Raw genomic sequence first — 121,896 nt, 5'->3', positions numbered from 1 at the left:
TCCCTGATATAAAATAAAAAATATAATTTTCAATAATAAAGAGTAATTCTCATAACACATGTTATCATTACTGGACGTGTGGACATGAAACCATAGTATGAGACATTTTTTTGGGTGTAGTATGAACACAATTAATGATACCTATGATAGAAAATTTGGGTGATAAATTTTGTTGGGTCTCTTAAGTGATGACCGATCAACCATGAGAAACCTATAAATACGTAATTAAGGAAATAGATGAGATCATCTAAATACTGGTGTGTACAAGTGCTAGCCCTCAGAGCAGGGCTTTCCCACACAAGCAATGAGCTAAGGACATTTAAAACAAGAAGTAGCCTTTTGTCATGCATTTGTAGCAATAGCAGGGCTTTCCCAAGCAATGAGCTAAGGACATTTAAAACAAGAAGTAGCCTTTTGTCATGCATTTGTAGCAATAAGACATAGTAAGAGGAAATCAGATCTACTTATCCATTCAATCATGCACTATACAATACATTAGTTCAATCCAACTTTGTCACTTCTGTAATCAAACCATGTGATTAGCATTAATTAGAAGCTTAATATTCTTGTCTATGTAGATAGATCCATTACCACGTCGAGTTAATAAGAAAGCAGCATCTTCTTGGGTTGTGCATGCTTCAAATGTACAAAGCCCATGGGAGGATGATTGTAAGGAAGATGTGCCTCTTATTAATATTGTGCATTACGTAATATTAATATCTAGGACATAATGATTCTAGCAATCTTTAAGAATATCTATTACCTAGGATGTGTCTAATCTATATCATAAATAGAATCTTCAAAAAATTGATTTACACATTTGGATAAATAGACACAAAGTATCTTTTAGAGAAGAAGATTGAAATGTAATTGTGTAAACAAAAATAAACATACATGTTAGCTCTCGAAAAAAGGTTATAGAAGTGTAAACAAAAATATTAGACTCTAGAAGTTTAAAGACAAAATATTAGAGTCTAGAAGTGTAAACAAGAATAACATACACATTAGCTCTCAAGAATACTTTTTTTTTAATTTTAAAAATAATTATAAGAAAGTATGTGATTTTATAAACGTTTTTTTTACAGCACAATGAAAGGGTAGCGCAAAATGGTTCCATGAAATCAAAATGTGTACACAAAATGAATAAAATTCTCTATGCATCTATTTATGCATAAAATCAAAATTGATGAAAATAACTCTTTTGAAATAAAAATAAAATTCTTTATGATTCATTTTCATCACATATCATATATTCACATCCCAATTCACATGTCATCACATCTCATCCATTCACTCATATCGACGACACATCATTTCACATACACATTTACATTCATTATTCTACATACACATCCACATTCGTACATCCATATCATACATCCAATTCCACATCCGCATTCATACATACACATCCATACATCCACATCCACATTCATACATCCATATCCACATCCACATCCACATCCATACATCCATTTCCACATCCACATCCACATGTATACATCCATTTCCACATCCACATTCATACATCCGCATCCACATTCCATATCTACATCTATACATCCACATCTATACCCATACCCACATCCATACATCCACATCCATACCCATACCCACATTCCATATCTACATCCACATCCACATCCATACCCACATCCATACATCGACATTCACATTCACATCCATACATCCATATCTACATTCCACATTCATACATCCATATCTACATTCCACATTCATACATCCACATCCACATTCACATTCATACATCCATTTTTCATCCTCATTCATACATCCACATCCACATACATACTTCCATACATTCACATCCACATCCATAATTTTCTACTTACCAACTGTAAGATCCCGGTCCCCACCGCGCAACAATTTTAGGGGTGCTAGCAACGGAAGTAGCACTTCTTGCGTGGGGCAGGGTCCCACACTCGGGGCCTCGCCTACGGATATCTCGTGGATAAGAGACTAATCCATCGGTTTTTTCCAAAACCGAACCCGGAAAAACTTCCTTTGCCTGGAAAGCACGGGCGATTGCACCAGGATAACTTTTCCCTAACGTAGTCAAAAGCCTTAACTAACTGAGCTCATCTGACCGAACCCGTTAGTCCCATAGTCAGATCAGGAAAAAGACTGTACTTGGATCATAGAGACCAACGCTTTTTTCCTCATTGAGAGGCACAGCCGTTGATTCTTTTCCAAAGAACAATTTTTGTCCGGGATTTACTTCATCTATCGAACTAAACAGAAATTGAGTCTTGATTTACGGATCCATCAGTCCAGCCCCATCCAGTCCCATGGGTTAGCCAACCGCCCAACCACTGTAGTGATGGGATCCAATTAGGAATTTGGTTAGGTTTTGTCCCGGGTACCAGGGAAAAGAGTTCCCAGGCCCCCTAACCGGATTTTCAAGCAAATTTAACTCTAGTCACACTACTTACACACCCAATATGAAATTGCCTTTTTCTTAGATTCAAATGTATTTAATTCAGTCATTTCATGAAATCATAGTGTTATTGTCATAAACTTCCAAGTATCCGGCTGAATCTTAATTTCCAATCATTCCTTCATCGAAGTATCTATGGCATCATTGGCAACCAGAACGCTCACCACTTGTTCACTCAGGGGACTTTTCTATAGTTCCTAGCTCATAGTACCCGGCAGATAATCACTTATAAAAATCAAGATGGAATCCTCGAGCAAGATCAACCAACAGATCCATATAAGAGAGCTATGGACTCATCAGTTGAGGACCAGCAAGGTCAATCAACCAGATCCATACTCGGTTTTGAAAAACAACTCTTACTCCTTGTTCCCATATCTTCCACGATGCACGTGTGGGTATCTTCGGGGCGACCCAGAGCCCGAGCACCGTATGGTCAGCACCCTCTAGGATCCTTCATAGGTCACCTAGCGCTTCACTCTGGGTCACCTATCTTCGGGGCAACCCAGAGCCCGAGCACCGTATGGTCAGCACCCTCTAGGATCCTTCATAGGTCACCTAGCGCTTCACTCATAGGCCGCTTCCTTGGTCCCTCATCCATCGTACCACCGGAAGCTCACCGTACCGGAAGCTCACCATTTAAATCGAACCGAGGCTAGTCAAGACCTCGGCCGACCTTGCTATGCGAGACGTCCTCCATTGAGTCTCCGTCTCAGCAGTTGCAACTTTATCAGTTAGGTCTCCACACGACCTTAATCACAAGACGGTCAAAATGCTTCCCCAGCATTCTTGACATAAAATAGTCATTTACAAACAGGTCACAAATACAGTTTCTATATTAAACTCTCGTCTTTCCACATTATCCCTCATCATTCCACATTACTTATTCCACATTCCATTCATATGTGTACTCATTCTCATCCAATCACATCATTTTCCATCTCATCACCTCAGATTCATTCACATCACATATCATATATTCATATCCCAATTCACATGTCATCACATCTCATCCATTCACTCATAATGAATGCAAATGTGTATGTGAAATGATGTGTCGTTGATATCCACATTCGTACATCCACATCATACATCCAATTCCACATCCGCATTCATACATACACATCCACATTCATACATCCATACATCCACATCCACATCCATACATCCACATCCACATTCATACATCCACATCCACATTCATACATCCATATCCACATCCACATCCATACATCCATTTCCACATCCACATCCACATGCATACATCCATTTCCACATCCACATCCACATGTATACATCCATTTCCACATCCACATCCACATTCCATATCTACATCTATACATCCACATCCATACCCACATCCATACATCCACATTCACATTCACATCCATACATCCATATCCACATTCCACATTCATACATCCATATCCACATTCCACATTCATACATCCACATCCACATTCACATTCATACATCCATTCTCACATCCTCATTCATACATCCACATCCACATACATACTTCCATACATCTACATCCACATCCATAATTTTCTACTTACCAACTGCAAGATCCCGGTCCCCACCGCGCAACAATTTCACGGGTGCTAGTAGTAGCAGGCGGAAGTAGCACTTCTTGTGCGGGGTAGGGTCCCACACTCGGGGCCTCGCCCACGGATATCTAGCGGACAAGAGACTAATCCATCGGTCTTTTTCAAAACCGAACCCGGAAAAACTTCCTTTGCCTAGAAAGCACGAGCGATTCTACCAGGATAACTTTTCCCTAACGTAGTCAAAAGCCTTAACTAACTGAGCTCATCTGACCGAACGCGTTAGTCACAGTCAGATCAGGAAAAAGACTGTACTTGGATCATAGAGACCAACGCTTTTTTCCTCATTGAGAGGCACAGCCGTTGATTCTTTTGCAAAGAACAATTTTTGTCCGGGATTTACTTCATCTATCGAACTAAACAGAAATTGAGTCTTGATTTACGGATCCATCAGTCCAGCCTAACCCCATCTAGTCCCATGGGTTAGCCAACCGCCCAACCACTGTAGTGATAGGATCCAATTAGGAATTTGGTTAGGTTTTGTCCCGGATACCAGAGATAAGAGTTCCCAGGTCCCCTAGCCAGATTTTCAAGCAAATTTAACTCCAGTCACACCACTTACACACCCAATATGAAATTGCCTTTTTCTTAGATTCAAATGTATTTAATTCAGTCATTTAATGAAATCATAGTATTACTGATCATAAACTTCCAAGTATCCAGTTGAATCTTAATTTCCAATCATTCCTTCATCTGAGTATCTATGGCATCATTGGCAACTAGAACGCTCACTAAGGGGACTTTTCTATAGTTCCTAGCTCATAGTACCCGGCAGATAATCACTTATTAAAATCAAGATGGAATCCTCGTTGAAGATCAGCAAGATCAACCAACAGATCCATATAAGAGAGCTATGGACTCATCAGTTGAGGACTTGCAAGGTCAATCAACCAGATCCATACTCGGTTTCAGAAAACAACTCTTACTTCTTGTTCCAATATCTTCCACGATGTACATGTGGGTATCTTCGGCGACCCAAAGCCCGAGCACCGTATGGTCAGCACCCTCTAGGATCCTTTGCAAGTCACCTAGTGCTTCACTCATAGGCCGCTTCCTTGGTCCCTCATCCACCGTACCGGAAGCTCACCATTTAAATCGAACTGAGGCTAGTCAAGACCTCAGTCGACCTTGCTATGCGAGACGTCCTCCATTGACTCTCCGTCTTAGCAGTTGCAACTTTATCAGTTAGGTCTCCACGCCCTTAATCACAAGACGGTCAAAATGCTTCCCCAGCATTCTTGACATAAAACAGTCATTTACAGACAGGTCACAAATACAGTTTCTATATTAAACTCTCGTCTTTCCACATTATCCCTCATCAGTCCACATTACTTATTCCACATTCCATTCATATGTGTACTCATTCTCATCCAATCACATCATTTTCCATCTCATCACCTCAGATTCATTCACATCACATATCATATATTCACATCCCAATTCACATGTCATCACATCTCATCCATTCACTCATATCGACGACACATCATTTCACATACACATTCGCATTCATTATTCTACATACACATCCACATTCGTACATCCACATCATACATCCAATTCCACATCCGCATTCATACATACACATCCATACATCCACATCCACATTCATACATCCATATTCACATCCACATCAATACATCCATTTCCACATCCACATCCATTTCCACATCCACATTCATACATCCGCATCCACATTCCATATCTACATCTATACATCCACATCCATACCCACATCCATACATCCACATTCACATTCACATCCATACATCCATATCCACATTCCACATTCATACATCCATATCCACATTCCACATTCATACATCCACATCCACATTCACATTCATACATCCATTTTCACATCCTCATTCATACATCCACATCCACATACACACTTCCATACATCCACATCCACATCCACATCCATACATCCACATCCATACATCCACATCCACATCCATAATTTTCTACTTACCAACTGTAAGATCCCGGTCCCCATGGCGCAACAATTTCAGGGGTGCTAGCAGCGGAAGCAGCATTTTTTGCGCGGGGCAGGGTCCCACACTCAAGGCCTCGCCCACGGATATCCGGCGAACAAGAGACTAATCCATCGGTTTTTTCCAAAACCGAACCCGAAAAAACTTCCTTTACCCGGAAAGCACGGACGATTCCACCAGGATAACTTTTCCCTAACGTAGTCAAAAGCCTTAACTAACTGAGCTCATCTGACCGAACCCGTTAGTCCCATAGTCAGATCAGGAAAAAGACTGTACTTGGATCATAGAGACCAACGCCTTTTTCCTCGTTGGGAGGCACAGCCGTTGATTCTTTTCCAAAGAACAATTTTTGTCCGGGATTTACTTCATCTATCGAACTAAATAGAAATTGAGTCTCGATTTGCGGATCCATCAGTCCAGCCTAACCCCATCCAGTCCCATGGGTTAGCTAACCGCCCAACCACTGTAGTGATGGGATCCAATTAGGAATTTGGTTAGGTTTTGTCTCGGGTACCAGGGAAAAGAGTTCCCAGCCCCCCTAGCCGGATTTTCAAGCAAATTTAACTCCAGTCACACCACTTACACACCCAATATGAAATTGCCTTTTTCCTAGATTCAAATGTATTTAATTCACTCATTTAATGAAATCATAGTGTTACTGATCATAAACTTCCAAGTATCCGGTTGAATCTTAATTTCCAATCATTCTTTCATCGGAGTATCTATGGCATCATTGGCAAACAAGAACGCTCACCACTTGTTCACTCAGGGGACTTTTCTATAGTTCCTAGCTCATAGTACCCGGCAGATAATCACTTATAAAAATCAAGATGGAATTCTCGTTGAAGATCAGCAAGATCAACCAACATATCCATATAAGAGAGCTATGGACTCATCAGTTGAGGACCAGCAAGGTCAATCAACGAGATCCATACTCGGTTTCAAAAAACAACTCTTACTCCTTGTTCCAATATCTTCCACGATGCACGTGTGGGTATCTTCGGCGACCTAGAGCCCGAGCACCGTATGGTCAGCACTCTCTAGGATCCTTCGCAAGTCACCTAGCGCGCCGCTTCCTTGGTCCCTCATCGACCGTACCGGAAGCTCACCATTTAAATCTAACCGAGACTAGTCAAGACCTCCGCCGACCTTGCTATGCGAGACGTCCTCCATTGACTCTCCGTCTCAGCAGTTGCAACTTTATCAGTCAGGTCTCCATGACCTTAATCACAAGATGGTCAAAATGCTTCCCCAACATTCTTGACATAAAACAGTCATTTACAAATAGGTCACAAATACAGTTTCTATATTAAACTCTCGTCTTTCCACATTATCCCTCATCAGTCCACATTACTTATCCCACATTCCATTCATATGTGCTCATTCTCATCCAATCACATCATTTTCCATCTCATCACCTCAGATTCATTCATATCACATATCATATATTCACATCCCAATTCACATGTCATCACATCTCATCCATTCACTCATATCGACGACACATCATTTCACATACACATTTGCATTCATTATTCTACATACACATCCACATTCGTACATCCACATCATACATCAAATTCCACATCCGCATTGATACATACACATCCATACATCCACATCCACATTCATACATCCATATCCACATCCACATCCATACATCCATTTACACATCCACATCCACATGCATACATCCATTTCCACATCCACATCCACATGCATACATCCATTTCCACATCCACATTCATACATCCGCATCCACATTCCATATCTACATCTATACATCCACATCCATACCCAGATCCATACATCCACATTCACATTCACATCCATACATCCATATTCACATTCACATCCATACATCCATACATCTATATCCACATTCCACATTCATACATCCATATCCACATTCCACATTCATACATCCACATATCCACGTTCATATTCATACATCCATTTTCACATCCTCATTCATACATCCACATCCTCATTCATACATCCACATCCATATACATACTTCTATACATCCACATCCATACATCCACATCCATACATCCACATCCACATCCATAATTTTCTACTTACCAACTGTAAGATCCCGGTCCCCACGGCGTAACAATTTCAGGGGTGCTAGCAGCGGAAGTAGCACTTCTTGTGCGGGGCAGGGTCCCACACTCGGGGCCTCGCCCACGGATATCCGACGGACAAGAGACTAATGCATCGGTTTTTTCCAAAATCGAAGCCGGAAAAACTTTCTTTGCCCGGAAAGCACGGGCGATTCCACCAGGATAACTTTTCCCTAACGTAGTCAAAAGCTTTAACTAACTGAGCTCATCTGACCGAATCCGTTAGTCCCATAGTCAGATCAGGAAAAAGACTGTACTTGGATCATAGAGACCAACGCTTTTTTTCTCATTGAGAGGCACAGTCGTTGATTCTTTTCCAAAAAACAATTTTGGTCCGGGATTTACTTCATTTAATTCAGTCATTTAATGAAATCATTGTGTTACTGATCATAAACTTCCAAGTATCCGGTTGAATCTTAATTTCCAATCATTCCTTCATCGGAGTATCTATGGCCTCATTGGCAACCAAAACGCTCACCACTTGTTCACTCAGGGGACTTTTCTATAGTTCCTAGCTCATAGTACCCGGCAGATAATCACTTATAAAAATCAAGATGGAATCCTCGTTGAAGATCAGCAAGATCAACCAATAGATCCATATAAGAGAGCTATGGACTCATCAGTTGAGGACCAGCAAGGTTAATCAACCAGATCCATACTCGGTTTCAGAAAACAACTCTTACTCCTTGTTCCAATATCTTCCACGATGCACGTGTGGGTATCTTCAGGGCGACCTAGAGCCCGAGCACCGTATGGTCAGCACCCTCTAGGATCCTTCGCAGGTCACCTAGCACTTCACTCATAGGCCGCTTCCTTGGTCCCTCATCCACCGTACCGGAAGCTCACCATTTAAATCGAACTGAGGCTGGTCAAGACCTCGGTCGACCTTGCTATGCGAGACGTCCTCCATTGACTCTCCGTCTCAGCAGTTGTAACTTTATCAGTTAGGTCTCCACGACCTTAATAACAAGACGGTCAAAATGCTTCCCCAGCATTCTTGACATAAAACAGTCATTTACAAACAGGTCACAAATATAGTTTCTATATTGAACTCTCATCTTTCCACATTATCCCTCATCAGTCCACATTACTTATTCCACATTCCATTCATATGTGTACTCATTCTCATCTAATCACATCATTTTCCATCTCATCACCTCAGATTCATTCACATCACATATCATATATTCACATCCCAATTCACATGTCATCACATCTCATCCATTCACTCATATCGACGACACATCATTTCACATACACATTCGCATTCATTATTCTACATATACATCCACATTCGTACATCCACATCATACATCCAATTCCACATCCGCATTCATACATACACATTCATATCCATATCCATACATCCACATCCACATTCATACATCCATATCCATATCCACATCCATACATCCATTTCCACATCCACATCCACATGCATACATCCATTTTCACATCCACATTCATACATCCATATCCACATTCCATATCTACATCTATACATCCACATCCATACATCCACATTCACATTCACATCCATACATCCATATCCACATTCCACATTCATACATCCATATCCACATTCCACATTCATACATCCACATCCACACTCACATTCATACATCCATTTTCACATCCTCATTCATACATCCACATCCACATACATACTTCCATACATCCACATCCATATCCATAATTTTTTACTTACCAACTGTACGATCCCAGTCCCCACCATGCAACAGTTTCAGGGGTGCTACCAGTGGAAGTAGCACTTCTTGCACGGGGCAGGGTCCCACACTCAGCGCCTCGCCCACGGATATCCAGACAAGAGACTAATCCATCGATTTTTTCCAAAACCGAACCTGGAAAAACTTCCTTTGCCTGGAAAGCACGGGCGATTCCACCAGGGTAACTTTTCCCTAACGTAGTCAAAAGCCTTAACTAACTGAGCTCATCTGACCGAACCCGTTAGTCCCATAGTCAGATCGGAAAAAAGACTGTACTTGGATCATAGAGACCAACGCTTTTTTCCTCATTGAGAGGCACAGCTGTTGATTCTTTTCCAAAGAACAATTTTTGCCTGGGATTTACTTCATCTATCGAACTAAACAGAAATTGAGTCTCGATTTACGGATCCATCAGTCCAGCCTAACCCCATCCAGTCCCATGGGTTGCCAACTGCCCAACCATTGTAGTGATGGGATCCAATTAGGAGTTTGGTTAGGTTTTGTCCTGGGAACCAGGAAAAAGAGTTCCTAGGCCCCCTAGCCGGATTTTCAAGCAAATTTAACTCCAATCACACCACTTACACACCCAATATGAAATTGCCTTTTTCCCAGATTCAAATGTATTTAATTCAGTCATTTAATGAAATCATAGTGTTACTGATCATAAACTTCCAAGTATCCGGTTGAATCTTAATTTTCAGTCATTCCTTCATCGGAGTATCTATGGCATCATTGGCAACTAGAACGCTCACCACTTGTTCACTCAGGGGACTTTTCTATAGTTCCTAGCTCATAGTACCAATCACTTATAAAAATCAAGATGGAACCCTCGTTGAAGATCAGCAAGATCAACCAACATATCCATATAAGAGAGCTATGGACTCATCAGTTGAGGACCAGCAAGGTCAATCAACCAGATCCATACTCGGTTTCAGAAAACAACTCTTACTCCTTGTTCCAATATCTTCCACGATGCACGTGTGGGTATCTTCGGTGACCCAGAGCCCGAGCACCGTATGGTCAGCACCCTCTAGGATCCTTCGCAGGTCACCTACTAGCGCTTCACTTATAGGCCGCTTCCTTGGTCCCTCATCCACTGTACCAGAAGCTCACCATTTAAATCGCTTGTCAAGACCTCGGCCGACCTTGCTATGCGAGACGTCCTCCATTGACTCTCCGCGTCAGTAGTTGCAACTTTATCAGTTAGGTCTCCACGACCTTAATCACAAGACGGTCAAAATGCTTTCCCAGCATTCTTGACATAAAACAATCATTTACAAATAGGTCACAAATACAGTTTCTATATTGAACTCTCGTCTTTCCACATTATCTCTCATCAGTCCACATTACTTATTCCACATTCCATTCATATGTGTACTCATTCTCATCCAATCACATCATTTTCCATCTCATCACCTCAGATTCATTCACATCACATATCATATATTCACATCCCAATTCACATGTCATCACATCTCATCCATTCACTCTTATCGATGACACATCATTTCACATACACATTTACATTCATTATTCTACATATACATCCACATTCGTACATCCACATCATACATCCAATTCCACATCCGCATTCATACATACACATCCTTATCCACATCCATACATCTACATCCACATTCATACATCCATATCCATATCCATATCCACATCCATACATCCATTTCCACATCCACATCCACATGCATACATCCATTTCCACATCCACATTCATACATCCACATCCACATTCCATATCTACATCTATACATCCACATCCATACATCTACATTCACATTCACATCCATACATCGATATCCACATTCCACATTCATACATCCATATCCACATTCCACATTCATACATCCACATCCACATTCACATTCACATTCATACATCCATTTTCACATCCTCATTCATACATCCACATCCTCATACATACATCCGTACATCCACATCCACATCCACATCCATTTTTACATCCACATCCACATACATACATCCACATCCGCATCTACATCCATACATCCACATCCACATCCACATTCATATCCATACATCCATATCCACATTCCACATTCATACATCCAGATCCACATTCACATTCATACATCCACATCCACATCTACATTCATACATCCATATCCACATCCACATTCACATCCATACATCCATTTTCACATTCATACATCCATATCCACATTCACATTCATACATCCACATCCACATCTACATTCATACATCCACATCCACATCTACATTCACATTCATACATCCATACATCCACATCCATTTACATCTATCTGATTTCTATCACATCTTATCACATCTATTTATAGAATGTAGGAGAATTCTAATTTTTTGATATAAAGATTCTTTACGCTTCAATTAGGCATAAAGACAACTTTAGTAGGAATAACACTTTTATAAAAATCCTTTTATGCCTCTATTGAGGCATAAGTTTAATTTTAAGGAAAATAACAATTTCGAATTAAAAATAAACCTTTTATGCATTTTACTATGCATAAATTCCATTTTAATGAGAATAACACCTTCAAAATAAAAATAAATCTTTTATGCATTTTATTATGCATAAATTCCATTTTAATGAGAATAACACTTTCAAAATAAAAATAAATCTTTTATGCATTTTACTATGCATAAATTCCATTTTACTGAGAATAACACTTTCAAAATAAAAATAAATCTTTTATGCATCTAACTATGCATAAATTTAATTTCAATGAAAATAATACTTTCAAAATAAAAATAAATCTTTTATGCATCTTTCTATGCATAAAATCAAAATTGATAAGAATAACTCTTTTGAATTAAAAATAAAATTCTTTATGCATCTTTCTATGCATAAAATCAAAATTGATGAAAATAACTCTTGAATTAAAAATAAAATTCTTTATGCATCTTTCTATGCATAAAATCAAAATTGATGAAAATAACTCTTGAATTAAAAATAAAATTCTTTATGCATCTTTCTATGCATAAAATCAAAATTGATGAAAATAACTCTTTTGAATTAAAAATAAAATTCTTTATGCATCTTTCTATGCATAAAATCAAAATTGATAAGAATAACTCTTTTGGAATAAAAATAAAATTCTTTATACATCTATTTATGCATAAAATCAAAATTGATAAAAATAACTCTTTTAAAATAAAAATAAAATTCTTTATGCATCTATTTATGCATAAAATCAAAATTGATGAGAATAACACTTCTGGATTAAAATAAATTCTTTATACATCTTTCCATGCATAAATCCAATTTAGTAGGAATTACACTTTTAGAATAAAAGAATTTCTCTTATGCATCTAGTTTATGCATAAAATCCATTTATGATAAAAATCACACTTTTAATATAAAAAAATATCTTTTATGCATATGTTTATGCATACAAATAATTTATTATGAAAATCACCTTTTTAATATAAAAGAATTTCTTTTATGCATCTATTTATGCATAAAAATCATTTATGATGAAAATCACATTTTTAATATAAAAAAATATCTTTTATGCATATGTTTATGCATACAAATCATTTATGATGAAAATCACTCTTTTAATATAAAAGAATTTCTTTTATGCATCTATTTATGCATTAAAATCATTTATGATGAAAATCACACTTTTAATATAAAAAATATCTTTTTTGCATATGTTTATGCATACAAATCATTTATGATGAAAAGCACTCTTTTAAAATAAAAGAATTTCTTTTATGCATCTATTTATGCATAAAAATCATGAGAATCACACTTTTATAATCAAAATAACAATTTCAATATACTTCCTTCTATGCATGGAATTTAATTCTAAAGAAAGTAACACTTTTTTAATAAAATATTTTTAGTATGCATTTTCTTATACCTAGGATGAAAATTAATACTTTAAGAATACATATACGATGGGAATTACTCTTTTTGAATTAAAAAAATTAAAACTTATTTTTCACGATTTTAGAAAATTTTGCCATAACCTCCTTTGTATGGCTGACCATTTTTCAATTTTTAATTCTCTAAAATTATTTGAAAGTTCACCAAGAGTATTTAAATCATTCTAATGTAAACATTTTCTACTTATCAAAGCAAACATTATGAAAAACTTGATTTTATCCATTAATCATTCATCTAGGATAAAGAATGGTTGGATTTACTAAAGAAGAGAGGGGAATGCCTTTTTTCAAACAATGAGGCATAACATCATAATCATTTTAGAGAAGACAAAAATCATGAAAACCATAAAATGAAATAGAAAAGAGAAGAATCTCTAACTTACAAGGAGAATTTGAGAGCTTTCCTTTGGCTTGATGGTTTGAGGGATCTACGCTTGTTTGAAACAAGAGTGGCTACCAATCTTTAGAAGAGGGAAGGTCAAAAACTAATGAATTATGAGTAAATTCACAGTTTTTGGCTCTGGAGAAGCAGGGTAACAGTGCAAAAAACACTATTAAGCTTCAACAAAGGGGGAGGCTTCTATTTATAGGAAAAAGTGAGCCTCTAACCAAGCAAACTGATTCTAGAATTTTTCAGATCAGTTTGGTCAATTTTTGACCATTTTTAGGTCAGTTTAGCTCACTTTTTGGATCTAGTTGAAACAGGAGAGAGGAGAGATAAAAATATCTCATTATTTGGGAGTTTAAAACTCTCCCCCACATGTGAAATAGGTGCCTCCTTCATGAGGGGAATTCCCCCATACTGAGGTGTCAAAAATGCATCATTTCTTCTAAATATCTCTCTTTTTTAACTAATAACCTTGTCCTTAGTCAACTCTTCATCTTATGTGAGTATTTACTCATTTTTGGGGGGATTTTCTTTATTTCTTCCATGTATCTCCTCCACACATTTGGATGAATCTTATTGGCCCATAGGAACCTTAATTTAAAATTTTGAAAAAATGTTGACCCTCAGGATAAGGCCTCTTGAACAGATTATACTTGATTTCTAATGCACCTTCTGAAAATCTTTTTGAACTTCTGTTTCGGGGGAACTTATTTTAATAAGAAGAGATATTTCTTATCCAAAAATATTTAAAAACTGAATTACCACTCTCTAGAAGTTTTTCTCTCTCTAGGCCAAAACTGGTAGAAACAAGATCTTTTATATTTCTGAAGAGGGATTTGACTACAGGGGAAGATACTGGACATCCTGAGAGGCTGGGGAGGAATCTTACAGTACTATTGTCTTTTAATGTTCTATAATTGCTGTATGTTAACATGCGTAATTGTATACATTGGCTTTTCTACCAACACTTTTTGGACAGTTAACAGCCATATGTATGCAATTTTTGGCTTTCCATACATGGTGTGAGCATGAGCTTGAAGTTTGACATGAGTCCATTATCACATACTCCATCCATGTGGGTTGTGGTTGTACATACCAATGGTTTCGTGGGACGAAACATCTTTGGTGGGGATGGTTTGTAACAAAGTGAATGGTCTCATTTGAATATTGGGCCCAAGGCCAATGGACCATGCCCAAATAATAATCATAATGTGAAAGGGGTGGTCATGTATATATACCAACATAGGCCATAATTGGTGGCTAACCTTGATAATCATTTTCTTAATGGAAATTACCCTTTTTTTCCTAATCGTAGGCTAATCTTTGTTATCTTTGTTAATCTTTACTTAATCCATGATTTCTTAGGCTAATCTAGTTCAATGGCTAGTTACTTTCTTTCATTGGAGGCTCACTAGATTTTATACTCAAAGTTCCTTGACTTGTGTGCAGTTCATAAAACCCAACACTCAATGCATTGTAAATGGATGGACAAAATAAGGTAGCCACTTGTTGGGATTACTTTTGGGACATGAATAAAAACTGGGTGAGCTCTATGAAACTTGCATTCCCAAATACTCATAGCCACGCACTAACATATCCATGATTTTGGATAGTTGCATGTGAGAGTTTTTTTGATGCAGGTTTCATTGTATTATAAAACAAACACTTTTTATGGGCAATTTTCTAGCTTGGTGCAAATGTCAATTAGACCTTTTTGCTCATTTACATCTTTGGGAGTAATGGTTGCAATATATATAAAGGGATAATCGGTCTATATGTCACTAACCTCTTGATTAATATCTTGTGTGTGTGTGTGTACATACTTACACACATGGAGAGAGAGAGAGAGAGAGAGAGAGAGAGAGAGAGAGAGAGAGAGAGAGAGAGAGAGAGAGAGAGAGGATGCCTCCTAAATTGGAATTTTCTCACAAGGTAATATACTCACCAAAATGTCACTAACCTCTTGATTAATATCTTGTGACTTTACTTGAAACTATGAAGATGCTATGTGCACAATAATATACATGAATCAAAATCTTGAGTGCTAACATACATATATATATATATATATATATATATATATAGAGAGAGAGAGAGAGAGAGAGAGAGAGAGAGAGAGAAGTTGCTCACAAGGTAATATACTCACCAAAGAAACCTCCCCGTCCCCCTCCCCCCCTCACACACCCCTCCCACTCCCGTGCCCCCCACCTAAAGTAAGAATGTAAATATTTTTTCTTTTAGTGTGAAAAGTTTTCTCTCAAAATGTTTACTCAACACTTTCTATTCGGTAACTTTTTCTTATTGAGTAAAATTCCTCTTAGAAGGATGAATTGAGAGAGGCCAAGCTCCTTTGGAATCTTTTGAGAGGTTATGGCTTGTAGCATCCACGAAAGGATAAGGTCTGAAACATTCCTTTCCTCATATGATGCTTACACCTTTAACTTTTGCTACGTATATATTCCTCCTTTTACTGATTCCTTCTATAATTGATCTTTAATTTTGTTTCAATTCATCTCGTTCTTATGTTGCTTGAGGATATCCTTTTGCTTAGAACAAAGTGAAAGTAACATTTTACTTTGTTTACTAAGATAATTGCGGATTCTTTGGAAAGTTAAGAAACTTCAATAAAATTTCCCCCCTTTTTTATTCTTTTATATGCATTTTTTAACTTCTTCACATATAGAATTGGTGGTTGATCTCTCTCTCTTCCTTTAAGTGTTGGAAAAAATTGTGCTCATGCTAGGAAAATGGTTATGGAAATGACTTGTAAAAATAATTTTCTCTTCTTACCTTTATTTTATTCCTTGCCTTACATTTAGACCTTTTAAAAGCATTAAGATGGCTTCAAGTGCACAAAATTAGCTTCAGAAAAACTTCTTTGCTATTTGAGACTATTATGTCTTTACCTATTAAGTTATTAGCAAATTTTACAAACATCAAAATGACACAATTCTTGTATACACACATCTTTTTTTCATTCGAATTATAAAATAAGCAACAAAAACATTTAGAACAATGTATGCATGGTTGCTTCAATAGATACATGATAAATTCTTAGTGTGCGAGTAACCATGTAAGATAATCTCTTGATGGTTCTCTTAAACCATCAGAGCACCAACATAACTCTGTTTAGAATCCATTAAACAATATTTGTTTCTCTCATCTTATAACCAAAAGCCACAAAATATTTATTTTAAAGGTAGACTAGTGACGTGGATGCTCTCCCTTAGTTGCACTTTCAATTTGTGTTCCTTCTCTAGTCTCTTATGCTCTTGTATAGATAGGCATGCTAGCATAATGATGCCCCATGCTAGAATTTCCCAAACAAATGCAAACATGAGATGTTGCATGTGCTTGCATTTCGTATGGAAGTGGAAGCAATCTAACTTATCATACTGATACTTCCAATTCCCTCGTGAAGGTGACTTTTAATGAAAAGTTCCAATAATCAACACTTGTTGATATTTCAAAAGCTCAATGTAATATTTCGATGTAAGCTTTGCAAAGTTGCATGAGAATACACCTGAGCATTGATTAACCAACGAGGGCATGGGGATCCACTTACCTGTTATGACATGGGGAAAACAGTGTGGCCACTTGTTGAGGCTGTGCTTGTGCGTGCTGCTCACATTAAAGTAAAGCAATCTTAGCTTCATGGCATGTAGGCTTGGTGATTGAGTCGAGAAACATAGGATTTTTTTTGTTGTAATCAGTGCGAGAAATAAACTTTGTTTTACGGAGGAGTGAGAAAAAGGATGATGTAGAGGTTTGAGGACTAAAGTTTGGAAAATTTGAATCTTTAAATTCAATTGTATTCAAAATGATAACCAGTGAAAATTACACTAAATAAGGTCTCCTGTGGTGCATTGGGCCCAGCGGTATGGAAACGGGCACAATTGGATTCTAGAGTGTGAACGTCAACGTGGATCAAATTCATAATTCATTGATTGATCGATCTGCAAATTTTGCATGCATGCGAACATGATGACGATGATGATGATGTCAATCCAATCCACAGACTCCACACTGCTGGGACAGTGATGTGACAAGTCGCATTTCTCGCCCTAGGATTAGACGAAGCGAAACCGTTGGATGGTGAAGACGACGTCTCTCTGCGTGTCAAATTAGCCATAGCTAGTTTAGAAAATTAGCCTTGCTCCTTTAGGGCTAGGGTTTTTTTAAAAAAGGGTTGCATACAGAGGATCAGGGTTCCTGCCATCGATTTGACCTAATTAGTGTTTTTCTTCCTTCTCGGTCTCTCTGCGACTCGCCATGTCGGACAGCGAGCATATATTCGAGCACAAGGCCGAGTCTGGAGCCTCCAAGACGTTTCCGCAGCAGGCCGGCACCATCCGGAAGAATAGCCACATCGTCATCAAGAACCGCCCTTGCAAGGTACGTATGCGCTCATTAATGTTTCTGTACTACTTCCGAACCCTAGCTTTGTAAGCTGTCAGGGTGTGTACGTGCTCATCGCTATCTGCAACCCTAGTTTTTTGAAGCTATATCATGGTTTTCGTGTATGTTTCTCTGCTTTCTGTAAAGCCTAGCGTTCGAGTTAGATATGTGTCCATCAATGTTTCTCTGCATTCTGCAAACCGTAACTTTTGAAGCAACTGGTGTGTGCCCATCAATGTCCTAGCTTCTGAAGATGTCAGGGTGTGTGTGTATGTGTTCAAACCCTACATTTTGAAGCAATCATAGTATGTATGTGCACGGTACTGTTTCTCTGCTCTCTGTTAACCCAAGCTTCCGAAGCTACGTATGTGGCCATCAATGTCTCTCTGCATTCTTCAAGCCCCTGTCCATCAATGTTTCTCCGCAGCCTGAGCTCCATCAGTTATATGTATGTGTCCTCTATCTGTTTCTCTGCTACTTCACTTCCAAAAAAATCAGGGGCTATGCACGTGTTCTTCAATGTGCCTGGTTGGCCCTATTGGATGTTTGAATAGAATGTGCCTTTTGGTGACTTTATGTGCAGTTTTTTTCCAAAGTTTGGATGACCCATCTCTGTGCAGGTTGTGGAGGTTTCCACATCCAAAACTGGAAAGCATGGCCATGCGAAATGCCATTTCGTGGCTATAGACATCTTCACCGGCAAGAAGCTGGAAGATATTGTCCCGTCTTCCCACAATTGTGATGTGAGATTTGTCACCCATTTATCCTTATTACCCACGATTGAGTGGTTATGTTGATACTTAAATGTGGTGGTGATTTCTAATTACATTGTGGCGTTTTGCCATTGAAATATAACCTGTCCGGTTATCTTAACATCATTGGTTGATTTACTTGTAGGTTCCTGAGGTCAATCGCACTGATTATCAACTGATAGACATATCAGAGGATGGTTTTGTAAGTTCCAGTTCAACTTTTGGTCTGTGTAGTCATGATCATCACCGCCTGTTGTAGGGTCCCAACTTTGATTGCCCATGCTTATTGGGCGAGGGTTCCCCCATCCAAGTCTTACCCATTGTCAGATGGAAAGTGAGAGGGATGCCATAGCAGATACACATGAGAAGGCTTGTGAATAGGCTCTGTCTACATAGAGTTCTTATAGTATGCCAATATCTGCAGGTGAGCCTCCTAATGGATAATGGCGGCATGAAGGATGATCTCAGGCTTCCCACTGATGATCAGCTTTTACAGCAGGTATAGATTCTTCTAGTTGCATGGTGATCAATGTGGAAGAAGTTTTTTTTCTGTTGTTTTAGACCTCAAGGATATTCCAAAGAGAGCCTTTATCTTGCAGCTCAAGGATGGCTTTGCGGATGGTAAAGATCTCGTGGTGACAGTCATGTCTGCGATGGGAGAGGAGCAGATTTGTGCCCTCAAGGATATTGGACCTAAGTAGTATATCCATAAAATGGGTTTTTGTTTTGTGCCATCTACTGTCTGCTAGAGTAGAGCGATGGCACACATATTTTCTGAATCTGACCACTGATGAAATGTAAAGCATAATGTAAGTCATCTTCTCTATCTAGATGGCGGGTTTTATAGTGAAAGTTATGACTGTACAAGGTATGTAAGGTGCTTTTGGCAAACAGGGAAGGTTCCAGCAGCTTAGCTGGAACTTGTAAGAACCGTTGTCTTAGTCTTATCGACCATATATGTCCAGTGTTTGCTAGAATTAGCTTTGCCGTTTGTGTGTGTCAGCGCATGATAGTGTGGTTAAATTATTGTCTTGAGTCTCACCATTGATAGTAGATCTTCTGATATTGGCTCTTCTTGCTTTTATTGCAACCAGATCGATTTTATGGCATAACACCATGTAACTTTTATTTGTCTTTTTTGAGTGTTGAGGTCTTCTTGTTGAGATGCTTGGTAACTTTTATTTGGTTTTCGGTTTTTCAAGCTTTCCCCCATTGCTATTGCTAGCTCTACCACCTTTGGCAAATGTGACAATTGAGCAATACAGGAATGGCGGTAGGGAAAACATTGACGTGGGTTTACTTGGAGGTTATTTGAATTCTTTACTTGTATGAAGGTGAGATGTTGGGGGCTAGTTGATCTTGAGTGGCTCTTCTTTGTTTTGGCCGGTGAGATTTCCATGCACTTTGATGTCCGGATCGGTCAATAGGTATTTTTAAAGTTGAAATGAACAATGACAATTGTTGTTTGTCCAATACATGGTGGTGAGATTGCTGCAACCTTTTTTGAGGCAGGATTTTTCATGTTTTGTTGAACTTTTAAGTATTTGTTCATCAGCTTGCGATTAGAATTTGCGTGTTACCATTAATCAGTTGGTTGAGTTAAGTAGCATTTTTGTTTCATATGACTTCACCCTTTTCAATTTGCATAAGAAATTGCTTATGTTGCCTGGAGCAAGATGTAGTGGGTAGTGTTTTTTTTTTTTGGGTGGTTGGGGGGGGGTAGTGGTTTCAATCAATGCATTTTTGGTCAATCATGGTGAAGAAATTTCCATTTATTCTTTGTATTTCTTGTTTTTTCAGCAAATTTCCAGATTTGTTGTAGATATATGTTTATTAGCCTATGCCTTATCAACTACCTTTTTGTTGTAACAATTCTTTCTATTTGTTAGTGCTAGGCTTCATTGCGGTTGAGTTTGCCTTGCATCTCTGGAGCTTTGACAGAAACTCAGTACAGAGACCTTTATATGAATATATGCTGTTATGTGCATGTGTGAGCGTGGGGTGTGTGTGTGGGTGATACTAAGTTTTACACCCACTATTGGGCATTGATGACGATAGTGGGGGTGTCGTATCTAGTCCATACTATGCATGATGGAGTTGTCTTGTGGATGACTACCATGAGGGTATAAATTGCACTTTCTTATAAGGTGAATTTGGGCATGTTCTTGGATTCATCTAGGTACATATATGTTTTTTATTGCTTGTGTAGGTATAGTTATTTTTTGAAGTGAATGGTCATGCTTTTAGAAGGTAGAAGAGATTTTGAGGCTTAAGGAAAATTTTCGAAGATAGAAGGTTATGTTTTTATTGAGATAGACTTTGAAATTTAAAAAAAAGAAGGGGTTGCCTAGGCTTATGTAGGCTTTGGTCAAGGAGTGTACTTTGTCCATAGCAAAAGCATTGGAATTTGGAATGGGGAAAGAAGAATTCACATAAATGGAAAACAAGAGGGGAAGGGAAGTCTAAAAATTTAATAGGGGATGGGAGACGAGACTAGTAGAAACTTGTGTAGGCCTTACTACATGGGCTTTACGTGAGGCTTTGGCCTTGGGCATTATGTGAGGGTCTATATTAAGGTCTTCTATAAAACCTTTTTTCAAGGTGAGAATAAGGGCTTTTTATAAAGCTCTCTCTCCCATAATTCCCTACGATGGTTAGAGGTTTTCGCACATCTCAAAATTGTTGGTCTTGTTTAATGCAAAACATTGTGAGGAGCGGTTTCTTTGTTTAAGCCTATGCTTCTTTTGGTCAATATCGTGTATATACTTTTGGCAATTTTTGTTTTTGAAAAGATTTGGTTGTGTAGGTATGTTTTCTTTCAGAATAAGAAGTTCAAGGGTGGAAGAATAGTCTTTGAAATTTTTAGATTTGGTGTGGATAGGTTTTGACAGTTAGGTTTGGTGTAGGTAGAATTCGATAGTATTTATGATTTGTGAGTTTACATGCTTTTGCAAATATGGGTATTTCATGTTTTCCAAGATAGTAGTAAAAGATTCACATTACCATGGGCATGGTTCATAAAGTGTTTTTATTTGAAACTCTTGCAATTTCATCACATACAAATTTAAAAGATTGAAAATAGGACCACACAATGACACCCTTTTGCAATATGGGTATTTCTTGTTTCTCAAGATGGTAGTAAAGATTCACATTACCATGGGTCATGTTCATAAAGTGTTTTATTGGAAACTAGTGTAATTTCATTGCATACAAATTTAAAAGATTGAAAATCGGACCACACAATGAGTGGGTGATCAACTATGCAGCTCTATGTGGTTGAAAATAAAAGCTCATAGGTGCGTAGGTTGGGTGAAAGCCAATTCACACCAACCCACCACAAAGGAACAAGTGCTCTAGTACACTGGCCTCTACACATGGTGATGAAAACTGGTGCCAATTTAATGTTGAGATGTTACTGACATCTAAGAGTATCTAAATGGCATCTATCTCCTAATCAGTAGGTTTGCTCAGTAACCACCCCCCTATAACAAGGTAAAATTTTTTCACTGAAATTTCGTTTGCTCTCCCATTCCATGATCGTAAGATGATTAGTCCATTGTACTTAAAAACCGTCAAACACTCTCTCTCAATCTCTCAAGATATGTCACATCATTAGGGTGTCATCTCACTCACTTTGATACACGAATTTTCTTTAAGCATATGAAATAATTAATGATCACATCATGGTTCACAAGTGAGTTATCATGACAAAGTACGATTCTTTTTATTGCATTTAGAAATACCGCTACACATTGTTGTTATTCATAGCAATGTTCAATTACATATGATAACCACGAGCAATTACTAAAGACAATCCGTTATAAAGATGAGATATGTACACTAAGTAGATAATAGATCTTTATTAAGATACATTTTATGCGAATTATCAACGAGTACTTATACCTTTGTGATTCGTCGAAGAAGAATCTACAACTTGATTTTCCATGTGTACACTATTGTGTACTCATGAGTAGTTCTCATGGGCCACTTCTTTTCTTAGGCACACTCGAACTCCACCTCCATGAGAATGCCTAGCTCATGAGAAGCGATGCGCAAGCCATCATCATCGAGTGCACCTTGCGTGCTCCCAACGTCCTCTTGGTGCTCACGAGTCTCCTTGCGAACCTAGTGGTCACTCTACTCCATAGTGATCCACTAGAATATCCTCTACCTATCTCGAAGGGTGTAGGCAAGTTAACCTCCCCTCGGTTATGGTTTGCAATGACTATTTCGTCAGTCACTTGCCTTACTTGCCTATAGGACTTCCATAAGGAAGCCTTCTCCTTTTCTCATGGTGTTTGTACATAGCATCCGTCTATGGTGCTCACGCTACAATGATAAACCAACGTGCCGGGTGTCCTCACACTGGCGATGCTTGTCCAAGCACACTCCGTTGTGCTCCTCCATTAGCCTTCTAACTCCAAGGTCTCTTAGTGCATCTTTGCCATGAACCAATCCACTTACTAGTCTTGACTCTTCCTTAGATGCACACTACTTGGTCCCCCTCATCGTTGACTTTGTAGTCTATAAGCTACACCTAACATGTAGCTTGACACACATTGTCAAGTAGTCACCATATTGGTTGCACCATCCGACTCCCCATAATGGCTCGTCGGTGATGTTACCTAGGTGGCCACTCTATGAAGAAAGCATCATGCCATCTCCACGTACAAGGGAGCACTGTTTAACTGGCTCAATGTTCTATCGGCTCAACAGTCCATCATTGGCCTCATGTCATCTCTACACCCCAAGCCATGCACAACTCGTTGTGCCCGCTTGGTCTTAACTCCATAGAGTCACTTTGTCGACTTCTACGTGCGTCACCACTATTAAGTCTACTCATGAGCAGCATTGGTTTCATGGTCCATTGTGATACCCTTTCAATGTCGAACGACCCACACGACTAGTTCGCCACCCATGTACGCAAGGCGGCCCCATCTCACACAGCGCTCGGCTATGCCCACTAGGCAGTCACCTCTGTGGCGCATGGCACACAGCCTTGCCATGCTCTATACGCACGGCTGCGACCCTTATGGCACATGCAAGGTACGCAACCCTCCAAGCGCTCCACGCGGCCACCAACACTCCAGCGCTTAGCGCTCTCATGTAGCCGACTCCTTCTCTTGAGGCACGGCCTCCTCATCACCCGCCAGCTAGCCCTCTCCTTCGCGCGGCCCCACGGGCTTGCGAGGTGGCTGACCTCAACGAAGAGCCAACTCCTCCTTGTGATGCGCAGGCGGCTAGCCAACCTGCTCAATGCGCAAGGGTTCGGCCCCTGCTCTGTATGCTGCGCGACCCAGGTGCAAGGCCATATGCACAAGCATGGGCGCCTTCTCGGCCCGGCCTCTATAATGCGCAGGCCCACCTTCACGTCGTCCCAAGAGGTCTCCGCCACCTATGCACGGCCATCCTTTGACAACCCGATTACACATGTAAGGGCGCCCTTTTACTTCTAACTGGGCGGCCCTCCAATGTCCAAGCCACCCCCTTCTCTCCATTGACCTAGCGGACTTCTCCACGTCCATGGCCCTCGTTCCTATGGACTAGGGTAGCTTATTATTATTAACCTCTCCACGTCCATGGCCCTCGTTCTTATGGACTAGGGTAGCTTATTATTATTATTAATATTCCACGCTTTCCTTTGTAAAGCACCCCATTGTGGCCAACCCTTTAGTCTTGGCTACTTGAAGTCCCGCACCATGAGACCGTCAATATCCCTTGAGTCATGTTCATGACCATAACCCGATGCAAACCTGACCATACCCCGACCTTCGTATCACGGCACGATCTCTACACGCGCTCTATCCGTTGAGCTGTCGCGAGATGACAATACATCAAGCTTGCGTGCATCCTAAATGCACTAACCGCATATGGCGACCTTGATTAACGAGCGCACTCGTTACCCTCCCAATTGTGTGTAGCAGGCAGGACCTTGTGTTTGAGAGAGACCTCTGCTTTTAAACGTGTGACAAGACATGGAAATTGCACCTTAGGCTACAAGACGTCATTGTATGCATCAGGTCGTGGTAGTCACTCGTCCACAAACTAGTGACAAGGTGGTTCTGTGATGTGTGTACAGTGGGAAGCTCATACAGGTGCAGGGGTGATCACCCCATGCGGGTCTCCAAACAGTGCCACTCTACCCTCCTCCCTCTCTAAGCGTGCACCCAAGCAACACCAGTATCCACTCTAGCAGCTCCTCACCCTTCTTGGACATCCATGCATGGCAGGTATGGAAAGGCTCCCTGCGGTTTGGAGAGGCAGCAGCTTTCAAGCTTTCTATTTGAAAGAGTGAGGAACCTTTTCCAATGAAGACTAGTGTATAACCAATGATTTTGATGTCAAGTTAGGGTGTATTGGGTTGCAGGGCTACATTAACCGACGACCACACTACCTTTGACCATTGAGCATTTACAATTTATTATGAATGACTGATCATCCATCGGCCATGAATCATTGATTGTGGGGCGTTCTTGATTTTTATAGATTTTGTAATAAAATAATTATGGCTTTTATCTTAAAATATGTAACAGGACCTAGGTAGCTGTTTCAACCGTCCAGTGTCAACATTGCAATAAACACGACTTTCAAAAATCAGTAGGTTGTGGTTAGCAAAGGGTGGATAGGGCAATGTTTGCATTGGCGAGCTTGGGCGCGCTTGTGCAGGGGGTCACGCCATGGTGCGCGTCAGCTCGGGCGTTCTACCTTTCACTTAGGTCCTATGAACTCTTCCTGCACAATTTAATGATGTCCCTTTACTTCACTTTTACGCCAGCTTCTACACTGCACCGTATTTTTCTCAGCGTCCCATTTTTATACCATTCTGCCAACACACTTAGCCGTTTTTAAGATCATCAAGCATAGTCTTTGCAGGTCACAATCCAGAGCATCTTCAAAGAAACACAAAAAAATTTCCTTGGACTTTAGGACCCATAAAATGGATGCAAGTAAAGTAGTGGTGGTGTCACTACCTTTACCATGTTGTGTGTGTCCTTGCTTGAAAGGAAAGTATAGAGGCGAAGCCTCCAAAAAAGTGTACGCATCACTACTTTGGGATACGAATGCCACACTTGAAAAGATGATCGAAACTGCTAAGAAATCATACTCTTTGAGAGTTTCTAGTTGCTTAAAGAGAAATTTGATTTACAAAGTTATAAGAGAAATTTCATTTGCAAACATAAACTTTATAAATCTTAGAAAGGAGGAGAGAACGTTACCATTCTAATGCTTAGGCAAGGATGTAAAGATCAATGCTCTAGGAATAACCAGTGTGCTTTAGGGCAGACAATCTACAGTAAAGTAATTGACCACTAAGAGCACACCATGCGGCTTGCAAGATCGAACATCTACTTGAGGTGAGAAGCCTAGGGATAGTCGGGAACTTGGCACCTCAAGAAGCCTAGGGATAGTCGGGAACTTGGCCCATGGCCAACAACTAAGGGCTCAATGGGGGTTCATGCAACAAGATATTCCAAACGGAGGGGTAGGCCAAGTGTGAAAATCCAAAATCCAAGCTGTTTTTCTAAGACTTCTTCATTGTAGAGGAAACACACCTCATGCCTTGTTCCTTTTGGAGGGCGCAAGCAAGCAATGGAGGCCTTGAAGAGGTTCCCTCAAAGGGGTGTTTGGAGAAGTGTCTTGATTCTCTCTTTAATGCCACTACGATACCTGATACAATTTGTGGGGTTTCTTTTTTGGTCTATATTATAATCGCACGCACGTTTTATAAAAATGTACAGCCTTTGAAGCGATGTTCCTCTTTTATACAGAAATCAATACTTAATTCAAGTTATTTTTTGCTTTATAGCACCATGATGAGGTCCATCATGCTACTAACTTCCACAAGAGCTCACTTATTCTCTAGCCACTCACTCTCGGAAGAGGCAATTGTCAGTACATTCCTATTACACCACACTGCTCCCTCTTAGTATGGCATTTCATTGGGCCATTTATTTGCACTATGTTCTGGCTATGCTTAACAGCTCAAAAATCCTAGTCTTCCCTTTCTACCCTCTGATCCACGATGAACTCAAGCATCCTTAGTGATACTCAGTCTATGGTAATTAAAAGAAGCCAATTTTGGATCCACATTCGAAGCCTACGTCACGCCTCTGAGGTGTTCAAGCAGACACTGTTTACTTTCATGCCTCCAATATGTACCATATAGCTGACTACTCATGAAGATGTCGCTGCTGTTTCAGCCTGTATTACAAAAGTACAATCAAAATATGAAGGTGTTCACTACCATACCAGTCGACAGTTGATGCTATTCAAAGATTCAACAGAAGTAAACCTAACCTCAGGAACTTGGACATGCTTTTGGCGTATTTTCCGAGTGGGTGTTCTCATGGTCACCAGCTCCTCGGCTGCTGTTGGATGAATGCCCACTGTGCTATCAAACTGGGTTTTTGTCAGCTCAGCCTTGACAGCTATTGCAACCCCCTGCGTATCATGTACCAAAGGCTTTGGCTCAAATGGTTGGAACACTTGGAAATCAAACTCACAAAAAGCCAGCATTCAAGTAAGCCTGAAATCAAACTCACAAAAAGCCAGCATTCAAGTAAGCCTTTCCCCCCCATGCCTTTGGTCAAAGCCGACCCTGCCAATGAGACTTTGCAGCTAGTCCCTAAACTTGGTGAATTTAGCAGATTACTTGGGAAGATTTGAAAGAGTTGTTCAGACGAACCTGTGCAATCTCTGGGGTATCGTCCCCGCACATATGTACTCCGACAACTTTATCTGTGGATGCGTCCACAATAATTTTCATGAATGTCCTGTCTGGAAGACCCGACAAATTGGCCTTCATAGGCCGAAAATTTGCCGTGTATACATCAACATCTCCATATTGCTTGATTGCCTGCATATGATTTGATATCAGAAACCTAACATAAGTAAATCACGCAATACATATACATCAAGCACAGGCATGGTTGAAATCAAGGACATGGTACACAAAACAGTTCCAGAATACCAAGCATGGCATTATCAAAGTCCTCACCTGCTGCTCAGTGAGGCCCACTGTTCCAATAGGTGGCTGTGTAAAGACTGCAGATGCGACATATCTTTTTTAAAGAACAAAAAAGGGAATCAGACATCAACATGTGAAGCCCTTAAACCATCCCTGTTCATAGAAGTGTCTCTAAAGATATACTTACCTATAATCAGGCTTGATGGCTTGTCCCCCAAAAACAGTCCTAGCAAAAGCTCCACCTTCCATAAGAGCAACTGGAGTCAGGTTTATCCTATCAGTGACATCACCAACTGCCCAGATCGATTCCACATTTGTCTTCGAGTAGTCATCTACCTGCCCCAGTTGAAGTCCATAAATATAGCGTTAAACACTATGATAAATATCAACATGTAACCACTTAAATGCAACCATTTAGTACCAAGGGGAGGTAGCCCTTTGGCGTCTCTAATGCACTGTAAAATCACATTTTATCACTGGGTACATACCACTATGGCGCCCTTCTGGTCCAACGCAACTCCCACTTCCTCCAATCCTAGATTCTGTGCAATGAATAAAGCAATTCTGTCATACGTGTCAATTTGAAGGTCAATGCATTAGTTATGTACAAAACATCAATCTGGCCACATGAAGGTACGAAGAGCTCAACACATGATGATTCACTAAAAATATTCAAGCTTTACATGCACCCCAAAAACTTCATGATACAACTTCATCACTCCTATTCTCAGCCCTACAGACTTCTACCCAACAATACAATAACCCTAAAACCCTAAACTTCCATCTGAAAAGTTCTTGAAAAGAGATGCCATCCTAACTTTTAAAAAGCATCATCATTGCTTCTCATTAACCTGCTTCTAGGTTAAGTGAGATAGATATGCCAAAATTGTAGATGATGGTCAAGAAAAGGTAAGATGCTGCCAATGAGGTGGTAGCTCAAGTGGTGAAATGTTTGTCTTGGGACCAAGAGGTCTTGGGTTCAAACCCCCACTGGGTGCTCCCTCGGCGGCATCGCCTACGGGCGGTGAAAAAACGGTAACTATGGGAGGATCTTGGGCCTAAGGCCAGTTGGGGAAAAGGTTGCAAGTCCCAAGTGCTTATTGTTAAAAAGACAACCTTTTTCCTTCCTCGAAGCTGCATCAAAAGAACCTAAGAAAGGCAAGTGTCACTATTGTCACAAACCGGGACACTACATTAGTGAATGCAAGAAAAGGCTTGTAAGTGAGGAGGACGACGACTCAAGTAATGCAGTGTCACATGCCTCTGAATCATAGTGACATGAAATGTTTTGTCCATTTTGCCGTTTCAAAGGTTTGCCTGTGTTTTGGACGAAACGCAAAGGTTTCGAAATGACACTTCTTTATACACATACCAAATTTATAACATAGCCAATAGAAAGATAAAGGATAGCAACCTGAACATAAAAGAGAGGCAGTAGGCTCAAACACTTTCTTCAGCTAAAATTTAATTCAAGCCATTATTAGAAGCATGAAATCAAAGAGCATCATTCAAGTAAGAGTCAAGACAAAAAGTGCATCTACGATATCAAATCACATGATAGTCTCAAAGTTCACTGACTAAATTCTCAATGTCGACAATCAAATACAAAAACCCAAGATCTCAAAATGAGTACCTGTCAGCTAGCAACTGCTAGCATCATGCATGGAAAATCAAAAATCCTAAACCACTCGTGAGTCACTACTACTATGAGCTCTCACCATCACTATCTGCATCTAAATCACTGTCTTGGGAAGAGTCCTATATCTTCCCCACCCTTGCCACTATCTCCTTGGAAGAATCATTAGTATGACCACTGGTGGCAAGAGTCTCTATAGCTCGATCATGGCCACGGCCACCTCGTCGTATGTATGTGTGTGGAGTAGAGGAAGTGTCATTTGCTGAAGGGTGCACTAATGGATACTTGTGTAATTGCCCTTGATTGTCCACGAGTGACGTGTCGAAAGCGTCTCTCATTCTCCCGAAGAAAATCATAGGCCACGTCCTTATCCATATGCCTTTGGATAAATGATATGTCAATCTGCTCCCCTCGCTCAAGGCCAAGCTCCAACTTCCTAAGAACTTTAGGATCAATTTCCTCCACCTTCCATTGCAACATATCCCCTCCATCAACACGAGCAGTGGTGTCCGAGCCTTTAAGTCGCTCCAAGAGGCAAAGGTTGGCAAAGAAGAGATGGAGTGAAGAGAGAGATGGCTGTGTATGTCAACATCTTCATATATATATATATATAAAGGTTACAACATCTTGGGCTTAGGCCTTCCAAAAATACCTAATTCTAGACCTGCCTCAACTTGCGGCGGTGGATGACTCTATAATGAAGAAGAACATGCCTTTTATAGGCCCAATGGCCAATGGTCCACTTGGCCGACTGCTGTCAGCTAGCTACAGTGGACTTAAAATCCAATAAATCCACTGCCAACCTGGAGTACACCTGGCCGATTGATATCATGTTCCACTGTGCTTCTTTGAGCCTAACAAAACCCTAAATCTAATGTTTTATCCATTGCCCTTCAGAGAATAGCCTTGGTTTAGGTATGTCTATGTGCATGCACATGACATTGACCCAATGACCTGCCTATGCGAAGGCTGGTCTACAAGCTCCCATGTACCATTTCTTGCAATGGAATCAATCTCGGCCTCTATGGCTGCCCACCACTCGGGAAGAAAGAGAGTCTCTTTAGCTATAGTAGGCTCATATGACAGTATTCCATTTCTTGCAATGGAATCAATCTCGGCCTCTATGGCTGCCCACCACTCAGGAAGAGAGAGAGTCTCTTTAGCTATAGTAGGCTCATATGACAGTACCACTTTACTCCTGAAGGCGAGATTACAAGAAAGACGAAGCTGCCGTGATCTCTATGCCCGTCTCAAAGGTGCTGCTGAGGAGTCAACAAGCTGATGAAGATTAACATCTAAGAGATGAGAGTCATGAACAATGGCTTTCAGCCATCAAGGAATCTTGGGGACAATCCTCCGTCTCACACAAAAGCAATAGTAGTAGGAGAAGCTGAAGACATAGAAGACATAGAAACTTTGTTGGGTTTTATGCTGTGTATGCACCCAGAGGAGTGCTAGTGATCATCAGTAGGTTACTGGGGCACTTTTTACTTCAGTTAGTGGAGGTTTTTTCCCCCAGTTTAGTTCATTTTCACTTATATGCAGTTTATAAGTGTTTTGGTCCACCCGGCACATTTATGGCCGGTCATGTGAACACTTATCCTTTAGGGGTCACTATCATGTGGCTTGTACTTCACTTTTCTATCATTGAGATATCTACAGCAGTCGTGTTCACTCTCCACATTGGTTTCCACGCCTGTTTTCTTTCTGTAAACCCTAACCCTAACCCTGTTAAGTCTTCAATTGGTATCAGAGCCATTGAAGCTGCTCTGCATTGCCTGTACACTGCCAAGCTCTTGCTGCTTCTGCCCGTACATTATTCGTACACCTCTTGTCACGTGCATCCCGCACTTGGATGCCACGTAGACATTCTGTACAGAAGGTGCAGGACCTGGGATGGTGAACTGGTCCCATGTGAGCCCAGTCCGGGACGAGTCAGCCAGGGATCCATCTCAGTCGTCCGAGGTCAGGTGTGCATTGTCCTGCACATGAGTCCAAGGTCAGGTGTGCATTGTCCTGCACATGAAGCAGTGCCAGTCCGCGCTGTGAGTCTCCCTCTGGAATGATGTCAGATGTGCTGAGTATCTGGTTTGCAACTGGATGCCAGGCCTCTGTAGGCATGTAGGTTTGCATGTAGAGATAGGGGCCAGCCCATAGGGCTACCCCAGGTTAGAAGAGCTTGCATTTGCACTCTTAGTGTGGGCATGGGGGAGGTATAGAACCACCCCCAAGGGGCCAGGAGGGCCCACATTGTGCCCACCAGCCTTGGCATAGGCTGGAGGGGCTGTCGGCCAGCCCTAGGGCTGCTGGACAGGCAGCCGACAGGGTTAGGAGCCCTACCCAGCCAGTCGGCCAGGTGTGGGGGGCAGTCCCACACCTCTGCGCAGCATGCCCAGCAGCCAGGGGCTGTCCAGAAGGAATGCGCAGGGTGGCCAGCAGGCTGCCAGGTGTGAAAGCATGGAATAGAGTGTGAATACACTTTATTAAAAATATCTCAGTCGTGGGACTTCATAAAGCCAGCCGACTGGATGCTTTGAAGGGTATAAAAGCCCAGCCCATAATTCATGGTAGTCATCTCACAATTCACCAAGAGCTCCAAGCATTCAAGGGCCAGGACAGCCAAGGGTTTGCTAAAGCTAAGGGGTGAAGGACTGAAGGTCAAGGGCAGGTTTTCCAGCCAAGAAAAGGTCAAGTACATTGTATTTGTTTCAGATTTACATCATTCTAATAAAGCAAATACACCATCCGTGGTGGGGGCCCTACAGAGGGTAATTGGGACCCAATAATGTGTCCTTCTCCATCTTCCCCTTCTCTCTCTATTTTTCTGCACATCGTCTTTCAATTGTGCGTTAATTCCGTCGCGAAAAGAGTGCTGTTTTCTGAGTTTTGAAGTACCGATCCTTCTCCGAAGCTTCCGCATATTACAGTGGTATCAGAGCCTACTTCAAGGACGAAGATTCAGCAAAGAAGACCAGAAAATTTTTCGCTCGTGTGGTTGGTTTTTAGACGCCGGTGGACTACCCTTTTCGGAGTGACTCCTGTCCCTCGAAGGACGGTTGGTTTTTAGCCTCCGGAAGTCTCCCTTATAGATAGTGGATGGTCAGATTGCGTTCCGGAAAGGAACTGCATTTTCCCGCTATGGCGAACTTCGGCGACGAGAGAGAACCAGAACCATGGGACCAGAGTGCACCAGGCAGCCCAGCTAGGGCACCCGGCTTGAGTGTACAAGACATGTTCCAGCAGATGATGCGAGCAATCGCAGACCAGACAACCAAGTTGGACGAGCAGAAGGCGCGGATTTTGGCTCTGGAGGAGCGTTCTCGCTCTCCAGCGTCGCGTTTTCCATCTCCTCCTCCCTCTCCTTCTGTACCCCAGATACCAGATCCTCGTCACAGGGACCCTCTCGAGGGGTCACAGCCGCAGTCAAGCTCCTTGCTTGAGAGGCAGATACAGGCATTGGAGATTCGACAACGAGAAGACGAAGCCATGCGACGAGTGGAACACGAGCATTACCTCCGAGCTTTGGACGCCAGATTGACACCGGCGGCGCCCTCGAATCATTTTCCCGAGAAAATGAACTTCAGTAAGTATAATGGTAAACTCGATCCCACTACTCTGTATTCATGGTTACATCAATTTGAAGCTTACTTTGCCGCAGTTAGGAAATCAGATATTGACAAAGTGATCTTAGCCAGTTGGTATTTGGAAGGTGAGGCCATTCCTTGGTGGACTCAGTGGGCTCATGCCCACACCAGATCAGGTATGGCAGCTTATGGGTGGGACGAGTTCGTCCGTGACCTTAAGCAGCGGTTTTTACCGCCCCACTACCTTGAGCGACTCGAAGACGAGTTCAGGGGTGCGCGTCAAAATGCGCAACCAGTCCTTCAGTTTGCCAATAGAATTTCGACCTTGTGTCTACAATTAGGCTTATCTGATGCGGACAAGAAAGGGCAGTTTTTGTATGGCCTGGACACGCACATCCAATGGGAGGTGCGTATGTTTAGACCAGCCACCTTTGAGGACGCACTCTCGCTTGCGCAGAGTGCAGAAATGAAACACAATGGTGGCAAGCCCAAGACTTCCCAGCCGGCTTCTCCCAAGGCTAACACCTCGGGGGGCAAAAGCCAGAACCAGACGGGGTCTTCCCCAGGACAGAGCCCGGGAGCCTCTGGCTCCAAGAACTCGAACAATGCGTCTAAGCTTACTCCAGACCAGAAAGCGGAGGCAGGCAAGACAGGTGGCAAGTTGAGTGCTGAGGAGCTTGCTCAGTACAGGAAGGAGGGTAGATGTTACTTTTGTCACACAAAAGGACATACTTCTCGGGATTGTCCGAAGAAGCCTCCAAAGCCCGCCGCCGCCTCCACAGCTTCCGTGGTGAGCACAGCTCCCACACAGACCCCAGTGGCTACCCCTAGTTCTTCAACCCCCGGTGCTTCAGTTGGAGCAATTATTAGCCGGGAGCTCGAAGATAAGCAGAAGGGCGCCCATGACCAGGAGTATGAGCGCAACGAATTGCTCAAGTCCTTTGGCTACATAGGTGGCCAGAGAGTCGTTGTCTTGTTTGACAGCGGCAGCACGGAGGATGTGATCACGGAAGAGGCCGCTAGGCGTGCCCGTTTCGAGCTCACTCCGGTGGACAAACAAGTTGAGGGTTTTAGCACAGGTATGACTACGAGCGTCAAGTATGAAGCTCTAGGTGCTAAATTAGTCATTCAGGGCATAGAGTTTGTGCGTGATTTTATGGTTGCCCCTCTTGTAGGAGCAGACATAATTTTGGGTATCCAGTGGTTTCACAAGTTTCTTCCTGATGTCAAGTGGGACAAGCACACGTTCCAGATCGATCGGAATGTGTCAAACACCCCTGTGACCATTAAGTGTGAGCCAGGTATTCCAAACTTTCCGCTCATAAGCCACTTGCAGGCTAAGCGAGCAGTCAGGAAAGGCGCACAGTGTGCGATGATTTACGTCCAGACAGCCCAGACGGTGGCCAGTGCTTCCGAGAAGTACTCGGTTCTCCATGAAAAGTTCCAGAAGATTTTTCTTCGGGACAGTCTCCCTCCCCAGCTTCCCCCGTCCAGACCGGAGGATCACAAGATTGACCTCCTCCCAGGCTCGGAACCCCCGAGCAAGTTTCCGTATCGCCTTTCTAAGGCAATGGAATCGGAGTTGGACCGCCAACTCCAAGAATTGTTGCAAGCTGGCTTCATCCGCCCCAGTGTGTCGCCATTTGCAGCACCGATCTTGTTTGTCAAGAAGAAAGATGGGTCTTCTCGGTTGTGTGTCGATTATCGTGCACTCAACAAGCTGACTATCAAGAGCCGATTCCCGATGCCTCGAATTGACTACATTCTCGAGAGGCTGAATGGAGCTAAGGTGTTCTCTAAATTGGATTTAAAGAGTGGGTACCACCAGGTTCGGATTGTTGAGGGGGACATCCCCAAGACAGCTTTCCGTACAGAACGGGTCCACTACGAATTTGTGGTCATGCCATTTGGTTTGACGAACGCCCCAGCTACATTTAACCGCATGATGATGCGTATTTTCCGGGAGTTGATCGGAGTGTGTGTGTTCATATTTCTGGACGACATACTCATATTTTCAGCTACAGTTGAGCAGCATGACATTGATGTGGAGAAAGTCCTTAAGTTGCTGGAAAGCAACGAGCTCTATGTCAATGAAAAGAAGTCAGAATTTTATCTGTTCCAGGTACATTACTTGGGATATATAATCAGTGCCGAAGGCATTCGACTTGATCCAGCTAAAGTGGCCGAGATTGTTAACTGGGAAGTACCTCAGACTGCTTATGACATTAGATCATTTGTGGGTATATGCCAGGCATATTCCACCCACATTGACAAGTTTTCCGATCTCTCCGCAGACCTCACCGATCTGCTAAAGGGAGTGAAAACAAGGAGGCAAAAGATTCGAATGACTCCACGAGCGTTGGAGGCATTCCAGAACCTCAAGGTGGCTTTGTCAGAAGCGCCTTGTTTAGCCCTTGCCTCATGGGACGAACCATTTCAGGTGATCACCGATGCGAGTAACATCGCAATTGGAGGTGTATTGCAACAGAATGGTCATCCAGTAGCTTACATGTCTCGTAAGTTACTGCCCGCCGAAAAGAATTACTCAGTCTACGATCGTGAACTCCTAGCAGTCATTCAGGCCTTGAAACATTGGAAACATTTCTTGTATGGCCGTGACTTCGAGGTTCGCACTGACCATCAGACATTGCGCTGGATTCACACGATGCCCAGTGCACAGTGGAGTGATCGACAACACCGCTGGAGTCAGATATTCCAGCAGTTTGGTGGCATGATTGAGTACCTTCCAGGAAAGGCCAATCCAGTGGCCGATGCTTTGAGCAGGAAGGGACAAGTATCTACGATTCAGACCACTAGACTAGACCTTGTTGGTACAGGACTAGAAGACATGAAGCACACGTACGCGGATTCCGAGGAATTCGGTACTCAGTGGGAACAGGCATTGGATGCCACAGGACCATGCCATTTTCTGATACGCGATGGTTGGCTTTACTACAAAGGCCGACTGTGTGTCATGAAATCATTCCGGGCAGCTCTTCTCCATGATGCCCATGACGCCATTACAGGTGGTCATCGGGGCATGAATTCGACTCTGGAGAAGTTAGAACGGCTATACTATTGGCCAAAGATGAGGCGTGATGTGTTTACGTATGTACAACGCTGTGACATTTGTCAAAAGGTGAAAGCTCCTCGTGGAAAGAAGATAGGGTTGTTACAGCCTTTGCCAATTCCTGAGGGTCCTTTCCAAGACATTTCGATGGACTTTGTCACAAATCTGCCTCCCAGTCCGAGTAAGCGCAATACACAGTGTTTGACTATTGTTGACAGGTTCAGCAAATTTGTGATGCTTATTCCTTGCAGGGCCAATGTGACCGCCGAGGATGTTGCCCAGCTATTCATTCGGCATTGGTACCCGATTGGTGGGATTCCTAGGACCATAGTGTCAGACCGAGATGCCAAGTTTACCAGTCATTTTTGGAGGGCATTGTTTGATAATTTTGGTACTAAGTTGAATTTTTCCAGTGCATTCCACCCACAGACAGATGGCCAGACAGAGATATACAACCAGTTGGCCTTTGATGTGCTGAAGTGTTATGTCCACGATCAGCAAGGTAAGTGGGAATCGTTTTTGCCTTTAGTTCAAGCTGTTTTAAATGACTCGTTTTCTTCAGCTATTGGCAGGACTCCATATGAGGCAGCGTTTGGAAGGCCTTTCCAGTCGTTGTTAACCAGGACGTCGTCTTCAGTACCGGAGGCGAACAGAGTGACGGAGTCTTACCAGGAGATCCTAGAGTCCGTCAAAGACAGACTGGCTAAAGCGCAAGAGGCCTACACTCGACAGGCCAATAAAGACCGAAGGGACATGAAGTTTTCGGAAGGAGATTGGGTATATCTTCGGATTATGAAGCAAAGATTAAAGCAGGTGGGCAAGCGATGCCCAAAGTTGTCTTTCAGGAGCTTCGGACCTTTCCCCATCCGGAAAAAGATTAATGAGGTGTCTATGCAGTTAAAGCTACCTCCGAGTTGGACTATGCACGATGTATTTCATGTCAGTTGGTTAAAGCCATATGCAGGTCCACCCCCTTCAGAGGTCAAAGACGAAGCGGAACCAGACATCATTGATGAAGCAGAAGTAATGGTTCCAGAACAGATCCTTCTGCACCGTTTCAAGCATGGCTCAGGCCGAAGACTACGACAGTTCCTCACGAAGTTTCAAGACCGAGGAACTCATGAAGCGGTATGGCTCGACAAAGAATTTTTCGAAGATTATCCGGCTTTATTGACGGATTATTTGGAGGCTATGCAGCTTTCGTCAAGTTAAGCAGAAGGGGATGTCACGTGCATCCCGCACTTGGATGCCACGTAGACATTCTGTACAGAAGGTGCAGGACCTGGGATGGTGAACTGGTCCCATGTGAGCCCAGTCCGGGACGAGTCAGCCAGGGATCCATCTCAGTCGTCCGAGGTCAGGTGTGCATTGTCCTGCACATGAGTCCAAGGTCAGGTGTGCATTGTCCTGCACATGAAGCAGTGCCAGTCCGCGCTGTGAGTCTCCCTCTGGAATGATGTCAGATGTGCTGAGTATCTGGTTTGCAACTGGATGCCAGGCCTCTGTAGGCATGTAGGTTTGCATGTAGAGATAGGGGCCAGTCCATAGGGCTACCCCAGGTTAGAAGAGCTTGCATTTGCACTCTTAGTGTGGGCATGGGGGAGGTATAGAACCACCCCCAAGGGGCCAGGAGGGCCCACATTGTGCCCACCAGCCTTGGCATAGGCTGGAGGGGCTGTCGGCCAGCCCTAGGGCTGCTGGACAGGCAGCCGACAGGGTTAGGAGCCCTACCCAGCCAGTCGGCCAGGTGTGGGGGCAGTCCCACACCTCTGCGCAGCATGCCTAGCAGCCAGGGGCTGTCCAGAAGGAATGCGCAGGGTGGCCAGCAGGCTGCCAGGTGTGAAAGCATGGAATAGAGTGTGAATACACTTTATTAAAAATATCTCAGTCGTGGGACTTCATAAAGCCAGCCGACTGGATGCTTTGAAGGGTATAAAAGCCCAGCCCATAATTCATGGTAGTCATCTCACAATTCACCAAGAGCTCCAAGCATTCAAGGGCCAGGACAGCCAAGGGTTTGCTAAAGCTAAGGGGTGAAGGACTGAAGGTCAAGGGCAGGTTTTCCAGCCAAGAAAAGGTCAAGTACATTGTATTTGTTTCAGATTTACATCATTCTAATAAAGCAAATACACCATCCGTGGTGGGGGCCCTACAGAGGGTAATTGGGACCCAATACTGTGTCCTTCTCCATCTTCCCCTTCTCTCTCTATTTTTCTGCACATCGTCTTTCAATTGTGCGTTAATTCCGTCGCGAAAAGAGTGCTGTTTTCTGAGTTTTGAAGTACCGATCCTTCTCCGAAGCTTCCGCATATTACACCTCTGCGCCGTACTGTACTGTTGCTGCCCGTACATCAGTGCGCTGTACAGCAGCTTCAGTACTTGCTGCCCGTACATCTGAGCGCCGTACAGCTGTGCGCCTGCTGCCCGTACACCCATAGTGCGCCGCCTTCAGCTTCAGCTGTGCGCCTACTGCCCGTACATCCAGACTGCACGTCGCCTACAACTACAGTACTTCGCCGCCTTCAGACTGTACAGTCAAGCGCAGCCACCATCACTTGCTGCCCGTACACTTGCATCCGTACCAGGCGACTGTACCTGGCGACTGTACACACGTGGCGACTGCACCTGGCGACTGTACCTGACGTGTCTTCAGTGAACCTGCTCGCCCGACTGTACCTGACGTGTCTTCAGTGAACCTGCCTAACACAATACAGTACCTGCCCGTACATACCAACTGAATACAGCGCCGCCTTCGACTAGCTCCTAGGACTGGTTTCGTAAAGTACCTGCAGAGTACAACAATCAATTCATATTTCAGCTGGTAAGCATTACAGGTTTTGAGTTTTGGGCATTCTTATTTTTCTTTGTGAAAAATATACAGGCACAACAGGCAGATTTTCTAGCAAGAAAATATACAGATTTTTGCGAAGTTTGGGTGCAGCAAATTTGGGCATTTTTGGGGCATTTTGGCATTGTGTACGCCATTTGCTGCTCTACTCAGTCATTGGTGCATTAAGCTGCACATTCAGAGGATTGAGAGTGCAGGCAGATTTGGGTGAACTGTATTCAGTGGAGTACAGTTGTTATCAGGGTTTTTGCTTTTGGGTTTTTTGGTAAACAGGTACAACATTGTGCGTAAAGCATAATGGCAAATCAACAGCAAAGTGATGTATTCACATATTTGTCTAAGGAAGACAAATTGGATGGCACGAACTACTCCTTGTGGAGTTTTATGCTGAAAAATGTGCTTGTGGCAAAAGGTCTTTGGGATTTTGTTAGTGGTGATGAACCACGTCCAGGTCCATTGGCTCCAGAGACTCCTCCTCAAGGGGGTGCTCGTGGACGAGGACAACAGGTACAGGCTCCAGGACAGCCATTGCCTGTTCAGAGAACAAATGCTCAAAAGACATGGGATGCCAGGGATGCACAAGCTTTGTCACTCATTGCATTGTCAGTTCAGAGGTCCATTATACCTCATATTCGTTCAGCTGGCTCTTCACAGAATGCATGGGTGACTTTGGAGCAAATGTATGCTGCTCGTAATGAGGCTAGGATCTCATTTTTGAAAAGAGAGCTGGAAAATCAGAAAATGAATGAAGGAGATGATATGTCTAGCCACTTGAACAAGCTGCAGGATTTGAGAGAGCAACTCATCAATGTGGATGAGATTATTCCTGAGACACAGCTTGTGTCCACCATCTTGCACTCTTTGCCAAGATCTTACTTGGCTTTCCATACCTCTTTGAACCTCAGCATGAGGAATGCTGTTGAACCCCTCAAGTATCAGGAACTTGTTGCTCTCTTACTACAAGAGGAGCAAATGAGGAAGAATATGAATATGAACACAAATGCTGAACAAGCATTTACTACAGGTCAAAAGGGGAAAGGGAAATCTCAGCCAAAAAGTGCAAATCAAAATTCAGGTGATGGTGGTTCTTCACAGGATACCAAGAAAAGTGATGGACAGCCCAAGAAGAAGGGCAAATGTCATTACTGTAAGAAGCCAGGTCACTACATCACGGAATGTAGGAAGAGGATTGCCAAAGAGAAGGCAAAGGAAGCTGGGATGTCTGTAAATGATGCTCCTAAAGCTCCTCCAGAGACTGCTTCTTTTGTTGAGGACAGGGATTACTGTTTCTATACATGCAGCTATGATGCCTCTTGGTCTTCACAGGCACTCAATATGACAGATCATGCATGTACTTGGTATTTTGATAGTGGTGCCTCAAAGCATATCACATCTCGCAGGGATTTGTTTAGTCATGTTGGCCCTGCCCCTGTTGGCAAAACTGTTCAGTGTGCCAACAATGCTTCATATCCAGTGTGTGGCATTGGGGAGATTCAGCTTACAGCCATTGATGGCTCCATTCTCCGCCTTACAGATGCCTTATATGTACCAGGGATAAAGAAGAATTTGTTGTCCATTTCTTCTTTAGCACATTGTGGAATGCAAGTCCACTTTGATGATGATAAATGCATGGTCAGAGACAAAGCAAATGCCTTGACCTTGATGCTTACTGGTACATTATGTCATGGACTTTATGAGTTGGATGCATTTCAGCCAGTGGATCAGTCTGCTTATCATGCATTCACTCTTACTCCAGCTATGGTTGATGCGGAGTTATGGCATGCTCGCATGGGGCATGTAAATTTTGGTAGTCTTATGCTTATGCAGCGACATAATATGTTTACAGATCTACCTCTCATGGAGAAGCCTCCAGATCACATTTGTGAAGGATGTATTTTGGGAAAAATGCACAGGTTTTCCTTCCCACGTGATCAGGCTCTAAGAGCAACTGCAAAGTTGCAACTTATACACAGTGATCTTTGTGGTCCCATGCAGACGAAGTCATTAGGTGGTTGCTTTTATTTTGCAACATTTATTGATGACTTCTCTCGTATTTGCTGGGTCTATCCTTTGACACAGAAATCACAGGTATATGATGCATTTTTGGCCTTTGTAGCACTTGCTGAGACAGAGTCAGGATGCAAAGTGAAGACTCTCCGTTCTGACTGAGGGGGGGAATATATGTCACATGTGCTGAATTCCTTTCTTGGGAGTAGAGGTATAAAACATCAGTATACTACTCCTTACACTCCACAGCAGAATGGGGTTGCAGAAAGGAAAAATCGGTCACTCATGGAGATGGCCAGATGTATGCTAAAGGCAAAAAGACTACCACATATCTTTTGGGTGGAAGCAGTAATGTGTGCTTGTCATATTTTGAATCGATGTCCCACAAAGGCATTGGTTTCTATTACTCCTTTTGAGGCTTGGCATGGCCGCAAGCCTTCTGTATCGCATTTTCGTATCTTTGGGTGCCTTGCATATGCACACATACCCAAAGAGTTGAGGAGGAAGCTTGATGATAAAGCCACAAAATGCATTTTTGTTGGGTATAGCCGTGAGAGCAAGGGCTACAGGTTATATGACCCACTATCCAGGAAGATATTCATCAGTCGGGATGTGATTTTTGATGAAAAATCAGAATTATCCATGGCTGGTTATGAGGCAAATCAGGCTGAAAATGATGTGTTTGAAGGTCTACTACCCATGGAGTTTCATTCCACAGTTGGAGATCCAACTCATGAGGGTACTGGACAGCCAGCAAATGATGTAGGTGGTGCAGAAATTCAGCAGCCAAATCAGCCAGAAGCTGAACCAAATATGGGACAGCAGGCACCACAGGTTAGACATATACCTAGATGGTATTTGAGGACATTACAGGACAGCCATTTAGAAGGTCCTCTTGCTGGTCGTACTCGTAGGGAGACAAGGACCAATGAGCATGCACACATCATGGATTTGAATCTGGTTATGGCAGCCAGTTTACAAGATGATGATGAGCCTGATTCATTCGTGGATGCACGAGATAATGTGCATTGGAACAAAGCCATGCAGGATGAGATTGATTCTATTAAAAAGAATCAAACATGGGATTTGGTTGATCTCCCCAAAGGCAAGAAAGCCATTGGTACTAAATGGGTCTACAAGTTGAAAAGACATGCAGATGGATCCATTGACAGGTACAAAGCCCGTCTAGTTGCAAAGGGCTATGCACAGAAGAAGGGCATTGATTATGAGGAGACATTTGCTCCTACATCCCGTATGTCGACACTTAGGTGTGTCATTGCATTGGCTGCACATCGTGGTTGGGTTGTTCATCAGTTGGACATAAAGACTGCATTCCTACATGGAGACCTCGAGGAGGAAGTTTATGTATTTCAGCCCATGGGATTTGCAGAACATGGTCATGAAGGGAAAGTATGCAGGCTGAAAAAGGCCTTGTATGGTTTGAAACAAGCTCCACGAGCTTGGTATGCAAAAATAGATGCTTTTCTACTCACTCAGGGATTTGTGAACAGTCCATCAGAGACCACTTTGTATGTGAAGAAAGAAGAGACAGATCTGCTGGTCATCAGTCTTTATGTGGATGATCTCTTGCTCATGGGATCAAATGATGACAAAATTGCAGCATTTAAAGAGATACTGCAACAGACATTTGACATGTCTGACTTGGGCCTTGTACATTACTATTTGGGCATACAGTTTGTGCAGGATAACAGAGGCATTGGGTTGTTGCAATCACGTTATGTTGCTAAACTTCTGGAGAAGTTTAAATTTCAGGATTGCAAGCCTATTAGTACTCCTATGGAGCCTGGGATGAAACTGTCACTACAAGATGACAGTGTTTCCTTTGATGCCACTACATATGCTCAGGCTGTTGGGTGCCTCATATACTTGTGTAATACAAGGCCAGATATTCAGTATGCAGTCTCTCAGTTGAGCAGATTCATGCACAGCCCACGGTTGTCACATTGGCAAGCTGTGAAGCGTGTATTCCGTTATTTGCAGGGTACCTTGTCTCTTGGGTTGCTTTATCCTGAGGAGGGTGACATGCAGTTACATGCTTACAGTGATTCAGATTGGGCTGGTGATTTTGATACCAGACATTCCACTAGTGGGAATTGTTTCTTCCTTGGCGCTTCATGCATTTCTTGGCTAAGCAAGAAACAGACCACAGTGGCCACTTCATCTTGTGAGGCAGAGTACAGAGCAGCCTACACTACTACTGTTGAGTGTGTTTGGCTGCGTCGTCTTATGACTGATATGGATATTTCAGTGGAGGAGCCTACACCTATCTATACTGATAGTCAGAGTGCCATTGCTGTGGCCAAGAATCCTGTGTTTCATGCTCGCACGAAACACATTGAGATTCACTATCATTTTGTTCGGGAGAGACTCCAGGCAGGAGATATCAGTCTGATCTACTGTCCTACAGATCAGAATGTGGCAGACATCTTCACCAAGGCATTACCACGTCCGAAATTTGAAGCATTCTGCAATGCTTTGAATTTGTTTCCTTTTGGTGGATGATGTACAGTGATCACATATCACTCCAGGGGAGTTTGTTGGGTTTTATGCTGTGTATGCACCCAGAGGAGTGCTAGTGATCATCAGTAGGTTACTGGGGCACTTTTTACTTCAGTTAGTGGAGGTTTTTTTCCCCAGTTTAGTTCATTTTCACTTATATGCAGTTTATAAGTGTTTTGGTCCACCCGACACATTTATGGCCGGTCATGTGAACACTTATCCTTTAGGGGTCACTATCATGTGGCTTGTACTTCACTTTTCTATCATTGAGATATCTACAGCAGTCGTGTTCACTCTCCACATTGGTTTCCACGCCTGTTTTCTTTCTGTAAACCCTAACCCTAACCCTGTTAAGTCTTCAAACTTAGGGTGGAGAAGCTAAGCTGGAGAAGCTAAGGGAAGTAGGGGTGCCGAGGAAGAAGAGGAAGAAGTAGGAGGATGAGGAACCTCTATGGTAAGCTTGAGGTGAGATTGGAAATCATCAAACGTGGGTTCAACAAAGTGAACATCGCGGGAAATCACTAAGGACTTCTTCTCCGCACTCCATTATCTGTAAGCTTCAGATTAAGAGCTATAACCAAGGAATTTGCACTTCCTAGATTTGGGATCAAATTTGGACTTGGCAAAATCAAGGATTAGAGCATAGGTATCACAACCGAAAACCTTGAGACGTGAAACTGAAGGTTTCTGTCGTGTAAAAGCCTCCTCTGGTGTCATATTAGCAACCGCCTTCGTGGGAGAACAATTGATGATGTCTATCATAGCTTCTCCCTAGAAAGAGGAAGGAAGATCAAAAGAAGAGAGCATGGTACAGACAACCCCCTGAACATGCCTATTTTTACGTTCAACCACACCATTCTACTGCTGTGGAGTGTCAAGTGTGGAAAATTAACAGCCGCTTTTGAGTTCTCCTCCATTGTCCAAACGGACTTGTTGAACCTTCTGTGTGGTCGCATTCTTGAACAGAGCCACCCACTCTTGAAAGCAAGAGATTGCCTGAGATTTTTTCGCCAAGAGACCAGCAGATACACCCAAACTTTACATGAATAATAAGCATTAAGTACTTGACACCTCCTGTAACTTGGTTGAATACAATGCTAATCAATACACTTAAATACACTAAGATTTGATGGACACATGCTCAATACAAAAAGTAATTTGCTGAATTGACAAGAGACACACAATGAGCCGGAACAGTCAGCCCCTCTCTCAAATAAAGTATATTGATCTTGGGAGAATCAAGTACAGAGTGCCATGGGCATTTCTGACCAGATTTCCATACCAATGCATATGAATACAGTATTGCAAACAAGTGGTTTCAATGTAGACTTGTAACTCACACTACCCTCTCAAGTGTCCATGTTCCCTACCATCTGCTCTCTATTGTTCCACCAACACATGGTAGCAACAATCTGCAAGAGAGCACGTAGGATAAGAGAACACTACACAAGGTATGTGATCTTGTAATCCGGTTTCTCCCTCTTGCTACTTGCTTCCATATTTAAGCATAAAAGCTTCCCAATTGCAAGTAGAGTTGATGGCAGCGGAAGTCTTTGCGATGGAAGTGCTTGGAGTGTTGAAATCTTCGATTTGTCACAATTCTTCGCGACAAAAGTCTTCAAGAGGATGAAGGGAACCTTGGGAAAGCTTCCCCTATGGTTCAACATGAGAAAGGAGGGCTGAAATTAGGGTTTTCAGAAAAAAGACCAAAAATTACAGCAAGAAAGAGAGCTATTTTGCTGAATTTCAGTCATTGGGAGTGTGTAGTAGGAGAGTGATCAGAATCCGGAAACACTCTTTGGAAGCTTGGGAAACACCTTAGCAAGCTTGGAGTTGTCCACTCTAGGTGGCAGGCAGGTGCTTTGTGGAGCAAGCTAGAAAGGACACATAGCTGGTTACTCTCTCTGTACAAAGGGGATAAGGTCTGGGCGGTGAACATTGGGTTTTGTCCACCTCGGGATATCAGTGTGTGTGAACACGGGCCTGGTCATAATTTATAAGTGAGTTTTGGTCGCCCAAAACTTGTGTACACACTCACTTATAAATTAGTGTTAACTCCTAAGGCTAGGTTTATGACCAATACTTACCACCTATCACATGCCACATAACCATATCAGCAGACAATTTCACACGCACGGTTCACGGGCGGGCGTCCCCTTACCTGGAACTACATATTGGTCAAGCAAGCATGAAAATAGCATGCAATTTCAATTGCAAGCAAGCACATAAAGATGCTATGCAATGCAACATTGGTATGGAAAATCCCCGTTTATGAGACTATACCAAAATAGATGTGCTCCAGGTAAGTACATGAGGTCCCAGACCCAATGGAACACCAATCCACTAGGCATTTCCGTGCATGTACACAGAGACACAAGTCCCAACAAAAAGCCAAGTACACAGTATCACATGAGTGGCATCAATCCCCAGCATATACAACTGCCATGGACACCAGTCTAGTGTACATACATGATGAGAAAGCTCGGGTGGACCAATTGGGTGGCCAAATGGTGACATCCCCCCCGGCTTCTAAACAGTTGTCCGCAACCGAAAAGCATCCAAATATGTTTGAAGCACATGCGGGCAATCTCTAAAGAACTCTTCATCTATCCATTTAGCATCGATGGGAAGATAGTTCTTAAACTTCACAAGGTAACGCCTGACAACTTTGCAAGCTTGCGTTCCTTGTGCTACACAATCTACTCTGGCTGTAAGATCTCCTCAAGTGCATCCACTTCTAGTGGATCTTCAATGACCATTTCACTTGGCTCCGGCCCTACATACTTGCGAAGGAGACTCACATAAAAAGCATTGCCAATGACTAGGCAATGCTAATCTGAAAGCCACTTCATTGATCTTCTCGTTCACTCAAAAAGGCTCATAGTACCTGGTTGCAAGCTTAGAATATGCACTCTCTTTGCCAAGCTTCTTTGCAAGTCTTGCTTTCTTAAATTTCAGCAATATCCAATCATTCTCTTTAACATCCAATTGTCTTCTATGCTTGTCGGCAGCCTTTAACATCCAATCATTCTCTTTAACATCCAATTGTCTTCTATGCTTGTCGGTAGCCTTTTTATGCTTGTCTTGTGACCTTGCAATGGCTATCCGCACCTGAGGAAAAGTAATATGCAAGTCTCTTACATACTCATCAGCTGCAAATATCTCATCCTTTGTGCGAAAGATGGGTGCCAAAACCACCTTACCATAAACAATCTCAAACGGGACCTTTCCCGTAGATGCATGCACCGTGTTGTTGTATGCAAATTCGACAAACGGTAAGTACTTCTTCCAAGAAGACTCTGATTCACCACATAACATTTCAAGAGATCCAACACGGCTGAATTTACAGCCTCACTTTGCCCATTCGTTTAAGGATGATAAGCTGATGAGAAGTCTAGTTTGGTGTCCATGTTATCAAATAAGGCCCGCTAAAAGAGACTTGTAGTCCTAGGATCTCTATCTTCCTCAATGGACTTCGGCATTCCATGATGCTTGAACACTTGTGCAAGATATATTTTAACCATATGTTCAGCTTTGATGGTATTTTAACTAGCAAGAAGTGAGCTTGCTTGCTAAACCAGTCCACAATTATCCAAATTGCATCATTACCCTGTTGGGTCCGTGGCAAGTCCATAATGAAATCCGTTGTAATACTTTTCCATGGCTGCGTGGGAATAGGCAATGGCTGAAGCAAACTTGGTGCCTTTTGCCTATCAAACTTTACCTTTTGACAGGTGATACATGCATGTACATGCGCCTCTATGTCCTTCCGCATACCTGGCCAAAAGAAATACTGCTCAATTATGTGCGTAGTAGGCATTATGCCTCTATGACCAGCATATGGAGGAGCATGGCACTCATCTAAAACCTTTTGCCTCATGTCAGACACCACACATAGGTAATTATCTTTCATGAGATAACACTCTTTGATCACATAAGAGGCATGTGCATGACCAGCCATCAAATCAGCCCAAATAGTGGCAAAATCAGCCTCCGTATGATACAAATCACGCATGGCAGACAAGTCTCCATGAGAGGCAACCGAGATAGCTGCCACATACGGCTTTTGTAACAATGCATCTGCCACTACATTCTTCTTTCCTGGGGCGTGTAAGACCTGAAAATGAAACATAGAGAGGAAATTGGCCATCCTCATATGCTTCTCTGACAATTTAGTTTGGGTAAGAAAATACCTCAAACTCTGGTGATCTGTTTTCACAGTGAAATCAGCCCCAAGAAGGTAATGTTTCCGTATAGTAAGTGCATGAATTACAGCCAAGAGCTCTTTCTCATAAATGCCAAGAGATAGCTCTGCATCATGCAATCTATGACTCTCATAAGCCACGGCATGTCTCTCTTGATTTAGGACAACTCCTATGCAGTTTCCACATGCATCACATTCCACACTAAAAGGCTTTTGCAAATCCGCAATGATCAACACTGGACCATGAGTAGTTGCATCTTTCAATTTGAGGAATGCATCCCTCTCTACAATAGTCCATTTGAATGTGGCCTTCTTCTTTGTCAAATCATGCAAAGTGCTGAATGAACCTGCGGTAGTATGAGCATAATCCAAGAAAACTACGGATCTCATGCATTGAACTCAATTCGGGCCAATTCCAAATTGCATCAATCTTTGAAGAATCTATCCGCGCTCCATCTTTGGACACAATATACCTAAGATAATGTATCTCTGACAAGAAGAACTCACTCTTCTTTGCATTTATGAAAGTTTATGCTTACAGAGTTTTTCAAAAACAATAGCCACATGAGCTCTATGCTCTTCTTCGGTCTTCGAGAAGACTAGGATGTCATTAAAGAAGACACCTATAAATTTCCTATACCCACAAAATATGCGATCCATCATTCTATTGAATGTAGCCAGGGCATTCGTAAGACCAAAGGACATAAGGAGGGTAGTGCATAAAAAGTTGACAACTCCCGGTGTGGAGGAAAGAACTTGGATACCAGAGCGTGACCTACTTTCCCTCCCCTTCCTGTGGTTCTGCCCGTGCTTTTTTCTTTTTCTTTTTTTCTTTTTTTTTTTCTCTCTTTTCTTTTCTTTTCCTCAGCATGATCCCGTACAAAAATGAAGTACGCAAAAACACTCTTTTTCATAACTTTCTTAATTTGTACATGAGATACAAGGGAAATGGTATCACCCTCTTCACCAGCATCAATTACATGCTCTCGGCCTTGATGCATGAAGGTGATCCTGTTGGTCTTGTAAGCCTTGCACGGATCAATACATGTATGCCAAGGCTTTCCACTACCACAAGTAAAGCATTTCCCCTCACTCGTATATTGCTTTTTCTGCTTCGGAGTGAGACTATAGTCTCTCACTTTTAAGGGACACTTCTTGGTAGTGTTATTTTCAACCTTTGGACCATTTTTATCTTGGTTTTGGTCCTTTTTAGGTGGCTGTCCATTATTTTGCGGGTTTTGGACAACCCTCTCTTTGCCTTGAAATGAGGGTTTAGCCTTATTGGATCGACTCAATTTGAGTTCCAATTGCTCGGTGGCAGTGGCGGCTGCGATTAGTTGGTGTAAGGTGTGACTAGGATACATTTGTAGTCCCGAGTTATATACGGGTTGGAATCCCGATTGAAACCTTCTCTTCCTTTCTGCCTCGGTGACATGCATAGATGGAGACACCTCCAAAAGCACTTTCCAAAACTTTTGTATATATGCTCACTGTTTCCCTCTCGTTTTGCGTCACCCAATCCCACTTCATTGTTATCTCATTCAATGCATTTGGAGGTGAGAATTGGACATAGAAACCTCTCCTTGAACTCTTCCCATGATCTAATCGGTGAGAGCTTCTCTGTGAGCCACCAATGGGCAGCAGTGCCTTTCATGAACATGCTTACATGCCGGATCATGGATTTCTTAGTGAAATCCTCATCAATCACTGAAAGCAATATCAATAAAAGCAAGTGCCTTTGATGCATCATATTCCCCATGATATGCGTCAAACTTCACAGATTTGTCTCCGGCTTTGAAGTCACGAGACTTTGATGCATGTGCTAGCATCTCAACATGTTTTCCTCCATGTTTGTCCATTGGGACAGTCCCTGTTGGCATCATTTTAGGAGCAAAAGGTGATGCATAAGGCATAGATATATGTGCCCTGTAAGCATGAGGCATGGCTGGCTCCTCAACATGCATTGGTTCATTTTCAGCCATAGCTTCTACCTCACGGGCATGAGTGGCATAAGAGATATGCGGAATACCTGCTCCAACAGAAAATTGCAGCCCATGTTGCATGTGTTGTGCATGCACATTTTCAACTGGCAATGGCATTTAACATACATTTTGACCACTGCCATAAACATTGTATCCTTCACGGGCTACATAAGGTACTCTTGCATGGCGTGAAGTAGTTGATGGTTCCTCTCCCATGGCATGGGATTCATCCTCTTAGACATAAGTTCTTGTTCGGATACCTATGGAGATTCCTTTTCTGCATAGACATCATCGGTACGAGCCAAGTATACACGTGTTGCATCCCTTGGTTGCATGTGTAACTCTTGTGCAATCATTTCCATTGCATGATCCATATAAGATTTAGCTTTCTTGGCTTTCAAACGGTCATGAACCAATGGATCCTCGCAGCAGTAGAGCTTTAATTCTTCTTGTTGGGCATGGAGAAGAGCCTGCATACGAGTAAGTTCAACGTTTAAGACTATAGACTCTTCTTCCTGCATTTTCTCTTTGCCACGTGACAGCTGTCCCACATATTCATGTTCCTTAGTGTGCACCACATGAGTCTGCTTATCCTGTAAAGCATTGGAAGCATGCATTTCATTGTCCCCACCTCGTGTTAGAATCTCCAACATTCACTGTAGGGCTGTCCATAGTGCTCTAAGTGTAGAGATAGCTAGTGTTCACGGTGATCGTCTTTCACGTAGAAGTGAAAGAGAACCGTATGCTCTGATATGAATGTAACTTGGTTGAACACAATGCTAATCAATACACTTAAATACACCAAGATATAATGGACAACATGCTCAATACAAGAAGTAATTTGTTGAATTGACAAGGGACGCACAATGAGCCGGAATGGCCGGCCCTTCCCTCATAAAGTATATTGATCTTGGGAGAATCAAGTACATAGTGTCATGGGCATTTCTGACCAGATTTCCATACCAATGCATATGAATATAGTATTGCAAACAAAGTGGTTATTGGTGTAGACTTGCAACTCACACTACCCTCTCAAGTGCCCAGGTGCAGTAATCGGAGTACTAGGCCGTCTCTCCTGTAACATCTTCCATGCACTCTTGTTGTCCTTCCCTAGGAAGAGTTGGTAGATCTCCTCCTCTAACTTAGCCAGGTAGGCTCGTTTATTCCTCCGCACAAGGCGCCAAAAGATCATCATGGCCTGTTTATGATTGTGAGTCCCAGTGGCAATCTCACGTTGTAGCTGTGCTCGTGTCTCACGACACTCATCATCATACCAACTGTTTTGTGAGGCAGTGCAGGGGGGGGGGGATCATAGTGCAGGGAAAACGCATATGCGGCGGATGCATGTAGTACACTTGCCAATCTATGTGTTTGTGTTTGTGTTTTCCCATCTATGTTTGTACCGCCTTGTGCTATAAAAGGCTTTGTAATTTTCTTCATTACTCTGTTTTGAGTCAAGGGGGGGGGGGAGAGAGGGTAGTCTAGAAGGGCTGAGGAATTTTATGTGTGATCAAGCTCCATTTGCAAGCTTAACTGTGATTTGTTGTATCACATCAGGTATGGCCACTATGATCTTTTGCATCATCTTTTGCATCACGTGGTACCAGTCAGCCCAAACCACCATAAGTATGATGGCCACTTCATAAGATATCACCTTCGCTCCCAAGGGAGGTTTGTTGGGTATATTTCGGAGCTTCATGTGTTACCTTATGTGTAGGTGTAAATACCCTTCTAGGTGTGAACACTCTTTATGTATGTAGCTGATGATAATGTGTGTGAACAGCCTCTAAGGTAAGATATTGTGTGTGTGTGTGTGTGTGTGTGTGTGTAAGCAATGATGTCATTGAGTCTGCCATGTGTCACTGTTATGTATGATTTGATTGAGTCAAAAGATAACGTTTGGGACCTATAAAAGAATGTACTTGGTGTACTTCAAATTATGAATCCAATATACACTGAGTCGTGCAATCATCTCTCTCTAGAGCATTAAGTTTCTCTCTCTAACTCTCTTGCATATCATGATTGTATACTCCATGCATATAGCTTTGCATTCTCCTAGTAGTAGAGCTCCATCCCCTCCCCCACTCATTGTACTTATTGCACACCCAGATTCAGCTTTTTAGTTCAGTACTTTTTCATTTTGTTGGGATGACAGAGGATACCCCATATAGGTACACCGATTTGTCTCATAGGCCGAGTTCGGTCTTTTGGAAGATGTTAATAAAATCTTTCTTTCTTTCTTTCTCCTAACCCTAGACTAGGTATTCAACAGCAAGGCTATCATATCCTGAAATGATATTGAAGCTATGTGCATGACTTTGATGGTTTGCTAAAACCGGGTAACATCTTGCATACTTTTGGTGAGAATTGCCACGTTGTCCTCACCATCAAGCTCACATGTAAGGCTAGTGAGTTGTTGAACTAGTGAGTAGAACTTGGCAAGGTGATCACTCAATTCTTCATTATCTAGCATTTTCAAATCATAGAACTTCAACTTCAAGAAAACTTTAGAATTATTGATTTAATTACCGAAAAGAGTCTCCGGTTTGTCCCAAATTTGCTTCGCAGTTTGCGAGGAGTGTATGTGATGAACGAGAGTGTTTGCCAAACTACGGCCAATTAATGCAATAGCTTTCTTGTTGTGTTGTCATCATAGCTTTTGTTTTTTTTTGGCTCGTTGGGTCTTGGGTATTCGTCATCTCTAGAAATTATGCTGTAGACGCCCTCCCTCATCAAGAGAAACTGCATCTTGGTTTGTCAGGTAGGAAACCAAGAACCAGAGAACCTGTCAATTGCAGTGGTTGATAGAGCCATAATGCTGAGAGCCATAATTTTGTTTTTGCAAGGGCTTCAATGTTGATGTAGAGGGCGGATTTTTACAAAAGCCCTAATTTTTCTAGCTATTGTAGGCTTCAATTAGGTCAATTTCTCTGATTTTTAGAGAAACCCCCGATTTTATTTTTACCAATTTTGCTAATTTTGTTGAAAATAAAAAATCCCCAATTCAACGATTTTGCCCAAATTTAAGAAAATCCCCAAAATTATTACGACTGCAAAAGCATTAATTTGACCTTTTTCACTTGATTTTTTAAAAAAAGCCTTTTTTTGTTGTCATTGTCATGAAAACCTACAAGTGCAAGCAAGTGTTGACGGTGCACAAAAGCTGTAGAGGAGCGCTGCTGCAACTGAGGCAATCGAGGGAGGCTGCAGAGGTGGTCGTGTGTGTCGATGATTGATTACGGGCAACTCACCGACGACGATGGAGGTGAGCTGGTTCAGGGGGCGGTGAGACTTCAAGCCTAAGGCTTTAATAAGCCTTATAGTTAATCCCTTGACACGTGGAAGCCGGGTGGCAAACTTGGTGGCGAGCGTAGCACGACAGCTAGTATTAGGTGTGACATGGCATAAAAGTGAAAAGGTGAGCGAATACAAAAAAAAAATTCAAATGATAGCGAACACAGAAGGGGCTGACGAAGAGGTAGCGTGCAAGTCGGCACCCAGAGGCTAAGCAAATGGAATGGGGTGAAGACCAAGCTCTAATACCATTTGTTAGCTAGGGGGCTGCTGTATGATAGCCATGGTGATGGTGATGAAGAGAGAGAGAGAGAGAGAGAGAAATGAAATGATATATTAACATCTCTAAGAGGCCATAATGGCCTATGAGACTGAGAGTACATCTGAAGTTGGTGTCTCATCAAGGAGAACAATCAAATCATAGTTGTTAGGTACGATACCGTATGGTTCGTACGATACGATACCGTACGAGAAAATACCGTACAATATATATTTTTTTCTTATTGCACAATAAAAAACGGTGTTTTAAAAAAATACTTATAAACTTACGTATTTCCAATCCCAGATATGGAGTATTTTGAAAAGGAGGGAAGCATCATAGTACAAAGGAAGCTCAAACAGCCATAGATAAGCAAAAGAAAGACCATTACCTCCCAAAATTTTTATTTTCTTTTTGGTTTTTTTTTGGGGAAAAAAAATCTATTTTTTGAAAAAAAATCCGTACGAGTCCGTACGGCATCGTACCGTACGGTATTCCGTACGATAAGCTATCATATGCCGTACGGAAACAAACTTGAACCAAATGAAACTGAAAAGTACAATAAACTGACTGTCATACAGATATAAGAACTTTAAGTAAGACTCCTAGATGATACTAAGTAGAAAATACTAGAAAATGTATATCAAGTAGATCCATGTATGCTGATCAGTTGAAGTGTTGCCCTCTCCTCAGATCAAATATGTCCGCCATGGGGCCGTCTAGAATGGAGAGGTCGTAGAAGTGAGGTAGGCGCCTCCGATGCCGAGCAATAATGGCTCTGATCTCCCAATGGTGAGGATGCCGTGGTCGGGGTCCTGGTGGGCGTGGCTGACGAGCACGACATAAGACGACTGCTCTATCAGTGGTGACTCCCTGGGAGCGTGGCTGGTGCCCTGATGGCCCGATGGAGGAGGTATCAGGAGGTGTATGGACTGGGCTGCTGGTGCTGGTGCTGGTGCTGGTGTTGGTGTTGAAGAAATCTGTCAGGATCCTTTGTCTAGGTACATCATGGCTCGGTCTCCTGTCTGCCAAGAGGGTCTCTCTGTGTCTCCTAAGCTCAAGTAGGAACAATCCTAGGCATCTCTGATCCTCAAACTCCATGACCCTGCGTAACGGCCCAAAACCCTCTCGGGAGAGACAGTGATATCTCCCTTGGATCTCATAATATACTGTACATCGGCAAATGTAGTGCTCCTCTGTCTCTGCTTCTTGGTAGCATAGCTGACAAATGTGGTCATCCAAGATCTACTGCACATATCGCCCTGTCTCAATCCGCAGCTGGTGTGATGAGGTCCGGATCTGTCCAATGGCACAACGTATCCCATGTGATAGGTGTACATCCATGTACGCCGGGCGGGTGATAAAATCATCTGGTCAGAGGTGTAGAAAATGGCTCTTGTAATGAGCCATTTTCGTGCCTAAGGACTCAAGGGGACTAGTCCATGTCCTCTCTGTGTCCACTCTGACGATATCCATCCTAATCACGTGATTTTGCTTTGAGCGGGTGAGATCCAAAAATGGACAATCAAGGCTGTACTAAAAGGGTGGTAGCACCTCTATCCGCAAACCATGTAGGTCAAACCATGATCTCATCTGAGCATACTAGCAATGTGTATCTCCATCCTCTGCCGACTCTATGGATAAGGTCAATGCCAATCGGGAGTACCTCTGCTCAGGGAGCCCCCATAGCCGTTGTAAAAAGGTAACTACCTGGAATAGGGCCTTGATCACTACTAGTGCAGTACCCAGCTCAGCCCGAACAATCTTGTGTGGTACCCATGATTTGCTCCGAATCCTACGGGCAATCATCATAATCAGTGGTCTCTCCATTTGCCTCCATCCCTCATCCGTCCTTCTCTGAGATCTGTGATGTATGTTGGACCCCCAAATTGGAGCTCTGCCTCTCAAGTGCCCAAGGCTACATACCCTCGAGCTAATCTAGCTGTTGCTGCCTCCTTCAAGGAGACATGCGATCTTGTGAAAGTAACTCCCAAGTAGACATATGACCTGACGTACTCAACCGGCTCCCCTTGAAAAGTGAACTGAGGCTCTGATCTCGTCACCCATGCCTGTGTGGTGTTAAACACCATAACCTTGGTTTTCCCAAGGTTCACTGTCAGATCTCTATCCGCATAGAATGCTTGTAATGCATCCACATGTCTTTGCAATCTCTTCGGAGAGTCTGAGATTAGAACAATATCATCAGCATATAACAAGTTGGGTATCAACACCCCTGCCAGGCATACCCCTGGGCCTCCCAATTTGTCTACATAATCGGAGACCACATCAATCTACAGTCCAAAGAGGGTGGGTGATAGCAGGCATCCCTGCTTCACTCCTATTGTGCTGGAGATAGTATTTGCTTTATTATCTTTAAAGAGACCGACGGTGTGACTGACGATAAGCCAAACACAAGACCTCTGAAGACCAAGTGTTGGGCTGAACTGTACACTCTGTAGAAACACCATAGACGTCCAATCTCGAGCCTATGCACTCTTCCCAATGGTATGAGGGAGGGATGCAAAGCTAGGGCTGAGAAAGGGCTGTTTGGGACTGTTCTAGACTGAGTATGAATGCTGTAAATGAATATGAATGCTGCGTTTTACCTTCACCAAGTGGCTGGAACAAAATGATGATATGATGAATGCTGAAAACTGTGTGGATGCAGAAAACGCAAGGTTGAATGCTGGCTGAATGCTGAACTGATGCGTTTTACTGATGTAGATGGCTGTATGCTCATGCGTTTGAGGCGCCAAGGGCTGTAGGAGACAAACGCTGAAGAAAGGTGGCTGAAACTGCGATCGCTTATGCTCCTTAGGCTGAGGATGACAAGCGCTTGATTGCTCCTTTGTTGAATTATGAGATGAATGAGAGAATGGAGCAATCCCTCCTATTTATACTAGTAATGTAGCTAGTCGGTTGGCACTAGAGGCTGGCCGACTGCTCCATAAGTGTTAAATGCTTAATAATGATGTATAAATGCTGAAAATGATGGGAAAAATACCCAAAAAAATCCTAAATAAATACTGGATGATATCTGGGGTTCCTGCAATGGTCTAGATGCTATGCATGAATGATGTGCAATATGGAGGATGCTTTCTAATGCAAACCCTAAGGTTTCTACTGATTGTATATGCATGAATGCATCTCTTTAAATGGGTTAAGGGACTTAGACTGACTGACTGACTTGATATGGCTGAGAATGACCTACGTAGCTCGTGCCTGACTTATCCTGGACTGAGGATTACAATGGGGTCACGGCATACGACAAATATCATCCTAGAACTAATACTGTACAAATGTTGCATTGCTGATGATGAGCCGGTTTGTCACCATCCACCACTACAATGCAGAGTGCATGTGACAAGTTGCAACCTCGCGTAAGAGACGCTCACGTGTTGTGCGGCATTCCTCGTCATGCCAATCGTTATGGGGCATGGTGCCGGTGGGGATAGATCGGTTGGTGGATGGAAATGCGGCTATGGCAAAGGTGTGTAAGGTTGTGGTGAGCTAAGAGGTCAGGGTGGCTAGTGGGAGATTGGGCTCTACATATGTTAGATGTCGGTAGAGATGGTCAGAGTAAGTCGAGTCTCTATCATGGTGGAAGTGAATCTAGGTGTAGTGGGAGATGGGCGGTGGTGGTAAGGATGGTCGGAAAAAGTTGAGGCATGATCGGCTCCAAGGGGGCGGATGGGAATGGTGAAGGTATGTATGGATGTGGCTAAAGCCAAAGATCCCATCAGGTAATCCACTGTACTCGAGCCTCCACCACATGGGAAGCATGTGAGAGCTCCAGAAGAAGGCCAACGGGACATCCCGTTGAAGATGGCTAGGCCATGTGTGGTCCCTAGCACAAGCAACTCTCTCCTTGATGCTGTAATGTCCCCTCTGTCCTGTGATGCTCGCTGAATGCCAATCTCCTCCGAGTCCATCTCCTGCATGCTCGGCTCCTCCTGGTCATATACAGATGCCTGCTCCCTCCGAGTCCTGGCGTTCAAGTCCCCTAAAAAGGAGAACTTCGCCCAAGAGTGAGAACTCAATGACGTCTGCATGGAGGGGATAAAACTGCTCTCCCTCCTCTAGAAGAGCATCTGGGGACTTCCTAAGTGGGAAGTAACATACTGCAATGTGTATACATCTCTCCACTGTGACCTATAACCTCACCCACATAAAGCGTGCCTTTGCGTCCCTGTGGACTATGGTGATCATGGGCTGTAGATGTGTCCTGAATAGTACCGCCACTTCGCCAGACCTGCGTATCCCAGATGTGCGTTTCTCCTCTTGGTAAGCGGATGCCCACTCATAGCCTGAAATGCGTGGTAGCCCTCTCTCCAGGCTCTGGTGGGTCTCTGTGAAGAAGATAATGTCCCTCTCTTTAAAAACTTTCCAAGTCTCCGAATGTCCAACCATAGTGTCCTGTCCATGGAAACTCGTCATGGAATACTAAAAACATAAAAACATGGGAGCAACATCAGCTCCGAGTAGATGGTATACCACTCTCCAAAATGTCAAGCGTGGGGTTGACAAGTATGGGAGAGAGGTCTCCCTCACATGGAAAGGTAGCTCGATGGTGGTGGAGCATGTCCTGGATCTGGAGCTGATGGTGATCGCGGTCGACAAGGGGGTCGAGGGCGTCGGGCACGCTGGAGTGCAGAGGCTCGGTCCAAGGTAACTCCTTTCGGGCGAGGTAGGTCCAAAGCAGCTCGTGGAGGGTCCACAAGATCCACTATGTCGATGTCCTCCACCTCCTGGGTCTGAAAGAAACTCGTGATAGTTGGCTGCGGAGGGAGGGGGCAGGGTGGCTGGGGCCTATGTCTCAAGAAGGTGTCCCTGTGTCTGCGGAGCTCAAGCAGGAAGAGGCCCAGGCAATGCTGGTCCAGGAAGTCAATGATCCTGGAGAGTGGACCTAATCCCTCACGAAATAGATAGTGAAACCTCTGCGGATCTCATAGTATACTTGGCAACGGCATATGTAATGCTCCTCCGTCTCAACCTCTGTGTGGGCATAGTCAACAGATCCTCTCCTCTCTAGATGTCCGTACGAGCTTCCCGGCTTTGAAGATGCACTCAGCTCTACCTGTCTCCACTCTGAGGTAGTGGGAAGAAGCCCGTATCTGGCCAATCGCAATCCGCATGGCATGGGACATGTGAGCACTCAAGTAGCCCGGCTGCTGGATGAATCCATCCTCAGTGAGTGTGAGGAAGTGGTCTCTGTAAAAGTGCATCTTCGTGGGGAGCTCTGGGGGTGAGATCCATGTGCAGTGTGTGTAGAGGCTAAGAAGATCAAACCGGCTGCTGGATGAATCCATCCTCAGTGAGTGTGAGGAAGTGGTCTCTGTAAAAGTGCATCTTCGTGGGGAGCTCTGGGGGTGAGATCCATGTGCAGTGTGTGTAGAGGCTAAGAAGATCAGACCGGATAACCTGGTTGGTATCCTCGTGAGACAGTCGGAAAAAAGGGGAGTCCAAACTGTACTGAAGGGGGGGTAGGCGGTCCGTGCAAAGCCCATATACTGAGAACCAAGTGGAAACTAGTGCATACCATACTCCAGAGTGCCCCTCAAGTGCTAGCTGTATGGAGGACTCCAAGGCAAGCCTCGGGTACCTATGGGGATCCATGTGACTGATGCGATGAAGGTATGTGACTGTCTGGAAGAGTGCCTCCACTACCATGGGGCTGCAGCAAACTCTGCCTGGATAATCTGGTGGGGGACTGATGGTTTGCTGCGGATCATATGGGAGAACATCATGACCTGGGCCTCTCAACTCGCTGCCAATCCTCATCGGATAAATCTAGCCCCCAGAAAGCTGCTCCATACATCAAGGCTAGTGTGACGAGGGTGTCAAAAAGCCAGCCCTTCGTCTTGGGCTCCTAGAAATGTGCCTGGAAGCACTGCCGCTCAAGTAAGCTCAAGGTTGCATATCCCTGCGTCACTTTGGCATGTGCTGTGGGAAGCATGGTAAAGAGTGGGCCACTAAAAGTGACACCAAGGTAGACATAGGATGAGACAATCTCCACAAGATCCCCTCTATATGTGAAGCTCAATCTGGATGTCACGGGGCGAGAGGTATTGAAGACCATTACCTGCTTGATTACTTTTCTGTGCACACCAACCACATGGCACTGCATGGCCCAATCAGGTCCTAGCCTGGTGCTCTCGGTCTCCGTCTGGCTTGGAGGTCCGCAGCGCACTGAAGTGTAACCCCCTCCTGTGTCAGGGTAGGCACTGGGATAGATCTTTGGAAGAAATCAGTGAGCTGGAGCTGTCGCCCACCTCTCCTTGTGGTATGAGTCCGTAGCAGTCTCTCTCTGTGGCACTGTCTCTAGCAAGAACTGGCCAAATCTGCGCTAGTTTGCAAACTCCATGATCTGGCAGAGTCAGGGATGTCCACTGAAGATGGTGGTGTATCTCTCTCTAATGACACTATATGCTCTGCATCTGCATACATAATGTTCCTCACTCTCAACCACCTCCTGGCATAGTCTGCATACCCTCTCTGCTCTAGGGATCCGTGCTGCCCTACCTGCCTCAATCTCAAGCTGGTGTGGTGACACTTTGAGCTGGCCAATCGCCACTCGGGCACTGTGAGGCATGTACACATCCATGTATCCAGGTCTCTATATGAATCCATCCGTTGAGATACGCATATACTGATCTCTGTAGTATAGCATCTTCGGCGGTAGAGGCTGACTGGGTGTAATCCAAGTCTCTTGAGTGTATCGCTGCCATAAATCCTGCCGAAGGACTCTGTTCCTCTCACTGTAAGAGAGCTGGATGTGTGGTGCATGTATATCATACTGGAAAGGTGGCAGTTGATCTATGTCAAAACCATGCTGAGTGAGCCACTGTATCATCTGTGAATACCATGATCTCCTGTCTCTACTCTCTGCGAAATGCCTGGACGCCTCAAAAGCTCTATGCGAGAGTCGGTCTGATGGCATATCTCTGATCTTTTGTATGAAGCAGATCGTCTGGAAGATGGCCTCTACTAGCATAGGAGGTGCAGCAAACTCTGTCCGGACAATGTCATGTGGGACGAAGGGTTTGCTGCGGATCATCCGTGAGAGCATGAGAATATGAGGTCTCTCTATTTGAGACCATGTGGAGGTGGCGAGCCCAGGTGCCCATACTGCTGCAGCATACGTCAAAGCAAGGGTGACTAGTGTGTCAAACAACCACCCCTTCGTGCGGGGCTCTTGGAAGTGTGCCTAGTGACACTGTCTCTCTAGCATAGCTAGAGCTGCATACCCTCACGTGAGTCTATGTCTAGCTGCCTGTGCCATAGTAAATCTTCTTGGCGGAGTCGTAAATGTAATCCCCAGGTACACATATGAGTCTACCACCTCTACCTGTCCTCTTGCTAGTGTAAAGAGAGAGAGAGAGAGAGAGAGAGAGGGAGGGAGAAGACACAGTATTGGGTCCCGAATACCCTCTGTAGGGCCCCCACCACGGATGGTGTATTTGCTTTTATTAGAATGTTGCAAAATCTGAAATAAAAAGACTGAACCTGAACCTTCTTGGCTGAGATAGATCTCTGCCCTTGACCTTCAATCCTTCACCCTTGTGTTACCTTCTCCCTTGGCTGTCCTGGCCCTTGAGTAGCTTCAGCACCTTGTGAATTATGAGATGAGCTGGACTGAATTATGCATTAGGTTTACATACCCCTTTCCTAGATTGGTCGGCTTGCCGAAAAAGACCCACGACTAGTAAAAATAGCGTTTTAATGCTAATAAAGCCATCGTTTCACACTGGCCCTTCAGATTTGGCCTAACCGCCTTGTGGGCTGCTGTCCAGGCCTGCGCAGGCTGTTGGGCAGCCCCTCGGTACTGGCCGTCCGGCTGGCTGCTGGGCAGCCCCTTTGGCCTGGCTGACAGCCTGCCCAGCCCATACTAGGGCTGGTGGGCAAGGCCGCCTGGGACCTTCCTGGCCTCCTTGGGGTGGCTCATAGCCTTCCCCATGCCCCTACTTAATGCAAACCTACATCTACACAGTCGTCTGACATCTGGTCACAGACCAAACACACAGAGCAACTGACATCATTCCAGAGGGAGACTCACAACGTGCGGACTGACACTGTTTTATGTGCAGGACAATGCACACCTAACCTCGGACGCATGGAGTAGAACCCTGGCTGACTTGTCCCGGACTGGGCTCACATGGGACCAGTTTTCCACTCCAGGTCCTGCACCTTCTTGTTTAGATATGTCCATGTGGCATCCAAGTGCGGGATGCACGTGACATCCCCTTCTGCTTAACTTGACGGAAGCTGCATAGCCTCCAAATAGTCCGTCAATAAAGCCGGATAGTCGTCGAAGAACTCTTTGTCAAGCCATACCGCTTCGTGGGTCCCTCGGTCCTGAAACTTTGTGAGGAACTGTCTTTGCCTTTGGCCTGAGCCATGCTTGAAGTGGTGCAAAAGGATATGTTTTGGAACCATCACTTCAGCTTCATCAATGATATCTGGTTCCGCTCGTCTTGCACTTCTGAAGAGATCGAGCCTGCGTATGGTTTTAACCAACTAACATGGAACACATCGTGCATAGTCCAACTCGGAGGTAGCTTCAACTTCATTGAAACCTCGTTAATCTTTCTCTGGATGGAAAAAGGTCCGAAGCTCCTGAATGACAACTTTGGGCATCGCTTGCCCACCTATTTCAACCTTTGCTTCATAATCCGAAGATAAACCCAATCACCTTCCGAAAACTTCATATCCCTTCGGTCTTTGTTGGCCTGTCGAGTGTAGGTCTCCTGTGCTTTAGATAACCTGTCTTTGTCTTTTACTAACTCCAAAATCTCCTGGTAAGACTCCGTCAATCTGTTCGCTTCAGGTATTAAAGATGAGGTTCTAGTCAATAGCGACTGGAATGATCTTCCAAACGATGATTCATATGGAGTCCTGCCAATAGCTGAAGAAAAAGAATCATTCAAAACAACTTGAACTAAAGGCAAATATGATTCCCACTTACCTTGCTGATCGTGGACATAACACTTCAACACATCAAAGGCCAACTAGTTGTAGATTTCTGTCTGGCCATCCGTCTGTAGATGAAATGCACTAGAAAAATTCAATTTAGTACCAAAGTTATCAAACAATGCCCTCCAAAAATGATTGGTCAACTTGGCATCTCGGTCTGACATTATGATCCTAGGGATCCCGCCAATTGGGTTCCAATGCCGAATGAACAAATGGGCAACATCCTCGACGGTCACATTGGCCCTGCAGGGAATAAGCATAACAAATTTGCTAAATCTATCAACTATAGTCAAGCATTGAGTATTACGCTTACCTCGACTAGGAGGCAAATTCGTGACAAAATTCATCAATATATCTTGGAAAGGGTCCTCAGGAATTGGCAAGGGCTGTAACAACCCTATCTTCTTCCCACCACGAGGAGCTTTCACCTTTTGACAAATATCACATTGTTGCATATATGCAAACACATCTCACCTCATCTTTGGCCAATAATATTGCCGTTCTAACTTCTCCAAAGTCGAATTCATGCCCCTATGACCACCAATAATGGCGTCATAGGTGTCGTGGAGAAGAGCTGCCCTGAACGACTTCATGACACACAGTCGGTCTTTGAAGAAAAGCCAACCATCGCGTATCAAAAAGTGGCAAGGTCCTATGGCATCCAATGCCTGTTTCCATTGTGTACCGAATTTCTCGGAATCCACGTACATGTGCTTCATGTCATCTAGTCCCGTACCAACAAGTTCGAGTCTAGTGGTCTGAATCAAAGTCACCCGTCCCTTCCAGCCCTGGAAGGTACTCAATTATACCAACAAATTGCTAGAATATCGAGCTCTAGTGGTGCTGTCAGTCACTCCACTGTGCACTTGGCATTGTCTGAATCCAGCATGCCTAATGGTCAGTGCGAACCTCAAAGTCACGGCCATAAAGAAAATGTTTCCAATGTTTCAAGGCCTGAATAACTACGAGGAGTTCTCGATTGTAGACCGAGTAATTCTTCTCCCGCGGGCAGTAACTTACGAGACATGTAAGCTACTGGATGACCATTCTGTTGTAATACACCACCAATTGCGATGTTACTCACATCAATGATCACTTGGAATGGCTCGTCTCACGAGGCAAGCACTAGACAAGGCGCTTCTGACAAAGCCATCTTGAGGTTCTTGAATGCCTGCAATGCTCGTGGAGTCATTCGAATCCGTTGCCTTTTAGTCTCGACACCCTTTAGCAAATCGGTGAGGTCCGCCAAGAGGTCAGAAAACTTATCTACGTGGGTGGAGTATGCTTGGCATATACCCACAAAGGATCTGATGTCATAAGCAATCTGTGGTAATTCCCAATTGACAATCTCGGCCACCTTGGCCGGATCAAGTCGAATGCCTTCTGCACTAATTATGTATCCAAGGTAATAAATCTCAAACAAATAAAATTAAGACTTCTTCTCATTGACGTAGAGCTCGTTGCTTTCCAGCAACTTCAAGAATTTCTCAACATCAATGTCATGCTGCTCAACCGTAGCTGAAAATACCAGTATGTCGTCCAGAAATATGCACACACTTTCCAATCAATTCCCGGAACACCCGCATCATCATGCGGTTGAATGTGGCTGGGACATTTGTCAAGCCAAAAGGCATGACCACAAATTCATAATGGACCCATTCTGTACGGAAGGCTGTCTTGGGGATGTCCCCCTCAACAATCCTCACCTGGTGGTATCCACTCTTCAAATCGAGTTTCGAGAACACCTTAGCCCCATTCAGCCTCTCAAGAATATAATCTATTCAAGGCATCGAGAATCTACTTTTGATAGTCAGCTTATTGAGTGCACGATAATCGACACACAATCGAGAAGACCCATCTTTCTTCTTGACAAATAGGATCGGTGCTGCAAAAGGCGACACGCTAGGGCAGATGAAGCCAGATTGCAATAGTTCTTGGAGTTGGCGGCCCAACTCTGATTCCATTGCCTTGGAAAGGTGATATGGAAACTTGCTTGGGGATTCCGAGCCTGGGAGGAGGTCGATCTTGTTGTCCTCTGATCTGGATGGGGGGAGCTGAGGAAGGAGATTGTCCCGAAGAAAAATCTTCTGGAACTTTTCATGCACAGCCAAATACTTCTCGGAAGCACTGGCCACCGTTTGGGTAGTCTCGATGTAAATCATCGCACAATGTGCGCCTTCCCTGATTGCTCGTTTAGCCTGCAAGTGGCTTATGAGCGGAAAGTTTGAGATTCCTAGCTCACACTTAATGGTCACTGAGGTGTTGGACACATTCCGGCTAATCTCGAAAGTATGCTTGTCCCACTTGATATCAGGAAGGAACTTGTAAAACCACTGAATGCCCAAGATTATGTCTGCTCCTACAAGAGGGACAACCATAAAATCACACACAAACTCTATGCCCTGAATAACGAACTTAGCACCTAGAGCTTCATACTCGATGCTCGTCGTCATGCTTGTGCTAAAACCCTCAACTTGCTTGTCCACCGAAGTCAAGACGAAACGAGCATGCCGGGCGGCCTGATCCGTGACCATCATCTGTGCTACCGCTGTCAAACAAGACGATGACTCTCTAGTCACCTATGTAGCCAAAGGTCTTGAGCAATTCGTTGCCACATACTCCTGGTCATGGGCGCTCTTCTGCTTATCTTTGAGCTCCTAGCTAATGATTGTTCCAACGGAAGCATTGGAATCCGGAGAACTAGGGACAGCCACAGGGGTCTGTGTGGGAGCTGGGCTCACCACTGAAGCCGTGGAGGCTGAGGCAGCGCTCTTTGGAGCGGTAGTCTTCTTAGGACACTCCCGAGAAGTGTGTCCTTTTGTATGACAAAAGAAACACCTACCCTCCTTGTACTGAGCGATCTCCTCAGCACTCAACTTGCCACTAGTCTTGCCTGCCTCTGCTTTTTGGTCTGGAGTAAGCTTGGGCGCATTGGTCGAGTTCTTGGAGCCAGAGGCTCCCGTGCTCTATCCCGGGAAAGACTCCATCTGGTTTTGGTCTTTTCCCCCCAAGGTGGTAGCCTTGGGAGTAGCCGGCTGGGAAGTCTTGGGCTTTCCACCATTGTGCTTCATTTCAGCACTCTGCGCAAGCGAGAGTGCGTCTTCGAAGGTGGCTAGCCTAAACATACGCACCTCATACTGGATTTGCGTGTCAAGGCCATAAAGAAATTGCCCAACTGCAAACATAAGTTTGAAATATTATTGGCAAACTGAAGGACTGGTTGCGCATTCAGACACGCTCCCCTAAACTCGTCTTCGAGTCGTTCAAGATAATGGGACGGTAGAAATCGTTGCTTAAGGTCACAGACAAACTCATCCCAAACATAAGCTGCCATATCTAATCTGGTGTGGGCATAAGCTCACTGGGTCCACCAAGGAATGGCCTCACCTTCCAAGTACCAACTAGCTAAGATCACCCTGTCAGTATCACTTTTTCAAACTGCGGCAAAGTAAGCTTCAAATTGATGCAACCATGAATAAAGAGTTGTGGGGTCAAGTTTACCATTATACTTACTGAAATTCATTTTCTCGGGAAAACGATTTGAGAAAGCCGCTAGTGTTAGTCTTGCGTCCAAAGCCGCAAGGTATCGCTCATGGTTCACGCGTCGCATGGTGTCGTCTTCATGTTGTCGAATCTCCATTGCACGCATGTGCAACTCAAGCATCAAACTCGACTACGGTCGTGACCCTTCGAAGGGGTCCCTATGTAGAGGATCTGGAATCTGGGAAACAGAAGGAGAGGAAGCAGGAGACGGAAAACACGAAGCTGGAGAACGGGTGCACTCTTCCAGAGCCAGTATCTACGCCTTTTGCTCGTCCAACTTGGTACTCTGGTCTGCGATTGCTCGCATTATCTGTTGGAACATCTCTTGTACACTCATGCCTGATGCCCTAGCTGGACTGCTTGGTGCACTTCGGTCCCAAGGTTCTTGGTCTCTCTCGCCGTCCTAGCTGGACTTAGCAAGAAAATGTACTACCTTTCCGGAGCACAATCTAACCATCCACTATGTGTGTGGGAGACTTCCGGAGGCTGAAACCAACCGTCCTTCAAGGGACAGGAGTCACTCCAAAAGGGGTGGTCCACCGGAGTCTGAAGACTAACCACACGAATGAGAAAAAATTTCTGGTTTCTTGCTGAATCTTTACACTTGAAGTAGGCTTTGATACCACTGTTACATGCGGAAGCTTCAGGAGAGTTCGGTAACTTCATTCTCAAAAAATCAGCACACGTTTCACGCCGAGAATAACGCACAAAACTGAAAGTAGATGTGCAGAAAGAGAGAGAAAGAGAGAGAGAGGGAGAAGAGGACATAGTATTGGGTCCCGAATACCCTCTATAGCGCTCCAACCACGGATGGTGTATTTGTTTTTATTAGAATGATGCAAAATCTGAAATAAAAAGACTGAACCTGAACCTTATTGGCTGAGATAGATCTTTGCCCTTGACCTTCAATCCTTCACCCTTGCGTTAGCTTCTCCCTTGGCTGTCTTGGCCCTTGAGTAGCTTCAGCACCTTGTGAATTATGAGATGGGCTGGACTGAATTATGCCTTGGGTCTATATACCCCTTTCCTAGACCTGGTCGGTTGGCTATCTGGGGTCAGTTTGCTGAAAAAGACCCACGACTAGTAAAAATAGCATTTTAATGCTAATAAAGCCACCGTTTCACACTGGCCCTTCTGATTTGGCCTGACCGCCCTGTGGGCTGCTGTCCAGGCCTGCGCAGGCTCCTAGGCAGGCACTGGCCAACTGGCTGCTAGGGGCATGGGGAAGGCTATGAGCCACCCCAAAGGGGCCAGGAAGGCCCCAAGCCTTGCCCACCAGCCCTAGTATGGGCTGGGCAGGCTGTCAGCCAGCTGACAGGGCCTTTGGGCCAGCCCAGCCAGGCAGCCAGGCGGCCAGGCCAAAGGGGCTGCCCACTTAATGCAAACCTACATCTACGTAGTCGTCTGACATTTAGTTGCAAACCAACTGACATCATTCCAGAGGGAGACTCACAGCACGGATTGGCACTGTTTCATGTGCAAGACAATGCACACCTGACCTTGGACGCATGTGCAGGATAATGCACACCTGACCTTGGACGCATGGAGTAGAACCTTGGCTGACTCGTCCCAGATTGGGCTCACATGGGACCAGTTTTCCACTCCAGGTCCTGCACCTTCTTGTTCAAATATGTCCACGTGGCATCCAAGTGCGGGATGCATGTGACATTTTTCCCGGGAAAAAAAATGAGGACATTTGAGGCTGGATCGAAGCTGAACTGTGTTTTGAAGATAAAAATAGCCCGAAGAAGGGCGCTCAATCGGCTACAGTCCAGAAACAACAGATCAGCCTACGTCTTCTGGAGTGTGGACAGCCTTCTCACAAAGAAATCACAGGTTAGAAGCCCTGGGAGAAAAGTTAGAATCGGCTACACTCCCAAAACAACAGAACAGCCTACATCTTCTGGTGTCTGGACAGCCTTTTCAGAAAGACATCACAAGTGAGAAGCCCTGGGAGAAAACTTCGAATGCACTGCTGGGCAGAAATCCAACATCTGAATTTTCCAAAGAGCTAAAACATTTGTATGAGCAGGGGAGATGCTTCAAGCATGGTCAGATTTACATTGCCCTCTTCAGACACAGTCTGAATGCTTTCTGGATCTGAGCCAGTTAAACAACTTGCAGTTTTTCTTGGTTTGCGCCAAAAAATGCATTGTGGGCCGTGGCAGACCTTGTAACAACTGGCTGCATGAACAAAGTTTGCTATTAATAAATCCTCTGGATTGCTAGCATTACTTAAGCCAAGTCGTCATGAGATGTGGTCTATTAATACTTCAAAACAATGTCCACATACATGTAGCCTGGTGGTAGATGGATTAGACTTGCTGAGTGGGACGCTTCATTGAATCCCGCTGGCCTAGCGGTAGAGGGATTGGACTTGCCGGTGGGAAGCCTCGTTGAATCCCGCTGGATGCCTATAACTAATGTTAAATATATCTATCCAAAAAAAAAAAAACCCCTTCAAAAAGACCTTGATGGATGGCTAAAAAGTACATCATCTTTTGTTTACTGGCCTCCATTCTTCCAAATTTTGACAGGCTTCAAGTAAGAATACTCTCTATGCATGAAGGCTGTATAGCTAGGTGGCATGAAAACTTGTGAGACAGAAAGACAAACAGAAGTAGTGATGTAAGCAGTCAGAGCAGATAAGGGTGACCTGAATATAAAGAAGAAAAGAAAATGTAAAAGCTCATTATCATACCTTAGTATTTGGCCGGCGCCCAGTTGCAAACATTACATGTGAGAAGGAATGTTCAGTGCTTTTGTTAGTCTTCAAAGACAGATGACCATTGCTACCTTTCTCTATGGCAACAGGGCTCTCTTCAAAATGGAAGTTGATTCCTCTTAATGCCATTTGGTCTGCTACAAAATCCCGTACCTGCAGGAGAAAACCTTAGTAAGAGATTTTCAAGAAAATGTACACAATTGATACCAAGCTATGGTATGCACCCACCTCTTCATCAAATCCCCTCAAAACTTTTTTCTGGCGAATGAACACATGAACGTCACTTCCAAAGCTGTTGAATATGCCCGCGAATTCTAGAGCAATATAACCACCTCCAACGATCCCAATCTTTTCAGGTCGGGATGGTAGATCCAAAGCTTCATCAGATGTGATTGCAAGCTCCTTCCCCGGAATGTCTGGAACAAAAGCACGCCCACCCACCGCCACTAATATATGTTTTGCTGTGTGCTGTTTCCCATGCACTTCCACTGTGTGATCATCAACAATCTAGAGCCACATCCACCACCACTTGTCACCGCAAGGCACATGCTTCTTAGAAACAGACACAAGTGCTGAGTACAAAAATTTCCCCAAGCAACCATAGACATTGGACAATTGAGCGTAAAATGTAGGCTCTCTACCTATCTAAATAAATTGGGCCTCTTAAAATGTTCATAAAACAGTTACAGTTTATGACTACTACCTGCATGTTCACACTAGCGTGCGCACGGTGCACTGGGCATGCAACAAATTATATGTCCAGTCAGCACGCCTAGCCACATGCAACATGATTAGTGTGCCATGGCAACATGCCCTCAGCATGTCGTGTGTAAGAAATGATGTAAGCAAACTCAATTGTCTCTTGTGCAAGGTCAAGAAGTAGCATATGGGCACGAGTCAAAAGGGAAGAAGCTGTCCGCTCAACTTACACAACAGCTCCTCTGAAAAACTATATAAGAAGGGTCCACGCTCATAATTATCAACTTTTTCAAGAAATCAAGCTTGGGTACTATCTTGGGAACGAGTCAAAAGGGAAGAAGCTGTCCGCTCTAACTTACACAACAGCTCCTCTGAAAAACTATATAAGAAGGGTCCACGCTCAGTATTATCAACTTGTTCAAGAAATCAAGCTTGGGTACTATCTTGAGCTTTTAGACGCGACAAGCATCCGTAAACGCAAGTGTTAATTCCTGCAAATTTCAGCACTCCTGTCCCGCAGTGCCCAGACTGAATCCAAAAGACTGGGCATTGGCCCTCCTTGGCTGCCGTAAACTACATGATGGTGCTGCCAAGGTTCCATCCACATACGTGACAACACACCCAGCATTTACATGTTCCCTTAATGTGTTTTTTTACAGAGGTGAAACAAGTCTAGTGCAACCTCTGTAAGGCCGTTTTCTCACATGGATTTACAATGTTATTTGTTGTGCATGTGCTTATAAGATTAAATTATGAGTGTAATTCTCACATAAAAAAGTCAGATGGACTAAACAAGAGATGCAACATATATATTTATACAACCTTGCCGCGACCTTCAATCAATGTCACACCGGCATTTGTGAGGATATTTTTGTATACTCCCAACAACCGCCGCAATTCGGCATTTTTCTGAGCAATTAATGTACTCCAATCATGCTTTGGTTCACTGTCAAAAGACCATCCAAATCCTTGACTTTCTTCAAAGTCGTGTGAATACTTTGAACCATAAACTAGCAGCTTCTTTGGTACACATCCTCGAAGTACACACCTGCAGAACAACAGCTATACTAAATTAGATTGGCAAAAGACTCACAAAACTTATAACTAAAAAGTTCCTGATAAGCCTTTGATACCCAAAGATGGATAAAAAGATAAACAACATGCCATCAAACCTTACATCCGTCCATAACTATGAATTTAATGAGGAGAAAGCGTACCCTTCTATTAAAAAGACCCAAAAATGTATATCCCTTGAGTAGACTCAGGAATAGCATCTAATATATGTAAAAATTTGGGGAAACAACTGACACTCCTGGATCCATATGATTTCTTCAATGCTCAAAAAATTAAATAAAGGACAAAGCACCAACTATCCATCAATTATGTCACGTGCACACCCAGTTGGTGTACAGGTGACATGGCATCCTAGGCATTCATAAGCATTAAGCAGATAGCATTCATGAGCATCAAGTATTATCCAGGCATTTACAGCAGTTATTCACAGTAGTTACAGCATGGTATGGGGCTGTTACAGCACCTACAGCAGGTACTTAAGGCATTCCAAGCATTAAGGGCATGTAGCACATTAAGTCAGGGCATAGGGAACCAGCCGACAGGGCCTGGTCAGCAGCTGACAGCAGCATCTAGAGCATTCATGAAGTCGTGAAGACATAGGCAAGCTGGCCGACAGCAGTACCTGGCCGACCAGCAGCATAACTCAGCATATAAATAGAAAAGTGCATCATTTATTGGATTCATCTCTTCATCATTTAGTGGTCTTCAGCCCAAAGACCCTAAGAGGGTGTGGAGTTCAGCATATTCAGCATTCAGCATCATCAGCAGCATAATCATCAGCATGCAGTCAGCATTCAGTTCATCCTCCTGCCTCCTCCAGCATCTCAAGGGTGGACCTCAGCATTGGCGAACAGAACATTCAGTCAGTATCAGAATTCAGCATATCTCTCGCTTCCTGAGATAGATATTCAATATTTTATCATATGTCGTGGCCCCATTGTGAGCTCTCAGTCCAAGGACAGTCCGACACGAGCTACATAGGTCAATCTCTGAGCCTTAGAGATTAGTCAAGTGTCAATCCTCTTAACCCACTTGAAGAATGTATCAGACAGTGCATGTATTGTCAACCTTAGTCTTAGGTTTGCATTAGGAACATTAGGTAAGCCTTGGGCCAGGCCATGGCCAACAACCCATAAAGGGCATTATCCAAGCCATAGGAGGGCTTGGGCAGCCAGTCAGCTGCCTCAGTGCCTTTAGGCAGCAGTCGGCTAGTAGAATAGGAGGATGTGATCTAGTCGTAGAAAGCATCAAACACAAATAGATATTTAAATAATAGTATTGTCCACAAGGGACTAGCCGACAAGGTATGAACCAACCGACTACATGCTTCTGCAGATATAGAAGCATGTGCATCCCTCCCACTCATTTCATTCAGGTATTCAACAAATACAGCACCAGATAGGATCAGTTCCAAGCATTCCCACGTCTCCACGAAGGGCATCTTCAGCATTCAGCCAACATATGTGCATCCTTGAGTTTTGGGGTTGCATAGTGGTCATTGAAGTGTCATTCAAAGGAGGTTGGACAGCATCTGGATCAGCTTGCGTTGGGTCTACATCGTCCTTGCGTCTGGCAATCCTCAGTCATCCTTCATACTCATTGTAAGTTCTCCAAAGATCAATACAAGGAAATGCTCCTGCTTGCAGAGGGGGAGCCCTTCAGTGGGTGAATTGGGACCCAATATTGTATCGACTCTCGTCTGCTTTCTCTCTCTCTCTTCTACTCTCTTCTACTCTCTCTCTAAGTGGAATTGCACAAAATCACGAGTTTAAAGAAGGCTTTGTTGTGCATTACGACGATCAACATCTTGCATATTGCAGTATATAAGACATTTGGACTGATTAAAAAACATATAATCCCATTCTCACAATAGAGGTTGAGCTTCTTGCTCTTGATATTGAAGTTGCTTGTATGTTTTTCTCTTCTTGTTGTTGCATGCATGCTTAGGGATTGTGTGGGTGAGTGATGATGTTGATGTAAGCTCTCTTCTCCCTCTCTCCTTCAACTCTCTCCTTTTACTCTCACTCAGTGTGGTGTTGAAGAAGAGATTGAGCTTTCCATAGCTCTCTCTCTCTCTCTCTCTCTCTCTCTCTTTTCTCCCCACCCATTTGCAAAGCTCCTTTGTGTTGACAACAAAAGAGGCAAGGTTAAGGCCCTAGCTCTCCACAAGAGAAAGTTACTCTACCAAGAGTGACTTGAGGTGCAAACCAGTATGACCCTTGCATTCTCCTTTCCTTCTCTCTATCTTGCAAGGCTTCAATGTTCTCTCCCGTGAGCAGCTTGACCACCTAATTTGCGCCATAATGTCTAGTGTGAGATTCCAAAGCTCACGTTCACAATTGAACAAACCACGTCGAATGAAGTTGCTTGTTGATGTGTCCGGAGAGTGCTCCACCAATGGTAAAAAATCCTCCCAAAAAATCTCATACTCTTGATCAAAGTAACACCAAGCATAGTGATCTTATTCTTTTTCATGCAACACCAAAGCATTGTCGATCGACGACTGTATTAAGAGTACCTTCGTCCCCAGACCATAGAACAATGAATTTCAAAATGCATCCATAAACTTTGCATCCTTGTGTGAGACAATCTTCTTTGGAAATCCGTGCTATTGGAACACCTCAACCTGCCCATCTGCTAGGCATCCACATCTGACTTGCATGGGATGAGGTGTGTCTGCTTGTTCAATCGATCCACCGCCGTCAAAATGCAATCATTTTAAAATCTCCAGCTCTTCGTGAATGCCCTCCCATGGCAACGGACTAAGATCAACAGGATTATCATTCTTTGTACTACGAAACAATCACTAGTATATTCTTTCATTGTAAATAATACAATACAAGGTTTAGGTTAGGATTACAGTTTGTGATTGTGTTTGTGAGTCTTATACAATACAAGGATTAGGTTAGGATTATAGTTTGTGATTGTGTTTGTGTGTCTTCCGCTGCACCTCTCTCTATGTAAGCACTATTATAATTCTAGTTATATATAGCTATGTGTATACATATATATGTATGTATGTATGTGTGTGTGTGTGTGTGTGTGTTTGCGTGTATACGTACATACGTATATACACGACAAATACTGGAACTTGTGCTCTGTTTTACTTCATTGCTTTCTCTCCATAAAATCGAGTACGTAAGAGATAACTTACGTGCCACCAAGACCACCCGTATGGTCTGAAGAGATAGTGGCGAAAGGCAGCTCGATCAACGCAACTTTGGCCCCAAAATTGGCTGCGAAACGCGAAGCCCTAACTCCGCCGCTGCCCCCTCCGATGGTGATGAGCTCGAAGTCGAAATCTCCGCCTTTTGTCACCGACGCGCCATTCACAGGCTCCCTGGAGGCAGCTTGCACGCAGAAAGGGCGTATGCCACCAAGGACAGCAGAATCCGATGGGCAGGCGAAAAGAGAGGGGAAGCTGCGCGCAGAAGAGCGCGGAAACGCAGAGAGAAGGCTCAGGCGATGGAGTGGGGGCAGGAATGAAGACGATGACGACGAGGCTAGCACTGCAAATGCACAATGAGGGGCTGCGATTGTTGCCATAGCCAGCAAGCTTTGCGAGTTGCTGTTGTATGTGAACTAGGCTACCTAGGGGTATGTTCCTTGCTCGCTCAATCATCTTCATCGATCATCTCTTGCCGGGCCCCACTGCGCCTATTTTGGGCTTCCAATGAAACCAGTGCGCCTATTTTGGGCTTCCAATGAAACCGGAGAATACATCCCTAAAGCCTCAAAGTTACATGGGTATATACAGCAATATATATATTAGTAGCTGGCTTCTCTCTAGATTTTGGCGCACTCTTGATAATGAAAGCTGAACCATTTTGAAATTTGGCACCTCCAAGCTCCCGAATTCTCCAACTTTTAAGCTAAATATGTGCCTTAGCGCATTGCCTCCACTCACCAATGAGCGATGAGCATTGTCTAGCAGCCTTGGGACTCGGGACTCCACGCTCCCCTCTAGGCTCTATTTGCAAAATCTTCCTTGAAGCTTCAACTCGAGTTTCACCTCAATAATATGATATATCTTGCAACTTCCATCTACTACAATCTACTCAGGAGTCAGTATTGTCTACGACTCTACAATGTGCATTGCTTCGCTAGGCTGAGGGCTCTCAAGTCTCCAGTGCTCACTATTTAGCCTCTGTGCCTCCCTTCTCATCCACCGGACCACGATTACATAGCCTCAAATGTTCCTTAGGGTGGCGGGCCTACTCAGTGCTCAATACCTAGCTAGTAGCAGACACTTCTTCCGAGGTTCAAATTTAAGCACTGGTCACCCCTCTAGTACATTCGCAAAACATGCAGTAAACGTACACGGTACACGAGACGACTGTGACTCGTGATGAGAGTGGAGGCTTCAAGTTTAAGCAATGTTCACCCCTATAATACATTTCGCATACAACAAGCATACATGGTACACGAGGCAACTGCGACTCGCGAGAGCGAGGTGTCCTAGAGGATGGGCTTCTGGCTCCTGTCCAACCATGTATGGCCCTGTAGGCTTGTCTTCCATTAGCTCTCATCTCGTAAGCAATGAGGTACGAACTTACACTCTTTAATTATACAAATTTAATTATATGTTCTACATTTCTATGTGAACAATTTTAAATTATATTAATAATAAATAAATTAAAGTTTTCAATGATATTTACTATGTTTAAATTAAACTTAAAGAAAGTGTGTATGTCATGTATGATGTGTGTGTACATCATGTGTGTTAACACATAGTAGCATAGTAGTTAGTTTTTCTACTTTACATTGAATCTGTGTTTTGTAGGGAAAAATGAGTCAATGAACACTTTTTTTTTAATGATAGGTGTTACACAACCTCACAACAAGTCTAGAGAAGAGATGATGCATAACTTATTTTCTACTAATGTTGAGGTAGATGACCAGATTGAGGAAGATGATGTGAAAATGTTCTGAGAAAGTAGATGATCAAGGACTTTTAAATAAGAAAAATTACATGCAAAAATTTAAGACATACTATTCCAACGTGAATAAGAAAAACCATTAATTTTACCCAACATGATCTCTTTCCAAGATAAAGGGTAGTCAGAGCAGCTGAATAAGAGAGTGGACAAGTTTCCATAGATATTTGTTGACAAGGCAATTGATGTTGATGTGAAGAGATGAGAGATTTTCTCCACCTCTTTATGGTATCGCACATACACCATTGGAAATGCTAGGCTTCAGGGTTTTTGCCCAAGTCCACACTACTATGTGAAGTATCGATTACATAAGACCTCTCTATTTTTCAGAGATAATTACAATCCAGATCCTTGAAAACTTAACATTTTCCAAGGAGTTATACCTTTGTTCCTGCTCCTCTATAGCCTTTAAGCTCTTCATAATGACCTCCCTGTGAATCGACTCTGCTGCTTTAAGGTTTGCTTTTAAGTTTTGCACTTGTGTAGTTGCATCCTTCAACTGCTTCCAGAGGGTGGCGTTCCTGTCATGGAGCATGTGTGTCGTTAGTAGGTGGCATCACCAAGCTTTTTGCTCTTGTTCCCAGTTTTCACTTGATTCAGCTTCCAGTGCCTTATGTGGATCGTGGAGCAGCGCTTCTAGGCCTTCCATTGTTTCCTACATGAATTGGTGATAGTCAATGTCTTGTAAGGAGGGTAGCTGAAACACAACTTCCATGGCAACTTCATAACCATAGATCCTTGGAAACTTAGTACGTTCAAACTTTAATTTGTAGCCTCCATGGCAGCTTTATAACTAGATACTTACCTCACTTAATTAGCTTAATTAACACACTTAACCAGCTTAAATCACTTAGCAATTATGCTGGGAACAAAATAGAACATGGGCTAAAGCTTCTTTTCACTTCATTTGATGCAATCATCTCTACTAATAAACTCTCTAATTTTTCCCTATCTTCTAGAATCTATTTTTTTCTAAGCACAATTCACTACAAGTCCCCATTCATATGTAGCTTCACATCTACTCATATGCATTCACACTCTGGGCATGTGATGACCGTTTATTGATTTTACATGCATGTATATCTACTAAACATATATGGCATCTTGTTAAGGAATCCCTACCCTAACGTGTCATGGGAAGTTGCCTATCCAACGAGCTCGAGCATGGCTCAAGAGCTCCACCATAGCCGCTCATCCACCGCCGTCCTCTCGCACTCGTTGTCACACCAAGGCAGTTTCTCTAATCCAATGGGTGAAGATCGTGTGGAATCTCCGCGGAAGAGGATCACGTTGGTTAGCCTAATCACGAGAGAGAGAGAGAGAGAGAGAGAGAGAGAGAGAGAGAGAGAGAGAGAGAGAGAGAGAGAGAGAGGGAACAAGTGATTAGCACTAATCACTCCCAAATGCTAACCCTAACCCTAAGCACAACACACATGCTAGATTAGAGTCGCAAGAGAGAGGGAACAAGTGATTAGCACTTATCACTCCCAAACACTAACCCTAACCCTAAGCACAACACACATGCTAGATTAGAGTCGCAAGAGAGAGGGAGAGAGAGAACATTCCACTTCTATTGCACAAATGGGAGAATGAGTTAGAAAAAAGAGAAATTGGCTTTTATAGTTCCAAGCGTTTTTCCACTAGGCCCCGCCCGGGAGTAAGTGACTCGGGGCACCCAAAACATAGTTACAAGGCTTTGCTCTATGGTTTGGCCAATTGACCAAGATCCTCTTATTTGTCCTTTGATGCTCAATACTTGGGAGCGTCTTTAGGGCGTTTCCCTCATCAAATGAAGGGATTTACAAATAGCACGGGTGCCCATTACATAAGTGTGAAGACATAGTTGTCATAGAAATGTGTTAACCAATATGTGGTTAACATACTCCCCTTTCTCAAGTTGATCACGTCTTCGTGATCAATGAGGGGTTGTCAAGGCACGCGGGGAAGTGTCGCACTAGGTTGGTTCTCCTGTCTCTCCGGAAACGAGAGGGGGTGGGGAAGTTAGTGAGATGGAAAGAAGTTAGTGAGATGGAAAGAAGTTAGTGAATTACTGACGATTAAGTATCCAGCTAGTCTGATGGGCTCTTATGAGTTTTCTTTTTTATATGTGCCTAATAGTACTCTTTATTTTGTTTTAGGTGTTTTTTTTATCGTCTTTGCAACGGGACTTCCTCATTAGAGGAGTCAGAGTACTTGAATGAGCAGACTAGCACGGAATACTTAATGACCAGTATCCTAGTGGTAGGTGGTATGATTAAAGAGGAGTTAGTAAAAGCAATTGGCGAGGGGGAATTCTGGAGGGACAAGGAGGCAACACGCATGGAGACTACTTGCACTCCGAGATGCTGTATATTGATGTTCATGAAGCTCTAGCATCTTTGTCAAGACACCGAGGTATCTTGGCTTCTGTGGATGTTGAGTCATCAAGTTGCAATATTCTCTCTTTTTCTTTTTATGTTTTGTCTTCTTCTATCATTGGAGCTCTGGGATCCTGTGTTGATAGGAGTGGTAGTCGATGTTAAGAATCCATACGTGTTTAGCTGAAGAAGAAGTTTTGGGTAAGATTGATTAGACATAAAGCGCAATTATTTTTGTGCAGTAGGGGTGATTAAGAAGATCCAGGCGATGGGTCGTACCATGGACCAGGCTTGCGCCCACCATGGTCCCCCATCCAGAGATGTACCTAGAGGGTTGATGATGAAGCTTTATGCGGTGTGTGCACATAGGACAGAGCCTAATGAAATTTACAGGTGTTGTGCATGGGCGAGGGAAAAAGATGTGCCCGTGGTCCTAATAACCTAGATTCTAATCACCTAGATACTCTCTCTTTTTCTTTTTCTTTTTTGACAGGTGTTTATTGGTTAGCACCCCTAAAGAGGGTTTTGTACTGAGTAGTCCATTTGGCTAGATTTGAGAGCTTACATTTGAGTGTATCTTTGAGTGGTTGGATAAGCTCGGCCATTTGTAGCACTGCCCCTTGGTTTGGTGGCGAAGTCGAGGGGCGGGGTGGAGTGTTGTGGATGAGGCTCCGTGGGTTGAAAGGGTTGTGTGAATTGAGCTTTGGAGTGCCCAATGTGGGCAAGTCCGAAGGATTTTATTGAGGAAGAGGGGACTTGCCTGCCCATTGGTCGCCAAACCATCTTTGTCGATTGGATAAGGACTGGCGTGGTGAGTGTGGTTTGGGCAAAGTGCTGAGGGGTATGCCTTGGGAGCCAAATGATGGAATTGCCATCATGGAAGCCTTGGGATTCTAAGAGACATTTGGGCACCCAGCGTTGCTGAGTGATGAAGGTCCGTGGTGGTTGGCGAGGCTTTCGGCTTTTTTATCAATGAGGCTTTGAGCTATGAGGTGGTTGTCGACGCGGAGGAGAGGCTTTTGATTGTGGCTTGGGGAGCCACATGTGTGTGTTACCTTCATGGAAGCCTTGTGCTTTGAGCACATTGGTAGGCACCCAACGTTGTTGGTTTCGTTATGCTTGGGGTTGCCGAACCCATGGTTGTGGGACCTTTTGTTGCGCAGCTTCATGGAGAGTTGGTGTGGTGGATGAGCACAAGAAGCATGCTTGGGTAGCCAGAGGCGAGTGTTGCCTTTATAGTAGCCTTGTGCTTGTTAATAGGTGGTCGGGTACTTGAAGCTTTGTCTTAGGGATGGTGTTTATTGGCTTAGTTGGCTTTTTTGCGCTTGGGTTTTAGAGATGGTTGTCTGGGGATCCATAGTTCTCTGTAGCCATTGTAGAATCCCTAAGCAGGTAGAAGATTCTTGGGCATCCACCATTGATTGTCATGATAAATATATGAGGTCAGGGTGCTTGCAGTGTGGGTAGTCGAGGATGTAGAGTTGAGGGGCAATGTTGACGACGACGAGGCTTGTTTGTCATTGGTGGGTGGTGTCAACAGTGGTCGATCAACTGGCTTAGGTGTGAGGCATGGGGTGGGGGAATAGGGGAGACTGCCAATGATGAGGAGGGGGCGTGAGGGGGAAGGGCAGTCGAGGGTGATGGTGTGTGGATAATTTCCTCTTGGGGACACAAGAGGACAGTGGCCTTTTTGCCATTGATTTCCATGGTGGCCGTTTCTTCACGCTAATTGATTTGGCAGTGAGTGGCATTAATCCACTCTTTTCCAATGATAATCCAAACGTGGAGTGCACCTACATCTACGACATGAAATTTGCACTCCAACTGGTTATTTCGAATAGAAATTTTAGGAATGAAATCTGACACTCATGAGACGCATTTCATGTGAGATTTAAATGTAAGTGTTCTTTTGTTAGTGTGGGTTTTCCAAGAGCTTCCCACGCCTCCAAGAATACGAGATTGGTGCGGACCATAGGATATATGTGGGCTTGCCAACGTTGTAGACCATTCTCGGTCAGGAGTCCAATCCATATTCTTGGTGGGTTGAGTTTTGGTGGTGGTTTAGGGGCGGTGGAGGACTTACCAGTTATTGTGGGGAGCGATGGAGTACCCTTTGTGGAAGCAATTGGTGGGGGCAGAGGATTAGAGTGTCAATGCACTCCCCATCCCAGAGGATCATTGTTACCTTGCCCTCGGGAAGCTTGAGGGTAGCTGCATTATGAGCGGAGTTGATTGTACTTGTAGCTTTCTGGATCCAGCTTCCTCCGAGGATGACTGCTTCATTTGTCTCACCTGTGGGAACCACATAGAACTTACAAGCCAATGGGTTAGATACAATATGTATAGTTTGTGTAAAAGACCCAAGGCTTTGTATGCTTTGTCTACTAGGAAAGTGAACTTTGGCATGGGCAGTTTTAAGAGAGGGTTTGCCCAGGACCCATGTTTCCCATGGCAAAAGATTATGGCTAGCTGTGGGAGATAGCAAGGCATGTTTTCTTTGCAGGTTTCTACCAAAGGGGAAATCTATCTAGACCCGAAGGGTGGTGGTTTCATGTTGTGGACACTTACACTCATGGTGTTAAACGAGGCAATGGCCTTGTAGGGTTCATGAATGGTCTGGCCATTTGGGAGCACAAATTGTGTGCTGAGTTTGTGACCTAGGAGGGTGTCAAGTGTAGCAAGGAGTTTAAGCCAATCATGGTTGACTGTCACTATTGACAGAAGCAGCCATGGATGGTACCCACGCATCATTAAGGGCTTGATGACAAGCCTCGCAAACCAAGAGATCATTGGTCCTGGCGGTGGTCACAGAGTCTTCTGCAAAGGGATATTTGGCCATGGGATGTGAGTTCCAGGTATATAAATTGACCTTAAGCGTTTGATACTATTGCAGAGGTAGACATGATGCAGGTCCTAATCATGGATTAGTCGGGTTTGTCTCATGAAGGGTTGACCTAAGATGGCATCATAGACAACATTACGAAAGTCCATGACCACAAATGTGAGGTGGAATTTCATGTCACTGACTTTGACCTTGAGGTCATGCACTAGGCCCATGGGTTTTGTAGAGTTCCCTGGCATCCGTAAGCTTGATCACCAATTTGGTGGGATCAAGGCACGGTTGGCCCTAGTTTTCCCAACATAATAGTGTGAGGATGTTTACACTAGCACCTCCATCCAGGATGCCTTTGACCACATGTCCATTATAGGAAATGGGCAATGCTACGTTTGTCTCATCACCTTCAAAGTATTGTCCCAGCGCATTGACGTGAATTGTGGGTGTGCCTTTGGGTTGTGGGTGGTGGTGATGGAGTAAGTCTAGATGATGAGGCTTAGATTCATTCGAGGAATCTAGAGCTTCCTCCTCCACATAAGTCTATAGTTTGTGTTCCATCCAATCCTGAAGGTCATTCCATAAATTTGGACTACCTTTTAACAAGGTTCCAATGGGCATTTGGATTTGGGAGGAAAGGAAGGCAGAGTCGCGTTGATGAGTAGGGGCTTCTTGAGGGACAGGGCCTTGATCATAAGGTGGACTAGCAATAGTATATGGAAGTTTAATTTGGTCCTTATTTGATAGGTGTGGAGGTTGAGAGGTGGTTGCAGTAGGAGGATAAAATATCTCAGCAAATTTGGTGTGCGGCCCTTGTGAGTCTCTGTCGGACTTTGTGTTAGTGTTCGCATATTGAGTTGTTCGATGTGAACGTGGTATTTGGGCATGGCCGTTTGTGGAATAGGCATGGGAGGATGAGGAGGCGTATGAGGGAAAAAATTGTCATTTGTCAACATCATGTTGGCAAACGGATCTTCCTCAGCCTGGAGTGGTTGCAGGGGCTCCTGCTTGACCTGGTGCGAAAGTTCAAGTTCAATGGGGGATGGCGCGCACTCAAGTGTACGGGGTCAAAGGTTATGAAAACGGGTGGCGGTTCAAGTTGAGCCTACTATTACTCTACTAGTGCCTGGGCCTCTTCAGACGTTGCTTCTCAAGGATGGCATTGGGATATTTGGCTAGCCATTTGGTGAGTTTTTGCTGGGCTGCATGGGGGAGTTGTAGTTTGGCACGATCATTACTCCCGGAGGAGGAGGATGTGGTCTTTGTTGAGCCCGTGTGGATGCTAACCTGATCGTCACCGTGGCCACTGTGCTTAGAGCGTTGTTTATTTTGGGATGTGGCCTTCTTAAGCTTGGCCTGCAAACCGTGACAACATTTAATGGGATAGTGGATATCTTCCCATGTTGAATGCTCAACACGTTAAGGGATGGTATGCTTTAATGATTGCAAAGGGAAATCCTTATAGTAATGGTCAACACGTTAAGGGATGGTATGCCTTAATGAGAAACTGATTGCAAAGGGAAATCCTTATAGTAATGGTCAATTCCATAGCCACGACATTGTGGTTGCATTGGCAGACATTTCTTTTGAGGGCATTCTGCCACTCTATGGGGTTCATGGTAGAGGAAACACAGAAGATGTGGTTTCCCTGCTGCTCTTGCGGGGGCACCTATAGCGTGCACAAGTGGTTTAGGGTCCATGTGAGGCCCCAGTAAAGGGAGATAAGGTGTTAGGGGTGCCTCGAGGATGGCAGAGGGCATGGGCTCCACAAGTTTAGCAATGGACTTGGTTGGAATATTTCCATAAGCAATGGGGTTTGCCTGGAGAGGCAACGATTGGAGTGGAAAGATGGGCATAGGAGAAGGTCACGGTGGCGCTTTGTGTAAGTATTTGGTTTGGGGCAGTGCCACCAGTAAGGTTTGGGGCCCGAGAGGAGAGGAAGGTAATGTTACAAAAATGAGATGTAGGTTGTTATTGGCACAGTGGCCAATTGCGTAGAATAGTTTTCTCGCATGTTGATCGCCCATTTGCAGGCCTGATCAAAGGTGGAGGGGTCCTTGACCAACAGGTGGTCCCTAAAGCCTTGGATTGTGCAAGACCAAGAGTAAATGGTCCATTAATTGCCTATCTCGCAATTTTTTCCTCTCTTCGCAAACGTGATTCAAGATACTTGATGTAAGCGTAGTCGCGTAATGTTTCCTCAGGTTTTTATTCCAATTGGAACAGTTGGATGATGGGGCTTTATTTGGCCTTATAGGGTGCAAATCCGAGAATTAAAGCGTCTCTCACTACTTTGAAAGTGCTTTTGTGCCAAGGGTCCAATGATTGGAACCATTGTACAACCTTGCCTTCAAGGCTGTCCAAGGAGATGGACTTTGGTTGCATCATCAAAAATTTCAAATGCCTGACAGATTTGGTTAAAGACCTCGATATAAAATATAGGGTCTCCAACTCCATGGAATTTTGGTAGAAGCTTGAAAATTTTCGCTCACATAGGTTTTGTATGTAATGTTTGTGGGTGCAAATTTTCGCTCACATAGGTTTTGTATGTAATGTTTGTGGGTGCAAGTGTTGTGACACTCCCCTTCCTAGAGCTTGTGCATAAGGGGAGGTGGTGTAAGGGTGGGGGTGGAAATAGATTTGTGGTGGATAGAGAAGAGGGTATGTGAATGTGCTCGGGGCATCTATCCACGTCGCGGTGCACGTATGGAGGGCCCCCACTAGATGAGGGCTCTTCAAAGATTGTTTCGCCCTCTCGGCCAATCATGTGTGGCATGGCGACTACATGGAATGAGCAATTGAGACACCAGGGTGCCACTGAATGGAATGGAGGCACTGGGGGCATGCAACCATGACCGAAAGGTGTCTATGGTGTGTGGGAAAGCTTAAAAAAGCTTTAATGGTACGCGCACAGGCTCGAAATGGGAGTTTTAGCTCAATTTTGCCTTGTGCGTGAATGCACCCTTAAGGTTAAAAGTGGTCTTTTGAGGCGTTTTATGTGTGTAAAAACGACCCTAGTGAGTTGGGGAGGTAGACCAAAAACACCTCCAAAGATTTGGAAATTTTAAAATTTTTTAAATATGTATATACACACACACACACACGTATATTTTTGGGGTTTGGTATGGCCGTACACTTACAAGTGTATGCCCGTGGCTTTAGTGTGAAGCGGCTATTTTTGGGGTTTGGTATGCCCATGGCAAGTGTGGAACGACCGTTTGATTTATATATATATATTTTTGAAAAAAAGGTTTTTTTGTATGACCGTACACTTGCGAGCGCTCGTGGCTTTAGTTTGGAATGGTCGTGGCAATTATGGAATGGCCGTTCAAATTTTTTAAACAATTTTTTTGGTATGGCCGTACGCTTATAAGAGCGAATGCTCGTGGCTTTAGTTTGGAACGGTCGGCAAGTGTGGAACGGCCGTTTGAATTTTTTTGAAAAAAATTGAAAAAAAAAGTATGCTTACAAGCGAACTCTCGTGGCTTTAGTGTGGAATGGTTGCGGCAAGTGTGGAACGGTTGTTCGAAATTTTTTTTGGGAAAAAAAGTTTTTTTGATACTGTCGTACGCTTTTTATAAGTGAACACCCATGGCTTTAGGATGGAATGGCCGTGGCAATGTGGAACGACCGTGGCAAGTTGGAATTTGGAATTTCAATTTCAATTTCAAATTGGAGGGAAGTGAGTGGGAGATAACTAAGACCCCCTCATTAATGCAAGTAAGTGTGAGAGGACTAAAGATAGAGGTTACCTCTAAATTAGTGGATTTTGACTAATTTAGAGGCACTCTAGCTTAACTAAAGATTAATTCTCTTAATTTAAATGTTAATCACTCCTTAACCCTCTTCTTTACCCTCAAATTACTCCTAATTGGTGAGGAGTTTAAGCATGGGGATTTAATAGGTGGATTAGTAATGTTAATGCTAATCCAAAGATGTAGTGGCAATAGAAAACCCAATAGTATTGGCTGATCTTGTCAACCCATGCTCAAGGTGCATGTTTCAAATCATATAACACTTTCTTTAATTTGCAAACATAACCTGCATGTCTCAAATGCTCATAACCTTATTAGGATCCCTTCTACAATTTGGAGAATAACTCAAATTGCCCACATAATATAGTTTAGACTTCACATAAATTATCAAGACAAGCATAAAATAAACAAGTTGTAAGAACATAAAAACGTCAATGGTCAATACCTAGTGGGTCGAATCTCCCCCCTCATGCGTGTAACTCACTTCAGGCATAAGTATTTTGATATTATATTGCAAAAATTAGCCCTCAAGCTAATAATAGATGATTCGTACAAAATTGGGCTTTGCTTTTCCACTTTAACAAAAATAACAAGCACTAAGAGCTTGTTCATGCACAAAGTGTAATAAAATAGAAATCCACGATCGCATGCGCTAATATAATAGCAGCACTACACATAAATATGGATAAATAATATGTACAATCATTTGGCTCAAGGCTAACAAAAAATAATAATATTTTGGTGGCAAAATACTTGCACCAACAAAATCCTTACATCTCAATCAATGACCCTTATACAATGTGACACCTCAGCTTGTATCTCGCATTACTCATAACCCGTGTACATATTAAGGATGAAACATCAGCTCGCACATTTCCTAGGCTATGATGAAACATAAGCTCTAAGAAGATATGATTACTAAGGTATCCTAGGCACATTTCCTAGGCTATGATGAAACATAAGCTCTAAGAAGATCCAAGATTGTCTATCAGGGTCAGTTTGGTTTGGGCATTTGATTAAGGGTGAAAAGTAGTAGAGAGATCTTTATCCCACTTCCTAGGCTATGATGAAACATAAGCTCTAAGAAGATCCAGGATTATCTATCAGGGTCAGTTCAGTTTGGGCATTTGATTAAGGGTGAAAAGCAGTAGAGAAATCTAATTTTGTATCCAAATTATCAAACAAAGTAGTCAAAAAATCACTATAAAATTTAGAATCTCTATTTGAAACGATAACCTGTGGTAAATCATGATGAACAAATTCATGTTTTAAAAATAGATGTGCAGGCTTGATTAGCAGGGAGTGTCTTTTTAAATGCAATGAAATGTGCTTGTTTACTAAATCTATCAATAATGGTCCATATGACATTCATAGACAATTGTTTCTTATATTCGGTAATATCATTAATGAACACAAGAATATCGTCAAAGAACACTACAATAAAGTTTTGATATTTAAGAAAGTTGTGATTCATCATACAATTGAATGTGGCCAAAGCATCAATAAGACCAAAAGGCATCACTAAAAATTCATAATGACTTGACTGCGTACTAAAAGAAGTTTTGTACACATCTTTACCTGATGATATCCTGACTTAAGGTCAATCTTAATAAATATATTTGATCCTTTGAATTTGTGTAACGGATCATCTACATGAGGGAAAAGATACCTATTCTTGACTGTGATTTTGTTAAGAGCCCTATGGTTAATGCATATTTGATCTCACTTCAGGCATAAGTATTTTGATATTATATTGCAAAAATTAGCCCTCAAGCTAATAATAGATGATTCGTACAAAATTGGGCTTTGCTTTTCCACTTTAACAAAAATAACAAGCACTAAGAGCTTGTTCATGCACAAAGTGTAATAAAATAGAAATCCACGATCGCATGCGCTAATATAATAGCAGCACTACACATAAATATGGATAAATAATATGTACAATCATTTGGCTCAAGGCTAACAAAAAATAATAATATTTTGGTGGCAAAATACTTGCACCAACAAAATCCTTACGACATCTCAATCAATGACCCTTATACAATGTGACACCTCAGCTTGTATCTCGCATTACTCATAACCCGTGTACATATTAAGGATGAAACATAAGCTCGCACATTTCCTAGGCTATGATGAAACATAAGCTCTAAGAAGATATGATTACTAAGGTATCCTAGGCACATTTCCTAGGCTATGATGAAACATAAGCTCTAAGAAGATCCAAGATTGTCTATCAGGGTGTCAGTTTGGTTTGGGCATTTGATTAAGGGTGAAAAGTAGTAGAGAGATCTTTATCCCACTTCCTAGGCTATGATGAAACATAAGCTCTAAGAAGATCCAGGATTATCTATCAGGGTCAGTTCAGTTTGGGCATTTGATTAAGGGTGAAAAGCAGTAGAGAAATCTAATTTTGTATCCAAATTATCAAACAAAGTAGTCAAAAAATCACTATAAAATTTAGAATCTCTATTTGAAACGATAACCTGTGGTAAATCATGATGAACAAATTCATGTTTTAAAAATAGATGTGCAGGCTTGATTAGCAGGGAGTGTCTTTTTAAATGCAATGAAATGTGCTTGTTTACTAAATCTATCAATAATGGTCCATATGACATTCATAGACAATTGTTTCTTATATTCGGTAATATCATTAATGAACACAAGAATATCGTCAAAGAACACTACAATAAAGTTTTGATATTTAAGAAAGTTGTGATTCATCATACAATTGAATGTGGCCAAAGCATCAATAAGACCAAAAGGCATCACTAAAAATTCATAATGACTTGACTGCGTACTAAAAGAAGTTTTGTACACATCTTTACCTGATGATATCCTGACTTAAGGTCAATCTTAATAAATATATTTGATCCTTTGAATTTGTGTAACGGATCATCTACATGAGGGAAAAGATACCTATTCTTGACTGTGATTTTGTTAAGAGCCCTATGGTTAATGCATATTTGATATGTTCCATTTTTATTTTTAACTACAAGGACTAGGGCATCATAGGGTGAGCTAATAAGGTGGATTGATTTACACTCTAATAGATCTTCTATTTAACGTTGAATTTCCTTTTACTCTAGTTGGTTCACTCTATAGGGTGATCTTCAAGGAGGAATACTACCAAGTATTATGTTAGTCCTATGGTCTTCATGTTTAGAACTAGGTAAATCATCAAGAAAACAATAAGAGAATTGGGAAAGAAAAGAGTCATGTAAAGGATCCTTGTTGGGAGATTGTTCATGAGCTGTGAGCTTATTCACATAAATTAAGAACGTTTTCTCCCCCTTCCTCAATGCTCTCTTAGCCTGAGTATGGCTAAGGAATGTAATACTCTCCTCTTTTCTAATTCCATAAAGTCATGGGTTCTAGCATCATCGTGTAAGATTGTGATTGACTTATCTTTTATCTTACCTTCCATTTTAAATAACATGTGCGGAGTAGTCATTCTCCTTCTCTAATAGTATCCCACTACTGTTCGACTTCTAGCTTTATATTGCAGTGCAAGAAAATTTTCTTTATTTCCTTTTGGATCTCTTTCCAAGTATAGGGATTGTGACAACCCATTGACTTAGTAGTGTTCCACCATAATGCAGCACTATCAACTAGATGGTTGGTAGCGCAGTTGATTTTATCCCTTTCAGAGAACTTCTCCCCCCAAAAAATAATCAAGCTGACTTAACCATGAGAGTATCATGTTAGCATCCTTTTTGCCATCACAATTTTGAAACAAGAATGCTTTTCGACTAATCTTCTTCTCTTTTCTAGACTATTGGGCTCTAAGGGTAGCTTCCATAGTTTTTTTGAATATGGTCTCCTTCAAAATCTGAGGTCTCTTTGCTATTGACTCCTCTACAGCTCTTCTTTGCATAGGATAGCCTATCTTCTAACTCCCTTCTTGACTCCTTTTCAACCAAGATTTGATGTTGAAGTGCCTAAAATTTCTCTTGAATAGTAGGGGGTTGAGGATTCATGGTGAAGAAAATATGTAGGTAGGTAAAGTGTAAATTTTCAATGTAATTAGACGGAAAGAAATTGTTGAAAAAATGATAATACTTATTTCTTCACTCACAATTTGTAAAATTTTAATGTAATTAGATGTGAAAAAAATTGTTGAACAAAATGATAATTGTTGAACAAAATTAGATGAAGTCATAAACCCGTTTAATTATATGAAGCAAGAGAAATAATCCCCAAATCCCGAAAATCCATCGAGTAGTATCAAGAGTTTAGGTATCATGTATTGTTGAAATAGTAGAAGTAGCATTGGATTTTTGAAGTAGTCTCAAGAGAAAACGATTCCTCCTCTTCCTCAAAAATTTCACAAATCTCCCATGAATATCTTCCTTGGTGCATAAAAAAAATAAAAAGAAAAAAAAGAAGATGATTGGGCTCTTGTATTTTATGTTTTCAATCCTTTGTATTTTTCTTGAGAAGACTTTGTAAAGGCTCTTTAGCCTTATAAATAAAGCTTTAAATCTTTGTAATTAAAGCTTCCCTTAAAAAAAGAACACACAAGCTTTATTGCTTAAAGCTTTAGACTCTCCAAGCTCACTGGCGGTGTCGAGACGGGAGAGAAAGGAAGTGCAAGCTGCGGTTCTCGCCACCAATTGGAGAGAATAGAAAAGAAATATATTGGCACATTGAATGAGAGAATTCAGGGACCACCACTGGTTTGTTGATAAAGAAGGAGAGAAATTATATCAACCCTTCATTATAGAAATCTAGCTTTGACCACTAATCAAGAAGTTGAGAGTGGGGTGTTCTTGTTTATGACTTGTTGATCAAATCTTTATAGACTGATTTAAATTCTAGGATTTGCCATTCTTATCTAGTGTGTTCATTTCTTCATCCATTGCTTCCTATCCATGCTTATGTTTCATATCCTCTTCCACACTTGTAGGCCCAACTTGTTATATAACTTGCATATAGTACATAGCACTCATACCATCATAAGTGAGTCTCTGAACTAGATACCTAAATCTTGATGATCTCCTCACACCAATTTGATGAATTCTTAGAGTGTTTATCATTGACCTTGTCTTCCTTACACCTGGTGTATACACACAAGGTATACCAAACTCTTCATCCAAATCCTGATCAGACCCACTAAAAATGTCACCAATATTGACACTTGATCTTGTCACATGAGCATTTATGAGTTGAACATCAACCTTCTCTTAGCCTTTCCTACGTGCTTGCGTAATAGGTGTTTTTACTACATCAAACATGTCTCTATCACTACGCACATCACATAAGGGCTAGATTGCCGAAGTCTACGTGTCCATGGCAAGGCCATTCCTATAGGCCTAGAGAGATGGAGAATAAAGTGATGGAGGGTTATGTAACTCTTCACCTACAATATCTTCTCCCTATCAACAAGCACTCATTCCAAGCCCCTTTTCCAATCCTTTCGCCCCTCTCAAGGTTACACTTCCGGTCCTTGTCCCATCAATCCTTGTTGATAATGTGGTTCCCACAACTGCTGGCATGCACACCTTTCCTTCTGCTCTCCATTGGGTCCTTTTCCAAGGCCATTCTTGCAAGCATTTTTCTTCCTACTTTGTTTTCTTTTTCCAATGATGTCGACCATGGGGCGGGTCCTTCTTGCCCCTCTACACCCCTTCACTTTTGGATTCCCTTCATTTTTTGGTGAGACCTTTTAGGAACCCCTTACTAACACACCGTTGGTATGTCTGCGGAATTTGCACAAGTTTCACGATGGACAATGGGCTCTTGTCCCCCTTAATAGGTCTCATAGTCTTTGGCTTGCAAATAACCGATCAAGAAAATCAATCTTGATGCACCTCACAAGAATGTTTAAGATGGCTTGGAGATTCTCTCCTCATAAGATAAGTGGCTTTTTTCGCACCTTATCTCAAAGAAATGCTAAGAAAGGGGGGGCGCTGTGTAGTAATCAACGAAAAGCTCAAGATTATGTTCAAGATATCAATAAAAATATTCAAGGTAAAACCTTTCCTTGCCTCTTACTCTGGTTAATTATGTAGTTCAACTTCACATGCAAAGTATTCATGGTCCAAGAACTTTGACTTTATCAAAAGATGAATCCACTCAGTGAAGCTTTTTGAAGGATGTGAGAAGACACACTATGTCCTTAATGGATAATTTACCTTTAAACTATCCTCTTTAATGGATAATTTACCTTTAAACTATCCTCTTCCCAAATGGATCCACTCAGCCAAGCTTTTTAAAGGATGTGAGAAGACACACTATGCTACCTTTAAATTTCTCCTCTATCCAAATGGCCAAAGAAGTGCTCCTTTTGCAAGATAATGGACCATCAAAAAAATCAGGTAATTTGACTTTCCCTTTAGAACCAAAAACCATTAAAACCCTAGATCCACTCATTTTCCTTTTGGTAGAATTCCCCAACTTGCCTATACACTTCATCTTTTAATGGAATTGTTGTGTCAACCTTTAGGTAAATTCCTAGGGTTTAGAATTGATGATGAAATAATTCCTAGGGTTTACCCCTAGGTCTATGTGGAAGTGAATCTTCAAGAACCCCTAGTTGATACTCCCTCCTTTCAACAGCCTATTACTTACAAAATTCTACCTTTGTTTTATGTGGAATTAAAGGACATTGTTTTTAGAGACTACCCTTGAAAAGCCCAAATTTAGCCTAATAAAAAAAGGAGAGCTCTCCTTCTTCTCCCCCTCCTCTTGTCTCCCATGTAGCTCCCATTCCTGATTAATGTTAAGTCTTTACCTTCAAACCTAATAAGTTCAAAGACTCTTCCTCTATACAAGGTATCCCCACTACTAATAAGTTTGACAGGCTCTTTGTAATCCTTGATGCTCCTGGTGGTCCCTTTTTTTTAATACCCATCTATGCTTATGGAGCTCACAATACGAGACCCTAGCTTAGAAATTATGGCCTTTAATAACCCTTGCATCTTAGTTATTAGGGATTTCAATATGGTAGGATAGATTTCTAGATATTGGGCAAGTGCTTAAAGGGTATGAAAAAAAGCAAAGCTTATCACCTCTCTCTCAGTTCACATCTCTTTTAATAAAGAGTTTACCTAGTCTAATAGATAAGGTGGAAATAATATTAGGAAAGCCTAGCTTGATAGAATTTTCTCCTCTTCCCATTATGCTTCCCTTTTTTTACGAGCATTTCTTCTCAAGTGCTGCACTCTATTATCCAATTTGTTCATTTTCTTGTCCTTTGTTCTCTCTCCTCCTCCACTAACAAAGTTCACTTTTATTGGTTCCATATAACACTGTTTTTTTTAAACTTCCTTATGTTCTAGCCTTTATCACATTAACATTTGGAACTTGTAAGAGATTAGAGCTAGGAGAAGAGATGATAAGTATATTCAGTTGCATCTAATGGAAGCGGTAATTAACTAGGGGAATGAATCCCTTCATGAGTATGTCATCATTTAATTCACAAGAGGGAAGAAGTTATATCATGTCAGCATTTAAAGCTCTTCACTAGGGAAGAAGTCCGATAATACTAGCATTTAAAGCCCTTCACTAAGGAATGCTCTTCTCACTAGGTTAGAAGTTATATCATACTATCATTTAAATCTCTTCAAGTTATATCATACTATCATTTACATCTCTTCACTAGGGAATGCTTTAAAGGCCTTGAAGAATTTAAAGCTCCTCACTAGTGAATGGTGGTCATGAAAAATTGATCCCATGTTGCCTCAGAAAAATCTAATTTCAAATATGCCAAAGAATACTTTTCCCAAAGATTCTCTCCTCCCCCCTTCATCTCCCTTGAAATCAACCATTGTATAGAGCTCATTAAGCAATCTACACCCCTCACACCTTCCTCTCTCTAAGAACTTCATTCTACTATTTTGTCTATGTAAGATGGAAAATCCGATAGGATAGACATGTTTGTGTAAAATTTTATACGGTTTTGTATCCAAGCCTCTTCTAACTATTAGGGAGTTCTCTAATACTAACAACACCATCCTCTTGATCGTAACACTGGTTTATGAGAAAAAGATGAGCTTAACACTGGTATTATGAGAAAAAGATGAGCTTAACACTGGTATTATGAGAAAAAGATGAGCTTAACACTAGTATTATGAGAAAAAGATGAGCTTAACACTAGTATTAACACTAGTATTATGAGAAAAAGATGAGCTTAACACTAGTATTATCAGAAAAAGATGAGCTAGCTAACTGGAGGCCTATGATTATGCTGACCACTACTTATAAGAGTATTGCTAAAGATCTTTCAAGAAGAATGTAAAGTCAAATGGCATGCTTGATCATACCTAAGCAAAATGGTTTTATTAAGGGTAGATTTATCCTTGATGCTATTATTGCACTTTGGAAAGGTATTGAGTATGTAAAGAAGTCTAACCAAGAATTTCTTTCTTAAAATTTGATTTTGAGAAAGCTTATGATAAACTGGAGTTATCTTATATTATCCCCTGTCCATGGAAAGCTTGGGTATTGGAGCTAGTTTTGTTAAATGGATTCAATTCCTATTTGGCCATGCCTCAACCAAAGTTATCATACCATCTGTCTAGGCTCCACATTTACATAAAGAACAAAGCTGGCCAATTATTATGGATGATACTACTCAAGTTGGAAATCAAGACATTAAGTCAAGACCAAAGAATTAGAGTGCAAGGTGAGTTTTTGTTGTTAGCTCCAAATGCGTTGTCTAATGTCTCCCATGCATTGTGAGACAATATTTGGCCTAATGCGGTAAATAAACGAATAGAAAATACAAGCACAAACATTATTGCCATATATCTTAGTTATCTCCTCAGATAAAGAGTGTCCCTAGAAAGTCGCTTCTCCAAAGAAACGAGCTAAACATTTGCAATAATGGTAATGCCATGTTGATCCACCTTTGAAAAAGAGAACCAAATCAGGAACTTTTTTTGATTTAAAACTTCATAAATTTCCTAAATCAAACCTTGATTACTTTGAGAATGGCATGTAGTGTGGACCTTGAGGGTACCCAAAACCGCTAAAAAATTGGATAGTTTAAATTTCAATATGATCCACAATTGTGAAATGGCTATAAGTTAATATAAGAAATTCTAAAGCATGGAGGATTAGTTGGGGATTTGACACACATTTATTGAATTTAAGTAATCTAAAGGATTAAACAGAGTCCTTACAATTACTCTTTTGGCAGAAAGTGGGTGGTCTTTTAACTATGAAAAATACATGCTAGATAGGGAAACACCCTAACGTAGACCTGAAAGATAAGCGAACGTAATAAGGCATCATGGAAAGTCGAATGCAACATGATCACCAAAAGTGTTGATGTAAAATTAACAAGGTAGATTAACATTGTTATGTCCCATGTTGTGTGAACATAACAAGGCTAGTGTTTGGACAATTCTTATAGTAGTGTAAATTGATCATTGAGGCTGTAAAGTTGGGATTATGGCTCATTTATAGTGAGTTCTAGTGTGGAATCTCCACCTTGGGATTGGGGCATCCTAAGGGTCCAAGCTATAGGTGGTAAGCCCACTTGTTATTCATGCCAATCTCATAGCCGTGAGAGGGCTAGGGGTGCATGGTATGAGACACGCATGATTTGTGGGTGAAAACTTGCCAAGGTTATGATGGTGTCTAGCTTAGTGGGTGGCTCACCATTATACTCAATTTGGAGTCTATGGTTGGGTGTGGCAATTAGTCTAACCCTTATTCATCTCCATTGTTTGTTCGTGGTTGCAGTGCTTTGGGTGCACATCTCGAGCTATCAAATGTGAGTTTCTGGTCTTGGGCAAACACACATGTAGGTGGGTGCTTACTTGGGGTGTTTCATTTGGTATCAAAGCATTGTATATTTAAAAATGCTAATTGATACTTATCAAGTATTGGGCCTACCAAAAGTATAAAGGTTTAAGGCCTTAGCCTTCCAAAAGTATAAATGTTAAAATATGTAACCATAATTGGTGTTCATATGTCTTCTAAGATATCTCATTGTGGTTCAACAAATGTTCCACTCGTGCGACCAACAAATGTTCCACTCGTGGGACTAACAAATAGTCCGCCACTCAATAATATCAAAATAATATTAGTTAGCGTATAAAGCCAATTAAACATATTAATCTTGATTATATCATACCAGTGCACGCAGCTGATTAAACACATTAATCCTGAAAAATGATTTAAATAAAGGCGACGCACCCCACACATAAAATATTCCTAACACATACATTTGGAAGAGCTTGTATGCTCAAAACTCAAAAAGCTCTTAAGCTTTAGTTTTGGAGTTGTCTTTTTGAAAAGCAAGCTTTAACACATATGAATATTTTTGAGTGGTATGATGGGCCATACTCATCCAAGGGAGATTAAACCTAATCTTGTGTTGATGGTGATCTCTCTCTCTTATTTTCAAGCTTTCATACTTATTTATTTTGGTATAAATTTGTTTATGTAAGGTTCATGAATTTAATTTGTTACAAGTCTATGGTTTGCTCTGATTTTTGTGTTTGAGGATAAAGATTCCTCTCCAAGTGTCATAAAGGTCATGAAAATTTCTAAGAGCTTAGTGTTCTCCACATGATTTTATAAAAACATCATTGAGATACATTATCAGTTTTTTCATAAGCTAATCATGGATGGAGAGGTCAAGCCCAATAATGGGGAATTGTGTAGATATCTTAACAAGATTCTTGGGAGAGACCTATTTGGAGGCATCTTCATTGTCTTGGGTGAAGAGGTAGTTTACCCACCATGGGTGAAAATTGAGGGGGTGTTAGAAATCAATGCTCCACCCTCATTATTATTGTGGGCAATGGCTTGCTATATTTTGTAAGGCCCCCTTTATAAGGAGTAGTTGTTGTGTATTTAGCATGCCCTGTGTACCTAATAGTGTCCAGTTTTTAGACACTATGGTTAGCTATAGGTGGTAATGGTATAGAGTTGGCACCATGCCAAATAGGATGCTAGACTACAATAAAGGATAGAAGGAGATGTCCTTAGGGACACCTAGTTATTGGGTTACAAAATAGGCACCTAGATAACCTCTCGGTTACTAGAAGCTGCACTAAGACCTAGGATCTCTTGATGTTCTTAGGGACACCTAGTCCTTGGGTTACAAAGCTTAAATAGGCACCTACGTAACCTCTCGACGGATGTGGGCTTACTAGAAGCTGCACTAAGACCTATGATCTCTTGAAGTCTAATATTATCCCAATTAGGTGATGTGGTTGGGTTTGGTCCATTTAGACTAGTTGTAGCGTGGTTGACCTTGGCTCCAACCTTAAATAATATATATAGAAAATTTTAGCAACCTCCTTTTTCATATTGAAATCAACGCTTAATATTTTTCTTCACTACATTATGCATCCTTTTGCTAGTGCATGGCATCCTCTATCTTAGACTCTCCTTAGATTGCCATTAAAGCTCCTTGTCGAAGTGCATAGATGGGTAGTTTATGATTTGGTTTGTACAATTATTTGATATTGTTCTTTATCTCTATTTCTCTAAGTTATTTATCTTATGGAAGTTTCTACCTATTTGTGTGAATTCACAAGTCATATTTTCTTACACCCCATAGGCTCTCTATAACACGGAAATGTAAGGTTGTGGAGAGACCTTTTGGACTGGAGGTAGGTTATGTTGAGAGATGTAATCGTGGTGTTGTGTGTATGTGGGAAAGCACCCTAAAGGTGCAAGATATTGTGGCAAGATAAGAATGCCACATGTAATATTGAATGGTGTGTGAGTGTTGACCAAAAGAGTGAAAAAGGGAGTGCCACATGGATGATGATGTGTAAAGTGGGATAAGGCTAGAGAGCCTATATAATTGTATGGTTCATTTTTGTGATATGCAATAGAATTGAGTGTTGAGTGTGCATTCTCTCTCTCTCACTTATGGAGTTTTTAGTGTGGTTTAATCCACCTTAATTATGTTGCTTAATCTATGTCCTTAGCCATAATCAATCCCATTTTTTGGATTGTTAACATGGTATCAGCTTGGGTGAATATTTGTGTATAGTTTTTCTTTGTTATGAGTTCTTTGATTAAGCATTATTTTCACTTATATGAAAGAAAAAATATGCACACTCATATTATCATTTGGATTTGCATTTGTGAGGATTTGAGAGAGATTTGGAGCTGCCATTCTCAAGTTTGAGAGGAGATTTGCAACAAGGAGGTTCCATAGAAGCTGCCCAAGAGTTGCAAATGGGAGTTTTACAACATGAAGGGCTTGCTCATCATCAAAGAAGCTGAAAATGGAGATTTCAGCAAGTGTGAAGACTATGGAGTCTTCGGTGTCATTAAGGAGAAGCTGCCAAGGACATATGTGAAGGTTTTTTTTGGTGATTTTGCCTCTAATTTGGTATTGGAGCATGGAAGAATGCTCTAGTGTGAAGGGTTGCTGATTTGTGGGATGAGAAGATCCCATGGTTCTTTGCATTTGGGCAAAGAGTGTAAGAGGTGCAAGCTTGTCAACTTGGTGTGTGGCAAGCTATAATGGGCTGATTTGCAGCTCAATTTGGAGCATGTCGGAAGGGCATGGCTCACCGAATTGCTCAAGGAAGAAGGGAAATAGAGGTGGAAGCAAGTTTGCTTTCACAAGATTACGCACCTCGGGTTTCTTGCATGAAATCCATGAAGAAAAAGCAACCTTGAAGATGGTGTATGCAATAGAAGCATGCACATAAAGGAGCTCAAGTGAGAGCTCATTAGAGAAGACCATGAAGATGGTTCCTAAGAGGCACAAAGAAGATGGCATAATTGCATCATGGAGAAGCTGCATATGGAACCCTTGTTCAAGAGAACATAGAGAACCCTTGTTCAAGAGAACATAGAGAACAGGGCCACAATCACGTTACCAGATGGTGAAAGAGAGCTTGGCAGAAGGCCTAGCTTTGGTGGCTGGTGCGACAGAAGAAGGGATGTATGTGTCTACCCCAAGCCGCACTCAAAAGAAAAATTTAATGATAATGAAAAGCAACAAGAAAAGCAGTAAATAGCGGAAGCAAACCTCCATTACCAATGAACAATAGCAAGCAGCATTATGTGTACCAAAAAGTAAGGGATTGAAGGATATTCTTATTATTGAAGCATCAAAGGAAGGTGATTGCGCAGGCCTTAAAACGGAGAGTAGGTAAAGTATTGGCGCGTAGCAGGTGTGGGTCCATAGGAGAAGAAAATAACCCCAAACCTGTAATTTGGCAACAAAATTGATGCAAGAAAAGTTGGCACTGTTAAGAAAGCATTTTTGATAGTCTGGCGCCCAAATATGTAGGCCTATGCAGTGTTCTATTTTTTAATGTTGAAGCATACACATAACCCTTAGTAAGGTTAAGGGTTGGTTCACACACACAAATATTGTACAGCCCTCAAAAAATATAGGCCTCTTTAAAAAAATCGTTGATAATTTGGTATATTGGGTCCACTGCCCGTTCGGCCAAAACGTGTTGTATTTTTTGTTTCACCCATTGGTATGAGGGTTGCCCTGCCCAAGCTCACCCGAGAAGCTCAAAATGGTTGTTATGATGTGTGCATAAGCGATGCACATGTGAGGTGCATGCGCATGGGTTGGTTCCCACCTGAACTTCTATGTTCAAATCGGACTTAGTGGTTCCGCTGTGAGCGACGAGTCGGCTTAAAATTGACTTGGTGTCTAAGATGGTAGACATGCGCACACATGATTGGTTGATGGTGGACACTCCAATGTATCATTGAGGGGGAGTGTTGAGAGGTAGCGATTGCGTTTGTGCAATGCTACATTGATATGGGTGATGGATGATGGGTGAGTTGGATGATGGGTGAGTTGTGGAACACCTCGATTAAGAGGGGGTGTTGAGAGATGTAATCGTGGTGTTGTGTGTATATGGAAAAGCACCCTAAAGGTACAAGATATTGTGGCAAGATAAGACTGCCACATGTAATATTGAATGGTGTGTGAGTGTTGAGACCAAAAGAGTGGAAAAGGGAGTGCCACATGGATGATGATGTGTAAAGTGGGATAAGGCAAGAGAGCCTATATAATTGTATGAGTCATTTGTGATATGCAATAGAATTGAGTGTTGAGTGTGCATTCTCTCTCTCTCTCACTTACGGAGTTCTTAGTGTGGTTTAATCCACCTTAATTATGTTGCTTAATCTATGTCCTTCACCATGATCAATCCCATTTTTTGGATTGTTAACAGGTTAGCATAGGTTGAAGATCCAATTGAGCTTGAATTAAACCCAAGCTATAACTCATCATAGAGTACCCAAAACTTTGATGCTATTTTGAGAGGACAATGAACTAAATGCTAGTCCCCATGGAATGTAGAGGAAAAAAGTTCATGAAAATTTTGGATGGTGGTATTGGTGTAGTAAACCCTATCCCTAAGCCCCAACCATGTAACAACCCTCTGTTGTCAATGGTGGGTGTACCACCAAGGCTACTAGAGCATAGGGGTGCTAGCAACCCTCTTTTGTCAATGGTGTACCAGCAAGGCTACTAGAGCATAGGGGTGCTAGCAACCCTCTTTTGTCAATGGTGTACCAGCAAGGCTACTAGAATCAACTATGAGACTATACTCTCGTTTGGTTGCCTAAATAAGTAGTAATCCCTATCCCTAAGCCTCCAAGAACAACCATAGAAGAAGGCATGCGGATTGTACTAGCAATAAGCTCCTCAAATCCAACTAAGATGGGAGCCTAAGAATGTGCTAAATGCAACAGACAAGAGTGCATTGTACGGGTGCTCAACCTAAGCCAAAACAAAGAAAGAGATCCATCCATCAAAAATTATTTGGTTGCAAAAGCTAATAAATTAAAGCACAAGAACCTTATCCAAATAATGGGATATATGCTTGTAAAGTGAACCAAGGTGAACAAGAAGAGCAAGCAAAAAATCAATCTATTGGTTATCTAGGTTGCTTGCCCTAAGAGGATGATTAAGATGATTATAGTAGCTTATTTGCAAGTTGAATAGCAAGGACAAGAAAAAGATGCCAAACAATGGCACCAAATATGTTTAGCCTTTTGTGTGCAAGGTTTCTTAACAAAAACTAACCTCATGATGAAGCTTCAACTTCATATGTCAAAAGACATTTATGTCACTTGGTTCTTCCAGAGTTGTTGTCACATTGTTAAGGTAACTCCAAGAATTGTAGGTAGGGCATCTAATGAAGCAATGTCTAATTGGTTACCAAAAGATCCAAGCCACACGATGTAATGCATAAGGTGGCAAAAAGAGAGGAGAGAGGAGAAGAAAGAGATTACAAGTCCTAAAGAAGCTTCCCAAACCCTAAGCAATGACATGCTTACACATACTCACAAAGGGTTGCAAGAAGGGAGACAGAGAGAGAGGACATAGATGACAATTAATGGTATTTCATGAGTGGAAAGATAAGAAATAATACATAAGGAATTGGATTTTATACTTCATAAGTCTTTTCTCACTAAGCCGCTTGGGAGTAAGTGACCCATGGCACCCATTGTTTTCTAGTTTACCTAGACTTAGCCTTGTTTTTTGGTTTCCTCATAATATGAGCTTGACACCCAAGATGTGGACATTCTTAAGACACTTACAAAATGGAAAAGAATCATTTACAATACCACGATGATGTGATGATAATATCTTTAATGGAATTAATTTAGACATTATTAATATGGATTTTTTTATTATAGATCTATGTTCTTCATGTTGGTAGAGTCCTCCATGTTAACTAAGTGGTTAACACATAGATGCAAGGAGCAACACTAAGGGTGTACTAAGAAAGATTCAAAGCCGAAATTCAATAAAATGACCTTCAACTAATATAGAGTTAGATGTAAAATGACCTTCAACTAATATAGAGTTAGATGTAAAAGACAATTACATGTTACAAAAGTGCCAAATAAACAATATCAAAGATGGCAATACAAGGTGATTAGAAAGCCGTGACAACTAACAATGTGCTCTCAATGCCACGGGAGAAGAACCAAGTGCATTTCTGATGAGAAGCCACTTTGGCTTGGATCTTGAGAGTACTAGGGTATACCCAATGATGTGCCTATGCTAATACTTTTGACAGCATTGGGTAGTAGAATAAATAGTTAGAGAATAGATAAAAGTTTAAGTGAGTTGTGAAAAAAGACAAGTGTAAAATCACTATTTTTAACTTATGAACAAGTACTAAGTAAAATTCTCTACACTTTAATGGACTTTACATGCTTATCTTAACTTAGTGAGTTCTTCTACTCTTCTTTCTCTCTTTTGGGGGATTCTTGTTTCTCTACTTTGTGAAATGTTTTCTTGAAATTCTTGGTTTCATTGTTCTTGGTGGTATTAAAGATTTTGTTTGAGTGAATTTAAAGGTGATTTGTTATATAGACTAGAGATTTTAGACGTATGTGTGGGAAGCTTGAATATGTTTCTCTTATGTGGAGCTAGAGTGGAATGAGGCTTGAATATGGTATGGCGAGTGAGTGCAACTAGGCAAATGAGAGAGAGAGAGAGAGAGACGATCATGCGAGACAAGGAAGATAGCTTGACGATATGGTCAAAGATTGGGGTTGTGAGAGATTTTGTGGAGTGGTGAGAGATTTTGTGGATGTTCCATTGGGTGGAGGCTCGGAATCAGAGTATCGCCTTTTATTTTGCGCTCTCTCTCATGCGTACTGCAATCCAGAGAGAGAAATTTAGCTCTATAGTGAGATACTGCAAGCTTGATCTTCCAAAGTAGCCTCTGCAAACAACGCAACGCAATCTTCAAGCAACCTGGTTCCTCTATGCATCCATATCAGTCTGGCAACATGCATTACCCTTCACTCATCACATAGACTTCTTAGAACTATGAGTGCCAAAGATACTGCAAGCCCTGCACAAGAGATCGAGACTACAATCATGAAAATACAAATTTGCAAGCCCAATATACTGACTCTGTGTGTTATCAGGAAGGAGGAACCACTCATGGTTCACAGGAAATCTTGAGTGGTTCCATTCTTCAAAAAAAAAAAAAAACAGGTTTTAATCAGTTGTGCAATAAATGCTTACATCCTCAGTGCCAGAAGGATGAAATGTGGACATAGGGGACCGGCAGCCAATCTGGAGCTTCACTCATTGTTGCTATATTGACAATTGTAAGCTCCATGAAAAAGGGCAGGATAAATTTTCCGTAGTTAGGAACTTAAAACACAAGAGGGTACAGTTCCAGGAGGGGAGGAAACAGGGGTAAGACACAGTGAACAGCTTTCTGGGATGAAGCACTCCCTTAGGGAAAGTTTCACTACAGCCAATGAGACAAGGGGGCACATATCTACATTAAGATAATGGGAAAAGCAGTAATGGAATTATGAAGTACTATCCACCAAGAGAAATGACATTTATGGTCTCAAGCTATCTGCTAGTCATATGAGTAGATACATTTTGAGGGGATGTGTAACAAACATGACTTTTCACACAACTAAATGCCTCAAAACAGAAAAACAATTACTGTACAAGGAAAACAGTACTCCTGAAGATTTTCTTCTACAAGATAACCTGCATATCTTGCCTATCACTGGAAAAATTATGAGATTGTCAATCTTCTCTGGACACATTGAACAGCACCAGACACGTAGCTCCCTGCACAGATCACAGGATGAGCTATTCCGATCTATGTAAAATCTCGATCAGGTGAGTAACTCCCTTCTGTCAGGCCTAACTCCATTTGCTAATGCAATTCAAATGCCAACAGAATTGAATAGCTTGCAACCCCCATCCTCACGATCAACCCCGTAAAGCTTCGCCTAGGCTAAAAATTCAAGCCATGGCACCTCAGGATGAGGCTAACCTAAACATCGATAACATCACCAACGTGCACAACTTGAAAGTTACAGCAACAGTTCCTCCTTGAACCTGGCCCGGTGTTCTTTTCTTTGCGGCCTTGCTTTGCCACAAACATCCGCCATGTGCCTAACCACAGAGCCAAACTTCTGCAGTGCTGAAGATAGCCATAACAATCCCACACCCTGCAGCATAAACATCAATTTGCTGCCGTCCATAGTTGCATTCAGGCACAACATTCTTGAAGCCACGAACAACACTAAGGCAAGGCCACTCCCGGCAAGTCCAACAGCAATCTGATTCAATACATGCAAAAGCTCTTCATACTTCTCCTTTGGAACGATCTGCCAGGTCAAAGCAGCTTTTCTTGGGACCATAAAAGGATAGCTGAAGATCAGTTCATCAACTGGAAAGAGCTGCTCTTGAATAGGTCTCGAGTGGCCACCTTCCCGGGTTTCTTTTGTTGAGGTCTTACTTTTTTTCTTAATCTGTCTGCTCTGTTAAGGCAAAATCAACAGAGATCAGGTGACTTTCCAATAAGTGGTATCTTCTATGCACACCTTCTAAGGATTCAAACTCACCTTCTGAGAGTCGATGATTTCATTGAATGGACTGCTTCCATGCCCAAATTTGTCACATGCGTGCTCACATCTTCCAGACAGCTGCAGGACACAAATAGACCAACTGTGAGCCCATGCACACATGTGCAGGTAAACCCGCACATGTGCAAGCTTGCCCAGTCTATTCCACACATACACACTATCCATTTTGATGCACTCATCTTCCAAATATGCTGTAGGCATACATACACTCATACATGCAAGTTTGCACATTCACCCACACACATGCACCCATACACAACATGCTGCATCTTCAAAAAATCCATGCAATTCATTTAATCTCACCTTGTCACACTTAGAAATCTGCTGGCACATATGCAGACAAGCAGGCACATGCATGGGGCTTGTTCATGCATCCAAACACACCATGCATCCTATCAAATTTTAATGCGATTAATTTGATCTCTCACTAGGACACTTACAAATCTGCTGGTAAGAGTTTGACCATCTTCATTTTAGGGCTTGAACCATGGAGGCAATCCGATATCATTTTGTGTCCATAATCAAGATCCATACTGTGTAGAAATATGATATCCGTCCAATCATCGACTGTTGTTGTGATGATGCCACTTCCTTGAATACCCATTGAGAAACAACCCGGACCAATCGCTGATTTGTAATAACTGATAAAGTCCACTGTTGCTTGTTTGGGCTAAAGATGGCTGTGGGGGTCGGTGCTTGTGGTGGGGGTCTGTTCCCATTGTCACAAGCATTATGCACAGTTTTGAGAGGACCCTCAGGAGTAGATGCAGTAGTGTGGCCCCTTTCATGAACAGACGTACTCTCATCTGGCAGCCTAGAAATACTTGCCAGGCAATCAATCACTTCAGGATCAATACCCAGCACTGGGAAGATGATCGATTTCCCACCCTCCACTGACGATATGAACCTAGGAGGTTGATCATAAGGTTCGCTGCTCTCTATTGAAAAGTCATGAAGATGGGAAGCATAATCAAGATCATGAGGCCCCCATACATTTAAACATTTTTTTTCTATGAATTCATGGACGGCAGCCTGGGATCAAACCCACTTTGAGAGTCCACATCCTAAATTTACCCTGCCTAGGATAAAATTACATTGAGAAAAGCACAGAGCAATACCTTCTACGTCAACCAGAGTAGCATCTTGACAGTTCTCTAACTCTACACCTCCGGTGGTGAAGCTATGGCATAGCTTTCCAGGCGATATTCCGGTAGCAAGGCTGGGCTTCTCAAAATAAAGGCAAGCTGGAGCTTCTAAGCCCTGGCAAAAACATGGAAGTTCAAACAAGTGCAGATAAACGTTTTCTTCCATCTAACAAATCTAAAATTCGTGGGTGTCTATGTTTCTAGTAATCACCCTATGTTCTTAGATCTTACTGAATTCCTGCCACCAAAAAACCATGAATTCCCAACATGTTCTGGAATCTTAATAAGCCCTAAGGTAACATCAGATTCCCTACACATGGCACACTAACTTCCAGCCACTTTCTTGAACCACTCACAAACCCTATCCTTCTGTTAGCTCTCCTACTCTGGGAGAAGTTGTAAACCTTAATTTCTGCTGTGTTTTCTAACCGCCAATGTACTCTACAGCTTCCATCATATTATTCCTCGTTCCAAGATTACCACTAAACCTAAATTGCCTAATAGATTTCTACATCTCTATTGCTCAGAGAACCCCAGAATTTATCCCGCCAATTCTATGTCCGCGCCGGGGGGGGGGGGGGGTGTTGAGAGAGAGAGAGAGAGAGAGAGAGAGAGAAGAGCACCTTGATGAAAGTTCTTTCCTGTCCTCTCATTTGAAGAGGAAGTGTCAATGAAGGAGCAAACACAGAGCGAAGCTCCATAGCCATAGCCATGGCGACCCTTGAAGGAATGTCCGACGGAGATACAGACGGCAAACGCAATATGGCGACGTCAAGGCACGAGGCACGAAGAGCTAAATTGAAGATAACATGATGACCATGTATGGACAAAAGCATGGAGGAGGGGCCGCGACCCGCCATAGCCAGAAGCTCGCAAGGTGTAAGAATCTTGCATCCTGTGGTCCATATGGTTCAATCGGCGCTTAGAATTGGACGGCCCTCACACAGTTAGTATCTTCGAATACGAATCTAATGTTTGTTTTTACTATTGAGAGCGTTGATGGCTGCGGGCCGTTGTCAAGAAAATGTGGCTGGGCAGGGTGCCTGGCCGCTAGGTGTGTGAATCCACCAAATTTTAAGTAACATAATATAATTTAAATGACTTTCAATGTGGATAATAGCTCCTATGCGATGCCAACTAAAAACACCTCCACACAACAAAATGCCAAATTTTATGCTCCCAAATGAGCATAAAACATCCTACACCTACATATCATCATCATACTTGAAATAAATAAGGTAGCATACTTTCCCTGCCGTTTTTCTCTGCTTTCAATGTTTGCTTCTTTAAATTGAAGCTATTAAGCGGCAAGCCATTTGTAGCATTAAATGCGCTAGCTATGTTGCTACATGTGTAGACCATGGTGGCTCTTTCCCTATATGACTGGAGTTGGCATTTCCTATGAGCTCGAGCCTCGTTCGTTGTCTACCCTAAATGGGCTAGAGGTAGATGCCCCAAATGCTTGATTGCTAAAGATGACTACTAAAGAGGACACATGGGACTTACTTTGGGTCTTAGGAGTCTCAAACACTTTTTCGCTTAATAAGATTTACAGTGTTGTGAAGTATGCTGTTCAATGAATGATCTAATGTATGGGGAAGAAGGAAATCAATGTTGTTGATATTATGTAAAGTTGCTTGTCAATCATTTGTGTGTACTAATGGGAAAAAGGAGCTTGGTTTTTAGGTAATCATAAGACACAGTCTACATGAAGATTGGCATGCACCAAATTCCGACTCTTGATATTTGTAGGGCTTCTGTTCCTTGATGTGGAGGAGGAAGAGATGCGTAATGATTGGCTCATGTCCCTAGGGGTGGAGCTTGAAGGAAGGCTGTTGGTCACATTAAAGTACAAGAAGTGGAGAAACATTGAGAACGCTTCTCAAAGCTTTAGTGTCATGGATATGGTCAGAGCTGGGCTTAGGATTTGGGTGTGATTATAGATTGGGCCTCTTCTTCTCTTAGTGACAACTTTGTTAAGATTCTCTCCTTTGATGAAGACTAGTATGGTGTTGAAAGCTAGGGAAGTTTGCATATGGTCCTCTTTGTTCAAGTCAAGAGCTTACCTTAGCCTTGATAAAGCATGTGGCATTGGGTCGAGCTGTAAATACAATGTCCAAATTGCCAAGAGTGTTCAGTGTGTATTTTGGGTAGGCGTGGAAGTGTTTTCATGCTATGCTCAAACATGCCGGTTGGCCATGAGGTGGATCCACAAAATATTTGGGACAAGTTCTTGAATGACTTTGCTATTTTTATTTACAATGAAAGTTGAGTCCACGGCTACTATCACGGCCTAGGAGGATTCACAGCAGCTAGATACTGAACCATAGAGTTCAAATATTGACATAGTTGTTGATTAAATGTCATTGGATCAACAAGGATTGGGTGCTCGAACGCCCTTGACTTTTTGCCGTAGTGCCAAAGGTTTTACTTCAATTAAGGCGAGCACTTCATAGTAAGTGGCTCAGCCGTTTTGTAAGAGATGGTTCTTTTGGATAGAAGAGTATATCCATGAGTACGAAGTTACTAATAGAAATGTATGGAGTTACTTAACCAAATCGAGAGAGAGATTCGGTGTTTTGGTAGACAGGGTAAAGTGGACATTGTTCCTCTTTACTTCGCTAGAAAAAAGAAAAATTATACACATTTTTGTTTTGTAATATGTTTATGAAGTGCGTACAAGGACCCATTATTTTTTATTGTCATTGGTTACAGTTGGGTAGTATACTGCCACCTACGAGTAGGTAGTGCATTGCCAATGTCATGGGGAGGCAACAAAGATTTGTTATACGCTAGACTTCATATTGATATTGAACATAAATCGAATGTTGTGTTATTCATGTCAAAGTAGTCTGAAAGTACAGAGATTGTTTTTGTTTGTCTACTATCAGTGTAAGGTGTGTTAGAGGTATACCTAATCCACATTTTGTAGCATATGTATATGAAGACCGGGTAAGTGATAAAGAATTTCTCATTTATTGCTTTATAGTAAAGCATTTCCCATAATTGAAATGGTTTGTGAAATTGTTTTAGTAGAGGTGTCCAATGAGACTACACTTGCAGAGGTGTGTCTGGATGGTGCTATTATCTTTTGGATGTGACCATAGATAGCCCATAAACATGTCCATAGAGACATGGTTGGCTGTAGAGACATAGATATGTATTGCCATGCAACCAAAGTGGTTGCAGGAGTAGACATGTGGATAGACATGTATCTACTCGTGGGCTGGGAGTGGTACTCTCATTGGTGTACGTTACTCTTGATTTTCTAGTAGTGCATAGACACTATACATCACATAAATGTTGTCTATATGGAAATCATCTTCGTTGCAAGATGTGTAAACTGTTCTTGGAAGAACACAAGAACTGTTGGAGAGAGGAAAGTGTACCTTTCCTTAGACTATATGTAAGGTCAATTGAACTTTACCACATTATAGAACAATTTGCTAAAGACTTGTAAGAGTTATGCAAATTTATTGAATTAAAGTCAATGTGGTTTCTAACCACAAAAGAAAAACATCTTTGATTTTATAGAACATGCTAAGGAATTCCTTGAATGCCGCATTCATTATGAAGTTCTTGAGGATTTGAGAGCTTCTGGCATATACTAAAGGCATGATGTTATTCGATGTCTTAGTAGAAATTTGTGTTTTATTAACATCTTTCATAGTTTGCAAGTGGTTTGGTATTCCAAATGAAACACGAGTGTTGCATGTTTCCTTGGTCATAGTACTTAAAGAAAATATGTGCTGTGTGCCTTGCTTTCCTTTCGTAGTACTTAGGGAAGTTATAGGTGTAGATGACCATATGGTCTACACACAGACACTTGTTTACAACTTTCTAAACTGTTTTCACAGACAAAAACTCTTCTTGAAGGGAAGAGTAAATAGGTTGACAAAGTTTCTTCTACAACTAAAAAGATGTGAAAACATTTGAGCGTTAGGCTCGTTATCAAACATCTCTACAAACTATATGGCTTGCCCGTAGATATAATGCTGGATAGCAATAAGAGGTTTGATAGTTGCTTTTGAAGGGAAATCTTCAAAATTTGGATATTACTTTGAGTATATGGCCGATCATCTGGAATTTGATGGTCAGATTGAAAAGGTCAACCAAGTTCTAGAGAATATGCTTGTGCATATGGCAGTAAAAGCAATCAGGTTGAGAGATTACCTATCACTTGTTGAATTTGGTTTTTGTTATTCAAACATTTATTGACTAGATTTATTCCATTCAGGTTATTGCATGGATTCTAGTCTACATCTCCTATGGCCATAGAGCTATAAAAGGCGAATATTCAACTCTTTGATAGAATAGCCTAGTAGCGTAGTCTACAAACTTGAGTTGCCGGAGAGCTCTCGAGTACATCTAGTCTTTCATGTTAGTGGCATGTGAAAACAATGTATCACCACGACAACGTAGTTTGTCTTAAAGTTATAGTTGAGTCCTTGGAGTTACTGCACTTCCACATGAACCAAGGAGAATTATTAAGTTCAAAGATCGAAATAGGAGGTGTACTGTGTGCCGATAGGTAATTGTAAAGTGGAAGGATAGGTCAGAAAAAACGTCTCAATTGAGAACAACTAAATGCGCTTACAAAAGCTTTCCCCAATTTGTTTTCATAGATGAAGACTCTTTAGAAGGGAGGGGAGTGATGTCATGTAGTTTGTAACAGCGTATGGGAGCTCGACTGGATGCGGAGCTTGAACGCCAAAGTGCGGACGGCAAGTGCATCCCAAGTCTAGGAGTGAGAGCACCCAAGTTGGGCGACCGGGCAATATTATGGGCAGGTAGGTCCCTATAATGTTGACAATCATGGATCGAGCTCTCCTAAAGACAAAATATCTACCTCATGATAAACTAATCCTACACTAATTAAAGGTAGAAATAAATAAAGAAAACTCATAATGAGTGTGTGCTAATTAAGATGCCCTTGAGTACAATTAGACACCAAGATGCACTTGAGTACATACTGAGTGTGTGCTAATTAAGATGCACTTGAGTACAATTAGACACCAAGATGATTTAGCTTGGATACATAAAGAGAATTGAGATAAGTGCAAGTGATATGATTTCATTGCTTGAAATGATCGCCTTTTATATGAGGAGGTACACCCTTGGGCTTGTACATGAATGTGGGATAATTCCCTTTGTTCATGTGGCTTCATGCTAGACTTTGCACTTGCTTGGCTTACTCAACTCACTCCCTATCATTTCCTTGTGCTCTATGGTGCCACATCTCTCAACACCCCCCCTTTGGTGCCATTTTCTTAGGCTGTTGCAAGGTGGTCAGATGCGACTTTTACAACATATTTTCACCCCCCTCATTCTGAACTGGGCTGGGCAATTCAGAGGCTCTTTGGCTTGGTTACTCTCTAGCTCAGAGGTTACTTTAGAGATGGTCAGGTTGATTTTCACTCCCCCAGGATACTACTTTGGCTACTAAGTGTTTGTAAGTATAGCACTAGAGTTCAATTGAAGGGTTTTTTTAAATTAAAAATTTTAAGGTTAATTTATAGAAGGGATTTTTTGTAATCGATTTATAAAAAAACTCATGTCTATAAGAAGTCATTTTATTCATAAAAAATTCAAAGGTAAGGAGTTTTTAAATACCCCCTGAACACACGTGATACATAGGGTTTCTTAGTAGTGCACCCCCCAAGACCGTGACATAACAATTATCATTGGTGGATGTATGTTTATATGGCTAGTTCATATACAGTTGCAATATAACAAGTTTACAATATTGCTTTGTTAGACATTATAGGTTTGTTGTAAGTGCAAATGTTTCTATAAGCACTGTTTGGTGACAGTCTATCCTAGATTATGAAGCGAGAAGCTAGATAAGAACAACTTCCAAGCATGGATGTTCATGATGATAAACTTCCTCATGGAGATACTAGGAGCTTATTTTAGGTGACGAGGAGAATCCAAAGCTTTCGGATTAGAGAGCCATCAAAGTGATGTATTGGCTATCTCTGTTAGTGTATTGGATGCTATGTTTGGTCATATACAAGATGCAATGGCAACTAAGGATGCATGTGATATATTGGTTAAGTTGTATCTCACAAGTACCAAGGTATGAAAGATGCAGTTAAAGTAAGAGTTGCATAATGTGTAGAGGAATAAGATGAGTATCAGTGATTACTCATTGAAAGTTAAAGGGCTTGGAGATGCCCTTGCCTTTATTGGATCTCCTATTGATAATGATAACTTGGTGTTGGTCTCACACTGAATGGGCTTAGTAAAGTGTATGATTAGTTTTGGACTTCAGTGATTACTCATTGAAAGTTAAACGGGCTTGGAGATGCCCTTGCCTTTATTGGATCTCCTATTGATAATGATAACTTAGTGTTGGTCTCACACTGAATGGGCTTAGTAAAGTGTATGATTAGTTTTGGACATCAGTGATTACTCATTGAAAGTTAAACGGCTTGGAGATGCCCTTGCCTTTATTGGAGCTCCTCTTGATGATAATAACTTTGGGCTTGGTAAAGAGTATGATCAGTTTTGGACATCTATCCAAACTTGAGAAGACTTCCTAAACTTTTAAGATCTTATAGCCCTTCTCGTCATCACTGAGGACATGAATGTTGAGAGAAAATTTTCTTTTGGAAATATACAAGATCAGGCCTTCTACATATCATAGGTAGAGGTAGATGTAGATCATCATTCATCTACATATCATAGGTAGAGTAGATGTAGATCATCATTCATCTAGAGGTCTGTTACCATATTATAGTAGTGATGTGTGTGAACACACTTAGGACCGCCGGGGCACTTTTTCCCTCACTAGGAGGTTTTTTCCCCCGTGCATTGTATATACGCCCATTATCTTCTAGGGCTTGTTATCTTTCCTTTTTGGCACTCATAATACACTACTGTGTTGTGCTCAAGCTTCCTCATCTTCTTGAAGTTGTGTGTGCATTCCTGCAACCCTAATTCCAACAATTGGTATCAGAGCAGGCTTCCTCCTCCCGGGCAGCATCACCGGCACCTGCCGCTTCATCTCCTCCGATTGGGACGAGGTTTCACGAGCGTCTGCAGGTTAGTATATGCCGTGGGAGAGCCCAGAGGGCTTGGTCGTTTCAGAATTTTGATCTGAGGTCATTTCGCCCTCCGTTTTTGCATTCCAAGTACTGCGCAGGCAGAATCGTCCTACTGTGCAGATTTTCTGTCAAGATCAGAATCTGCAGGACAGGTGCCCATTCGTCTGTTTTGGGCTGTGCTACATAGCACAGGTCGATTTTATACAGGTTTACCTCTTACAGACAGCATTTACATCTAGTAGTACAGTCATTGGCCATGGCTGACAACAATGATGTATTCCGCATGTTGGCTGCTGAGGATAAGTTGGATGGCACCAACTATCCATTGTGGGCATATATGATGCGACATGTATTGGTAGCAAAGGGGTTATGGAACATTGTGCAGGGTATTGATGCACGTCCTATTGTGGCTGGGAATGCTGCAAATACATCAGAAACAGGTACTGTTGATGATGGTGCAGGCACAAGTGCTGTAGCAGCTGTTCGAGAACCACCACTTTCAGCAGAGCAGATTCGTTGGGATGGTAGAGATGCGCAGGCTCATGCCTTGATTGCGCTGTCTGTCAAACGTACCATTATCCCACATATTCGCTCCTGCAGGACTTCTAAGGATGCTTGGGATGTACTTGCCACATTGTATCAGGCAAGAAATGAGGCTCGTGTTGCTTATCTCCGAAAACAGTTGGAGAGTGAGCATATGAACGAAGGTGATTCTATGGATAGCTTTTTGACAAAGATCAAGGATTTCAAAGAGCAGCTCATTTCTGCAGATGAAATCCTGTCTGACAGTTCACTTGTGCAGACTGTTTTGAATGGTCTACCAGATTCTTATCAGGGTTTTGCTTCCACTCTTCGCTTGATGATGAAAGGCAATCCCAATGCCTTATCATTTGAGGAGTTAGTTTCTGTTTTGCTGCAAGAAGACCAGTCAAGGCAAAACAGGAATATTATGCGTGTCGCAGATCAAGCTTTCGTTGCTAGTCAGAGAAGCGGGAAAGGTAAAGCTGGCTTTTCTTCTAGTAAGCAGAAATCTGCAAATGCTGCGCAACCAAAGAAGGAAGACAAAGATGAGAAGAAGGGTGACAAACAGAAGACATTTTGCAAGTACTGTAAGGGAAATGATCATGTCATCAAAGCGTGTCCTAAGCTGGCTGCGAAAGAGGCTAAGAAGAAAGAGGCTGGTATGGCTGTTGCAGATGCCTCTCCTTCTAACAATGAATCTGCTAATGTTGTGCTAGATACAGAATGGGCATTCAATGCGCAGTGCAGTTATGACCCATCTTTGCATGACACATGTATGTCTGCAGTAGATTCAGATGTATGGTACTTTGACAGTGGTGCCACTAAGCATATCACCTCGCAGCGCAGTTTATTCACTTTCCTTGAGTCTGCTCCCACAGGGAATACTGTCACTTGTGCCAATAACTCCTCTTATCCCGTTAAAGGAGTTGGACAGATTGTGCTGAATGTTGCAAATGGCAACACCTTTACACTTTTTGATGCATTGTATGTGCCAGGGATCAAAAAGAATCTGCTGTCAGTTTCCGCATTTGCCAAAACAGGTTTGGTTGTAAAATTTGTGGATGACAGATGTACTGTTCATGATCTCTCTTGTGGTGACATCATTGTAGCATCTGGTTCACTATGTCGAGGGCTGTATAAGCTCAATATGGATGGCAAATGTGTAAAGGATTCAGCATGTGCTATTATGGATACGCAGGCTATTTCAAATGCAAAACTGTGGCATGCACGTTTTGGTCATCTGAATTTTGCAAGTTTGCTGCGCCTGCAGAAATCTGAAATGGTGTCTTCTTTGCCTAAGCTTGAGGCACCTGTCAAGCATGTTTGTGAGGGCTGCATATTGGGTAAAATGCAGCGTGCTTCCTTTCCCAAAGATGGATCAGTGAGAGCTGAACGCAGATTGCAGCTTGTTCACAGTGATGTTTGTGGTCCCATGCAAACTCCATCATTTGGAAACTACCTTTACTTCGTGACTTTCATTGATGATTTTACCAGGCATGCATGGGTATATCCTTTGAAGGCAAAGTCCGAAGTGTTTTTGTGCTTCAAACGTTTTTTGGTTATGGCTGAAAATGTGTCAGAAAGTAAGATGGGCACCCTCCGTTCAGATCGAGGGGGGGAGTATATGTCTTCAGAATTTAATGCATTTCTGGCTGAGCGTGGGATAAAACACCAATGTACAGTGCCGTATACACCACAGCAAAATGGTGTGGCTGAGAGAAAAAACAGGTCTCTCATGGAAATGGCAAGATGTATGGTTAAGAGTCAAAGTCTACCACATGGTTTTTGGCTTGAGGCTGTCATGTGTGCCACTTATGTACTAAACAGGTGTCCCACCAAAGCATTACAGGTTGTCACTCCATATGAGGCTTGGCATAGCCGCAAGCCATCTGTTGGCCATTTACGTGTTTTTGGTTGCCTGGCATATGCATTAGTGCCTGTGCAACATCGCAGAAAATTGGATGACAAAGCTGTCAAATGTATTTTTGTTGGATATAGTGCTGAGAGCAAAGGCTATCGTTTGTATCATCCACAGACAAAGCGCATTTTGGTTAGCCGTGATGTTGTATTTGTGGAAGATGCAGTTCAGCCCTTGGTTTCATGTACTAAGGAGACAGATATCAGCTCACGTGATGTCTATGATACATTGTTGCCTCTTTTCAGTGGTGCACAGTCAAGTGCAATACCTCATGAGGCAGTTTTTCAGCCTATGCAGGTTTTAAATGATGGCACAGATCAGCCTATATCTGATGCAGATGTGCATGATGCACTTGAGGATGAGAGACAAGAGATTGAGGGCTCTAGGAACATGCCTAGATGGCTGGTGCAGACTTTGCGTGACAGCAAGTTGGATGCCCCTTTGTCTAGTCGCACTCGTTCTGGCTCTCATGGTGCCTCTTATGCGTCAGATTGTTATGCATTGGCTATTTCTAGTATGTGCGATGAAAGTGAGCCTGTTTCATTTGATGAGGCACAAAGTTCAGAAAATTGGATGGCTGCTATGCAAGCAGAATACGATGCTATTATGAAGAATGGTACATGGTCTTTATGTGACTTGCCCCCTGGCAAGAAGGCCATTGGCACTAAGTGGGTATACAAATTGAAGTGTAAGCCTGATGGCACAGTGGATCGCCATAAGGCTAGGCTTGTTGCAAAAGGTTATGCTCAAGAGAAGGGCATTGATTTTGATGAGACTTTTGCTCCCACATGTCGTATGACCACTGTTCGTAGCATCTGTGCATTAGCAGCTCATAATGGTTGGAATGTACATCAGCTGGACATAAAGACTGCGTTCTTAAATGGAGATTTGCATGAGGAGGTGTATGTATCGCAGCCTCGTGGTTTTGTTCAAAGAGGGCAGGAAAACAAAGTGTGCAGGTTAAAAAAGGCTTTATATGGTTTAAAGCAAGCTCCACGAGCTTGGTATGAAAAAATACATGCATATTTGACTGCACATGGGTTTCAGAATAGTCCAACAGAAAGCACTTTGTATGCTAAACGTGTGGATGGTGTACATCTAATCATTGCTCTCTATGTCGATGACATGCTGCTCACAGGACCAAATGAGAGTCATATTGCTGATTTTAAGGCTGATTTGAATGCCTCTTTTGAGATGTCAGATTTGGGGCATTTGCATTATTATTTGGGGATACAATTTAAGCAGTGTGATGGAGGTATTGCTTTGTGTCAGACAAAGTATATTGAAACATTGTTGCGGAGATTTGGCCTTGAAGACTGCAAGCCTATTGCTACTCCAATGGAGACAGGTTTGAAGTTGAGTCTTCATGATGCTGGAGATCACTTTGATGTCACACTCTATCAGACAGCTGTTGGTTGCCTCATTTATGTATGCATTACGAGGCCAGACATTCAGTTTGCAGTCTCACAGGTGAGCAGATTTATGCATAGCCCAGGCATTAAGCATTGGCAGGCAGTGAAGCGTATCTTTCGCTATTTGAGTGGTACTCGGCATCTTGGGTTGTTTTATCCCAAGGGGGGATCATTGCCGCCAGATTTACATGCTTTTTCAGATTCTGACTGGGCTGGTTGTTATGACACACGCGTGTCCACGAGTGGTTTTTGCTTCATGCTTGGAAGCTCATGCATATCATGGTTGAGCAAGAAGCAGCCTACTGTGGCCACTTCTAGTTGTGAAGCTGAGTACAGGGCAGCTTTCACAGCTACGGTTGAGTGTGTGTGGCTCAGACGCCTTATGGCTGATTTGGGTGTTGGGCAGCCATCTGCCACCACCATCTTCACTGACAGTCAGAGCGCATTGGCAGTTGCGCGGAACCCAGTGTTCCATGCTCGTACGAAGCACATTGAGGTGCACTACCATTATGTCAGGGAGAGACTCTCTGCAGGAGAGATCAGTTTGGCTTATGTGCCAACACAGGATAACCTTGCAGACCTTTTCACAAAGGCTCTGCCTCGTGAGAAGTTCGAAGCTTTTCGCAAAGCTTTGGGCTTACTCCCTTTTGTGGATTCGTCCACATAGCTAGACACTTCCCTATACATGAGTGCTAGCTCTTGTTCACCGCATCACTCCAAGGGGGATTTGTTACCATATTATAGTAGTGATGTGTGTGAACACACTTAGGACCGCCGGGGCACTTTTTCCCTCACTAGGAGGTTTTTTCCCCCGTGCATTGTATATACGCCCATTATCTTCTAGGGCTTGTTATCTTTCCTTTTTGGCACTCATAATACACTACTGTGTTGTGCTCAAGCTTCCTCATCTTCTTGAAGTTGTGTGTGCATTCCTGCAACCCTAATTCCAACAAGGTCGAGGTACATGCCACTTTGGAAATAGAAATCATGGACAACGACAACATGAATCTAATGTATAAACAGAAGGAAGAGACTAGTCTAGAGGTAGAGGGAGCTAGAGAGGCCGAGGTGGATGGTAAATAAATTTGAGTGGATATTTCACGGAGTGTTGTTATTATGGCAAACTAGGTCATATAGCAAAGGAGTGTTATAAAAAGTAGAATGGCAAACTAGGTTATATAGCAAAGGAGTGCTATTATTATGGCAAACTAGTTCATATAGCAAAGAAGTGCTATAAAAAGTAGAATGACATTAAAACTGGGAAGCTTCAAGCAAGGGAACTATGCCTATTTAAGTAAGCAAGCCAAAGATAGAAGTGAGAATAGTTTTGTGATGTATCTGCTTAGTTTCAAGATTGGAGATGTATGGTATATTGATTTGGGTTCTAACCACATGACCAATCATGGAGAGTAGTTTAGAGATAGAGAATGAAAAAACTAGGGTATGTGGAAATATGTGATGACATTGTACTCGTATTGTGCATGTTGGGGTAAGGTATCTCTTGGATAAATGCAGTTGAGCAAGCAAGTGAGGTGTAAACCAAACATTACTTCATGTTCCAAACATTTAAAAAACTGTTGTCTCTTGGTTGAGCAGGGTCTATAGTTGAGATTACATCGTTTGGTGGTACTACCACAAGTGTTGAAAATTTAGTACACATGTATCACAAACGGAAAAAGAGAAGGTGCCTTTGATAATGATTGTTTTAGCAAGTTATTCAAGTTTTACCCAAGCTTCGACCGATGATTCTAGATTAGAGATGTGATGCAAATAATTACCACTCGAGCCAAGAGCAATGATAGCATATGCCCTTCTACTCTAAATAGATCATGTTGTATTCTGGGATCTTCTTCACTGGTTTCATTGGAGGAAGAGGTTGCACTAGTAGTGCTCTTCACCAAACCCCACAGGTTTTCTTTCATCAAATGAAACTTTATCTTCATTTTCTAGGTGTGGAATCCTTGGCCATTAAACCTATCTATGAACATGTGAGAGCTCATAGTTGGAGAAAAGATAATATACTTTTTAGGGTTTTAAAAAAATTAGGGTTTCTAAACATGGGGGTTTTGTGAAATGATGATGTTGTAGGCTCTTACAAAATTTAATGCGTAATATATGCCCTCAATTTTGAGAAATGATGGGAGATTTAATATTAATGCTTTAATTAAGCAGTATTTGTAAAATTTTTGAAAAGCCCCAAATTTTCTCTCTAACTATGTTTGAATTCCACAAGTGCTTGTTGCCTGCTGTTGTTTTTGTTGATTTATTGATGTACGTAGGCGATGGAGAGAGTCCTTTCTTTAAGTTAGCTGCTCTTCTAAGAGGTGGCTATTAGCACATAGAACTGACGTGTCTGGCTTGTTGTTTTAGACACAGGCTCAGATGTACTGAAAGATGGCCCGACGGGTTATCAATGCAACACCTACGTAGCTTTTTAGTACATGAGCATCTATTTAGTAGGTGAAAACATCCATATACTAGGCAACGATAAGAGAGGTGAATGTGAGCACCTAGAGAGAAAATGGAATAGTATTACATTGTGTGCCTAGTTGGCAGATGTTGAGACGGTGCACTGTGCGTACAACCACAAAAAATTCAAGGTAGTATCAACCTAGAGATATGATACCATTTGTTGAATATCCTTAGCTATGGAGGTTGATGACATAGGAATATGATTTCAAAAAAGATAAAAAGAGAATAAAGAGAAAAAAGCTCTTACAAAGAGAGTAGAGTACACAACTCAATGATGTGATAGTTTACTTGATTTCTTCAATGAAGTATATGCACCTTTACAAGTTACAAAGGTTATCCCAATGACATCACTGCTTATGTCAGGTATACATAAATATCTAGATATTATTTGATACCCCTCTAAGAGGTGGTTCACACACAGATAAGACACTTACACATTACCACTCTCTACAAGGTCCTCACACACACACACACACACACACACACACACACACACACACACACACACACACACACACACACACAAGCAATACCTTGATCCCAACAAAGCCCACCTTTGAGTGAGTAGAAGCTAATTGAGCATGAATATTGTATGAGGGACATAGCAAGCCTCACATCCTTCTTATCCTTGCAATTCCGAGACCCGATAAATTCTCTTTTACAAGGAAATTTTGAACTTTGGAGAGACTTATTAGGTTGGATTACTGGGAATCTAAGATCCCTCACACTTGAACCTAAAGAGGAGGAGGACGATGAGTCGTGCCACACTAAGCGCTCTCTTTCCTTACCCAAGACAAAAGGAAAACCAGAAGTGTCGATGTGAACAAGTTGGGACACTATATCAAAAGTGATGAAATGAATGTCGTGTTACCTATCATTTATAAAGACACGATGGTCTTTGCAATCTTGGATGGTAGTGCTAGTGTCATCATAATCACCACAAGGATTGTTGGGAGGCATGGGGAATCCCACCACTTGTAGGCACGAGCCTTATGGTCAAGCTTGCTAATAGTAACACATCTAAAACTTTGGGCGTCCTTCAGGATGCAAAGATAAAGACCTTTGGGCTAAGCTTCCACCACACATTCATGGTGATGGATTTTTAGAGAAGAGTGTCATATACCATGATCCTTGAAAGGCCTTACATGAGAGATGCAAGGTTGGTTCACGATGGAAAAACCAATCATATATACATACACAAAGGTAACCTTGAAAATAAACTTCAAAACAGAGAAGACTCATCCCATGTATTGAGGAATTCTTGCCAATGAGTCTGACACACAATTGCTCGAATCACATCTTGTCGATCTTGTACCATGATGTGGGATGGTGAAGATGAGGACCAAGAATATGAGCCCCCTCTCAGAGCCCACCGCTCCGAGGATTGGATTCACTTTTTGGCAATCATGGAAACTCTTCCACAAAAGCTTGGGGCCAGGTTTGCATGATTAGAGGGTGTCGAATGGTGCCGAAATCACATCCTTATTTGTTCTCAATGTGTTCGAAATAGAACCAATGGTGGAAACCACTCACATTGAGCTAGAGTTCCCCCAGAAAGACCACCTAGTTGCATGGCCGCCTTGGTTGACATGAGAGCTAGCCACAACGTGTTGTCTTGGGAGACATGGACCTCATTAGGCCACCCACCCCTTGCACCCCATAGCAACCATTATTGTGGTAAAAAATTTCCAACCTTTGTTTATAACTGTCGGGGTTGTTTTGAAGCTGAATTTAATATTAGAGCTAAACTTGTATCTTGCAAGTTTTATGTGACCCTTGCTCATAGGTATAATGAAGGAGAGAATCATCCTTGGAAGGGGATGTATTGCATTCACTAATTGTCAGTTGGCATAAAAGAAGTGCAACACTCAAGCTTTCCCATGGAATGGGTACTGTACATTTGGTGGATGAGGGCACCTTCCAGACATATCAACATTCCAAGCCACATCCTACACTTACAAGCCACCACCTCAAGGAATCCCTAACACTCCTCTCACGTTTCACCTTAGGTAACCCCTAACACTCAACACCTCACCTCTCACCTCATGTAACCCCTAAAACTCAACACTTCTCTCATCTCTTACCTCAGGTAATCCCTCCACTCAACACTTCTCTGACCTCTCACTTCATGTAACCCCTAAAACTCAACACTTCTCTCATCTCTTACCTCAGGTAATCCCTCCACTCATCAACACTCCTCTCACCTTGCCGTGTTGACTACCCCTCAAACCACTATGGAGATTTAGTGACAAAGATGAAGGCCACTTCCCAAATCCCCATCTCAACAACCCTCTAGTGAGATCACCCACAAGAAGGAGTGGGTTACCAAAAGTATCGTGGCTAGCCAAGGAAAGTAATATGGAATGGTTAATGTACATTTGGTGGATGATGCCACTTTGGCACATATCAACATTTACAGTTACAAGCCATCACCTCAGGTACCCCTAACACTAATTTAACCCCTCACCTGACACTCATCTCATTTACAGTTACCCCTAACACTCATCTCACCTCTCACCTGAGGTAACCCCTAACACTCATCAACACTCCTCTTGCCTCTCACCTTAGGTAACCCCTCCACTTATCAACACCCCTCTCACCTCGCCGTGCCGATCACCCCTCAAACCACCATGGAGATCCAAAACCTTGGTGGGGAAAAGATGAAGACCACTTCCCAAACCTCAACCTCAACAACCCTTTAGTGAGGTCACCAAGAAGGAGTGGGTACCCAAGAGTACCGTGGCTAACCAAGAAAGTATGATGCCCATGAAAAGACCTGGTAACCACCATTTAGTCTGAAGTGTATCCATGAGTGAAGATCTACCAAGTGGAGCCCCATGCGCAATAGAGTTTTACCCAAACCTCGAGCCCTGTTGGATCCCGTCAAGACGTTATAAGCTCAAGGCTTCTCAACGGAAACCCTTTTGTTTGGGTGCCAAAAACCTTATGGACTGCACCCTAATCTCCAGAGTCAAAGAGAGACACGAAGTGATCTCGGGCCTAGTTGAGCCTACTAGTAGTTGACTGTTATGTGAGTGAACTTTATTGAGAATTTAATTATATTTATTCAATAAAAATTATAGTTAGAGTGAACTTTCTTGAGAATTTAATTATATTTATTCAATAAAAGTTATAGTTAGAGATGAGAGTACATGAATATCTCTAAAAAACTAGAGAAATATAAAGAAAATAAATTTGTGATAAAAATAGAATATTTATGATAAAGATCCCCAAAAAGTAGGTCGATTTTTTCATACGGTTGAATTTAGCGAAACGGTCCACGATGTGTTGTAGAGACCAGGCCTATTCCCAAAATTTTAAGTACCAACTCGACTATATTTTGATGAAAAACCAGAGAGATACAGTGGCTACAAGTTGCAGGCTTGTACTTATATATACAGGGAGTCAAGACAGGCTGGGACAGACAAACGCCTATATATACAGGGAGTCAAGACAGGCTGGGACAGACAAACGTCTATAGGGAGTACTAATTCTCTTATTGTTTTCCTTATATGGTTTAATTATTTCATGAGAGAGAGAGAGAGAGAGAGAGAGAGAGAGAGAGAGAGAGAGAGAGAGAGAGAGAGAGAGAGAGATTAAACATGGTTTGTAAGAATTGCAGATTCCTTGGATGAAGTTCTCTTTTCTTTCTATGTTCTCTTTTCTCCTCTAATGAGAAGATGTATGATTGTATCAAATTACTTCATACCTTAATAAATCATTGAAATACTTATATGTGAGACCGCGGGTCTTACATATGGGGGGGCAGATTGGACCCAATGCTTTTGTCTTATGATCATAAATATTTTTCGTTTAAGTTTTTCATTTAATTCTTCTTCTAAGGTTGATGTATTAACTTGTAGTTAACTTATTTAAAGTAATTTATAAAATTTGTTGAAATCTTGTACTTAAAGAAAAGGTCCTATAATATTGACATTCCATTGGAGGCTATTTTAGAAGTACAAGGCTTCTACGAAGGGAACCCCTATATTTGGGTTCCAAAGTCAAGAAAAAACCATAAGCCTCCACAAAGGGGATGGTCACCAAGGGAGCTTGGTGGAGGGAGCTTTTCTTGGCTGCCCTCTCTCTCTCTCTACTTGAACAATCTCTCTGTAACTATTGCCACCACCTTTGCTTCCCACCACTGCCCAACCTAACACATACCACCAACCTTGCTCCTTCCTTTCTCTCTCTATTTATTACCACCGTCCCTTCCTCTCCCTCCCTCCCTTTCACTCTCCCCACCCTCCCTCTTCCCTCCTTCATTGGGTGTGTTATTGGCCTGCTCTCTCTTTATCTTCTCTTTCATTTAATTACCTATATTCAGTAGTACAAAAGTGGTCTTGGAAATGTAGAAAATTAGACTTGTAGTGGACAATTAAAAACTGCACAAGGGTCTATACTCTTTACTAAAACTGCACAAGGGTCTA

At 42.4% G+C, this 121,896-nt stretch overlaps 3 protein-coding genes across 3 annotated transcripts; 1 reads left to right on the top strand and 2 right to left on the bottom strand.

Moving 5' to 3' along the window:
* Positions 1-18,340: 18,340 nt before the first annotated feature.
* Positions 18,341-20,350, top strand: LOC147632994 (eukaryotic translation initiation factor 5A-2-like). Its single transcript, XM_086806007.1, has 5 exons — positions 18,341-18,604; positions 19,228-19,350; positions 19,505-19,561; positions 19,784-19,858; positions 19,959-20,350. The coding sequence occupies exons 1-5, from the start codon at positions 18,482-18,484 to the stop codon at positions 20,058-20,060; spliced, it is 480 nt and encodes a 159-aa protein (XP_086662133.1). The 5' UTR covers positions 18,341-18,481; the 3' UTR covers positions 20,061-20,350.
* A 6,695-nt stretch (positions 20,351-27,045) lies between these two features.
* On the bottom strand, positions 27,046-74,481 carry GR (glutathione reductase). Its single transcript, XM_086806006.1, has 10 exons — positions 73,900-74,481; positions 70,494-70,719; positions 69,201-69,479; positions 68,949-69,125; positions 28,816-28,869; positions 28,515-28,663; positions 28,358-28,421; positions 28,046-28,216; positions 27,658-27,801; positions 27,046-27,561 (listed from the first exon to the last, which is right to left on the bottom strand). Exons 1-10 carry the CDS (start codon positions 74,289-74,291, stop codon positions 27,535-27,537), a joined length of 1,683 nt encoding a protein of 560 aa, XP_086662132.1. The 5' UTR covers positions 74,292-74,481; the 3' UTR covers positions 27,046-27,534.
* Positions 74,482-101,851: 27,370 nt separating this feature from the next.
* LOC147632992 (uncharacterized) lies at positions 101,852-104,937 on the bottom strand. Its single transcript, XM_086805769.1, has 5 exons — positions 104,717-104,937; positions 104,067-104,208; positions 103,389-103,886; positions 102,928-103,008; positions 101,852-102,843 (listed from the first exon to the last, which is right to left on the bottom strand). The coding sequence occupies exons 1-3, from the start codon at positions 104,927-104,929 to the stop codon at positions 103,453-103,455; spliced, it is 789 nt and encodes a 262-aa protein (XP_086661895.1). The 5' UTR covers positions 104,930-104,937; the 3' UTR covers positions 101,852-102,843; positions 102,928-103,008; positions 103,389-103,452.
* Positions 104,938-121,896: the final 16,959 nt, after the last annotated feature.

Source organism: Cibotium barometz, chromosome 12, assembly GCF_041138505.1.
Source record: "Cibotium barometz isolate CiBa-2024 chromosome 12, ASM4113850v1, whole genome shotgun sequence".
NCBI classification, from domain to species: domain Eukaryota; kingdom Viridiplantae; phylum Streptophyta; class Polypodiopsida; order Cyatheales; family Cibotiaceae; genus Cibotium; species Cibotium barometz.
Note: the sequence above shows the minus strand (reverse complement) of the source record. Positions and strands in the feature narration are given on the sequence as shown.

What these genes read in the sequence shown, in the direction of transcription:
- LOC147632994 (XM_086806007.1), top strand. Translation starts at nt 18,482, where the DNA reads ATGTCGGACAGCGAGCATATATTCGAGCACAAGGCCGAGTCTGGAGCC. An exon ending in ACATATCAGAGGATGGTTTT is followed by an intron (nt 19,562 to 19,783) that starts GTAAGTTCCAGT and finishes CAATATCTGCAG; the next exon opens with GTGAGCCTCCTAATGGATAA. An exon ending in ATGATCAGCTTTTACAGCAG is followed by an intron (nt 19,859 to 19,958) that starts GTATAGATTCTT and finishes TTTATCTTGCAG; the next exon opens with CTCAAGGATGGCTTTGCGGA.
- LOC147632992 (XM_086805769.1), bottom strand. Translation starts at nt 104,929, where the DNA reads ATGCTTTTGTCCATACATGGTCATCATGTTATCTTCAATTTAGCTCTT. An exon ending in AGGAAAGAACTTTCATCAAG is followed by an intron (nt 104,209 to 104,716) that starts GTGCTCTTCTCT and finishes TGTTTTTGCCAG; the next exon opens with GGCTTAGAAGCTCCAGCTTG. An exon ending in TACTCTGGTTGACGTAGAAG is followed by an intron (nt 103,887 to 104,066) that starts GTATTGCTCTGT and finishes ACTTTTCAATAG; the next exon opens with AGAGCAGCGAACCTTATGAT.
- GR (XM_086806006.1), bottom strand. Translation starts at nt 74,291, where the DNA reads ATGGCAACAATCGCAGCCCCTCATTGTGCATTTGCAGTGCTAGCCTCG. An exon ending in TGAGGGGATTTGATGAAGAG is followed by an intron (nt 69,126 to 69,200) that starts GTGGGTGCATAC and finishes TTTCTCCTGCAG; the next exon opens with GTACGGGATTTTGTAGCAGA. An exon ending in ACCAGAAGGGCGCCATAGTG is followed by an intron (nt 28,664 to 28,815) that starts GTATGTACCCAG and finishes CAACTGGGGCAG; the next exon opens with GTAGATGACTACTCGAAGAC.